This window comes from Trematomus bernacchii, unplaced genomic scaffold (assembly GCF_902827165.1).
Source record: "Trematomus bernacchii unplaced genomic scaffold, fTreBer1.1, whole genome shotgun sequence".
Classification (NCBI taxonomy): domain Eukaryota; kingdom Metazoa; phylum Chordata; class Actinopteri; order Perciformes; family Nototheniidae; genus Trematomus; species Trematomus bernacchii.
Genome location: NW_022987698.1, coordinates 5,061,621 through 5,204,169, shown reverse-complemented (window position 1 = coordinate 5,204,169; position 142,549 = coordinate 5,061,621). Strand labels below are relative to the sequence as shown.

At 39.9% G+C, this 142,549-nt stretch overlaps 11 protein-coding genes across 19 annotated transcripts; 2 read left to right on the top strand and 9 right to left on the bottom strand.

The window, feature by feature from the left end:
• Positions 1–7,067: 7,067 nt before the first annotated feature.
• gata2b (GATA binding protein 2b) lies at positions 7,068–16,416 on the bottom strand. Of its 2 annotated transcripts, none has more exons than XM_034138842.1 (6): positions 16,273–16,416; positions 15,651–16,051; positions 14,485–15,048; positions 12,752–12,921; positions 10,087–10,212; positions 7,068–9,131 (listed from the first exon to the last, which is right to left on the bottom strand). In XM_034138842.1, the coding sequence occupies exons 2-6, from the start codon at positions 15,874–15,876 to the stop codon at positions 8,853–8,855; spliced, it is 1,365 nt and encodes a 454-aa protein (XP_033994733.1). In that variant the 5' UTR covers positions 15,877–16,051; positions 16,273–16,416; the 3' UTR covers positions 7,068–8,852. The 2 variants fall into 2 exon arrangements, with proteins under 2 accessions (XP_033994733.1, XP_033994734.1); XM_034138843.1 differs by having other exon boundaries at positions 12,752–12,897; positions 16,273–16,415.
• A 13,182-nt stretch (positions 16,417–29,598) lies between these two features.
• On the bottom strand, positions 29,599–34,051 carry si:ch211-157b11.8 (fibroleukin). Its single transcript, XM_034139386.1, has 7 exons — positions 33,478–34,051; positions 33,204–33,248; positions 32,180–32,375; positions 31,587–31,664; positions 31,396–31,508; positions 30,997–31,259; positions 29,599–30,267 (listed from the first exon to the last, which is right to left on the bottom strand). The coding sequence occupies exons 1-7, from the start codon at positions 33,727–33,729 to the stop codon at positions 29,925–29,927; spliced, it is 1,290 nt and encodes a 429-aa protein (XP_033995277.1). The 5' UTR covers positions 33,730–34,051; the 3' UTR covers positions 29,599–29,924.
• Positions 34,052–40,556: 6,505 nt separating this feature from the next.
• LOC117489841 (ras-related protein rab7-like) lies at positions 40,557–49,002 on the top strand. Of its 2 annotated transcripts, none has more exons than XM_034139385.1 (6): positions 40,557–40,869; positions 45,442–45,504; positions 45,770–45,896; positions 46,280–46,498; positions 47,348–47,476; positions 47,627–49,002. In XM_034139385.1, the coding sequence occupies exons 2-6, from the start codon at positions 45,452–45,454 to the stop codon at positions 47,720–47,722; spliced, it is 624 nt and encodes a 207-aa protein (XP_033995276.1). In that variant the 5' UTR covers positions 40,557–40,869; positions 45,442–45,451; the 3' UTR covers positions 47,723–49,002. The 2 variants fall into 2 exon arrangements, with proteins under 2 accessions (XP_033995276.1, XP_033995275.1); XM_034139384.1 differs by having other exon boundaries at positions 40,557–40,887.
• Positions 49,003–51,691: 2,689 nt separating this feature from the next.
• On the top strand, positions 51,692–55,189 carry arpc4 (actin related protein 2/3 complex, subunit 4). The gene is made up of 6 exons (XM_034139382.1): positions 51,692–51,776; positions 53,029–53,147; positions 53,288–53,399; positions 53,543–53,638; positions 54,325–54,495; positions 54,692–55,189. Exons 1-6 carry the CDS (start codon positions 51,774–51,776, stop codon positions 54,695–54,697), a joined length of 507 nt encoding a protein of 168 aa, XP_033995273.1. The 5' UTR covers positions 51,692–51,773; the 3' UTR covers positions 54,698–55,189.
• A 51-nt stretch (positions 55,190–55,240) lies between these two features.
• pfkfb4b (6-phosphofructo-2-kinase/fructose-2,6-biphosphatase 4b) lies at positions 55,241–69,383 on the bottom strand. Of its 6 annotated transcripts, none has more exons than XM_034139380.1 (14): positions 69,287–69,383; positions 62,113–62,229; positions 61,909–62,005; positions 60,555–60,621; positions 60,372–60,446; positions 60,233–60,289; positions 59,884–60,005; positions 59,454–59,661; positions 59,224–59,370; positions 59,031–59,135; positions 58,801–58,930; positions 58,633–58,695; positions 58,144–58,208; positions 55,241–56,283 (listed from the first exon to the last, which is right to left on the bottom strand). In XM_034139380.1, the coding sequence occupies exons 1-14, from the start codon at positions 69,327–69,329 to the stop codon at positions 56,224–56,226; spliced, it is 1,356 nt and encodes a 451-aa protein (XP_033995271.1). In that variant the 5' UTR covers positions 69,330–69,383; the 3' UTR covers positions 55,241–56,223. The 6 variants fall into 6 exon arrangements, with proteins under 6 accessions (XP_033995271.1, XP_033995268.1, XP_033995269.1 ...); XM_034139377.1 differs by lacking the exon at positions 69,287–69,383 and adding an exon at positions 63,633–64,526; XM_034139378.1 differs by lacking the exons at positions 55,241–56,283; positions 69,287–69,383 and adding exons at positions 56,716–58,048; positions 63,633–64,526.
• Positions 69,384–70,052: 669 nt separating this feature from the next.
• On the bottom strand, positions 70,053–74,097 carry si:dkey-197j19.6 (wiskott-Aldrich syndrome protein). 2 transcript variants are annotated; one of them, XM_034139402.1, is made up of 9 exons: positions 73,934–74,097; positions 72,331–72,477; positions 72,060–72,146; positions 71,502–71,586; positions 71,323–71,398; positions 71,178–71,241; positions 70,931–71,087; positions 70,585–70,811; positions 70,053–70,508 (listed from the first exon to the last, which is right to left on the bottom strand). In XM_034139402.1, exons 1-9 carry the CDS (start codon positions 74,030–74,032, stop codon positions 70,368–70,370), a joined length of 1,083 nt encoding a protein of 360 aa, XP_033995293.1. In that variant the 5' UTR covers positions 74,033–74,097; the 3' UTR covers positions 70,053–70,367. The 2 variants fall into 2 exon arrangements, with proteins under 2 accessions (XP_033995293.1, XP_033995294.1); XM_034139403.1 differs by having other exon boundaries at positions 70,931–71,078.
• A 1,432-nt stretch (positions 74,098–75,529) lies between these two features.
• LOC117489854 (MAP kinase-activated protein kinase 2-like) lies at positions 75,530–82,175 on the bottom strand. The gene is made up of 10 exons (XM_034139401.1): positions 81,574–82,175; positions 80,268–80,407; positions 78,891–78,955; positions 78,718–78,797; positions 78,514–78,640; positions 77,314–77,389; positions 76,844–76,968; positions 76,577–76,662; positions 76,002–76,082; positions 75,530–75,915 (listed from the first exon to the last, which is right to left on the bottom strand). The coding sequence occupies exons 1-10, from the start codon at positions 81,817–81,819 to the stop codon at positions 75,712–75,714; spliced, it is 1,230 nt and encodes a 409-aa protein (XP_033995292.1). The 5' UTR covers positions 81,820–82,175; the 3' UTR covers positions 75,530–75,711.
• A 759-nt stretch (positions 82,176–82,934) lies between these two features.
• Positions 82,935–90,734, bottom strand: uroc1 (urocanate hydratase 1). Its single transcript, XM_034138632.1, has 19 exons — positions 90,523–90,734; positions 89,786–89,916; positions 89,059–89,152; positions 88,897–88,956; positions 88,681–88,809; positions 88,523–88,584; positions 88,352–88,418; positions 87,936–88,079; positions 87,492–87,580; positions 86,636–86,698; positions 86,359–86,538; positions 85,602–85,699; positions 85,430–85,502; positions 85,088–85,277; positions 84,894–84,992; positions 84,684–84,783; positions 84,087–84,168; positions 83,529–83,628; positions 82,935–83,442 (listed from the first exon to the last, which is right to left on the bottom strand). Exons 1-19 carry the CDS (start codon positions 90,646–90,648, stop codon positions 83,302–83,304), a joined length of 2,028 nt encoding a protein of 675 aa, XP_033994523.1. The 5' UTR covers positions 90,649–90,734; the 3' UTR covers positions 82,935–83,301.
• Positions 90,735–91,377: 643 nt separating this feature from the next.
• Positions 91,378–94,426, bottom strand: chchd4b (coiled-coil-helix-coiled-coil-helix domain containing 4b). Its single transcript, XM_034138549.1, has 3 exons — positions 94,182–94,426; positions 93,452–93,550; positions 91,378–93,352 (listed from the first exon to the last, which is right to left on the bottom strand). Exons 1-3 carry the CDS (start codon positions 94,201–94,203, stop codon positions 92,997–92,999), a joined length of 477 nt encoding a protein of 158 aa, XP_033994440.1. The 5' UTR covers positions 94,204–94,426; the 3' UTR covers positions 91,378–92,996.
• A 434-nt stretch (positions 94,427–94,860) lies between these two features.
• On the bottom strand, positions 94,861–101,292 carry sec61a1 (SEC61 translocon subunit alpha 1). The gene is made up of 12 exons (XM_034138951.1): positions 101,150–101,292; positions 100,420–100,487; positions 100,268–100,333; positions 99,525–99,603; positions 98,995–99,126; positions 98,789–98,898; positions 98,022–98,175; positions 97,770–97,930; positions 97,453–97,650; positions 97,010–97,201; positions 96,844–96,920; positions 94,861–96,003 (listed from the first exon to the last, which is right to left on the bottom strand). The coding sequence occupies exons 1-12, from the start codon at positions 101,154–101,156 to the stop codon at positions 95,817–95,819; spliced, it is 1,431 nt and encodes a 476-aa protein (XP_033994842.1). The 5' UTR covers positions 101,157–101,292; the 3' UTR covers positions 94,861–95,816.
• Positions 101,293–112,972: 11,680 nt separating this feature from the next.
• ip6k2b (inositol hexakisphosphate kinase 2b) lies at positions 112,973–118,627 on the bottom strand. The gene is made up of 5 exons (XM_034138792.1): positions 118,029–118,627; positions 115,375–115,606; positions 115,090–115,265; positions 114,766–114,941; positions 112,973–114,676 (listed from the first exon to the last, which is right to left on the bottom strand). The coding sequence occupies exons 1-5, from the start codon at positions 118,240–118,242 to the stop codon at positions 114,071–114,073; spliced, it is 1,404 nt and encodes a 467-aa protein (XP_033994683.1). The 5' UTR covers positions 118,243–118,627; the 3' UTR covers positions 112,973–114,070.
• Positions 118,628–142,549: the final 23,922 nt, after the last annotated feature.

Here is a 142,549-nt window from a genome sequence, read left to right as displayed (position 1 = left end):
GTGTTTTAGGCTCTCATAGTCATATGAGTGTAACAAGGTACTGCATAGGTGTAATTTATAGGCGGCGATGAGTGGAGAAAGGGAGTAGGGTGAGGTTTCAGAACATGGACTAGTAACCTCACAGCGTCACTCAATCCACAGCGATTGTGCCGCAGCTCATTGGCTGCGTTGTCACGGCAATTTGAGCGGTATTGTACTCTTATGTGGCTCGGGGCAATGGTTCATGAAGGAAGTATTTTCTTAAATGACAATAAAAAGTACAATAAGAGGGTGTAAGCGAGCGGTTTGATCATGTTTATTTCACAAAAGATCCAGTTTAGAGGAGACGGTGGATTTTCTTACCCTCTGTGCACTTGAGTCTGGGCGGGATGACTGTGTGATAATCTCAGGATGAATATCTGTGTTCACATGATAGACGTGTAACTGTAACTCACACTAGGGCCTCTGTTTTCTTCAGTTTTACGTTATACAAAACAGTAGAACAATTTCTTATTTGTATATTGTCCGGTCATTGTTTGACATTGGATGCCGTGCGTGTGATTGTCTATGAGTGTCGAGTCTCTCAATTATGTAACTGGCTAAGCTAGAGACCACATTGGCTCCAGGACCCTCTCAATGGCCCAGGTCTGCCGTCTGCACAATAAAAACATTGTACTGAAGCCGGTCTCGAGACCCCCATCTATCTCTGGTTGTGGTGTCGCGGCACAACGTGCTATCTAACCCGCTCATCAGCAGGTCGGGAGAACAAACCCACAAAAGGACTTGATGTCTCTATTAGATTAGATGTATGTGAAAAGCTTCAGTTTCACTGAGTTGTGAAGAATGATGAAGAAAGTGTACAAAATCCTGATATTAGTATGTTTCAGGAGCTGACAACCTCCACAATTTACCTTTATTTTCTCACTTTACCTCTGTCTCTTATATATGACGTTAATCACCTCAAATGTTTTTAATTGAAGGGTTTTGCTTTTTGCTATATTATTTTCCACAAAGTGTTCACTGATGATTAATTAAAAAAATTCTACGATATCTGTTTCTTGAAAATATCGACTTTTAGCATCTTAAACATGATTCTTTTCTCATGGTAATATTTAGGCACTGGCAGCACTTGTTCATCAGTTCAACACAGTCCAAGTCCTGCGTTTGTACACTCACCGTTTATTTAAATAAAAAACACTTTTCTTCAGTTTCAGAACTATGTCCAATCAAAACAAACATGCACACTAAAGTTGCACTTTTCAGATTCTTGAAATGTATTGATATATGTTAGTGTCCCCTTATCTGGGCAAGCAAAAACACTGACAGAAAAATATACTGCACTCTTTTTCCACTCAAATATTATTCAATTCATTTGTTTAAGGAAAATAAGAGAGACTAAATGACTATACAGTGTTAAAGTGGAGATTTTTTGCAGTTCACGATCCATCCCTTTAGCCCCAAGTGGCCTCATTAGATCTCAGACACCTGTCTGTCTATGAGCGAGTGACTGGTTAATGGGGTTAAACTGTTTAGGAAACACACATTGTCTACTGGCTCATTGAGTTGTAGCAGCTGCAAATGCCTGCAGTGATTTCTGTCTGAGCAAAACGGCTCTTCTGCGGGTGACAAAACAGCCTCATTCTATCAGCGCTGTATAAAGGACAATACAACAGGGTGTTGTGGCCGCCGTAACAATAGCACTGAAATTAAAGATGTCAAGAAGCTGGAGGAGGCCGTGTGGAAATGGTTACAGAGGGTTGTGATGGGATGGCAGAAGGGGGGGGGGGGGGGGGGGTCTGCTGGGTTGTATAGAGCACTAACAGCAGCAGAAGCTACAGGTGAGGCGGATTCATGTCTCCAGTTTCTCTTGGCCCAATTTCCTCCCCTTGCCCCACCTAAGGGTGTGAAAGTTGTGTTGTTAGGGGCATCTCCTCATATTTAGTCAAGTAAACAGTACATATTGCTCTGATGAGATAACTTGTATGTTTTGATGATAAAACCTGTGAAAATACTCATTTTTATGAGTTTAAAAATTCTAGTAAAGAATAAGTTGATAAATGTATCAAAGGGTGATGGAAGAGTTAAAAAGGCACACCACACAAATTATAAAAAGAGAAAACCAATAAAAAAAAAGAGAGGAAATGAAAAGCAGCTTGATGCTGGAGGATGATAGGAGGTGCAGTCGTCAAAAAGGCAATCGGTTCAAATAAAAACAAAGTTGAAGTGAGAAGAAGGAAAGATGTGAGGGACAAGAGAGAGATAGCAGCACACATGTCACGTCGGGATACCTTTGCGATCAAAGTCTTATGAGGAAGAATCAGAGCTTTATGGATCTGTGTGTGCGGGTGCATGCGTGTGCTGGTTTGCATATTTAGCTCATTATCAGTTTTGACTGCAGTTATTTCCTGTGTGTGTGAGATATCAGAGCTGTGATCTGCCTGGGGGAAGTGAGTGCTGTAAAAAAAATGCTGGAGTTGCAACATATGAGCTGTTTGCTGTGAATTGGTTCAATACTCTAATGCTGTTCAGCTCTGCTCACGACAACCTGATTACTTAAATCAACAAACACGAACCCCAACACAGTCTTCTTTCTTTTACGAACGTGCTGTTAATTCTCTCACAACTTCCCTTGTTCGTCTGTTGTCCTGCCTTCCCGTGTCTGGCAGTTTTATTGTTATTTTTGTGTAGCAACAACTTTCCTGGTAGTATGTGTTTCCTTGTTAGTCTTTTACTGCGTTTGTTTCTCTACAGTCATTTGGTCCGTAGCCGAAGAACGGGCCTCTGCTCTGTCCTGTTGTATGATCTGCAGGTCACTGGAAGGTCAGTTCAGAGGCAACATTAACAGCAGAGACACTTGGACTCCAGCATAAACTCCAAACAATGATTATCTCCAGTCCCTCAGCATCCCTGCTCATGGCCATCACAAGGCACTACGGCTTTGTCGAGGTACAACTCACTAAAATGTGTGTTTTGTGTGTCTTTGTCCCATTGTTGTATATTTGTCACATCTCCTCAAACACAAACACACTCAGAGGTGTTTTGCAGTCTTTATTTTTCGCATTCCTTGGTTTTACCAAAAAGAAAGATATCCCTCCAGAATAACAAAGCATCGTTATGCTTAAAACCGAGTGATGTTCAGAAATCAAACAGCTTATTTAATCTAAATTATAGGGCTGAACTTGATGAACATAACACCTGCCAGACATCAGCATGTTGGCATTGTCATTATGAGCATGAACGGCCATCTTTTTGTACAGTTCACTGCATCTAGCCCTTCTCTAAAAGTCCAACCCACCTTTTTATCAAAATGTTCAAAAAAACACTTGGAAGGTGGTGTGTTGAATAAGACAAACGTCACATAGTGCAATGGAACACACTTGAATAAATCTAGACATACATACAAAGAACATATTAATTAAATGTCCACTAAAACTTCTGCTCTTCTGAAAAGCTGAAAATGGTGGCAGTTTGTACCCTTGCCAAAATCAGCTGTTATCTCGATGCAGTCGACTCCAAATGTTCGCATAAGAGTATTTGATAGAAACGGCATATTATTTGAAATTTTCTAAATTTGTATGCAAACTTGACTTATGAAAGCTGGCCTTTAGCCCCACCTACAAGTGTGGACATCTGCAAAAGGTGCGCTTTTTGCTTCCCACATGGTCTTATGACACATCGCACAGAGTTTGTTTCTAGCTAATCCTGGTAACCAGACATATATGGGCCAGGGTAGCTGCAACGTACCTGAGAAATTGTGTCCCTCCTTCCCTCTATCCAGCCCTCCCGGCCTAGATACCCCGCCTCTCAGATTTCCTGAGGGCTGATCCCTGGGCTTTTTGTCAACTGTGTTATAAGATAGTGGGGCCCAGACGCCCAGTCCCAGGGGCCCTAACACACGGGACGTTAGCCCAATGCCTACAGTGTAGCTCTGTGGGGCCGATGTATTTCTGCCTCCCTCGCTCCTGGAACCTCCCTCCTGCTTTCATTGGTGCATTGGGCAGAAGAAAAGAGGTGATTGTTCGGAGACAAGAGGGATGAATTTGTCTGCCTCAGACAGGAGAAGAAAGGCGGTTTGAAAGGGACTTGTCAGTGTTTGTGGATCGGGTGGTTGGTGTGTGTCCCACTTTTCAGAGAATCCACGTTGTGTCAGCATGTTGTCCCTTTTCTGCAGCGCCCGATCTACAGTCATAGTGTGTGTGCCTGTGCTTGAGTATGTTAGTTAGTCTGCACATCTGTGTGTGTGTCTGGTTGCGTCACTGCTCCAGCATATTAACATGAGGATACTCGTGCCCAGATTACTCCTTTTTATCATAATTGATCCTAATAACTGTTTCCTGTCCATGTCCATCTGCCTTTTCCTGTTTTGCTTGGTTTCTCTTAGAGGACACTTTATCTCAAACTGTGGTGTCTACATTATCTCTTATCTTAAGGAAACTACATTTCTGTGGCACATCTCTATTGATGATGCAACTCAGTGAGAGTATGTCACTGTGTCTCTGTGGACATGAAAGTTTGTCAGTGATGTGTCGTTCATTTCTCCTCTGGGAGACAGATTCTATCGTCTCTCTTTTGACTCTCCACTTACTATTTTTTGTGCATGTTGGTCCTCAAGAGATCTCTTCAGAGACAACATGCTTTGCGTATCAAACCCAGATCTCACTGAAGCTCGTCCCACATGGCAGCAGAGTCCCATTGGTGCAGATTGGACACATCTCAAATAGTCCTTCAAGAGCGCAGTGTTGGACCATGTTTTTAAAAATGAAATGACTACATCACAAGTTTATTTTTGTCTGGATTAAAAAGGGAATAAAGGTCTAGAGACCCATTTCCTTTTTATTTTCAGGGTCATGCAGAGTTCTAGGTGGTGCAATGCTCCTTGACCCTTCTATAACACAGCCACCTTATTTTATACAAATAAGTCATTTATAGCTAACAAAATATATCAGATTTCCAGTAAGTACTTCCCTTTGAGGTTCAAGTTGCAGATGTACTTAGATATCAACAGTGTTAAGACAGATACTACAAACGTTTTCATGCACAGCGCCTGTACTGAATGTATTGATCATACCAGTATGCAGGCCTGCTTGTGATGGATACAACAGTTTATGTACACTGTTCGATAGACTCAATAATAGTTGTGTAGTATAATTAGCTGCATGGAAAGTAATGGGGTTGGCGTCTACCAATCAAACGTTCAGTGGTTCGATCCCTAACCCCTGCAGTCAACATGTTGAAGTGTCCTTGAGCAAGACACCTAACCTCAAATTGTTTAGGGGACATTTTATATAATTATGTCACCGCTATACTCCGTGGTTCAGGGGAAAGAGACACATCACTACCAACATATAGGATCATTAACATGTTGCATGTTTAACTGATTTTGGGTCTGATTTTCTGAATTTAAACTTTTCTAGACTAGCCCTGTAGTGCTAAAAGCTTAACTTGTGTTTGATCCTGTTTTCACCGCTTCCTGTCTTTTAGTTCCGCTGATGCTCTTTGACATGCATAACCGTAACTTCTGAGGATCCAGAGGTAATGTGGATGAGTTGTTTTCTCTTACTTTTGGTAGACCCTGGCTCCCTTCATCATTATTAGGGCTCTGAACGGGATAGACTCTGCTCCTTCCCACTTTCATCTCCTTTATCACTATCTCTCTGCTAACTCACTCCTCTGAAGTCTCTTCTGGCCTTGTTCTCGATTCCTTTAATTGAGTTTGGTAGAAAAACAAATGGTCTAAGGAAGGGGCGCTTGTGCAAATGTTAAAGCTGTAAATCTCCCTGGTTATTTAGGATGCCCACCCAGTCCCCAAACTCCTCCTTTTCAAAGTTCCTCAGAGAGGTTCACCACGAAAAGACACTTGGCTGCTTTTTATCTCCTCTTTACGGGGAAAATCTCATTCTGTTATATCGTCTGGGAGGACATGACATTTTAAAAGGGTCTGTGAATAAGTCTGAGTGCGGTGTGGGGGGGCCTGGGAGAATGACAGAGTAAGTGCTTCCAGGGTGAAAGGTCAGGGAAGTCTTGAGAGGAGGCTGCATGCTGCACTTGGGTTGACCCGTTACTTTGTGTCATCTCAAGGCCCACAGCCTCAGGGCAGACACAAGCATCGGCCTTCGGACTAAAATCTTCATCACAACACAAGAATGGAACACTTTGAGATCATTTTTGTTAGTTTTTCTTTTTTTTAACCTTATTTACCAATTACCTGTAATACTGCTGATCCATTTCCATATTATATCACTTATTATTTACCACCACAACATTTTTAATTCACCCTTTAAACCAGCTTGAGATAGTTACCTTTTATAACATTGAATTTGTGTTATATATGTCATAGTTTCACTCGTGTTGTGTGTTACTACAGTTAAAAGATATGACATAATTTAAAAGGTTTTTCACTGCACTGCCACACAATGATAATCGTGACAACCAACTCTATGTGATGCTCACTGTGATTCATTCTTTCAAGATAATTTGTTGCGTAATGTGTATGACAATGACAGGAACTGATGTAAAAGAGGAAACCTACATTTAGGTTTTAGGTTAATCTCATAACAAAAAAGGAAAGTGGTCAGCCGCCGTCTAAAATATAGGTCACACCGTTAATAGGTTGTCAAAGGAAATGTCTTATGTCACAGTAACAATAGTATTATGTAACAGATGATGAGAAGGTCAATTTCGTAAGAGTATTATCCAATGAGCAGATGCAACTGGTTAAGTAATTGTGGGAGAACATATGGCTCATCCTGCTCAATTTCTGTCAACAACACTAATCTCCACTGCTCAGTGAAGTCACCTGTTTATCAGACAATTGTGGTTCAGATCAACATGGGTTACAACGGTTACATTGAATTAATTACTACTTTTGTATTATTGAAAAGGTTGTTCTGAAAGGAGAGGATACAAATGACTTATTATGCATCAAACTAAAATTTGAATGTGACCAAAGCCCCTCCATGTACCGGTCAGACAATAAACATGAGTCTTTGTTAGTTTAATAACTACCATAGCAGTATTTGTTAAGGAAGATGTTGCAGTAGAAGTTTGTATAAACCCTCCAAAAGAAAATAAGTATTCTCAGTCATCACTGCAAGTTGTATATGGTTTCTTTATTATCAACAGTATGCAATGGCAACCAGGTTTTTTTAGCTTTTTGTGACAGGTAGCAAACAGTAAGCATGGATACTCTGATTCTGGCAGTATGGTAGAAGAGTAGATCAAAGGAATGATATACTGATAGACTAATAGAAAGTTGTACAATACATCGTTTATTTCCCTCGTTCAGCTGCAAAGGTGTTCTTTACATTAGCACCGCCTGAAGGTAGAGTGGTTTATACCCCAAGAACTCTTAGAGGAATAGGCTGACATTTTGTGAGCTATGCTTTAATATGTTCATGCCGACATTTCAATGGAAATGTTCACACCACTCTCGTGTCTGCACGGTTAATATGTATCGAGAGCCAGCAGGCAGTTTGATTAGCTCATGAAGACTGGAAAGAGCTAGCAGGCAGCTTTAAACAAATATATTACTAAATCCATCATTAAGCACCTCCGAATTGTATTTGTTTCATTCATGCAAAAACAAAGTTTAAATGCATTGCCTTTTGGTTTCATGGAGGCCATATGTTGGTTTACTTCTTGGTCCCAGCACAGTCACTTTTGGGCTTTAGCTATAAGTCTATAAGAAGTTATAGATTGTTGTTGTTGCATTGTCTTACCTTTGGACAGAGACAAACAGGCTTATTTCCTGTTTTCAGTCTTTATGCTAAGCTAACCAGCTGCTGGTTGTCGTTTCATATTAACCGTGCAAAATGAGAGTGATGTCAACCTTCTTTACGTGCAAGAAAGCCTATAAGCATATTTCTCAAAATAGACATACAAAGAGATGTATAGAAAGATAGAGATCATTTGATGCACAGAATATAAACTGAAGATAATGGTAAATGAAAAAAATAGGTGTTACTGACATTAAACTAATGGTGCCTTCATGAAGAGGGTTATTTGTATGTTTTCGGCATGGTAGCTTGCTCTAGTATGACATGTAGGAGATCAAAATTAGCCTAATACATTCCTGTATATGTTCTTACTATGAATACTTAATGATTCATCATTGAATAGAAGGAGCAGATGAAATAATAAACTTGATCTTTTTATTTCTTACATATAAATGTTGACCAGCTCAAAGAAAGCGCTTCAGCTAAAAATATATTCATAACTGGGATAACAGTATCCATATTATGCTTCAGGGGATATAGTAAAAGAAAGAAAATCAGTGAAAATAAATTATCTGAATAACAATAATAATTATAATAACAATAATTATAATAAACAGTGTCAAATTAGTATTCATAAACATTTGTTGTTTGCTTTCTTTTTTTGTGAAAATTCCTTTAAAACTGTCCATAAGCAAAAAAATCCAGCATATTATCATTTAATGTTTCAAAGGTGATTTCCCTTGCTGGGACGTCCCCTCTGTTCTTACACATTTACAATATTCACAGTTAATATAAACCTGTTGGGCACATACTGAGCCACACTGCAGTCAGCCCGGCTGTCAGTGCGGACAAAACTATGATGTGCAACAACACTTCTGTGTTTACACGTGCCTGGCATACGGCAAGCAGAAACCTCCTCTCTGTCTTCCTCCATCAAAATAGGTACCTACTGTATAGTTAAGAAGTAAAAAGGTCATTTACTCCCCCGATACATCTGCTCTCCAAAATACCATGGCGTAATCAATCAAGAGACAATCAGGATGCAGACACACAAACTGCATGTCGCTAACATTGTACACACTGTCCTCTAGTGAGACCCTCCTCTCCGCTCACACAACCATCTCAGGTTCCCCCAGCGTTCCTACATGTTGACCCCTCTCAGCCCATGGCCGTCACCATGTTAGAGTGGTGCGGGTGCCCGAAGGAGTGGTGTATGGGGGTGGGCGTGGAAAGCATGTGTCCAGCGTGGCTGAAAGGCGCTAGGTGGCTCATGGACATGTGTCCGGCCAGAGAGCTGAAGGGAGAGCTCTTGTCGTGCAGGCTTTTGGAAAACTCCTCGTAGCTGTCGCAGCCCCGTCTGCTTTTTTTGGATTTGTTGGACATTTTCCGGTTGCGTGTCTGTATTCCCTCCTTTTTCATGGTCATAGGCCGGTTCACCTGTGTAGAGAGGGAGAAGTGAAGGAGTGAGTGGTGTTGTAAGGTTTCGAGGGAAAGTTAAAATCCAGAAATTGTACATTTTATAGATTATTTTAAATATCTGAGTTATGTTGTTGTCCTTGAAGGAAAACCAATATCTATATTTGTGTTATCTATGTCAACAAATACCAAGAAAAGACTAAATCCAACTATGTATGAGTCCCTCTCTTGCTTTCCGACTTCCTCTAAGTCTCCAAATCCATCGGCTCCTACAGTATGACGTTAGTCATTCTTTAAAATTGGGTTACAAGTATGCAGTATATTTTCAAATATTATAAAGTGTAAGTTTTGTCCAAAAACAGCTTGGTACTGTAGTTTGTAGCAAACATGACTCAAAAAGGATTAAATAGTGCAATTGTGGGCATTACTTTGAGCTGCAGATTGATAAATATTTGGTGCTCTATAAAGCATATCTGGCACCAGAATGGTGTGTGTGCAACTGTGGCGCTCATGGGTGTGTTTTTTGTTGTTTTTATAGTTTTTGGTCTGGAAATAGAATTATAGCAGGCTTTGGATGCATAAAGATTTATTTATTTTTTAGTATTTGATAAAGGATTTGTTATAGGAAAAATATGAAATCCTCACATTCATTCGTAGTACATCTACATCTATTTTAATGCCTCCAGCCCTAATGCTATTCATATGGACCCTAATGGCAGTCCCTCTCAACAACAGTCCCACCATTGTGACTCTCAAGGGGATTACGCCTACCATGGAAACAATAAAGCACAAAGAAAGAAAACACCAACGAGTCCGCAACAGTGTCTGAGAGTAAAACAGCCTCCCCTCTCTCCCTCTCTCTCCCTCTCGTTTCTGCCTCTCTTATCCTTCAACAATCAGTGTGACCTGCCTGCCTACTTCCCTTCTACTTGACCCTGACAGGGCCCAACTTTGCGATCAGCAGTCAAAGACTTACGTTATGCAGTTTATAGTAGAGGCCGCAGGCATTGCACACTGGGTCTCCATTTGCATTGCGCCGCCAGAGTGTGGTGGTGGTCGTCTGGCAGTTAGCACAACAGGTGCCTGCTCGTCTGGCAGCAGACTGTGGAAAGATTCAAGCTTTGATTAGAGCTCAACCGAACAAGAGACACAGCGAGGTTCACTTCAAGAATACATGCATTGTACAGAATGTGCAATGTATTGGACAAAAACATTTTATAACATTAGGGACACAAATTATAGTTATAAATATATATAAATATGTTTGTTTTTATTATTATTATTCATTGTTGGACCATTACAATTTCCCAGATAAAATGGTTTCCCAATGTGGTGCTATCATAAACTGGTTCAAAACTGAAAATATTTACATGTGAGAAGCCGAAACCAATACATCTTAAACGATTAATTGATTTTTACAATAGTTGCTAATTCATTTTACTGTGGAGTGTCACATCACTAATCAATCCAATCAAATTGTTGATTTAAAGACATTGAGTTTGTGGGAGGAAGTAGATTTCAAATTAATTAATTTACATTCTCAGTATAGTGTCCTGTTTAAAGATGCTGAGAGGAGTCCTAACAGCCGGAGGGTTTTTTAAGGGAAATATACACCTCATTATTTGATGCTTCAATTGCGTTAGGTCTAATTTCCAGGAATTTACAAGATCATTAATCTGAGTTAAAATGTTCTAATCAATTTATTATCTTACAAAATATGAAATAACCTAGATATTTTTATAATCACTATCCCAAAGGGTTTGGTTTCTCTGAAACGCAAGTGCCATAGTCTTAGGTCAAACCTCAGCTTCCATAACTTTCCCAATCCCCTTTTTTTCAAAATTATGAACTGAGCTGTGCTTTCTCTGTTATGGACAGAGAGCTTGACCACTATGAAGGGAGGTCTGAGCCTATAGTTAGGAGGCCGGAGCAGGAAGCAGGCGCTGGCCCCGCTGCTTTATCTGGACCGGTCAGATATCCGGATAGGAAACCACTGCAGGGCTGCGCTGAGCACAGACTCTGAAGCCCTGCGAGCTCCAGCCGAGCCGCACGGAAACAGGCCTGATATATGGCTGTAGTATATGCTATTAGAGCTAACAGACACTGGAATAAAACGCTCGTATATTTTGTGTTGGACACTCAGCTGTTTGCATTCACGGTCTGCAGGTCAGCATCGATAGATTTATAAATGCTTCTCGCAGCTATGTAGACTCACATCATCCCGCATGCGTCAACAACCAGACTCCGGTTGAGTGAATACAAAAAACAAATGTTCTCAAACTAATCGTTAAGGTTGATATTAAATTATGATAACACTATTCGCAAAATAATGTTGTTTTTTTTCGGGTAGTCTTAACTCCTTTTTAACCGGTAGCCTTTTCTCGATTGACCGTTTTCTCCCTGAGTGAGTATAGCGCACTTTGGTGCGTCTGCACATCCGATTATAAATGAGTAGCCTACCAAACGCTGCTTTTCTTATTGTTGTCTCGTCTATTCCAACTCCATTTGTCCAGGATTCCTTCATAGTATTATCATTTTTAAACCATTTCCATAAGTCCCCTTTTTAAAGGTCTGATGGCCCACTGCACAATATTAAAGGCTAAACACAAAATACACTGATTTGATGATCAGTGTGTTTTCAAAGCTGCCACTTAGGCCTACTGCACATGGTTACAGTGCTGCATATTATTTCGAAATTATTATGAGAATGATCAAAAAGTAGGAATAATTATTTTATTTTGTCTATTATTTTCCCCAAGGTCCAAACCATGTCAAAATGATCATGCAACAAAATGCATTTAAATAGTTATTTTGCTTCATGCATGACTTTAAGGTATTTCATTAAAACAGATTTCCACCCCTAACAATGTGACTCCCCGAACTATATTAGGTTATGTATTGCATCGGCTTACTGTATGTGTTTAAAAGTTGAACAGTTCCTCAGAATGATATGACCTGAGCTGTCATACCTACTCCCAGCAACACTGATATTTGAATTAGTTCATAATGGAAAATAACTCAAAAACTGCTCTGGCATTTTTGGATTAGGACAGGCTGTCCTTAAAAAAAGAAAAAAGAAAAATCCAAAATGTCCCTGTTGTGACTAAAACAGCCCTGTGGCTGTGTCCAACTTTGTTACAACGTATTTTCACAAAGTCCAACGACTATTTTTGCCAAAGGTTTATTTTAACCAAACTTTAAGTAACATTTAATCACTCAGTTTATTTAAAAATGTGAACATTCAAATTTGCAGTGAGTGGTTTACACTGGACCCATACTGACTTAATCAACTCGCCCTACAAATAATAAACAAAAAAACCTGAACACAGCAGCAATATGAGCATAAGCTGTCAGCGAGGCCCTGTGTGTTTTCCAGGGATGCAGAGCTGGCCCTGCTATCAATGACATATCAGAAGTAGCAGTAATAATGATAAGAGAAACAACACAGATAGTCCCTCTCTGCTAACAGCACGAGCACGTAAGGGCAAGAGGTGAGCGAGAAGCACAATTCCTGGAAACTGTTTGGGAAAATATAACTTTCCTGGAATTGTACCTCCTCCCCCTCTCCCTCCTTCTTACACTCTTTTATTTACTGCCACCACCACCAACACACACACAAAACACACACTGATGGGACTCACCAGTCGTCGTTTGGGTTTGATGAGCGGTCTGTTCTGGCCATTCATCTTGTGGTACAGCCCGCAGGCGTTGCACAGGTAGTGCCCGGTGCTGTCCCGTCTCCACAGAGGTGTAGAGGTGGCTCCGCAGTTCACACACTCACGCCCCTCTGAAGAAGAATACACAGTGATGTCTGTGAAATCAAATGTATATCTGACTGATTACAAATTCCATTTTAAGTTAAATGCAATGATTTTGAGTATGGGCATGGATCTTTAACTTGTGGTCATTCTCTTTTCTAACTAATGTTTACATTCTCCCCTCAATAAGTTATGTGTGCATGTATGTGTGTGGGCACATTATATTTCACAAAGCACCTTCAACACCTTCAATGATAGTCCATATTTTGTTTAACTCTCCCACCCAATGACTCTGTGTTTTTATTGAGAGTGAGGAGAAAGCAATGGTGTCTGAATGTTACTTGAATATACATTTAATCTGTTAGAGTTGTGCCTTATCAGAAGTACAAAACAGCTCAAAGTTGAAGAAGACTTTGCTGTACAATCAGTAAATATATTTCAACTGTGCTGCAAAACCTCTATTTCTTAAACATCAGTTCAACAACAAAGCTTCACTTCTACAAATTGTACAGTATTTCTGGTAAAAAACAGCCTGGAGCAGTGTATATTTTATTTTATAAAAGCAGTGCCATTTCATTTACACAAGTAAGAACAGCAATCATCATATAACCTAGGTAAAGTCATAAACCTACACTTTGCAGCAAGTTAATACCTCGGCTGTTATTTTTCTTTAAAAACAAGCTTTTAAAAGTGAGTTTATGTTATCCTGCGTTTATCTCAAACTAAACTCAATCAGGCTGGGAGACTCCTGTCTGTAATCAAAGTAGAATCAGGACAATGTATTAATGTCTTATGTAACAGAGAAGCGACTCCTAGCCTAAATACTGAGGTTCTTGGCTCTGTGCGCTGTGGATCTTCCTTTCACACCTCTGGGCTGGTTCCAGCTCACTCTCTGCTGCAGCCAGCTCAGGCGTAATTACACAGTTACGGTTAACAAAGAGGATTATCAAAGTGGCTTTGTGTTAGAGGACTGTGGAGTGCAGGCTAAGGCCTCTGCAAACATTTATAGAAAAATAAATATAAATCATTGTTTATTTATTATTATTCTAAATCAATCTAAAGCAGCTTGTTGGTGCTATGCAAAGCCTGCACATAGCTGGTTTTGTTTAACATCATACAGGACAAATCAACAGAAAATTAATCCGGTTACACTTTTGAATACATTAAATTGCTTTTACAGGATGTTAGAATTTTAAACAATGAATGATTTGGTATAACTGGAGAATATCCTTGATGACAAAAAAATCTTCTCATTGGAGGTTTTGTTTTGATTAGTAAATGTATTTCCTTTGCATAATTAACATTTAATTTTCTTTGTGATAATTGTATTGTAAATAATCCTTTTATATGAATATTTACAGATTACATTTTTGAATTATAAAACCAAACGATGCATTGCTGCATACAAAATAAACTTTGCACCATGGTATTTTAGAAATTCAAGAAGTTGCATTGTAACTGTGTTTAAATTGAATTGCCACCGACTATAGCACAGCAGAACAATGATAAGATCTTTGAATAAACTCGAACACAGCTCCTAGATCCAAATACTGTCTTAATATTTTCCTGATGTCATGTATTTTTATTTTACTATTCTGTCTTTGCAGGGGACTCACCGGTGCAGGATCGTGTCTTGCCTTTGTTCCTGGAGAAGCTGGAGGATGCTCCCAGCAGGCTGCCGGGGTGAAACAGGCTGCTGCCGTACTCATGCGCCGGGAGAGAGTAGGGATATGTGGGTATGGGATGGTGGGTGGAGTGGTTCTGTGCGTTCATGGAGGCCAGGCTGTTCCTCAGCGGACTGCAGCCCTCCATCTTCATCCCCTCCGATAACGACATTTGGTATTTGATAGATTCCTTCTCGTCCATTCTGGAGGCCGGTGGAGACGCGGCCCCCGGGTCCGGTGATACGTCCTTAGGGGGAGTAGGGGGGAATGTGTACAGATGCGGGCTGGAGTGAGACGTCGGCGTTAACGAGGATGCGGAGACCGTGTTTGAGTTGCTGCTGCACGGGTACACGGCAGAGAGACCCCCGGGGGACGCAGAGCCCGGGTGGTGCAGGCTGGGCTTACTGAAGGGGCTCACGGCCCAGGCGTTGTGGTGGTGGGCAGACAGGGCTGCTTTCCCTCCGTCCAGCCAGGAGATCCCCGGGCTGTGGATGAGGTGAGGCCCCGTCAGACGAGCTGGGAAAATGGCAAAAACAGTTGTTTATTTATATGAGAAGAAGACGTGCTGATTTAGTGTATGGTGTTTGCATGTAAATGTGAGCAACACGTGTTGATTCAATACACACACTGCCCTCTGTAAGCGTGTCAGTAAAAAGTAAAATTAATTCACAAAGATAGACAATCAAACTAGTATTTCCTTATTTAAAATACGCATAGTCCTAAATTGCACATAGGCCTATGCACATTTTTTGTAATGCCACTTTTATTTTATTTTTTACTTGGGTGGATTCCTTAAAATGGAAATGGAAGTTTATCAGACCGCTATATAGCAGTATATTTATACATTACGTCAGACAAATGGTTAACATTTAATTAACGCTGAGACGGCACACGTAATCTGATTGTGTTCAAAGTAGGCTACCCTACAAAATACAAATTTGAATTAAAAAAAGAAAACCCATTCAATTGTTTTCAGAATATAGGCCAACTCAAAACGCATTAGTTACCGTTGATAGTCTTCTATTTATTATTTTAAATATTAAAAAATAAATAAGTAGTTTCTGTCTTGCAGCCTGCGCATTCGCTAACGTTGCGCCCTTGTGCTGCGGCTCACTCACCGTGCGCCTGGCTGTAGGTCACTCTGGCCCGGGCAGAGTTGTGGTAGTACGGGTTTCCCTGTGAGTCCAGGTGATTAAAGAAAACATCCACCTCGTCCGGAGGCAGGAGCTGGGCCGTGGGCTCCATGTAGTTGTGCCCCAGGCCGTGGTGGTGAGAGTCGGGGTGTTGTCCGTTCAGCATCGCGTGGTGATGCATCCATCGGGGCTGATCAGCAGCCACATCCATCTCTGTGGCTCTCTGTAGCGAGCTGTGCAGGGTAAACGAATATCCAGTGGGATGATCTAATATGTGTCCTTACGAGACTCTAAGTGTCCATTTACAGTTGGAGACTTTGTTTGTGTTCTTCTGACTTAAATTCCTCTCTTCTCCCGGACATCGAGTCGAGTTTGACACTGGAAACCTGCAAGAAGCATCAGATGTTGTTACTATTTTAAATGCAGCAGTGTAAACGCCCTGCTCATGTGGTGCATGTAGTGATGCAATTTAAGATTGTAAAAAAAAACAGCCCACCCACCATATTTACTATCACATCACTCACAGCCACAACCCAATACACCAGACATTAATTACACCTAATACGATGCTCCACTCATCATGAACAATAGAGTGAACAGGCTGTACCTTGGCAGTGATATTTTATCCACAGCGTCCGATCAGCTCGCACCTATTTGGAAAACTATCCTCTTTTAGCTGCTGCGGGTCCTCTGCTGTACTCGGCTGGTGTTTGTCAAGTAAACTCCGTCCACTGGGACTTAAAGCAACACGTATAACTGTGGCTGACAGCGCGGGGCAGGCTTGTCAAGCTCCTGGGCGGAGTCTCCATTAGAGCTTTGACTCAGCCAATGGCAAAGCACCTCTGCAAAACCTCAGAGGCGGTTCCACACACCAGAAAACCACTAAGATGCTTTTCTAAAACTCAAGGATAGAGACATAGCCTGGCAAATATCGTCACCTTGTTTTGGTTTATGATATTGAATGTTTTTCCGAAATATAATATACTATTCAGGCTGTATACAAACATTCCAAAGCTTTATTTCCCAAATCCCACTGGACTAGCTGTGACAATTTTTCATAATGGCACAACATGCAACCACAGAACAATTATTATACAAATAAATATAGGCTATATGTGGTATAATTTACAAAGCAATTAACACAAACACACAGCAGCTACTAACTGTCAGTAATATGCTCGTCTTTAGGCATGTTTCTAGACTGCATGGAGATGCTTTAAGGACAATTCCATCAGTTTATTAAATGTTTGGGAATGTAAAATTCACCTATTAGTTGTTTAGGGTTAACATACCCACTTATATTTAAATGAAGGGTGAGAGTGATTAGTTTCTGATTTCTGTTGGTCGAGTTCAATCTCTCTCTCTTCCCCTCGCGCGCATGATTGACAGACAATAATTGGAGAGGGAGCGCGTGCAGCCGACACTCCAGCCTGCTTGACGCCGTTTCATGACGTCAGTGCATTTAGAGAGGGGAAAAAAACCAGAATCAGGACATGAACTTTTTGTAGGGAGGGAGGGAGAGACGGGGGTTGCCCGGAGTCTGCTGCAGTCCCAGCGGATGAACTCGAGGAAGGACACTGATATTTACACTGTGCTGCAGCATTAATAATATATCATAGCTGCATCCTGCTGAATCTGCTGTGATTTCGAAGAACAGGCCAACAAGCGCTGCGTGGCAAACTACTGCCAAAGTGCACACTAGCAATATATATTAGACCAAATTAGATTAGGTTAGAAAAATCAGTCAGCCCAAATCAAGATTTATTTTTTACAGTAAAGTTAATGCAATCTGTGCATGAACAAAACAAACCAGCTTGCTATGCAAAACTTTTTTAATTGGAGTGTAGCTCACATTGAGAAATTCAACAGGTCCTGTTCAGAAATGTGATTAAGTTTAATTCATTTTTTGGCAAAATTACGCATGGCCAAATGTTTCTGAAAATGAAATAGGCTTACCAAAAATAATACTGCTATAAATAAAAGTTATGATGCCTATTTTGCCAAATAGAATACTAAAACTCACAAAACTGAGGATATTGACTTTGCGTCAGGTGAATCCAAGTGGATGTTTCATTTTCTTCTCTTCTTTTCCACCTTGCAGCTAACATCACATTTAAGAAGCGATCATAAGCCCTTTTCTATTTTTCCTTATGATATGCGTATTAGTAGCCACTCTGATGACTAAGAAATAAAAGTCATAATAATGAAGTTACAATGTTAAAGGGTTGTACAATAATAATAATAAAAAATCTAAACAAACGTGTCTGTCTGTCTGTCTGTCTGTCTATCTGTCTATCTGTCTGTCTGTCTGTCTGTGTCTGTCTATCTATCTATCTTGGTGTTTTCTTATTGTTTTCTTATACGTACATTATTTATTTAATTACAACTGCCCTTAATGCTGCATGGTGAGCAACAATGTAAATCATAATTATTGTATTTAGATGAATCTGTTCTTTGTCAGATTGCAACTGAATGTCATTATTTACATAAACAACTATTTCTTTCCAGCGGTATTAAGAGGAGATCTACCGTATAGTGTGAAGAAAGCGGAACACACTGGAGGGACAAGTGTGCAGCATTAGAGCTCATCAGCATGATAATGTGGAAATACATGCTTTGAGTGTGAGCCCTTTTGATCTGGCGTGGCGATAAAACCTTATCGGCGACGAACATCCACTTCCATTTTAGGATTTGACATTAATTCAATCCGCCTTTCTTTTTTTTACTGCTCTTTTTCTCACACGAGAGCAGGAGAAAGAGAGAGGTCGCAGGCCGATTCAGCTCTGAGAATCTCATTATAGGACTGCCGCTGAAAGGAAGTGGTTTTACCTCATAATAAAGATAAAAATGAAATGTCACTATGGTATATTAGACAAAAAGGGACAAAAGATAGCTTAAGTAATATTGACGTTTATTATTACAGTACTTGTATTTTAATTAAAGCAGAAATGAATATGAAGTATGATTTATAATAGCCTATCTAGTATTTTTATTTTTTTATATTATTTTATTTACACAAGGCTAGGACTTTTATTATTATTGTAACTAAGTGTATCACAATAATAATGTTCTGCACTGAGCTCCTTATTGACGTATAGTGTGTGTGTGTGTGTGTGTGTGCGTGCGTGCGTGCGTGCGTGTGTGTGTGCGTGCGTGTGTGCGTGTGGGTGTAGTCGCTCCCCCAGATTGAAAGAGAAATCCAATGCTGGTGAGATCCTTGGGTCCCACTGATTATAACCCATCCCGGGGTAATTTTTCATCGGTGCTGGCTAATCTTTGTTCTTTGTGAAGATAATAAATAGCCTAATCGTTATCAGCGAGCTGCTGAAGGTGTCGGGGAGAATGGGGGCTGATCGGCCCGGGAAATAGGCTCTAAAGTGCCGCGGAATAAATGGCATTTCTTATCTCTCTCTCCCAGATTATCGCCGCCTTTTCAAACTCGCACAACAAATACATCTAATGCAGGGAATGCATCATTTGCTGGAGCAGATCTGTGTAAATGATAGATAGAAAGATTAGAGGGAGGGGGCATGGTGGGGGGGGGAGAGGATGGTTTTGGCTATTATTTACAAGTTTAATGTCCTGCATGTGCAAAGTCTTTATTCGATGTATTTAGACAGCATAAATACAGCTCGCTTATACCATTCTTTTTTAAGGTTATCTGCGTGAGCCATCTGAGGGTTCCGGTTCTTTGTTGTGGATCTTATTTCTTTCATGTTGGATTTTACTGGATAAGAGTTAAACAGACGCAGCCGCTTATACCCAGGGAGAACAATATATTTGAATAATGTTTTCATCTGTTGGAAATTTTGCAAATGCGAGAAAGCGTGATGAAACCACGGGTGTAAAGCGGTTTGGTTACTAACAGGCCATGATGGATTTGCTGGAGATTTTAAACTCATATGCTAGGAGAAGTGTGGTATTTAGTTTATTTTCATTTTTTTTGTATCATGGAATAAATCTGGCAGCACGTTATTGTGCACTTGTAATTAGCCTGAAGATGATTTGATAAAAACCAATTACCAAAATGTACCAAATGTGTCTTATTATATCTCACAATGCCGCTCTTGTTTTATTTTTCAAAACCTCTAGACCAAAATGTACTTATTTATTTTTTTCAGAAAACTTGAATTTCCTTTTCTGGTTAGTCTTGAACAAAGGCACACATAAAGAGTTAAATAAAATGTTAACATGTTAACATTCTTTCTCCCACACAAAAACTGTATTTGCCTTCACACAAAGATAAAAACATAAAGATGTCTTGTTATGCACAAAGAACGAGGAGTAGCCTTTTCATTGTAAGAATTGTGCACGTGTGTGTGGGGAGTGACCAGTTATGGCAGAAAAGGTATTTTCCATTATATACAAACTGGATGCTTAATAACTTGGCAGCTGCAGCAGCCCTGGGTGCTGCTGATGGTCTCCAGGGTAACAGAGATAACAGCACAGTCATTTTCCATATCTTACAGTCTATTATATTCAAGGATTAGTTCTCCTTCCCGAAAAGGTCAAACATAAAGTCAAGCAACCAGGAGTGCTCCTTCTCCCCCTCCTCCTTCACCTATCAGTGACGGAGCATTTCCCATTTTCTTTATATTATCTAGTTAAACCAGTGTATTGACCTTTGCTTTCATGCTTTGATAGATGGAGACCTCCCACAGAAGACATCAAACTGCCCTGAGATTTCCTCTAATATTACGAGCACTCATGTGTTAGTGGTGAACAGCCATTTTTGATGGTTAACCATCACTTTGCACTTTAATTTCATTACTCCTGTTACACTTGTAAAATCCAAATTCCCTTACCTCTTTTATTCACTGTGACAGACATATTGATTTGCCTTGAAAACAGACAAACAAACAAAATAATAAATTGTATAATAGCTAGACCAGTGCAAGGATGTGCTGTGCTTTCATCCCAGATCATATCCAAAGATTTAGGATTTTCTGTGGTAGGGGTATAGGGCCGAATTCACAAAACATCCATAAGGCTAAAAGTAGACGTATAGGAGCATGCATGCCTTATGGCATTGATGCACCAAAGCATATAGTAAATATCTTATTCAAAACAAATACAACAATAATATGTTTGAGAGCTGGTGATTAAATAAATCAAATCAACTCACCAACAAATCAAAACAATGAAATGACGTCAGAGATGATAGTTTACTCATCTTTTTTTTATGTGCTGATGAATTTACATATTTCAGCTGTCTCTGAGAATACTTCCTTCCACCAAAAATTCATATTTGTCTGACAATGTTTTTAATGGCACAATAAAATATTCACTAAATTAAAACATAAACAAAGCTGATTTCATGCCCATCTAAAGATAACCTTTAGAGTATGTAGAATAACCCCATCTAATTTTTTATTTTATTTAACCTGATTCAACAAAATCTCAATCTGATTCAAATGTAATTAATTAATAAAAACATATTAAAAAGTTTTGTTATTTTTTAAATTCTGATTTAAAAAAATAAAACATGATCAATTAAACGGAAGCACTTACATTTTTTATTAACATTTAAAATAATATTTTCATGATTTAATTTATTTTTATTTGTCATAAAGTTTCATTTGATTTGAATAATTTTTACATTTTATGTAACATTCTGACTCCCCTGTGCACCATGCAGTCACTGTAGTGATAGGGATATATATATATATATATATATAGTATGATGAGTAAATCCATTCAGGAACTTGAACTCGTCCACAGGAGGCAGTGTTGAGACGCCATGTCTTGATACAGCATACTGAGGCCCCGTTTACACGGAGACGAAACGGGTTGTATCCGCTACAGTTCTATATCGTATGGACGGTTCGTCCACACGAGGCCGTAACGGAACCGCGGAAATGGAGCCCTCAAACGGTAATGGGTCCCAAGGGTAGATCTGCGGACGAAACGCTCTGGGGGGCCTAACGGCTCCGTATGTACGTCCTATACGATCATTTCCTGATAACGACGACGCCATAGCCCCGCCTCTCCCCACCTCTCCTGCTCACCCCCGCGTCACCCGCATCATTGCTGATGTGTGTTCGCCAACAACCTCTGCTGCCCACTGCTGTAGCATGGTCAGTAGCTACTGTCTGCTACTGACCATGCTACAGATGTTAGTGCAAAATCTACAGCTCCTCTACCACAACCATCAGCAACAAGTGGACATGGAGAACTACATGAACTACATGTTGCTAAATCCACCGCGGAGAATAAACAGAAGGGCAACCATGGCAACCATGCTCGGGTCTTTGCTGCTTTTGGTGTATTTTGTGGCGGAAGTACAGCGCCACTTACAGGCCCGGCATATGTACTACAGCGCAGGGGCGGACTGGGACTACAAATCAGCCCGGGACTCTCGACCGGCCCACTTCGGTACCGCCGGCCCACCTCGGTGCCGCAAGTAAATACCGCTAGTAAATTGACGACGTCCCGAACGTCCCGATGGCCAGTCGTTTTCCTTTTACCTAATACTTCTACTCCAATAACATTTAGAAGCAAATATATTACTTTTATATAAAAAACATTAGTTGATGGCTCTATTTGCAGATTCATGTTAATGTAAATATACCCTACATTTACATTTTGATAAGATGACCTACTGTTTATAAAGTAATTCACATTATTTAAATCTTTGAAAACATCAACATTAAAGTGATGAACACATAATATTTATTATCCAATAATGTTATTTACATTATTCTGAAATAGGCCATTTTGCCTAAAGATGACTTTATCAGAATGAGAATTCCTTTATCCGTCCAACAGAGGGGACATTTACATTATTACAGCAGTATAGATAAAGACGAAATAAAAATGTCACACTATTAGATAAAAAGGCATGCACATAGTATTTAAAATGAAATAAAACAAAGTAAACATTTACAGAAGTAGACATTCAGGGAAAATAAGTAAGTTAGCAGTATTTATAAAATAAAATGGGTCTAACATTGTAGAATACTGTGTGGTAGCTGGTTAAATATATATATATATATATATATATATATATATTATTTATAAAATAAAATAATAACATACAGATTATTGTTGGAATGAACAACCTAAGAAATAGCAGCCAGTAGTAATAATAATAATAATAGCAGAAAATATTGTTGCACAACTTGGGTGCATTTTGATGGTGACACTTTTTTCTAAAAAACCATTTTTAATGAATAATTTAGTATACCTATAACACAGCACAGCGCAAGTTAAACTAAATCCATCTGGAAAAACCTGATAGGAACTAGTTATCTATTATGAGAGATACAATTATACAGTTTTATACTTTTCATTTATACTTACTTTCCAAGCTGGACTCTGTGCACAAAGTGAACTCTCCTGTTAGTTATCTATCTCACTGACAGTTCCCAGTATCTCCAGTATCTTCTGAATGTCCCTACTTGATCTCTTCCTTCACTGTGTGTAGTCTTGAGAGTCTTAGAGGTCAGAGGTTCACTACTTCACTTCCTGCCCAGAGAGCAGCAGGAAGTGAAAGTTTACAACACCTTGTCACTAACAACCTGTCAATCAAACTCAGTTTCACCGGCGCTGTCCAGGGAGTTGTAGAATTCAAAACACCTATTTTTTTCCTCAATCTGTGAGTGTTCATCAGTTTCAGACAGCAGGGCTTTATTTTGTCTTTATGTGAATCCAGATCCTGTGTGTTTGTGCCAGTGAAGCTAATGTGGAAGTGTCAACAAATCTGTATTGTTTCTAATGAACAACAGTGCTAAAAAAGTCTGATTGTATAGAAGTCTGTGAGAAAATGACAATACTTCTCACATGACCTATTACCTCAGTCTTTTGTATAGTAATGAGTTCATGGTCTCAATCCTTAGTGTTAAGTCTCCTTCAACACAGCGTGATGACCATTTTGCAAAAGTCATTTTTCTGTTAAATTGTTAATAAATGTGGATATGCTTTAGGAGGTTGCTACCTGAAATGGTCTGTGATTGACAGGTCACTACCATGGCGTTGTTCACTTACAGAGCTTTCCATATTTTCGTCCTAAAACTTTCACATTGGGACATTTACATTGTTACAGCAAAAGTAAAGTGTCAAAATATTCATTAAGGGGCATGAGGCAGGCATAAAATGTTCAAGATAACAAATATACAAATTATAATTTTAAAAGGACTTTCATTTAAACGTAGCTTCACCCTTTGGTGCCACTATTGGTTCCAAAAAATAGATGACAACAGCCAAAATGCCAAACTTGAGGCTTTAAGACCCCTAACTAATGGGTGATGTCACCATAATAAAGATTACTTTTTATATAGATCCTATGGATATTTCACCTGATAGTGACGACTGTACAAGATTTATAGCATTCCACGGAATCCTTCTTGAGATGTCTGGATAAAAGTGGTGAACCGACTGTTTAACGTTTACATCCACACGACCACGATGCCTTCATGGAGCCAGATAGACTGACTGTCTCTTGCTTTTCCTCATTTCAGTCACTCACACTATTTAAGTCCATGTTTCATAGAGGAAAATGTTTGACAGTGATGGCCTTTACTACCAGCAGCTAAAGGATGTATAATAACGTGTCCACACCTTAAGTGACAAAGACTTTACCGCAGTTTGTAAGAGCATCTGTGTACTTTATGTTGTCTAAAGATCAAGTTTGTGTGTGTTTGTGTGTGTGTTAGTTTCATCTCTTTGCCTTTGTGTTTGATCCCCAGTGATTGCGAGTCTATAAATCCCCTGACTCTCCTCCTCCTGTGAAGAAATGTCTGCTCCTTAAGCTGATTTTCCAGAGCTAACCTGTCCTGCCTGTCACCCCCCACCCCCACCACACACACACACACACACACACACACACACACACACACACACACACACACACACACACACACACACACACACACACACACACACACACACACACACACACGCATACACACACACACACTGAGTACACAGGATCCGACCCATCCCTTTCACTGCTGTGTGTTGCTCTGTTTCTTGCTCTGATCAAGTCAGGGTTGCAGTTGTAAGACGTGTGTGTGTGTGTGTGTGTGTGTGTGTGTGTGTGTGTGTGTGTGTGTGTGTGTGTGTGTGTGTGTGTGTGTGTGTGTGTGTGTGTGTGTGTGTGTGTGTGTGTGTGTGTGTGTGTGTGTGTGTGTGTGTGTGTGTGTGTGAAGACGTGTAGTTCAGTATAAAGGATGTGGTGAAGCAGCCTAATGGTCAGCTGTGTTTCTCGTCTCTGACGCTCTCTCACTGCACCTGCAGAGATTAGAAAAACACACACGCACACTCATACTGCTAATTTTTCGTCGTTTTTTATACACTGTGCATGTTTGTTGGTTTATTAATTGTCAAACGCTTTCCTGGTATTTGGTGTGGATTACGATGAGCTGCTTTTAACCGGGTGGTTTCCTTTCATGTGTGTTTGTGTCAGTCTGCATTATCAGATTAGATAATCCTTTGATTTCGGAAATAGAGTCTGCCTGATCAGCATTTTCAATCTCATCACCTTTTCCTCTCGCTACAGTTTTTTCTTCTCCTCCCCTCCATATCAGAGTGACAGAGTGGTGGATTAGGTTTGAAACATTCAACACCAGAGAGAGGGCAACTTATGGTAAGCATTATCCCCAAATATTGTCCTGGGCATCAAGGTTTTAAACAGTATGTCTGCCTGGATACATTATTTTGTATTCTTTGACTTACACAAATATTGAAGAATGGCACAGATTGCCTTTAAAAGCTTTTGTTTTGACTTACAAACCAGAAATAAACCATGACATGAAAAGATAAACTGTACTGATCTGCTTCTCTCACAGTAAACAAACAACTTACACTTCCCATAAACCTGCAATAACTGGGTTTCTGACAACTTGGGGGCAGTGGAAGTTTGTTGCAATCACAACACTGAAATATTATAACCTTACTAAGTTGAAAATGATCATATTTTTAATGGTAGCATGTGACATTTTCAAAAATATGTCAATAAAAGTGAAAGGTGTTGCACCAGGAAGTGCTGAAGGCCTTAACAGTTAGTCTGTCCCCTTTTTGCTCTTGGGAAGCGTTTTATAGGATGGTTTTAAACATTGTTATCATGACCATTCAAACCAAATCGTATAATCATAATCATACTGAGTTCATCAGCCCATTATCTGCAGTGTCACTAGAGTCTGTGACAGCGGCCATTTACAACCATGCAGGGGAATTTATATTATTATTAAGCAGAGTTTTGAGTTAATTAATCAAACAAATATCTTAGTTCATTGCTACTCAGTGTTACAACATTTCACACACAAAACAGCCTCTTGGGTGTCTTCCCCTCCCTGAAAAAACACTTTTTCACTTACTTGTAGAGATCTAGAAATGACAAGATATGGAGTGAGGGCTGCCTCATGGCGCCCTCTGTGTCTTCCCCTCCCTCCCCTCCCCTCCTCCCCCCAGCTCCTCACCACATCAGGATACACTTGTTCTGGTGAATTCCGGTTTCAAACGGAACGCTGCATTACTCTGGTTTTCTGCAGGACCAGTAATAAAAGCAGGCACACACTGTCTCTCGGTGGCCCTGTGGTCAGGGAGGGGGAGGCTCCAACGGCCTGTTGTACTCGCACACCTTTGAAACCTCACCCGCTCCTGCTTCCTCCCACTGAGCCTTCCTCCCCTCCTCATCGTTGACAGCTCACATGTTATCACAATGAGAGCAGATTCAAAAATGTAAAGTTATTTCGACTGGAGGCCGCAGAAGCTCCTCACCTTCTCCCGCCTCTTTAACGCTGCATGCCACATCACTGATTCCTTTTCTGCTTCAGACTCACTGATGCACGGTGAACACTCTACATCGTTCACTTTAAAACAGTATTGTGAACTTATAAAAAAGTCTATAAAAACATTTTCTCAAACTTTTTACAAAATAGTCTAAGTTTTGACCTTTGACCTCATATTCTCTATGCTGCCCCTGAACTGTAGCACTGCAAGGAGTTTTTTTAAGTTTTAGTTAATCTATATGATTGAATATCAAACCACCAAAAATGTAACATAACATTTTCTGAATCAAGCTGTCTTTTTTGTACATAATTAAAAATCACAGATTTGACTGGAATATACAGCTCTACATATACTGATGACATCATGAACATTCCCACCCAGCAGTTTTTACATAAACATGACAAAGTTATTGTTTTCGAATGCTTGTTTTATTCATATGGAGCACAATATGTATTGTTCTGTAGTTTCTGTCAAATGTTTCTGCCTGTGACAGAGTTGCAGTATCTCGAAGAGCCAGCAAGACATGGAGAAATCATTTCCCAGATCTCCTTTTTGCTAAGCAACATTGCCACCTGGTGTTCAACAGAGACGGACTGACTTACTGCACATCGTCTCACCTTAAATGTTATCTAAGATGGGAGCAGATGGGTCTAAAACTGCTAATATGACTTCTATTTGGTCAGTGATTGATCTCCAACGTCCTCTCTGTAAATGAAATGCATCTGAGGAAGTAGCTGAACTTACTTTGCTTAACCAGTGAATTGTGAAAACTCTACCTTCTAAAAAATGACAGAGAAGGCAAAGGCAAAACAAATCTTTCTACTAAGCAAGATATGTAAGTACAAATAACTGCCAACTTAATGATACTTCTGGATGTTTTACTTTGCTTTTATCATATCACTGAAATGCATTTTTGTTGTTTATTAGAAAATCAATGACAAGAAGATATCGTACAGTTTCAGATGTGCAGTTTGCCTGGAAACCACTGCAATGTGTCTTTTGCAACAGATGCCCCAACAATACTACCACCTGAAAACACTGGGGGGGGGGGGGAGTGTAAAAGTTATGTTTACCACTTTAAGGTTGGATGAAATAATAGATGCTAAGCGCCTGGAGAAATGTATGATGTGATCAAGAAACAAAGACTAAGGTGTTTTGCAGTGGCCATGCACGGGTTTGACAGTTAGTAGTATGTTTAATTGTTTTTGACCATAAAACCAACTCTATCACTCCACTCCAGACCCTGTACCAGGATACTGTGGTGACACTACCCTGCGCCCCTGTTGCTCCCATGTCAACAGGAGTGATGGATAGAAGAAAAGAAAAGAATTCATTGATATGCAGAGTTGAGTATGAGGAATTACATTTACATTTTTTTATATATATATTTCTTGAGGGGTTACCTTGAGATAAGGAGAAAACATGATAGAAAGAAAGGCAAGGTTGTCAAAAATGACAAGGAGTAGGTATAAGTAATTTATTTCCACATCAGTAACTAATTTCCTTTTTTTAGGTATTAAGATGCACTTGAGACATCGATCACATTTATTATTTTTCAGACACAAACTTTATTTAGACTAGCAGGACAATAAGTACATTCTAAGTCGACCTATTGCAAAGTTGAATAGATAGCTTCAGCTAAAATACAGCTTTTCTCTGATTCTACAATATTATCAAGAGCCACCAGAGGGCACAACATGTAGTCTTTCACCTTTTAATAATAAACACACACACACACACACACACACACACACACACACACACACACACACACACACACACACACACACACACACACACACGCACACACACACACACACACACACACACACACACACACACACACACACACACAAAATCAAATAAGAAAGCTGATATGTATAATGGCTTATATGGATGATTAATTTTGATTACTTATGATTAAATGTCTGCTTTGTGTGTACGTGTTTTTACGTGTGTGTGTGTGTGTGTGTGTGTGTGTTATAGAGACAGAGACAGAGACAAGTGGAAGAGGAGCTTGTTGCTCCATAACTATAATTAGGGCGGCATGATCAAGCCATCCTCAATGGAAGCCTTTTTATTTCCAATGTGCACTTGTTTTAGTGAAGTCAAGTCCATCATGCACCTCCTTTTATGCTGAGAGAAGCACCACGTTTCTTGTGTATGTATGTGTGTGTATGAGTGTGTGTGCACATGAATACGGGCACATCCCAGTGTGTGTATAAGTAGTGTGTGTGAAATACCGTGGCTGGTCTGGACTCTGCCCGCGGTGTTCAGATCAGAGCCGGCTGAGCCCCCTCCCTGGTTAATTTTAGAACCTCTGCTTTTTGGAGGGACTGACAGCTCATTGTGAACGCTGCTAAAATAGCTTCAGCCATCTACACACACACAATATACACACTCTCTGGCACACACAGGCAAGCATCACACGTGCACGGCCCAACTCAGCACTCACACATCAACTCTAAACTCCCAGAAGAGTCTTTGTGAAGCACAGCCAGAGAGGGAGCCGCCCGCCTGACGCCAATTCCAAAAAGCAGGTGAGGCTGAGTGTGTGTTTCTGTGTGTGTTTGACTAGATAGTGTTGGGCAGAGGGTGGTTTCGTGGTATGATGACAGGGTAAAAATCCTAACGCTCAGCATTAGTGTGTCAAGCTTAGACCTGGGAAAGTATGAACAAGGTAAGGTGGGAAAAATTGCTTCTCCAAAACTGGGCTTCTGTCTGTTTAGTGTCAAACCCTAAGCTTTGGGGTTGGTTCTATATTAATACTGGTAGAGGCAGAACACAGGGGAAACATGTGTTATCCCTATAAGCTCACTGTCGCATGAGCAGCATGGTGATACAGCTTGAATTTGAGGAGCTGCGTATCACCCACCAGTTTGAGCCCCCTGCAGGGTGACCTCTTAACCTCAGAGAGTTAGACATTTTCACTCATGGCATCATCTGATCTAAAACATGTGAGTTTTTGCAGACAATATTTGTAATGGATCATGAAGCTAGGCAGGTAGGGGCACTGACAAACTCCTAGTGTTAATCCATGCATTCTTGTCGTCTCACTTTTATGAACAAATTGGATGTAGTTCATCTTTATCATGTGAATGTGTGGCAATAAAAAAAACACCCTTTAACAATCACATTGTAGATGAATGTCTCCCACCGGCATCTAGGTGCTTATTAAAGTACCACATAGAGATCTTTAATGTACAATAAACATTCTGGGAATTTATTACAATAACATCTTCTACAGGCAGTATTTTCACTATTCAATTCTTTGTATCACTGAACTAATGCTAGACAGGTGCTGTTGTGAGAGAGAAGCCACTTAACAAACCAAATAATATTATAATATGCATTTAGCTTATCTGCTAGTGAATGTTAAAACATTATTTCTTGTATATTTTGTATTGAATCTATTAGCTGCCATCTGCATGTAACTGGTAAGTGACTTGAAAGCTGCTCTAAGTAAAGTCCACACTGACTTAAAGAAAACTGGTTGACATTCTTATCTGTGAGAATTGTCACCATTATTTAAGATGTTCCTACAAAGTTCCTGGGTCTCGTCTTCATCTCCACCCTCTTGAAGGAGTAGCGTTCTCCACTTCGTCCGTCCGTCAGGATGTACCATGTCCCCCAGTAGATCCCGTTGGTCACCCCACTGTAGCGTCCACGGTAGTAGCGTCCGTTCAGGTTAGCTGCCAGGCAGGCATCAAACCACCACCCTGCACCGTAGTACTGACCACAGTTCCCAGCTACGTAGCGGTCATGGTCTCGGTCAGCCGTGCTGAAGGGTCTTCCGTCATGGTTGTAATGTTTGCTGTAGCTCAAAGCATTGCCTGCATCACCAGAGTACTCCCGCGCTGTTAGACGATACCTGGAAGCAAGAGAAGCGACACATGACAAGTTTGTGATGGTTGTTTGTTACATGCAAGTCTATGTTTACACCAAGAAATCAAGTTAAACACACAAACATAACCAGGCTTGCACTGACCCTTCTAGTATAATACCACTACCAAACAAATAACGGGTCAGGGCTACCTGTTTGATGTGTGACTTTAAGAAAATACTTTGAATTGGTCTGGGACTAGATTTTGGTATCCGTAGCACTCTTGTTTGAAGTCAGTAGTATTGGCAAATTATGTTAGATAAGGCATAAGATAAGATAAGATAAGAAGTACTTTATTGATCCCAATTTGGGAAATGTTTGCGTTGCAGCAGCATAAAAAGACAAGGCATTATACATTAGAGAAATTAAAAGACTAGAAATAAACATTCCAAACAATAAACGTAAAAAAAACATTTCAAAATGTAAACAGCATTGGTGATACTGTCCGTGTAGAGAACACAAGAGCATTGGCTAAAATGTATCTCGCCTTACGACAATTACGGTATTTGTTTGGTCAATATAGGGGGCTACATGTATGCAGATTGCCATCTACTGAAGGTCAATGGACAAGTACCTCATACAACCCTACTTCAAACCTTATGAACTGTCCCTCTAAGTGACCCTCCAGTCATGAAATGTAACTTGGATTGATGCCTATTTTCAGAGACTATAAAATGATTGAATCCCTCCATCTATTGCAGAAAATGTGAGTTTCACCTCTGTGCCTCTGAGGCCACTTTGAACTGGTTGTATGTAGCTTGGCGTTTCTGATGGTGCCAGTCCTCCAGCTCGATACGGAGTTGGTGCTGGCCGGTGGATGTGAGGGCGTGCAGCGCTGCATTCCCCAGCCAGTGCTCTCCCTGCAGACCACCAAAGCCCTCCCGGTATTCCTGCCATGTCTTGTTGAAGTCCAGTGAGCCATCCCGCCGATTCTGGATCACCGTCCACCCGCCCCCCGCCAGCTCCATGTCACATTTAGCCTGAGCCAAAACAAAGACTTTGATGTCATAAAGCCTAGATTTTAGCGATCCACATATACCATACACATCTCTAAAAGAAGAGAAGTGGGGTGGGGGTCCCTCTTTATGTTTTATGAGTGTGGTGAATCTGAAATACCTCCAATGCCGGCCTGTGCAGGTCAGGCTGGATGGTGTAGATTCCATTCTCTTTGATGCCGAGCCTGTAAATCTCTGCACAGTCCCGAGGATGTAACCTCTCCAAGGGGGCAACTGAGAAACACACACACTACGTTTGTAATTCACTTATTCATCAGCAACAACTTATACGATCACTCCTGAGGCCCTTACCTGTGGGTGGATACTGTGTGATGCTCTTAAGGAAAAGCAGCAGGTCTCTCTCCCCCTCTCTTCCCACGGCTGCACTCTCTGTCACCCAGAGAATGATTAGGTTATCAGTGAGACACATGGATTCAAAATAGAAGCTTTGTCTTTATAAACACGACAGAGGGCCTCCACTATGTATAAAGACTTTTCTTCATAAGTGTGTGTGTGTGTGTGTGTGTGTGGTGTGTGTGTGTGTGTGGTGTGTGTGTGTGTGTGTGTGTGGTGTGTGTGTGTGTGTGTGTGTGTGTGTGTGTGTGTGTGTGTGTGTGTGTGTGTGTGTGTGTGTGTGTGTGTGTGTGTGTGTGTGTGTGTGTGTGTGTGTGTGTGTGTGTGTGTGTGTGTGTGTGTGTGTGTGTGTGTGTGTGTGTGTGCATTTACAGAGTTTTTCTCATCCTCCTCAATGCAGTTAAATTCCTATGCACTCACCTATGACCGACACTTAGCAGGCTTCATTGAGGTTCTGTTTACTATGTGTGGGGGAGTGACTGTGCTGGCATTTTTGTGTGTGCGTTTGTCTGGTGTTGCAAAGGTGGGGGGTATAAGTGTGTACTTCTCACCCAGTCGTTTGGCCATCGCCCCAAGGGCCTGGCTGTGACAGTGGAGGTCACACTCTGTCAGGACAGCTGCCATCAGTGCCAGGATGGCTCCAAGAGAGTTGCTCTCCTGGCCCCCATGGCTCCAGGGGCCCCCTGTTTCCTGGACAGAGCGCATGCAGCGCTGCAGCTGAACGAGACGCTCTTTCACACCTCCAGTCTGCAAAGACAGCGCTCAAAGCTACTACTTCAGAAGACCCCCTCTTGTTCGATAAGTCGCAAGATGCTGTCTATTTGGTCTTAAAAGACTACATTTTTCAGGCTACCTGATTCATTTTCCAAGACTTTATGAGCACATCTCTTTTAAACACAGGATCTTGCAATATCTGTCAGTTGCATCTAATTGACTTGACAAAATAAAATGAATGCTGTGAAATAATGCTGTGTTTTTAAATTTGAGAAATTAGGCTGTTGATGTGCATAAACATGCCTCCTTCAGTTTAGACAATGACACGTGAAAGGCTAATCCACAATCAAAACGCACCGCTCACTGGCATGTTTTGTGTCACACTCGATCTGTCTCTTACACTTACATCAGTCATTGTAGAACGCACACCTGTTGCTGCATGAGCTCAGCACAACCATATGATGAGGACATTTTTAAAGCAGATCTAATTTTATCTCCTTTGATTGCTGACTGTCATTGCTCGATGGCTTTCAGGTTGTGCCAAGTTGAGTGTGTTGTCCCGTGAGGAAGGACCTGCTGACCTGTGCCTGATAGTACACTGATCTCTCTCTCTGACACACGTGCATGAGCAGACTGGGGGTCAGCTCTGCTTCACCATGTCTACCAATGTTTCTGAACAATCTCACTAAAGCTGCACATATATCATTTCTGATCATCATTGCAATGTCAACTTGCACTATAAACATATTACAAAGGACAGCATTATTAAACTCAGGGATTTATTTGAGTTAAACTTTTAGTTGGTGCCTTGTGATCAATTCGAAGTCAATCTGTTCAATAAGAAATGTTGGAAATAATTACCTTTATTTTTTTTTGTTGAACATCCAAATTTGTTTTAGCAGTATGCTGAAAGCAGATGAAATGCAGAACTGAGTACAATGTATTATCTCTTCCCAAGCTAAAGCAATATTCAACAATGTTATCACATATTTTCTTCATACCGTGCAGCTACTGTACATCTCACTGTTACATTGCAAGTACTACATTTAGCATCAACCGGCTTTTCTTCGAATTTTTTACAAGATTTGTAAATATAAATCTGGACTGCCACCACGCTGTAAGTGATGTCACTCACCTTAGGCTGAACCTCCACCTTCCGAGGAACATCTGAGATGGCTGGTAGTGAAACCCCCATCTTGCAGGCTGTTGACCCAGTTTGACCCTCACAGGCCCCGCTACCTGCTCCTGTCCCGGGCTGGAGGGGAGCAGCCACCAGCCTGTCCCTGCAGGGAGGGTGTGTGCAGGCTGGAGAAGCATCTGAGGTCAGCAGGGCGCCCACATACAGCGACAGCAGAGGAAGCAAACTGAGAGAACTGAGTGAAATCATGACAAAGTGCAGAGATACAGGCTCGTCCTGACCTTTGTTTCAGATTGTTGAACAGGGGTCCACTTTTTCCAGCAGGGGATAATCCTTTTTTTCTCTCAGCTGTAGGTTGTTTGTCCTTTTGGAGTTGTTGATTCTCATAAAACGTTCACTTCTCTTTCCTTTGTATTTCAACAACTGTCCCTTCAGGTGCAAAGTGTTTGCTGACTTATCCTTTTTGTTTAGGTATTTTTATTGTTGTCCCCGTCTGTCTCGTTTTCTATATTCTTTGTGCTTCATTCATCCTCATCTTCTCCTTTTTTTATTCTCTCAGTTCATCTCACTCTGGGTCCTCCTCTTTCTCCTGCTCTCTGTCTGTTAGTGAGGTTGCTTTGGCTCAGATTCCTAGATAACTGTGGCACTCTTTGCTGTCTGACATGGACTAATGCACCCACCCCCTGATACACACATACACACACACACACACACACACACACACACAAACACACACACACACACACACACACACACACACACACACACACACACACACACACACACACTCACACTCACACTCACACACACACACACAATCTGTCCATCTCCTTAACTCATCTCATGCTCTCTCTCTTAGACTCCCACACAGCCACACACAGAGGTGAATGTTTACACACTCACACAAATGCTGTGTTACAATATGCAAATATAAAACCAGTATTTCACAGATATATTCACTTTTTTTTAAATCTGTGGGTGAGCTCTTTACCTGCCTTTGCGATCATATCTGTCTCACATGCTGCTTGTTTATGCTAGAATAAATGTTTCTTCTTCTGGAGAACCGTGTGTATGCAGCAATGTTTGTAGAGATGAAAAGGCAGCAGATGCTTAAAGTATGTTGCTCCCTTCCTCCTGTGCACCATTTTCTTACTTGTGTCCTTTTGTGTCGCAGTATTTGTGTTTACAAACGGAGTTCCAAAGAGGCCATAAAGACTCTACATTCAATAGGAGCGAAAAGACAGGAATTCCTCTATAAACACCAGTCATCAGGATTCTGGAGAGGCACACTCCCACTAACAAGGAGCACAAACACACATGTAGACACACTGACACATGAACATGGATCTCATAGGACTTCTCTGTTCATTGAGGAAAACGTAATTCTTGTATGGAAAGCTGATCGTTCTGATGAGCCAAAGGCAGCTCAGTGTTCTTTTAAAATATTGTCTAAATTGAATTTAAATGCAGATCAAGGAGAGTCTTTGGAATTACTGTTATTTCAATTGAATATATAACCAATGCAACACCTACAATATGATAAACAATAAGATCTCTACAGAGGCTGCAATTCTGAACTTCTTAAAATTATAATGGATTGATCCGGGAAAAGAGTGTCCCACTCTTGACCTAACAATCAACATCGGCCCCTCTGTTGTATCCCCGACTCAGACTGCAAGGAATCTGGGTGTGACCCTAGATAACAACCTGTCCTTGACTGCAAACATCGTTGCCACAACCCGCTGCTGCAGATACACTCTTTACAACATCAGGAGGATACGTCCCCTCCTGACCCAGAAAGCGACGCAACTTCTGGTCCAGGCTCTCGTCATCTCACGCCTAGACTACTGCAACTCCCTCCTGGCTGGTCTACTTGCATGTGCCATCCGACCTCTGCAGCTCATCCAGAATGCAGCGGCTCGTCTGGTCTTCAACCTTCCTAAATTATCCCACACCACACCGCTCCTCTGCTCCCTTCACTGGCTTCCAGTAACTGCTAGAATCCACTTCAAGACACTGGTACTGGCGTACCATGCTGTGAATGGATCTGGCCCTTCCTACATCCAGGACATGGTTAAACCATACACCCCAGCACGTGCACTCCGCTCTGCATCGGCCAAACGGCTCGCTGCACCCGCACTACAAGGGGGACCCAAGTTCCCATCAGCAAAAACATGTCGGTTTGCTATCCTGGCTCCAAAATGGTGGAATGAGCTCCCCATTGACATCAGGACAGCAGAAAGCTTACACATCTTCCGGCGCAGACTAAAAACTCATCTCTTTCGACTCCACTTCGAGCAATAAAATTACTAACAAAGCACTTATATACTGATAAAGGACTGGCTTATTTAAAGCTAGTTGAGTAGCACTTGAAATGTTTTGGCTCTATGAAACCTGATGTACTTATATGATTCTGTTTTCTTGAAGTTTGTATCTTCTTGGTCGAATGCACTTATTGTAAGTCGCTTTGGATAAAAGCGTCAGCTAAATGCAATGTAATGTAATGTATATGTAATCTACAGAAAAACTGTTTTCAGCCAAAGTTATTTATTCTGACTTTTCCATTTGTTAAAAAAAATACCCTTAAAAGGATATCAACATATCTTTGAACGTTTATGACATAATATCACACACAAGATAGTAAGGACACATTCACCCATAAATAATGCAACAGGAATACAGATTCAAAATGTGACTATTGTAAACTAATTCAGATCCATTTAATTCAGCTGGGGCTGCAGGAATGTGCATTCTCTTATTATAACTCATAATTTCTACTAATGTGTATGGCTGAGAATAAATGTGTTTTTGGTAAATGTAATGAATGTAGTGATTGACAGATCAATCAGATTGTGCAGCATTTTTGACCAAAAAAAAAACCCTTGTTTCAGATTTCATGAGGAAGGTTCTAATATTGAAACATAATGTTATTCACTCCCAATATCCAGAAATCTGATTATTTAGTTTACGCACGAAATTCTTTATTATTATTCCGCCGGGTTATTTTGCTGCTCTTTTTCTCCCACATTCCACATCGCAGAAACTCCGTTCAAACATCAAAACTTTCAGCTCGGTCGGGAATCGATTGCTATTACTTTTCTCATTCATAACTTTCATAATTCCCGAGATATATCCCATAATTCATCACATTTTTAACATTGAAGTCAATGGAGAAACTCTTCATACTTGAAAAATCTTCATGCGACTTCAACTGCTAACTGTTCCTTCATACTTTCACTCAGAAACCTCATTCCAACTTTAAAATGTTAGACATCTTTCTGACATTATTCATATTAAACAACTTTTAAATCAGATTCATACTTTTAGAAATATTAAACATTGTTCAGACCTTGGTAAAGAGGCCTTCTTCAGATTTTAACATTGTGTGTATTGCGCAGCTCGTTAAGGCTAGAGTGTGTGATCTCAAAGCTAGAGTGGAGGACAGCTTGAAATTCGCCTTCATATATATTTTTTAAACCTGCCATAATTCCCAAATTAAATCCTGAGATTTTTCATGACAAACGTAGGAAAACATCTCATAGCTTGAAAAAAGAAAAAATATTAAGCAAAATAATTAAACAAAATGCCTCTTGAGGGCATGAAGTGACACAAACTTTCAACATGTCTCCATTAAACCCCATTGTAAGTTCAGCCTCATCTTTCCCCACCACAGCAGCCGCACACCTTTAGTTAATCTTCCAAAAAGGCCACATTATGAACCCGAAAGTACACAAAAAGCACACTTCAGATGCTCAGAGTTCTTGAGATGCTTCACGCGTTGACATTTAACCGATATCTGTTACGGTTCTTCAACAAAACGTTCACATGTAAGAGGTTTATCTCTCATTCAGAACAATGCAAACGCTCTCCTCTCACTGATTACTGCACATCACCATGGAAACCTTAGATCTCTGGTCTCAAGCACAGGTGTTATGGTAACGTTGTTAGCTCAAATATAAACACCTGTGTCATGGAACACGATGATGTCATAACTCCAACTGACATGCTCAGAGCAGCAGACTACAGATAATGGTTAACACAGCTCTACATCAAATCTGATGTTACGTAATGTGGTGTTACTATGGCAACGCATCCCTCAACATAAAACAGCAGCAGACTTCAGATAATGGTTAATGGTCCTGCCCTCAACAGCTCTACGTCAATTATGGGGTGTCATCATATGCCGTTTCCATGGAAACGCATCCCTCGCCATAAAACACGAAGTCGCTGTAACTCCAATGGACACGGTCCGATCGTCCCCCAAACTTCGCTTGTATATCACCGGTCCATGCCTCAACAGCTCTACGCCAAATCTGAGATCTCACCATAGGCTGTTGCCATGGAAACGCATCCCTCGCCATAAAACACGATGTTGTCGTGATACCTATGCAAATGGTCTAAAACAGCAGCAGACTTCAGATAATGGTTAATGGTCCTGCCCTCAACAGCTCTACGTCAATTATGGGGTGTCATCATATGCCGTTTCCATGGAAACGCATCCCTCGCCATAAAACACGAAGTCGCTGTAACTCCAATGGACACGGTCCGATCGTCCCCCAAACTTCGCTTGTATATCACCGGTCCATGCCTCAACAGCTCTACGCCAAATCTGAGATCTCACCATAGGCTGTTGCCATGGAAACGCATCCCTCGCCATAAAACACGATGTTGTCGTGATACCTATGCAAATGGTCTAAAACAGCACCAGACTTCAGATAATGGTTAATGGTCCTGCCCTCAACAGCTCTACGTCAATTATGGGGTGTCATCATATGCCGTTTCCATGGAAACGCATCCCTCGCCATAAAACACGAAGTCGCTGTAACTCCAATGGACACGGTCCGATCGTCCCCCAAACTTCGCTTGTATATCACCGGTCCATGCCTCAACAGCTCTACGCCAAATCTGAGATCTCACCATAGGCTGTTGCCATGGAAACGCATCCCTCGCCATAAAACACGATGTTGTCGTGATACCTATGCAAATGGTCTAAAACAGCACCAGACTTCAGATAATGGTTAATGGTCCGGCCCTCAACAGCTCTATGTCAATTATGGGGTGTCGTCATATGCCGTTTCCATGGAAACGCATCCCTCGCCATGAAACACGATGTCACTGTAACTCCAATGGACACGGTCCGATCGTCCCCAAACTTCGCTTGTATATCACCGGTCCATGCCTCAACAGCTCTACAGCAAATCTGAGATCTCACCATAGGCTGTTTCTATGGAAACGCATCCCTCGCCAAAAAGCACGATGTTGTCGTAACTGATATGAAAATGGTCAAAACACCACCAGACTTCAGATGACAGTTAATGGTCCAGCCCTCAACATGTCTATGTGCCATTAGTGAGTTTTCCTCAAAAGCTGTTGCCATGGCAACGCATCCCTTGCAATAAAACACGATATTGCTATAACTCCTATGAAAATTGTCAAAAAGTGCTAAAACTTCACATGTGTGCTAACAGTCCAGCCGTGAAGACATCTACGGGACAGTTTTGAGATTTCTTCAAATGTCGTTGCCATGGCAACACAATGCTCGCTATGAAACACGGTTTTCTCATAACTTCAGTGAAAATGCTCCAAACAGCCCAAAACTAAACAGGTTTGTAACGATGCTGCCATCAACATATCTAAGCGTATTATGGGGTGTCATCAAATACCGTTGCCATGGCGACAGATCATTCGCCATCAAGTTAGTTCAATAGTTTGCAGTTCAAATATTCTGCTGCTTTTCCAAGCCTTTTTACTTTCATTTCTTCTCTTATCACACATTCAAGCCCCCAGTGTTCATGTATCATTTCAATCTAAATTCTTCACTTTCTTCTTACACATTACATTTCAGCATAGCAATTCAGCGTCAGCTTTTCAGCATAAAGCATTCCCATTTTTTCCACACGTTAACTGACGTGTATGACATCTTTCAGTAGTGTTGTTATGGTTTGTAAATACATCTTCTTTGCAGACAGGCTGGAAAGCATTGTGCTCATATTTGCATGTTCCTGCAATACTTTCTTTTTGTTTTTTAAGGGAAAAAGAGACTCTCCTGTGTATCACTTAACTATCTTTATCTTAAACACTGTTCAGCACACTGTCAACACCACAGTGTGCTACATAGCTATACGGAGGTCCAAAACATAAATGTGAGCTTATGTCTGGGACCCCCCCCCCCCCCCTCCAGTTTAGAAGGGTCATTCTTTCAAAGTGGGTTGACACTGTCCTCTAGTGGTGGATCATCAGTGCTCTCCCTTTGGATGTGATTCACTACAACTAAACTTAAACACACTAAACCATAATTTATAGTAACTTAGGTTTCTAAGGTTTAGAATGAACATCATGTTTTAACAGGAGGGCGCTGGATTTTGAGTTCAGTTGCACGCAAATGTCTTGTGTGTTACTCAGCCCAAATCTCAGAAAAATAACCCTGTTGATATTGTAAATTTGCCAGGAAGAGAGACCACATCTGCAATCCAAAGATGATGACCATATTCATATCTCTCCTTCATCAATACGATTAATATCCTTCTGAATATATATTTTCTGTATCCTATTATGTAACATCAAGACATGCTTATTACAATTTGTTCTCTTATCTGAGTTAGTTATCTTAGTTAATAGCCTACTGCTGTTTTTTTGTTTGTAAATCTATGATGCTGAGCTCTTCATATCATACACTTATGTTCTCTTATTTATGTCTGTGTATACTTGACAACTTCTTATTTGTTCTATTATGTATTATGTATATAAGCATTTTGTTCAATGGTTGTTTTTCAAATATGCTCTATGAATAAACTTGACTTTTCTATTATCGAAAATAATGTAACCAATTTCAATGGTTGCTATATACTCCAAATAGCGACATGGCAATACTTTCTTCAGAAGTAAAGCACAGGTATTAGTCATAGACTAATTACTAATAACTAGTATGAGTCTACTAAGATAAATAAAGAGATGGTTGTTTGCAATCCGCCAAAAACCGAGAGAAGAAGAAGAAGAAATAAAGAGATGTCATAGGTGGGCTGGGAGTGTCAGTCAGCTGCGTCTGACGCAAAGGTGTGACGTAGGACGCAGGCGTTGTTTTGGAGAAGGAAGTGAAAGGGGAAGAGAGAAGCAGACAGTTAGCTCGCTGGAAGGCAAGCTTTTACGCAAAGTGCCACATTTACACACCAGTTGTAGATAACCTGCGTCGACAGTTTACTAAAGGCTTTTAGTTTGTGTTCACGTTAACGGCAACACATTGTTCAAAGAGTTTGAAACGAGGTATTGCCAAATCAGCGCTAGCTAACGAGTGCAGTGCCAGCGAGTGAGCTAGCTAACGTAACGCCTCGTTAGCCGCTACGCTAACTGAACAACAACAGCCCGTTAGCCCGTCCAGAAGTCTCCTCCTCGGTGAGTTACGAGTACAAAGTAAGTTTTTTAGATGACAGCTGTCTTTTTATATGCTTAATATTTGCTCACTCATCAATTCGTCCAGTGTCGTATTACCGCCAGCGCTACGACGTTAACAGCTAATTGTGGTGCAATGTTTTTCAAGAAGCTGGTTGACAAAAACAAGGCCGGCCTCTGGCTCCTCTGGGTCGGGAAGGAGAACCCGAGAGCCGAGGTCGAACAAAGATGCGTAAAATATATGTCAAAGGTTGACAGCGGGAATATTGATTTCGCTTGATAGGCTACTTCATTTTTTTACGTCATGTATACAGAGAAGCAGGGGTTGCGATACACACTCCAAATCTCTAATCTATCACTTTCTGTATGGTAATTTACCGTATGACGGGGAGGATTTTGATCACATGTATTGGTGTCAAGTGCCAGAGTTTATATTGGTCTTATGTCAACAAGCTCTCTCATAGAGCATCATGAGTATCATGTGCTTACTTGGGTGACCTGCACTGTGTTTATCTGCGTCAAATTGTTTTGTTTCGGTGATGACTCACATGTCACGCAGGTACACGTCCTGTAGTTTATTTGTTTAACCATGTTGTCAGTTGAATTATCTGATGTGGATACAACGCCCTTTACTTGTGCCCCAAAGCTTGCCAAGGTGACAGGTAACATAAATCAATTTTAATATGTTGATTTCATATTCAAGTTCAGATGGTGACTCTTTCATCATACTGGTACACAACAGTAAGAGACATGTTAAGTTGTGATTTTGTTTTGAATGATAATCGTCGTCATTGACAACCGGCAACAATAATAGAGTTTTACATTTAACTGCCGAAATGTTTGAATCCACCCTATTTCAACACATCAAATCAAATCAAGTTTTATTTATATAGCACATTTTAAAAACGATTTTTGGTCGAGTCAAAGTGCTGTACATGCGATAAAAACACTTTACTGCGAACACGTATCCAAGGAGTCGGCATGAATTGGTTGTAAAATAAATACATATTATATATAGTGGTTCAGCTCAACATATACTCATGTAGTCTTGTCATGGTTAAAATGCCTCGCATTTCTTTTCACAGTTAACATGTAGCATACATAGCTGTGTCTCATTTTAGGTTTCACAGAGTACCTTCCAGTTGGTTCTGCTCTGAGTTCTTCAGTAGTGTTTTTAGTTCAGTGTCTGGATTTGTGTGTAGGCTCATGTGGAAAGGAGTCTTTTTCTTCAAAACATTCCCATTTGATACAATCCTGAATTGCAACACCATGGTGAAACATGTGTTGTGTAAAAGTAGGGAAACAACTCCTTTTGAAAGCATTATTTAAAAAAATATGCACATGATATTGTAACCTACTTTCTCAAGCTTTTCTGATGTTTTGTTTATTGTATTTTCCTCCTATCAATATGACTGATTTTGACCATGCTGTCTTTACTCATGTTGTTAACCCTGGGTCACCAAACCATCTGTTTATCACATGGGCACCAACCAAGATGCATGTTGGGTAGCTTACCAGGAAACATAAAGGTGGTCTAACTTTACGGCGTCTTTGAGCATTGAGAAACATCTGAAGCCGTCAGAATCTATTTTTAGTCCAGAGTTTGATGTGTCTGTGTGGGTGTACATGCATAATCCATATCAGAGAGGATCTTTGAATTCCAGCTGCTTGTGACAGTGATTTACAGACATGGCAGGAAATCTGTGGGCAATTTAACTCAAAACACATGACAGCTGTGAGTGAAAACACACTTCTCAATATAAGTCCATAAACAGTTCAATTTGTATATTAGCGTCTTGTGAAGTGGACGGTTGCATCTATACTAAAAACTCATTAATGAAGATTTTGGTGAAGCCACATTTTATTTATTTATATATATTTGCCCAGCCATCTGTTTGATTCTTAAATAATGTAATTAGATAGAGTGATAATGAACAATAGATGGATAAAACATCATAATATAGTTTGGTGTGTTTGGTTGTGGCTAACTGAGAATGAATCAATTGTTGAACTCTCTGTCGGCACAATTATTTATATCTTTCTCATTTTTAGGGATCAGGTTATCAAGTTACGCATCAAATTCATATTAATAGACAGGAAATTAAATGCTACCTGACAGACGGGTGGATCAAATAAAAAAAATTCTCAGGAGTAACGCTAATTTCAGGAGTCAGGCGTCTGCAACACTTCTCCAAGTGATCTGACCTTTGGAATATCTTAATGCAAATCCTTGTAATAAAAAGGTTTGCGTATTGTTTTGAGCATTAAACACTGATTTAAGTCTCTGTAACACATTGGCTACTTTAATCAGGACACTCATTTCTTAACACAGAATCAGGGCAAATCTATACATCCAAGCACATTATTTTAGGAGAATTAACCAGTACAATAATTGCGTCAATTATCACCACAAAATTGCAGATAATGTATGAAGAACTTGGCTGTTTTTTTAACAAAATAAAATCTGTCATGTTGCTGTATCATTTCTTGAGTCTTGATTGGACAGTTTTTTAATGAGGCTTCCACCTGATTCCCGTCAGCGATGATAGTCTGCACTCAGGAGTCAATGTCTAATGCTCTGCTGTTTGTGAAGGTTAAAGACCAGAGCTGAGTTTTTTTGTAATCATGTGACTTTAGTCTGAGCATGCCTAGCACTCGGTGCTGTTGTTCATGTTTCGGTCATCTACTCAGTCTCTAGCATACTGCTCTCCTTCACATAGTGCTGCTTCACATGAAGTGCATAACATACGGCGCTGCTTCACAGGGTGGCAGTCAGTGAGTGCTGTTTTGTTCCTTTCAGAAAGAATGCAGGCGTGTTTGTTCCAGGACCTGACAAGAACTGATGTGTAAGGGTGTTTTAAGGCTTAGTTTCAATATCGGATCATATAAAGACTTTTATGATCTAGTGGACTAGCTGAACCTGCGTGGGTTGGCAGATAGGCATTTCTAAATGTCTTTGATGATGTGTGTTTACTTTGTTAAGATTTGATGGGGTGCAGTCATTTTTTTTTCTGTTAAACCGGTTATAGTTCAATACCAAGTCTATATTTTGTTGGTCTTTACTTTTATACATAGCCCTTTTATTAATGTAGCCTAAGTCACAGTTAAAGCCATCTTCAGTGTTAAGAGGGAACGCTGAATGTCAGGCTACGTTATTCCCATTAGTCGCCTCCTACTGCTTCTCACTGTCGGTATGCATACCTAAAGTAAACCGGCTTCTCGTCATGTGCTGGACTCTACTTGGCACACGAGACAAAAGTGTGAAATTGAACCTTAGTTTTTTTTAAGGCAAGGGCAGAGAAATGTAAATGTGCATTTAAAGGCAATACAATCAAAAAGTTTTGACAAATAAAGAAAGATGATTCAAGCTTTGAAGGTAGGGGGATTGGGCCTACTGTAGATGGATAAATGGCAAAATAATAAAAGTAGGAGGGGCTAAAGATGAGCCATGGTCATGTTTTCATAACTCAGACATCCCATGATCAGGATTGACCTCTCAGCTCGTTTTATTTTCAGAGAACATCTGAAAGGTGACATTCTATAAAACGTCTAATTTCTCCTAACTGGCATTTCTATTGCAGTGTGAACTTCCTCTCTTGTGGTTGAGTGAATCCTCTCCCAGCTGCAATTTAGATGTGTTTGTTTATGAATCAGCTAGAGTCGTGTGGGGACAATATGTCATTTTTCTACTCATATATGCGTTGGGCAATATCTTTGATATTACTTTAATTCTGATGAGATGGGAAGGAAATGATGAACTCCACTTCTTCTTACCAATGTTTCTAGAAATGTTTGTAGAAATGAAGCGGATTGCCTAATGGTGATGAATATGATGATACATGAAACTATTGCATACCATATCTTTCACTAACCGACACGCAATTCAGTGCAACCTTATTGCTTTTTCCAGAACTTCTGCAACATTTTCACACAGGAAGTACCAAAGCTGTGCCTTAGTCTCGCCTATTTCAGTTATTAAGTGACATAGTTTGTTCACTTTATAGCTTCATATTTGTTACATATATTATATGTTTTCAAGTGACGTTAACACGTAGAAATTAACCCACAGTTACCTTTAGATATACAGACAGTTTGTCCCAAATCATTGTATACAATTCTGGTAATCTTACATTTGTAATGTATACATACTCATCCTATATTATCAGTCAATTACACCGTCTGAGAGTGTACTGGAACAACATGTGCTGTGGGTTGCCATGGTTTAGACTTGTAGTGCGGAGAAGGAGTCTGTCCTCTAGGAGGAAACTTCCTGTCGTGTGAAACAGAAAGAATGATGTGATCCTCGTGATTTGTCCAACAGCTTAGAAAGCACATGACTGGAATGAATGTTATTCAAACATGATTGGTCCAGGGGCATAAAACTCAATACACAAGTTTGTAAGTTAATGTTTTCCAAAGGGGCCACCTGCATAGTAACAGATTTACCTATGGGTTGATTTGATTCTCCCTGAACAAAAGAAAACTGGTGATTAGGTTGTGACTTGCAATGAAGACGTTAGGAATGCATCGTATGGTCTTCCCTGTGTGCTAAACTCTCTCTGTGTCTTTCTGCAGCTGTGGGAACATGACGTCCAGGAAGAAAGTGCTCCTGAAAGTCATCATCCTGGGAGATTCTGGGTGAGTCACAGCACGTGATATTTCTCATGTCAGAACAAGCAATTCTTGGCATGAAATCAGTTAGGTCTACTTCCTTATTACTCTGCCATCAGCTGTCTCCAGGCAGAACTGCCCTACTGTGTTCAACCACACTTTGTTCTGCAGACCTAATAAAGAATACATTGTAAATGAAAATACAATTGGATCAAATGACAGCCCTACCTAAGCTATCAGTCAACCTGTCAATATCAGTGTATGATATATATATGTTTTGTTTCCCTCTCAGTGTTGGAAAGACCTCCCTAATGAACCAGTATGTGAACAAGAAGTTTAGTAACCAGTACAAAGCTACAATAGGAGCAGACTTCCTGACCAAGGAGGTGATGGTGGATGACCGGCTCGTCACAATGCAGGTACAAATAGAGCTGGAGAGGTATCAGAATCAGAATACCTTTATTAGTCCCACAGAGGGGACATTTACATTGTAACAGCAGGAAAGAGCCAAAGACAGCTTAATGTTACCTAAGTAGCATGCATTAAAAAAAGGAAAATTATAATAATAAAAGTTACACAATTTACAAAAAACACATCTTGTAACAGTTCTGAGAATTTATATTGCACAGTTATTAACGGCATATATATATTGCACATATCATCTTGGGGAATGCCTCCCTTCTGTTAGACACACACCATGGCGTCAGTGTTTTGCATTATTTCAATAGTTGTTCATGTTTATAGCAGTTTTCTTCTCTTCTGTAGTCCATGACCTTAACTTGTGTCTCTTTGTGTTGTGTAGATCTGGGACACAGCTGGCCAGGAGAGGTTCCAGTCTCTCGGTGTTGCTTTCTATCGCGGAGCCGACTGCTGTGTGCTGGTATTTGATGTGACTGCACCCAACACCTTCAAGACCCTCGACAGCTGGAGGGATGAGTTCCTGATCCAGGCCAGCCCGCGAGACCCCGAGAACTTCCCCTTTGTGGTTCTAGGCAACAAGATTGACCTGGAGAACAGACAGGTTGGTAAAGGGGGGGGGGGGGGGAGGAAAGGAAGATAACGCCTCCATTATGACCATCATTGCTTTATCTTTATTTATTTTTTAAACCAAAGCCTCTTTTGAGGTTTTTGACGCTTTTGGTGTTGTCATATTTTATTATCATCACCCTAAAAAATATTTTAAAAAGCTCCAACAAAAGCATAAATTCTTCAGATTAAATAAGTTTGCATTTGTATTAAATCAACTTTTTTCAATAAGTATAATGCGTGCTTCCCTTTCTGTGCAGCAAGTGGGAGAGCAAACTGTTTATTTTGTTGAATGAAAAGACAAAAAACGCTGCGCAGCGTTCAAGTGTTGATTTAGAATTTGGATATTACTGTATTTATAGCTTTTACTTCTGACAAGCATGCTTAACTACAGTAAAGTTTAAATCACATCATAATCAAGTTCCTCAGTGCACACAAACTGCAGTAGGAGGTACGGCAGAGAGTGTGAAAACACAGGGTCACTACCTGGGCAAAGTTATTCATTTTATTAAAGTACAAGGCTCAAATTGATGTAGGTTCATAAAGGTATTACATTAATGCAGATCAGCGTATGCTTCTCTCTGAGTATGGCGAAATGATAGCACATTATTACTGGTTGTTTAGATCACATGAAAACAAATCAAAAACAAAGATTCTCTGCACAATGTATTTATTTATTTTTTATCTTAACCCACTTCACTCAAAGAAGAATGATATGAAATTACATTTAGTTTAACATTTCTGTTTTCTATATTACTGTTCTGTTAGAGACATCAACAAACCCATCATTTTACATTCCAGCTCACTGTATTGATGAATCTTTTGTTCCTCTTCTCACACACAGGTAACCACCAAAAGGGCTCAGGCTTGGTGTCAGAGTAAGAACAACATCCCCTACTTTGAGACCAGCGCCAAAGAAGCCATAAATGTAGAACAGGCATTCCAGACAATTGCACGTAACGCCCTCAAACAAGTGAGTTACAGTGGCTTGAAATGAAAGCAAAAGACAGTAGAGATGTGTAATTTTCAACAATCATAGATAAATCATTTTAAACCCAGTCTTTATTTGTTTGTCTGCTTGTTTTGCTCCTGTACTGATTATTCCTCTCTTGCCGCCCTTCAGGAGACAGAGGTGGAGTTGTATAATGAATTCCCAGAGCCCATCAAACTGGACAGGAATGACAGAGCTAAAGCTTCAGCAGAAAGCTGCAGCTGCTAAGGGACAGCTTGGACCATCTCCTCTCTTGGCTTTCTGAAACCCCCCCGTCACCAGTCACATCACCCCCCCCACCCCCCAAGGGAAAGGACTTCCCTACTGGTCTTCCTCCGTCACGCAACTGTTCATTCCATCAACACCACCCCTCACGCAGTACGCTGCACATGGATGTACCCCCCACCCTCCCTTAGCACACAAATTACACAAGCGCCAATAGCTGACAAATCCAGTGCCCTTAGATCACACAAGAGAATAATAACCCCCCCCCCCCCCTGACCTCAGTGATGTCCTGTCCCACCTACTTAATTCTAACTGGCCCCCGACTCTCACACGGAGATGGAGCCACGTTCAAAGAGTGCAATTGGGAACTCTAGCTGGACTGGCCAAAGCTCCGTCATGTGAGACGATGTTGGCTAACGTCAGCATCCCAAGTATCCTATTCTCTTCCTGTTTCCTCTTTGCTTTCTATTGCCTGTCTCTCAAAAACTAATCAAGTTGAACTACATATTATATATTTTAATTGGCTGATGTTACTTCTCAAGCCAATCCGAAACACAAACTTGTTTTTTTTTGCACTTTCTTTTTATGTTTTTGCCTTTAAATATTATAGAGGGATGACTGATTTTGGGCAACGTCTGTCACCACACGCCTTTTGGTGAGCTTCAAATTATACCTCCTCACTCGTTATCACTGTCCAATATAGCCCCTGAGAATCTGTCGAACACTTTGTGATTGTACTGCCTTTTCCCTTCGTGCTTGTGTGTCATTGGGTTCATAACTGCCTCACACAGCAGACGAAATGTTCTAGACATAAAGTAAAAGCTGAAAACGCAGTCACATTGTAAAACATGGAGTAATTCCTCAATATATTAATATTTGCCTTTTATGTAACATTACTTGTACTGCTACTATTACTGCTGTATGTGTCATGTCCTTCATCAGGCATCTTTCAACGCTTTGGAATTACAATCGTGTCACCAACACAGCATACACCTTTCTTCTGTCATGTCTTTGTTATTGCTGTTCTCTCTATTTGCTTGTAGCTCAGGTTGGCTTAGTACTTAATATTTTTAACGGATTGTGCATTACAGTGTATAGATGGTAAAGGTAAATGCCTGATGGATTGAACTGAAATGGATGTTCTCTCTTTCCATTTTAAGAAAAGATCCAACATTTTGCCCTGGTATTATTCCTTCTCCTTATAGAAAATAAATCTCTGCGATGCCAATGATGTTGTCAAAGAAAATTGGGACGTCAAATAATAAAACTCTTGAATATATCAATGGTCTAGCAATATGTGTCTCTATTTATGTCTTTGTAATTTCTTACGGTGTTTCATGTATCCTTTTTTACCGTTTTATTTCTTTTTCTTGTATTACTTAAAGGGGACCTATCATGCAAAATGCACTTTTGAACGTCTTTTATACATATGTGTCCCCGGTGTTCCAGGGAACTCACCAAGTGTCAGAAAACACAACCCTCTCTATTTTCCTCCATACCCAAATCTCTAAAAAAGGGGCTGCAACGGATCTGATCAAAACTGATCCAGATTTGAACACTGTCCTGACGTCAGGACGGTGACGCTACGGCTATTGGGCCAACTCCACCAATCAGGAGGAGACAGCCACTGCCATTGCCGTTCGAAAGTGCTGGAGACGCTGTAGTACATATGCCAGGCCTGTAGGTGGTGCTGTTCTCACAGAATCAGCCCTTGCAAAAACAGCTAAAAAAAGTGCAAATTGAGCGAAATGAGGCATGGCTAAAATGCATGATCTGTTTGGTATTTTGAAAAAAAAAAAGTATAAATATGCCTTATATATATAGGTATGGTCCTACACTATATTATTCAAATATAGCATGATAGGTCCACTTTAAAATATAAGATGTGTGTGATTAAGTGCTGCTTGATTGACAGCTCCCTATCTTTCCTGTCGGTGTAGCTGTACATTTACTCCTTGTTAAGAATGTTCGATTTACTACATGATACTCAGTCAATTGTTTATTTTATAGTGAGTAGTACATTCTAATTTATCACAGGCACAGTAGGGAGACCAGGGACAGTTGCAACACTTTTTGGGCTTTTCCCCAATAAGTAAAAAACCATTTACAATAGGATAGCCATTTTGCTATATTATACATTATCAATATGTCAGCTACTGAAATAATGTATTTAAGATGTTTTTATGAAATAAGTACAGGTTGGAAAATGTATTTTTTAAAAACTCAACTGTTACAACTGTCCTTGTGTACAGGGACAGTTGTAGCACATGCCAGGCACGGTTGTAACATGTTAATAACGGTTACCTTTTTTCACACTACATGACAACAAATAGGGAAAGCTGTCAAATTCTAAGGCAACAAGATTTGAATGGGGTTTCACACATCCTCCAACAAACAATGAACAGGATAACATAACACACACAGCATCATCCTCTGTGAAGGATTAAACTGTTCTCTGAGAGGTGCTTCTACCTTAATTATGTAGACCTACCTCCTTTGAGCTGAGACCATAAAATCAGCTGCCTCCATCAGATAGTCTCTCAAAAGCATCTCCTGCTCTGTTGAGAACACCTTCTTTGGTGTCCAGTAGCCTACTCTTGGGGGTGTTTGTGACTCTCGAACCTCAGCCTCTTTGTATGGAACCGATACAGGGTGACATGGCATATATCCAGGGACTTTGCCACTTCCCTGAATGATTTGCCCTTCTCAACTTCATTTGAGGCCCTCTGCAGCAGAGCAAGTGGCACTCCCCTGTCTGTCTTCCTCTTTCTGACATTTGGCATACTGTAAACACACACACACACTTTAGGCCTACTGATGTACAGTATTTTATTCTGTTTATTTTTACAGGGACAATGCACACCAATCAACAATACAACTGTATGCTTGAATGAACAATTGATCATTCAAGCAAATGTGCCATCATTGTAAATGTGCCATGTTACAACCGTCCGTCCCGTTACAACCGTCCCAGGACCACCAGTCTTGCTTTCACCCCCTGTGAACCTGCCTGATTGCTAGCTTGACCCATATTTAGCTAGTTATATTTGTAGCTTACAAAACAGTGATTCTAATAATACTAGTTTGGATTCCTAGACATTTGAACTCAAGACAGTATCCAAAAAATACATCATATAATTTTAGTTAATATTTTACCTCAGAAACACACTTTTGCTGATATCTTACGCGAGAAATTCAAACGTGGCTCCTTTTTTTCTCAGCGATCTTACCATCTATCTGCGCATGTGCAGAGTGAGTTTCATCACTCTAGCTTGTTTGTGATTGGAGATATTGAAGGTGTTACAACCGACCCGTGTTGCAACTGTACCTGGTCTCCCTACAGGTTGTTTTAATGTCAAAAGGAAGTCATCATAGAAAAGTAATTTATTTTAATTAGCTTCCATGTCATGTGACCCAATGACTCCCGATTCATACCAGATATTATAACTACACTGGACAAATAAAGTAAACCTAATTTCATTGTATTGTTGTGTGTCTTCTATTTTATAGCAATGTTATTCATTTTTAAAAGTAGTTCTATCATGACCCGGTGAGTTTTTACTGGATTTTAGGGATTATTGCATATTTGGCATTATTGGCATTTAAATTCTGGCACACTACCAAACCCTGATACATTAAAGACAATCCTGGACCCCATTGCAATATTATTTGATACTTGATTTTATAAGAATGTGACTATGGGCAAGATAAGTAAAGAAACTGAACAAAATGTTAACATTGACAAGTGCGGTCATGTTTTGTCTCTAATGATCTTGTTATTTGTGTTGAAGAAAAAGGGAATCAACTGCCTTTATTTTGAATAAAGTATCACGGAAAACGTATTTTGTACATTTATAATATTTACTGCTAAATGGTCATTTTGTAATCTCTATGTTTCATTCGTGTATGTTGTGCCAAATCTGTCTCTTTACACCCATGGATGTATAATAAGGTTTACACCAGACGCAGAGCTGAGTTCCGGTGTTGTGTTCACGGAAAACCTGTCAAGTGTAGCTACTTCCGCCTTTAGCCGCCGCTCATCACACAGAGAAATATGGTAAGATAAATTTGACATTTGTGCTGATAAACCGACACATTTAATCAGTTACATGTATCCAACCTTGCCGATGTTAAGTTGTTAACTCTCCTCGACTAACACGGCATTAATTTAGGGAAAACAGCTCGTTTTTTCTCTATTACTATTCAGAATAGCTGCAGGCAGTTAGCTAACATGCTAACATTAGCTGAAAAGGAAACATCCTTGATAATGTAATGGCCTCTTCGTACCTGTGAGCACAGAGTGTGACAGAGTGTTTATGTTATAATGACCCGTCAGGTCGCAGCTCCATAGTAATACTTTGTTGCTAAGTAACGTTCAATGGTGGACACATATGGTGACCCACCTGCACTGATAAACACGGTGATGTTGGTTGATCAGCTTTAAATTAACATTTTATTGATAAATTATCATTTGGTACATTTATACCAGTGGTTCTTACTATTCTGAACACGAACACCCAGTGGTTTGAGCCTAAAGTTACATTTCCTCAAGTAACGTAGGCCTACTCTACCGGAGGCCTACAGATGTAAGGCTACTGGTAGTTGTACTAAGAGATAAGATAACATAGTACTTTATCCACTACTTACACTGCGGGGAAGTTTTATGTTGGATTGTTGATATTCATAATGGTCAGAGGAAAGCTAGCTCTCAGAGACAATCGATAATGTATTTTTTGAATGACAGAAACACAATATTATTATAAATATACTTGTGCTATCTTGCTCGTATTATTGAACATTATGCAACACAAATCAATGCAGAATGTTATTGCTACATTGGATGTGTGGGACAAACTTATTTTTTAATGTTTGATTTTATTGCTTCTCATATTTTATATTAATATTTTAATGAAAAATGAATTAGTTTCCATTAGAACGTTTTTTTCCATAATAAAATGTTCTTAAAATAAAAGTGTACTGATACAATACTACATTAATTTTGGAGTCATTAGGTAAAGGTCAATAATATTTTTCAATAAAGAAACTGCTGATTTGTTTCATTAAGATAATTGTATAAAATAGGAGAAGCACAACATCTTAAAAAAGGGATATGTGCTTTTGATGAATTGCTGGTTGTGTCATGTGAAGGCAGTCATTGTGTATATCACTGTAGACGTTATTATGTGCAGTGAAACCAGTGAATAGTGTGCTTTTAAAACGTCTTGAGTCTTAGTTCTACCTGCCTGTAGATTCAGACGTTCTCCTTAGGATTATTTCTCATCTACTTTGTTCTGTCTTCTCTCTCTCAGACGGCCACATTACGCCCATATCTCAATGCAGTTCGTGCTACCCTGCAAGCGGCCGTCTGCCTGGAGAATTTCTCCTCGCAGGTGGTGGAGAGACACAACAAACCAGAGGTGGAAGTACGGTGAGTTGTCACCTCAACTTTGAAATTGACTTTGGAGCATATAACACCCAGCAGTGCATGAGTTCTGGGTTTCCCTTCTTAGTCCCTGTGGACTGATTGTGCGACCGAAAATGATTTCTCTGTTTTTCTCCCCCTTTTAGGAGCAGTAAAGAGTTGCTCCTCCAGCCTGTGATCATCAGCCGTAACGACAAAGAGAAAGTTCTGATCGAGGGCTCCATCAACTCTGTCCGAGTCAGCATCGCTGTCAAGCAGGTCGGGTCACAATGGTTATGTGTTTAAGACCCTGACAAGAAACAAATGGTTGCTTATCAACAAGTAAATACAACGATTATTATATAAAGATCCAAACTGTACTTGTAATCCTGACTGTCCTTTGAAATACTGTGCTGCTGCAGGCCGATGAGATTGAGAAGATCCTGTGCCATAAGTTCATGCGGTTCATGATGATGAGGGCGGAGAACTTCTTCATCCTCAGGAGGAAACCAGTAGAGGCAAGTGGACATTGACAGTGTCACATTTACAGGGTTTCTACATATACCTATTTATTTATTGGAAGTTAGTTGCTCCATAGTTTCTCTTGGAATAAATGTACATTTTACATTTATATATTCAGTTTAATATTTCATATTCCATCTGTCACATACTTATACTTATGTATCTATAATACCTTGCTTTACATCTTGTTATTGTTCATTTGTAAATTCAACATGTATATTTTCTACTTTCTTGTTTATTTCTTGTCTTTTAATTTTTATTGTACAATACATTGCTGCTGCAACACAAAGATTTCCCAAATTGGGATCAATAAAGTACTATCTTATCTTATCTTATCTAAGTTGGGCTCTAGCCTTACGAGCAAGACGTTTTCCTGTTAAAGGTAATGGATGGTAATGAACCAAAAATAACAATTGTTTTATACATTATGAAACATCAAAGATGAGTTAAATGGCCAGTAATGGTTATTGCTCATGAACGCAACCTGAATGTTCCAGTTAGTGGAGATAGCAGAAACCAATCAATGTATTTCAAATGATTTTTGCCATTAATGTTTTCCACAAATACTCACAAATTGACTAGAAAAATGATTTGTTGCTAACAGTGGAAACCTTGATTCGTGTGGTTTATTGCTGTTTGGAGTTTTTAAAACAATCTCTTGTCACCCATCTTCATTTCGCAGGGCTATGACATCAGTTTTCTCATCACCAACTTCCACACAGAGCAGATGTACAAGCACAAACTGGTGGACTTTGTCATTCATTTCATGGAGGAAATTGACAAGGAGATCAGTGAGATGAAGCTGTCTGTCAACGCCAGGGCTCGTATTGTTGCAGAGGAGTTCCTCAAAAATGTAAGTTTAAGTTTGTTTCTAAATGTTTCTGCATCTCACGCTCGAATGGATGCAGCATTATGCACAAGTGGCATTCTTTTGAGTTTTGTATGGTAGGACTTTGACTCAGATATGTATACAGTAAACGTTTAGCTATTATTCCATAATTTCCTTCAGATGTTGTTTCTTAGACATTGTTTTTCTTTGACTCTTGCAGTTCTAAAAGGGAGAGAACCCTGGGAATACATTCCTTTAGCGATCTTGGCCGTCACCGCGGAGCTTTCACAGAGCAGAGGAGGCTGAATCTGCTCAGCCGAGAGAAGTTGAGAAACATAAGACGTACAGGCCAACGGGCTTTTGCCCTTTAATCTTTGCTCAGAAATATTGATATTTTTTGTGTGTAAATATTGAATATTCATACCAAACATTCATTTCTGCCTTTAGAACGTTAGAAGTCAGGGCAGGTCCTTAAAAAGGTATTTTTATCAATATTTATGAGCACAGGGTAATATGGATTCAAATGTTTTTTAAATATATATATTATATGCATATCCATTTCATTTAGCAATGTTTTGTTATGACAGACCTTAAACCACAAGGGCAATCAATTGGTGCACGTTTCTTCAGTCCACAGAAAAAATGTATTGTAGATGGAAATAATTAAAAAAAGTATACTTGCTGAAAGTGATGATAAATAAAAATATTATTCTTTGTATTTTAGAGTTTTTTTGTGACACGAAGCACAATGAGCACTGCATGAGTTACCTCAAAAATCGAGGGTTTATTGAATAACCCGGCTGGAGACAAACAAGGCATTTGGAATTATATTTTGAGCACAGAAATGGACAATATCAAATGGATAATATTACAGAAATTATACATAGTTCTTTAAAAAAAAAAAACATATATTGCATGGTAATTCCAACAGAAAACTTACATCAAACAAACATGCGTGTACACAGTTCTTTTTATACTCCAAAAAGGCATTTGTTTGAATTATCACATTATTATTCAATCGAAAGCGACTGACTTCAGACCGAAGATTTGTATTAGCATTTCACTTTATCGCCAAAATCTGAAGCCCCCTCAGAGTCCAAAAAAATCCCTTTTGGTTTAAAAAACGATAACTAGCAGAGGCTCGTCCCAAGATGTGTGATACAGAACATCTGCTGCATCTGTGTCAGTTCCGTTTACAGTGTATTACGTCCTGTGTGGGGAAAGGATTTCATCTTCACCTCTGGAATGTTTTAAGATTGATATCAATCTTTTTACTCAGAGTTTACACACTGAGAAAAATGGCGCTATCTTTTTTATATAACATCTAGCAAAGGAAACGCTGTTAAAACAAACCCTCTTCTTTGTCTTCTTAAACGTTTCTGATCTCAGGGATTCAAGACTTTAATCCAGAGTCTCTCGTAGTAACAGTCTCTTCACAGCTCTTTGACTTCTTCAGAGACACTAAGATTATATGGCAGTATACATTTCACAATATACAGTGGAATATAAATAATATCATGGAAAAAGGTGCTGAAAGTTAAGGGAATATAATCATTGCAACAATAAAAGTAAACCCATTTATCAAAAATATTGGCATATTCTTTAGTTTTTCTCACAGGGAGTTAAGCTACAGTAGGAGTTCAGCTCACAACAAAACGAGACGTATAAAAATGGATTACGTTTAGTGAAAGTGCTTTACAGTTTGAACCTTGATGCAGTTCAGAGAGCCGGAGGAGGAGCAGAGGTCAGAGGTCAGAGATGAGCTGGGACCGTCAGCAGAGCGTCTTCTGTCGTGCGCTGCGCTCTCACATTCTGAAACAGTGAGAAAAGCACTGCGTTAAAATCCTCCATTACCTTATCCTTCATTAAAAAAAAACATAACCATATTTTGATCTACTGATAAAATGACTTTAATGAAGGCAGGATGCATGCGTATATCTACTATTCGTTGAGTTTATGAATGGCAGAGGTTTTTAAAAGAACGGTTTTTCGTAAAATAAGTTTAAAAGTTAGATTGACTTTAGCCAATACTTGCTCATGGTTCAGAATACTTCAGAATAAGTTATAGCACAGAAGTAAGCATTTTACTCTACAATCATGTATATATTGTATCCATTCATTACTCAACGCTTGATTGGGACACATCAAGTCTGGCACCCCCCCTCCCTTTGATACATGTACTTATTAGTCACTGTTTTTGAACTGATCAATGATTACAGAAAAGAGTAACGGGAGAAAAGAGGATTTTTTCCATTTTGGACTTTTATATTTACAATAATCTTCACAACCAAAACAAAAACGTTACATTTCATGATAAATCATTTAAGCATGTGCGTGCTCAAACAAATGGTTGAAACTGTCAATTATCTTTATTTAAGTTTAGCATTTCATTTTGGTGGGCATTGCAGATTAACCCTTCACATTTAGGCAGTAAACAGACAAAGTAAGAAAATAATTCATGTGCAGAAGAAAATTATGTAAAGGGGAAGTGTACAAAAAACAGGCTTTAATGCAAACCGGCAAACATACAAAAAAAACAGGGTGAAATTGTATTTTAAGAAATGATATGTATGTAATGTTCTTATGTTCTCTCCTTCATTCACTATTCATCACACACACACACCTCTATACTTGTGAGGCAGCTAATTCCCTAGCCCCCACCCTTAATCAGCACTTTAAACACCACCAAAAGTCTAAAATATGTCGTCGCTCCAGAGGTCGGAGTCAAACTGGTCCTCACAAATATAGATGTACAAATACACACAGCCGAGGGATTCCTCCTGAAACTGGATTCCAGTTATGTACTGAGATGAAAAATGTAGGCCCCGAGAACTCAACACACTGCAGCTAGTGAAGGAATGAAGAAATGGAGGAAAATCTTCACCAGTCTGACACCACATTTGCAGCATTTAATAGAAAAAAACAAACATGTTGCAAGTCAGGACACAACAGAAGAACAGCTAGCTGTGGAGTCAGTGTTGTTGGAAAATTAAAGTTTTGTTTTTACATTCTGATTATATGGTTGAATTATTATTTCAGATGTCTGCTGTTGGACTACGGATTACTTTTTGTATATTCAATTCTAAAGAGTCTTTCTGTTAAGCGAATATAACAGTTTGACATCTATGTGATTGACAGTTTCTGTATTTGGTTGTACTTTGCAGCGTTTTCTCTTATTTCATGCATTTTCTTAAGTAGCAGTGTGTTGACCTCTTAGGGCCAATACAGAAAAAGACATGAGAACAAATACCCATCACAAAGGACAAACATGAGATGAGAAAAGGTCACTGCTGGCAGGATGGAGGTAGGAGCGTCAATGGTCATTCTGTGTCGCAGTTGTCGTTCTGTCAGGAAACACCGGTGCATCGGGACATGGGTCCTCTGCCATGTGTGAAAGATGTGCGTTCTCAGAGAGAGGAGGGTCCGCACTGACTGCTTCAGGTGGGAGATGCAGACTTAAAATGATGTAAGACATACAATGTGCTTCTCCAGTAATGATGAAAGTCACACACGGCGTCTACAGGTGACGTGTTTACTGCGTGACATTCTCCCCTTTGCGTCCCCGGTCCCCGAGGAGCTGTGTGGAAAACGCAGTGAAGCGAGTCACACCTGAAGGGGACTCAAGTGGTCTTCTGCTGAGAGACATTTCTGAGAGCTGCCTGTGATACCTACCTCGGGTCTGTCTCTGTGTGTGTTCACCGAGTCCACGCCTAAATACACAGACTCCACTTTACATCCTGAGGAAGAGCACAGCAATTATTCAAAGTTAGTGGAGATAGCAAGATACAAATAGTGGAGATTCCCGGTATCATCAAATATGATTATGAAAATGGCCGTGAAACATGCTGAACAAGCTTTATTACATTTGCATTGCATCACTGATAGGACAGGCATCTTTTTATGGTGAAAAACAATCAAACCATTTTAAATAAGGTACTCATAAATCATGATAAGGGTCCTCCAGCAAAAAAAAAAAGCATGGTGTGAGAATTTGTTCTATGATAATTACATTATTTTGTGTCTAGGTGTTTTTTATTTACCTAAGACTGAAAATAGGATTGTTTTTAAATCAAACAACATGGGAGTTATACTGTATTGTATCAAAATGAATTAAGTTAAAAAGAATATATTGCAATCTAAGTCTTGAAAATGACAACTCACCGTAGGCCATGGGGGTCAACTTCAACACCGTGTGCAAAGGGCACTTGAGATAAGGCAACTCGTCTGTGGAGGCAGAGACAGAAAGCTATGAAACTTCTTTTAGGGTCAAGGTGTGCTGCATATTTACAGCTTGATAATACGTTGTAATCTACTGGGAGTCTTTCATACCTGCAGTCTTGTCCAGGAAATATGCAAGAAGACACCGCATGACGGCCTGGTGACAAACCACCAGAACGTTCTCCTGCCTCTCCAGCTCCATGATCACAGGCTCCAGGCGCTGCACCAGGTCTTCATAAGACTGGGAGAGAAACAGAGACCTGTCAGAATCACAGCACACAAACAAATCCATTCCCCTCTTAAGAATTATCCCCAGACTTTAGGAAGAATCACACTCTCACCTCTCCTTTGGGATAGCGGTAGCGGTACTTGTCTTGGTCTCTCAGTGCAAACTCCAGAGGGTAATGCTCCTGGATCTCCTCGTACATCATTTCCTCACACACACCCTTTGTTAAGAGGGGAGAATATGTGTTAAACTTGAGTAAACATAGCTTAAAATAAGGCTGTTAAATGTATTTTGATGATTCAACGTACAGCATCTATTTCGTTGAGAGACTTCCACTGTTCGTACGGCACTCCCAGGCTCTCCGCCGTCTGGATGGTCCTCTTCATCTGGCTCGTCCACACTTTCAGATCTGTGATGTTCTGTTCCTGGATGAACTTCCTCAGACATTTGGCATACTAGAACACCAGATAAAATCCAATGAGAACAATCATTTCTCCACAAAACTTGGAGGATATTTGATCTCAGGTGTGACACGCACCTCTTTTCCTCTGGCAGACAGAGCAGAGTCTCCTCCGATCCGGCCCTTGATGTTCAGGTCGCTCTCCCCGTGGCGGCACAGGTAGATGGAGCGTGGCGTGATGTGGATGTTCATCAGGTAGTAGACGATCCTGCTTTGGACGTGGTCAAGGACGCGGTTCACCAGGAAACGACAGCCCACGTCGATGATCTTTATGTAGGAGAGATCCCTGGAGAAGAGAGGCAGTCACAGTTCAGTTTTTTTTTCTGTGCTTATGTTTTCCTTTAATGCCATTAACCTGCCAGGCACTGCAGATGAAAATTAGCCTTTGTGGCTAAATCTGGCATTTTTACAAGACTGGCTCCAGGGCTCATGATAATGTGCATAGTCTCTTCTTAAGCAGATCTTGAGCAGAACATGTATTCTTCTCTAAATCATCTGTGTTCCTCACCTGTCCAGAACCTCGTCCAGAGGCTGGTAGGACGACTCGTAGCACTTGATCCTCTTCATGAAGTCCTCAATGGCCTCCTCTGTGTTGCAGTCTATGTAATCTGGGCTGTCCAACTTAACTTGCTAGAGAGAGAGAGAGAGAGAGAGAGAGGATGTGAGCAGAGAAGAGAGGAAGTGAGCTTTCTGACTCTGCATGTCCGAGTGTTTTAGATCTGAACGTCACGCCATCATATAGAAGTGAGAATAATTTGACCAGATCACTTTCTATTATTCTTTAAATGAATACAGTTTTTTTACTACTGTATTTTAAGTGATTTGTATGGATAGAATAAGAAGAGAAAAAGGCTTACCACTATATTTTGTGCAATGACATCTGGGTCTTCACACACAGACTCCACAAAGAACACCTGCATTGACAAGATGTTATGATAAGCATGGAGTCAGGAAGTCAGGAGGAATCAGAATCCCACGTTTCCTTATTTGACATACCTTAAAGCCATTCTGCTCAGCAAACTTGACGATGGTCCCTCTTCGTTCTCTTGTTGTATTTGTGGCATCAAACACCTGAAACAACAGGTCAAATATTTCTTTAGGCAACTCTAATGTACAGTTTATGAACTGATATTATTATCATTTGCTAATGATAACTTAAGGACATCTTTAAGGACTCACCGCCACCTGTCCTCCTTCCACACTCAGGTACTGCCGGACATCGTTGAGTGCAGCTAACGCACACTGACTGTTGGAGGACATAAACAGCAAAGACTTCTTACTTTAATACCCAAATACATCCACTGCTGAATTTATTAGTTAAAATAACATTTAAAGGTAGGGTAGGTAAGAATGGAGAAACCAGCTCGAGTGCGCTACAATTTGAAAGTACACAACCGGAAGAAATCTGCCCCTTCCTTCAGACTTCCTTCCTCCAACACACACGAACGCGCACATGACCAATGAGGGCACGAGATAAGTTTGTGCACAGATGGAAGGCTGACAGGCAGGTAGGCCATCCAGTTATTTGACCCGGGCCGGCTCAGATGATTGGTCGTGCTTTTTACAGCGCCACGGCTTCCACAGATGAATTTTTTTTATGTATTTATTGTCAAAGCATTTGTTAAGATCATTCCATGGAACAAAAAGTGTTTCTGAAGTGAATTACCTAACCTACCTTTAACAAAACAAAGCCAAAGGCGTATTTAAATTGTGGTATTCTATTATTAAAACTAAACACGATAAAACTACAACACAGCAAGTGCAGATCATAACATTAACATACAAAATATCATGTGACAGACAATATGAGACAACCTTGAATTAAAAGTGGTTTACATTTCTGCTTTATTGAAAGGATTTTTTATGAAGATGAAGATATCTGGCACCCAACCCCCATCGATTTAAAACAATGTGTGCACACTGAAGGTCGAAGGTAAACTAGAAAGTAAAACATTTGTTCAATATCAATTATGTTCCTTTGCATTTTTGTTTTCACAAAGGAAGTTTAGGTTCTTAAAACTTTATTCTTATTAAAGGTGGGGTAGGTAAGTTTGAGAAACCGGCTCGAGATACACTTTTTGTTATATTCCATGGAATGCTCTTAACATCCCGATAGCAATGAATATCTTAAGTGCTTTGACAAAAAATCCATACAAAATGTAATCTGTGGAAGCCGTAATACTGTAAAAAGTACGACCAATCATTTTAGCCGGCCCGGCTAAAATAACTGGATGGCCTACCTGCCTGTCAGCCTTCCATCTGTGCACAAACTTATCTCGTGCCCTCATTGGTCATGTGCGCGTTCGTGTGTGTTGGAGGAGGGGCTCTATAAGGAAGTGGCAGATTTTCTCCGGTTGTGTATTTTCAAATTCTAGCGATCTCGAGCCGGTTTCTTAAACTTACCTACCCTACCTTTAAACCTTTCACAGAATTACCTACAGAAATACTACTTGTTATCTTATCTGTAGACACACCCCATGCTGTAGTGAAACAGCGGAGGTGGAGGTAGTTGATAGGCCTGGCGTAGACTTACCGTCTGATTTTCAACCCCTCCTCGTTATCTGGCCGGAAGAACTCAAAGGACTTGTAGATCTTCAGACACTCCCTCCGGTACTGGCCAACGTTGAACTCTGTAACATATTACAAAATTAGGTTTTTTTACCAGACGGGAGCATTGCTGCTTTCCAAATAAAGTAATATGTGAATATATCTGTGAATGTGTTGGGGCAGCTATTACCTTTAGTTGGCACACCTATCCAGTTCAAGTAGCGTGTGAGCTTCTTTGAGATGTAGGTCTTCCCTCGAGCTGGAAGTCCAACCGTTACGATGAGGGTCGGGCAGTTTGTCATGCACACTGTGTGAGGGAGAGAGAGAAACACAGAGCTTTAAGAGATTTAACTCATTTCTGTATAGGTATTGGCTTAGCATGGCTTGTCAACATTGTTTCATTCAGCAAGAGTTTAATTAGTTTAGAAGACCGCTCATAATTACAGCAGACACTGAGAACACTTGTTGGCTCACATTGAGTGACAGTGACACACATTATTACAACAACTGAAACAGTGAACAAAACACATCTTTCTCTAGACCATGAAACAAACAATAACCCCTTTTGAATTATGTCTCATCAAGACTTGAGAATAGCTCTTAAGGAGACCTTATACTGAATATAAGGATGATATTGTACAAGTAGAGCTCAGAAGGTTGAAACCCCTCACACACTTCTGTAAAAGCTGAGCAGAGACACACGCTGGTTCATTAGGACAGCGACGTGCTGTGGAACAATAAGGCTCGGGTTGTTAAGCATTTCTTACTGGGCACAAAAGTCTTGGGGAATTTGGAAGCTGAATCTTTAAACGTTGAGGATGTTTTTGGAAGTAAATCACATTCTGTTACCTAGATTTATTTGTCATTCTTACTAAAATATAATTATTTTTCTAGGTTTCCTTTATCATTATTTAGGGATGTCAAACATACAAGCAATGAGAGCATTTGAGATTCTGCAGGCAAATATGTCTACTTTCCATCAACATGTTTTTGGTAATATAAACAAAGGCCAAACCAAATGCTAATAAAAAAAACTAGTCACATCCATATAAAGGTCACAACCCTAAGCACTTGCAAATATCCCTGCGGGACACTTCCTGCCCTCTCTCATCAAATGAGACAAAGGATTAAGGATTAATGTCTAGAGAGACTCACAATAATAAGAGATGAAGTTGAAGCACAGAGTGTTTAGAGCCAGATACAAGACTAGACTGCTTGTGAGCTTGACTCAGCGAAAAGCAGACCGACCTGCAGACTGAGATCTGAAGCCCAACACAGCTGCTCCCTCTCTCCTCCACTCTCTCAGGTCAACACATCAGACAGGAAGGCTGGTCTTGAGGGCAAATGCATGTATTTGGGTCAAATGTGTCATATGACCAAATCTAATTCACCGAGATTGCAATTCAAATGTACCTCCATGCCCGTATTATAAGGGGGGGTGGGGGTAAGATTATGCAACACTTACAAAAAAGAAAAGAAAAAGGGCAGAAATATTCAGCACTTATTTTACTGCGCATGGTTTTAAACAAACGTAAATATCACATATCGGAGTAGCTATAAAATCAAAGCCTGACTGACCCAGGATACAATATTTAAAAATATATATATTAAGAACAAAATAAACAAAAAATAAGGCATGTGATCAGCAGGAGCCCAAATCAGCTCCCAGTCCCATCCCTGTGCGGCTCGTGCCAGTCCTCCGCATCTTACCGCCTCTCTGCGCGATGTGCGCGCTCCTGCACGGCATCCAGATCTTCCTCAGCGGGTTCTGGGTCAGCTCCCGCGGGGAGTTCTCCAGCATGAACTCTTCGTTGTCTAACATCCTTTAGGTTGGTTCACTGATGCTGCACTGCTAACGGTGAAGTGAGCGGTGGGCTGTAGCCCGGCGGTCTGGTGCAGCAGGCTGCCGGGGGATGGATGTCATATCAGCTGAGAAACGGGAGTTGATCCACTGCCGTAAACACTGGAGGCGGAGCGCAGCGAGAGTTGAGGAAAAACAAAAGAGGGACAGGATGTGACTTTGCTTAAGCAGCAGTTCACTCGTGTTATTTTAACCCCGAGCAACTGCCTCAACTATTTACTTATTTCAAGTTTAGTGCTATTCCAGGGATTCATTCAAGACGTTTTACATTGTGATGCTTCAGCAGCACACAATGCACTAATGTCTTGAGGCTGGAAACAAACAAAATAAAGGTTAATCTTCTTCTTCTAATGCTTCTTCTTCTTCCTCTTCTTCCTCTTCCTCGAAACGCACGTATGTCAGTGTTTGTATATTCACTCAAAAGAGGAAAATTAAATAAATACCATGATGGACAAAGTATCCTAACTCAAGGTATACTTACTATTTTTCCATATTAAAAAATAATGACATTGAAAGTACAAATAATCATATCAAATGTCAAAAAGTCGCCAATGCACAACTAAAGGAAACCTTTCTGTCAATCACAGATAAGATTTGATAATGTAAAGCTGTTGTTCTTTTTGTTATCTTTTCACATATTTCAGTCGTGTGACGCTTAGGACTTTACTAAACTTATTGAGATGTAAAACACAACCAAAGAAAAGCCCTGAAAATCCTTCTCAGAAATATCTCGAGAGCACAGGCAAATAGCCTACTTAATGTTACCGTAATGTCGCACGGAGTGAGCAAGAATGGTAGAAAAAGGCAGATAGTGAAAAACAAGCGTTCAGCTGTTCACATGCTGTACACATGGGCAGTGAATGCAGCTGAGAAGTTAGCCAATCAGAGAAGAGACGAGAGGTACAGTAGCCAATAGGAGAGGAGGCTCTGGGACATGGAGGGCGTGATGGCTGGGAGCTCACATCAACATCTTCAGTGAAACTGTCTGCACACGACCCCGCCACGGGCCTCACAGATACCAGCACACAGCCTTCCTGTGGCAAAAGTCATCAACAACTTGACTGACTTGACTGTGTCATAAGATGAGGAAAACATATGTAAAACAATGGATGATGAACCACTATTAGATTTTTTTTTTTAAAATGACAATAACTGTTCTTATAATCTTATAGTCTACACATTTTTTTTTTTTAGAGAAAGCCAGCCACCAACAGTTGCTGTGCAGGTCAATTTCGGGTCGAAACTAATGATAGTACTAGATCTGCAAAGATTAATTGATTAGTCATAAACTATTAAATGAATCGACAACTATTCTGAAAATCAATTAATCGTATTGATTCGCTTCAGTTCTTCAAAATGGAGGATATGCCGCTTTATCACATTTGAAATAAATATACATTCAAAATCATTTGGTTGAGGGAAGGTTGGACAAAAGGAGCCATTTCAAGATGTCCTTTTGGCCTCTGATAAGTCATAATGGTCATTCTGTACTATTTTATCCGGATATTTTCAAAAATAAAGACTCCATTAGTTATTACAAATAATCAGCAGATCATTAGATACATCCATAAACTGCAAAATAGGTTGCAGCCAATAACAACAACAACTTACCACAGACCAAGAGAGCACCGCCAAGTAGCTTGTTTTGTCTGATCAAACATTTAAAACCCAATACATTCAATCAGCAAAGATATAAAATAACTGAAAACCAGCATCTTGAAATTGAAAATGTATGAATCAGCAAATTATGATAAATGGCCCAAACTATTGTCAATACATTTCCTGCATATCAACTAATTGATTCATAGACAAATCATTACAGCAGCAGCAAACCTATTATCTGTTCTCTAGTACATTTAAGTATTGCATACAAAACACCTTTGTCATGATTTGTTTTTGTTTCTACACAGCAGTGTGTTGGTCAGAAGCCAAAATATGTGTGAATAGCATTTGTACACAACCAAAACAATATGAAACTGGAGAGAACATGTTGACTACAGCTACACAAGACAAAAAAAGGTCCAGTGCAGCAGCTTTGCACAACACTGAGCAGAAGCCACAAGTGGTTCAAGTTTCACTTTCAACTAATGACTAAATCATGTCAATTTTATAACACTGTGAGTTGTTGGGATATTTAATTGTTTTGTTATTGATGAAGCCTTATGTAGAGTCAGAGATGTAACACCAGGGGGAGCTGCCGACTCACTTCTAGACCAATTTTTACTCAACTGATGTTGACATTAAAAAAAGGTTTTATCCTACTGGCCGCTGTGTTATCATCAAACATCTACTGCGACAGTAAACACACACAGAGGTCAGACGAGATTCAGCATGTCAGCAGGACTAATCCCACCAACAACACACTTCACCACAGACACATGCACACGCACACAGGCACACACACCCACACCAACATATCCAGTGTGAAGTCTCTGTTTGACCTGCTTTAACATAAAATCTAAAATAAAAATTATTTGGTTGCGAGTTAGAATTAAGAGCTGGTTCCCTTTAAGAAAATAAGATCTGTGGCAAGCAAAAGTTTATGATACTTTTGTTCAGCTATATACACACAAAATAAAACCATATAAAGTATCTCTGCTTTCACTGTCTTAATGACATCGTAGCTTGATATTACCTAATTTACAGATTTCCAGACTACAATAGTGTGTCATATTAGTTTCAAGTAACCTCCTGTCTATTTCCATGGACTCTTGTCTATTTTCATGCACTCTTGTATGTGTTTTTCCATTTCTGTCTTAAGTATAATATGTTGTATTGCAATTATGGAGTATACTTTATATATATATATATATGATTGATATTTGCTTTAAGATGTAGCATAGTGCGGTTATAACAGCTTCTGCTTTTAGGAAGGACACAGATTTTGGGCAATAAGGCCTTCCTTCAGTAAGCATTTAAACTCATTTTAAAATGTAGACTGGGTTGAAGTGAGGGCTCTGTGCTGGCCTGTCAACTTTCTAGTTGAGGACCTAGTTTTGGCGAACAAATATTGGAAGAAAACCTTTACCTTTTAAAGATGTCCCTGTTCACAAAAAATACAGAGCACTATTTCCTAAAATATTAACATAATGCATGCTGTACTATTTTTAAAATAAAAAGGTCTCTAGCTAAAACCATGAAAAACATACTCGCAATAAAAGTATGCAGAAAGGGGCGTTCAAATATAGCTCAAGGCAAGGCCTTAACCCTGTAAGGCCCCAGGTTGTAATTTTGACAGCTGGTTTTATACAGTCCGACCAAAAATACATGAATTTGACAAAGATATAAGTTAAAGAAAAGGCAAACAGAGAATGGTTAATATTTATGATTGACCAATGTCTTAAAAGGATTACTTGATTATCAAATATATTGTTAATACGTTTGGTGTCAATCAACTATGATTAATAGACTATTATTTTGTAGTGTAATGCAGAACTGATCTATATGTTCGTTTTGTGTTACATGCCAGGGATGACAGAAGAGGAGGTTTCATCTAAGCCAGAAAGATCAATGTCTCCATTGGACAGAAATGTTGCAACATTTGAAAGCATAAACACAAATAACACAAACAACCTCACACTTAAATGCTCCCACATGTCAAAACATCAGCAAGATCATTGCAGTGACCAGGCGTACATAGACTGAGTTGGCTTTAAACACACACACACGTAGGCTGCAGCTCTGCCTGGGCCATGGAGCCTATAATGAGATTCTGAGCGAGCGGGTGAACTTTCCCCCAGATAGAGAGCAGAGAGGGAGGGAGGGAGGGAGGGAGGCGCAGTGAGCCAGCGAGAAAGGATGGGAGGGAGTGTTTTATTGTGATTATTTAGAGAAGTGATCTGACGGAGATAAAAAAAAAGATGAACATTTTCAGTATGACAGAAAATGGGAGATAGGAGAAGGTTAATGTACTGCAGCTGGCATGAGGCGTGGGGGTAAATATCCTGCTCTGCCACTATGGAGTGCACGTAGGAAAATAATCTGTGATGGTTTGCTGCACCCACTGAAGCATATTTCGCTCCGTCTGCAGTTTTAAACACAGTTAGGACAAAGCTAACTCTATAATTTCACAAACAGTGACTTGTTAACATCCCTGTTTACAGCAGAGGCAGCTTAACGTGCTGGTTGACTTTAGGCCCATACTGAAAAGCTATAATACAAAGCAGTGTTTGTACTTGACCTTAAAATAACTGGGCCAGGCTCTCCCTCGAATACACATGTAGCATCTTCTAGCATGTTTTTCCTGTCTTTCTGCTTTGCTCCTCCGCTCTGTGTGGCAGACTGACAGCAGAGCATATTCTGCACACCAACACTGAGCTCTGTTCATCCCTCGTATATCTGCCACAACATTTTAAACCTCTGTCCTCATATGCGTGCAAATGTCAGTTTATCTGTCCCTGGAGATACAAAATCTATCACGGACTTGTTGGATAGACTTTGTCCTCTCTGCATGGCGTTTGTCAATATGACAGTACAGTAACACAATGTTAAACAGATCCTCCAGGCATCATCAAAAAAAGAGTTACGCAAAAGCCATCACCCGAGGCCCTAAATAACATATATAGGCCATAGTATCTGCACTGGTTCAGATGTCATTCATATGCAAATGAAATCCTTTGTAGTATGTGAAGTATTCATCGAGAATATTAATAGAATAGTAGGTTGGGTTTGACAGTATGCAAAAGTAAACACAAACAAGTTCAGGCTTAAATGTCAACAGTAACATGCAAATATATTTGACACAAGCCACTAAAAGTTCCACTGCTACATATTTTGTATCAATTGGGTTTCTTACACTTGATCCAACAATACAAATGTGTAAATCGCATTTTTAAGCTACAAGTATCCCTATAACAAGACAAAAAAAACTATTAAAAGCAAGCCTACAATATCCTTTGAAAACAAAAACTCCTAAAAGTGCGTTGAGGTTAAGATCTGCAGTAAAACGAGCCTGGAGGTAAGGGTGTTCAAAGAAGTCCATCTGACCTACTCTCACCTCCTTCCACATAGTATGTCCTCACATCAGCTTTATAGTAGCAAAAACAACTAGATATTTCTCGAACATTCTGCAGTTGCAACTTCATCTCTCAGATCTGCCATCTCGTGGTTCTTGACCCGAAAACAAACAGTCGTGTTTACATCCTCTCATGAACTGTTCTGTTAGCCCACCAGATAGCTTGCAGGCTAGCTAACCAGCAGCTGCAGACAGGATTAGCAGCAGATAGGAAGATGCTTTAGCTACTTAGGCATCCCTGTATTTGCATACTATGTATTACACGAAAGCAGTCTGTAACCATGTTTCCTGCTGCAGCCTGACCCGTGTTTCCTCGGTATTCATCCCTGTCAGCTCTGGAGCATGCCTACGTGACAGAGACTTGTTTACTTCCTCAGCCTAGCCCAGCTGCTCTGTAGCACTCACTACACACTATGTCGACTTAAGAGAGTTTACAGAACATAAATAAGAAACAGAAAAGTAAGATCTCAGTGGGAGTTTGCACCCTACCTGCCCTGTCCCGGGTGTTTCTGGAGCGACAGGAGCCCCTCATGGTCCCGGTTTTTAAAGCTTCCTCTCTCCAGCGTGGTGAGCAGAGTGAGTCCTGCAGCAGCGCAGCAATGAATGGAGAGAGAGGCGCGCGCTCATGTCGCCTACATACGCACGCATGCACGTGCACAAGCACAGCCACTTGTTATTGTTTTGCTTTGCTCATGAGCATCCATCTACCCTGGTTAAATATGTTTAAGCCCTTTTTTATGTCAGAATAATAATCGGTATTATATGCACCAGCCAGTGCATGAAGCTGCCCCTGAACCCCCAGAACACATTTTATTTTATTGTAAATGTTTTATAGCATTTGTATTGATTAAATACATTATCAAACAAGAAGCATTTACACACAATCTTCAGGCCATGTCTTTAACTGGAATAATGTCAAAATGTATAGATTTATTTCAGTTTAAGGGTGCAGATTATTAAACATTAAATCACAAAATAGTATTTTAAATGTTCTGGTATTTCCTGGTTCCACAGCCTGTAAGGTAAGAACTGACACAATTCTGGAGTGAAACAGGATTTGAGCTCCTTCAGTGTCAGGTTAAGGGATACATATTTTATGCTTTTGGATTGCTTTATTAGTTTATTAGTCTTTAGATACTTTTGACCAATTCCACATTTTATTCCTATTGGCTTTGTTTTAGGTTTGTTCTTTATCAGTGATTTTGTGATTTTCCCTTTTTCTTGTGTGAATTTCTTCTTCTCTAATCAACTCAAATAAAGGAAATGGATGAAATTGAAATGAAGTGAATGGAATAATTAAAGTTTTGCAGAAACAAACTTACACAATAATAAAAGCATGCAACCAGGTAGTATTACAGCGCAGGAGTACTAGTTAGATTATGAATAAAAGCTTCCTGGAGGCAACAGCGTCTGATTAAAATGCAGTGACATGGGGGCGCAGCAGTAACTTGTGTTAACAGCTTGATTCAGCTATGGCCTTGTGAGAGAATAAGAGATAAGAGTCAGCATCTCACCATATCACATACAATTTAAATGAGTGTATCACAGCACAATTCAAACAGGAGTTTCTTCAAAAGGTCTTGTCGCCGTTAGTGTCTGGCTCCACATTTCTCTGATCTGCACTTGTCCTTTGCATCTGCTTTTGTCTGAAGACTTCCCTCATGGCATTCAGAATAAGGTCACCTTTTTCTGTAGCTGTTGATGAGCCCACCTGATACCACAAAAGAGAAGATCACTCTCCAAACATTTTACATTTTCAAATGTACACAACTGGAACATCAGCTTACAGGTTTGAAACTTGCGCTCTTTCGGATCCTCTCTGGGAGAACTGGAGCGGGAGTAGATGGAGGAGGAGGAATCTGCAGGGGAATTGTACTCTGATGTAGTGAGTCAGTCCACAGTGGTGCCGACTGGGGGGTGCTGCTGCCTTTGGAGGGAACCGGTGGTAAAGGCCCTTTCTTCAGAGAGAGGGAGATGGAGGCCCCTGCAGCTCTTGGCAAAGTGTGAGATGGGCCTGTCAAATATGCAGAAGAACTGTCTTAAAAGATCTTAGATTACTTAAATGTTACATTTTTCAGCATAAAAAAAACAAAAGAAGCAAACACTACGAAACATGTTTTCCAGATAAAGTACCTCTGTTCTTCAGCTCTCTCTGCACAGCCTTTAGTCCTCCAAATTGCTTGATGATGCAGTCGACAGCTTCGGCAACGTCTTTTTCTTTCAGATCTTCCTCAGTGAGGCTGGCCTGCATCAACAGCCTCCTCATAGCCGGGTCCAGATCCTTACATATCTCAAGGAGGGAAACAGGGAATGGACTGAATTAGCGCGCTGTTTCCAGAATGTCTAATCACAGTTTGAGTCTCACTATGTGATTTATTACCGTGGACGTTTCCTCCATCTGAAAATGTGGCTCCTTGTCTAAAAGGTCCAGTGGCTTAATTGTACTGAAAGACAAAGTAAACCATCCCTTTAATCCACCACTCTCTTCACCTCTGTACGTCTATGCATTTGAACATTTTTGTCACCCAGAACTATGCGGATCACTTGTGGATTTGTTTTTGTTTTCAACATTTGTTTTTTCACTCATCATGGTCATCTTTTCTGAAAAACAGAAGGCGTGAAATTAGAGGAAATGAAAAGTGACAGAGCTGTTTTCACCTTCACATTTGAAGTGTGTTTATCATGTTACTGCTGTTATTCTCACCTTGGTCTCTTTGGACAGCCTCGACGGACAGAAGGAATTCTTCTGCCTCTGGCTCATTTGCAAAGTTGAGGCCTACCTGGTTGCCCTGTTCAGACATAGTAAATCCATGAAAAAAGACTCAAAAATGTATCACCTGATGGATGATACTTAAATAATAGATAGATCGGGATATAATTAGTGTTGAATTATTTGAAAGAATCATTTTAATGTTGCAGGTGGTTAAGGTGGAGCCAATTTCCAAAATGTACTTTATTTGTTATTGTAGGGCAGCTTATTCCGTTATAATACATTTAGCATTATTGATTTATACTTTATATGAATAAACTTAATCTGCAAAGTAACTAAAACTTTAAAATACATGAATTGGAGTGAAAAGTAAAATATTGACTTAAAAAATGCTGTGGAGTAAAAGTATATATATAAGTAGAATAAATGATATATTCTTAAGTTAAGGGAACCTCACAAATCTATTTACTGAACGCATTGAATTAATGTACTTATAGTAACATTTCAGCACTGAATCTAATGAGCGTGTTGCATTCACTGATGCTTGCTTACATCTGCAGGGAATGTGTGGAAGAACTTGCAAGGTGCGGTGTATTTGAAAGGGATGTACAGCTCCTGCTCCCACAGTAACATCGCACGCTTTGTTCAGGAAAAGACACAGGAATGGTCAAAAGAAAGGAAAAGTGAAAGGGGTTATAAGCAGATATTGTACTGTAGAAGTTACATTAGGAAAGGTACAGGGACACACAACAAGATGTTAAATGTAATTGCAAATCAAAGGTGTACGTGGAGTAACTCTAATCAGTTCTGCAGTCCCTCTTACCTTGACACAGTACAGGCGCAGGAAGCAGGTGTGGATGGAAGTATCCTCGATGAGACACACAGCGCCACAACCCAAACAACTCCAGCCGGGACTCTCCCCCCCGGTCCCTTCAGACACCAGAACCTGAGCTACTGTGGACTGGATCAGCTGCAACACACCAGTACAAATCAAAAAAAAAAAATGCAATGATAATCTTTAACAGGAGGCTGTGGCTCAGTGGATTAGTGCGCTGATCTTCGAATCAGAGGATAGCAAGTTCGAATCCCACTGCAGTCAGCATGTCGTTGTGTCCCTGGGCAAGACACTTCACCCCAAATTGCTCCTGTGGGGATTGCCCACAGTATTGAGTATGTAAGTCGCTTTGGATAAAAGCGTCTAACAAGTGACATGTAATATACTTAATTACCAAAGCAGGCTAAAATGATTACATGTGCTGAGCTGTTTAAAAGCCTCTTCTCTGCTGGTGAAGGTACGGAAGACTTTTAAGTCCCACCAAGCTTTCCTGATTGGGAATACGGTTTAGTCTGTGTTTGGGCATCTTCCCTATACCACAAGAAACATAGTTTTGTACTGGTATTTTGTATTATCCACAAGCCCTCTCCTTTTCTAAATATTTAACAATCCAACCACCAACCTGCCTTCACTTTCATTTAGCTTTTATAATGTATGATATAACAAACAACTCTTGTCTTTTGATGCATTCTGCTTTAGTTTCAGAGTGGAGAGGCAACTTCTCAGAGGGACCATGACCTCTTTCAAGAGGGCATGATGCTGGGAAATTATCCATTTAACTTTTTATTATATAACAGCCCAACATAAACTTTGTTACCTTATTTAGTTCCCATGTGTGTGATGATTTATTATTACCAATAGAGAATGAAGGTACAGGATTACAGTTGATCCTTTTTTTCCTATTTATGATACACTTTGACATCTAATGTTCTAATTTTATACTGATGACACACTGAAATCTGTCTGTAAAAACAACTGCTATCTATTTTTTAATTTATTCTGACACCTTTATTAAATATGCAGCTACCCTTTAGTTTCTTTAACATTTTGGTAATTAGTCATTAAACCTGAATCTTATTGATTGAAATCTTTCAGTTGGCTACATTTGCAGGAGCAATGTTCACCCGCCTCTAACTTCTTTGCTCTTTAAAGTGCTCTAATCTACATGTTTACATCATGTAGCACCTGCTCTGCTACCATATTCAGGTTGTGTCATGCAACACAAAGCAAACAAAACAGCCCTCACAGAAAGCCCATTCATCCACCAGGCCTGCTCCGATCAATGTTACTGATAACATGAAAACAACACCAGGAAATACAAGAACACATGTTCAACTCAACGGAGAAATATTCATTTTCAAATATTTTACCTTTAAATATGTATTTTCTTTCTCCTTTGGTTAAAACATTTATTTATAAGCTCCACTAATTCTTAATATGTTCATTTATGGCAATCACAGTGTTTACCAGACTCAGAGGACAATTTAATTTAGCTGATTCCTGGGTTAAACATTCAGAGAACACATAATTATACTGAGGAAGATTCTGTTAAACTGATCATTTAAATTGACAGCAGTAAACCCGAACTGACCTTACACTGAGGGTGGAGCAGAGTGAAGAGGACCCCTTTCTCACGGAGAGTCAGGAGATCACTCATTACCTGACATCCAGGAATCACACCTGACGCCATCGTTCACTCCGTTTGCTCGCCACCACTGCCACCACCTTGTCCTTTCATCCAATTCTGATCCCTATGCATTTACTCCTGACTATAGCTGGTTGGAATGGCAGTATTTCCATTGCAGCTGGTAATCATGCAAATTAATTTGACTTGGTGTTTGTTTTGCACTGCGGCTTTCCTTTTCTAACTGAGCAACTGTACAGTACAGTCAATGCAGGAAGACATTTGTTAGTAAATGTGATCCATTTATGAATACATTAAAGAGGATAACACTTAATCACATGTGTAACACCTTTTTACTCATCAAACACTTAAACAGACCTAATCTACAAGCAATAGTACAAAATAACTAAGTTGATTCACTCAAGTTATTCTTTTAGTTTTTGAGGTGAACTTTGCCTGATAATGTGCTTATTATGATACCATACAGTATACTTACATTTACTATATTTCAGAGGGAAATATTAAGTTTATACCAGCTAAATAGTATATTATAGATGTTACTACATACAGACATCCATCTGTTGCCTTATAACATCTTATTGTTTTGATACATTAATAACAATTAGTTAATATTTGGTTCTGCTACACTACTAAAAACTGCACGATTGTTACTTAATGGAGGGATTTGACATTGGAGTACTTCTTGTACTATTGGCTACACCCCATATTATCTTGTGCACATGAAAAATGAACAGTAGGTGTTGGGTTTGTACAGCTAAAGGTTAACTGAAGCTCTTATCATTCCATTTTTAAACACATTGAAATGTTTAAAGATTAGCCTCTCCATCTAACAAAATAAAGCACAGCAATTATTTCTCAAAATATCTAATGCAGTTGAACAATAATACAAAATATAATTTGTGACCATTTGTTATCCAATATATCCTTTAAAGCTTGAACTGTAGGATTCTGCAGTACATCCTCTGGAAGCTGTTTCATGCTTTTCAGCACAACTTATCACATTTTGCTGTGAATGATTTCCTTTTTAAATCAGGTTCATCTGTAAAATCATATGTATTCCTCATATATGACATTTTTCAGACCTGTGATCAGTTTGGTAGCCCTTCCTTAAACCTTTTACTCAAAGAGTTGCTGTTATCGAGGCAGTTTTCATGGCTTGGTAGAGGCTCCCAGAGGAGGAAGTTTAAAGTACGTGGAAATGTCTGGTAGGGTTGATATCACACATGAGCTTCACCTCTCAAAGTTGAAATGTCCTTTGAATGCATTACAATACCCACATCACTAACAATCATAAAAGTTGCCTCAAGGTCTTATAAATCGGATGTAATATTGCCTAATAAATACTTGTTATTACTTCCACATATAGTCTTATTTTGTTTGCAGCAAGAACACGCTGCCACAACATCTTTATACTCAATTTACTCTCTGATTTTCACCATAAAGCTAAAACAGGTTTCTAAAGAGGTTTTGTAATTCTCTCAGTGTCAATCAAACTATATTAAATAAGGTAATTTGTATGCAAGTGACAATACAACACAGCTGTAAAACATAAAAAACAGGTTTATTTCATGTCTTATATTGGTAACAATGAAAAACACTGACATTAATTGACTATTGAGTGCAGTGATCAAAAAAGAGAAAAAGTAAGTAGTGAAATGTGAATTGGAAAACTCTGGCGTTGGTGGTTTTGAACTACTTTTATCCAATGATCGTTTACTAAAATGCTATTCAGAAAAAGTAACTTCTCTGTGGCTGTTACACACCACTCCTCCCCCTCCCCCATCACCCTCTCCTCCTTTCTCCGCTCCTCCTGGCACCGGCCTCTGGCGTCTCTTGTTGAGCAGAGGGTTGTTGGAGGTGTCCAGGTCTTTGATCTTCACCTGGTCGTAGTCCACCCGCATGGTGGCCAGGGCGCTGGTCATCTCCTCCTGTTGGGAGACATACTGCTGTGTAAATCGGGTGCTTTACTGCCACCTTGTGTTCATATTCTGAAATTAAACAAAGTTGATCCCACCTTCACATCGTCCCACAGCTCCTTGTCCTCTGTCAAAACACGAGAGGTGTGCAGGGGGGTCGGAGGGACCACCATCGACTGCTGCAGTGTGAAAACATACAAAGTTCTTATCAATAAAAGGGGCATAAATACAGGCAGTGTCCACAAAGTAGTCATATCAGTAAAAGTAGTGATACCGTACTGTAGAAATACTGCTGTTATAATAATACTGGACAACACTCCATTAAATAATAATATATTATCGTTTATTGTATTATAATTATTGATGTATTCATGTGTTCATCATTAATGTTGCATCTGGTTTTAGGAGGAGATAATTTTAATTATTATTATTTACTGCCAGGTAGAATTTAACAAGGTATCAATAAAGTTGTATCTTAACCTATAACAATACATGATGAACTATTTGTTAATTAGTTTGTGGTTATCAGTATGAATGAAAGTAACTGAAGTTAACAGGAGGAGCAATCCAAAAAAGTAGCAGAGAAATGTAAACAATAATAAAGGTGAAAGTATCTTATATACAGTAAATGTTACTGCAAACAGGTCCATTTAAAGACAACTTGAGAACTTACACTAATCCAGGGATGGTTCATAAACTGTCCGATGGTCATCCTCTCATTGGGGTCTGTCTTCAGTAACTGGACGATGAGCTGTTTGGCTACAAAACATTTAAACGATATCAAACAATCAACCCAATACATCTTGATAGCCATATGAACCTCTAATAAGGCTGTCTCTTTTGAGTTAACTGGAGATGCTGTCAAGAATTCTAAAACATCTTTAAAGCCCTGTTACAATTTTGAAATATTTTCCTTGTAATTTTGTGTCCGCAGCCTGACCTTCTTCAGAAACGTCGGCCCACTCAGGGTTGGGGAACTCATACTGTCCCAGCCGGATCCTCTGCTTCATGCCTGGAGAGATGGCCTGACCTGTGTTTGAGTAGAACGGAGGAAACCCACACAGACTAGAAACAGAAGAAGAAGAACATATTTTACTTTGCTTCATTGGTTAACCAAAGAGTTAAACATTTACATTACATTGCATTTAGCTGACGCTTTTATCCAAAGCGACTTTCAATAAGTGCATTCGACCAAGAAGATACAAATTTGAGGAAAACAGAATCATATAAGTACATCAGGTTTCATAGAGCTAAAACATTTCAAGTGCTACTCAACTAGCTTTAGATAAGCCAGTCCTTTATTAGTATATAAGTGCTTTGTTAGCAATTCTTTGTTAGTATAAAGTAACATATAGTGCTAAACAGTTATAAATGTTTCACTAAGTAGAAACGGCTGCAGACGATACTCACAGAATGTACATGATTACGCCCAGAGACCACATGTCACATGATTTGTCATATTTCTCTGGCCCAAGCACTTCAGGGGCTGAACGGACAAATAAATACAGAAAAACAACACAATGATGTCGAGAATGAGAGACACACAAAAGCAGATCATTCTGCACCCAAAAGGACAACATGACAGAAAATGACAATGCAAAAACCATCATCCAAAAACTATGACTGGTATAGCACAATTGTGGAAGGCAACTAAGCAAAGTTTGTGAATTATTTAACTAAAGTAAAATGTTTAGGTCCATTAACTGCTACTTTATATTTCTACTCCACTACAATTCAGAGGCACATTTGATTATTTTTACTTAACTATTTTTATTAGATAACTTTAGTCATTAAAAAATTGAAAATATTATAATATTATATGATACAAACAAATAATTTATTATGTATTAATATAGGTTAAAGGTAGGGTAGGTAAGTTTGAGAAACCGGCTCGAGATCGCTAGAATTTGAAAATACACAGCCGGAGAAAGATCTGCCACTTCCTTATAGAGCCCCTCCTCCAACACACACGAACGCGCACATGACCAATGAGGGCACAAGATAAGTTTGTGCACAGATGGAAGGCTGACAGGCAGGTAGGCCATCCAGTTATTTTAGCCAGGCCGGCTAAAATGATTGGTCGTACTTTTTACAGTACTACGGCTTCCACAGATGACATTTTTTTATGGATTTTTTGTCAAAGCACTTAAGATATTCATTGCTATCGGGATGTTAAGAGCATTCCATGGAATATAACAAAAAGTGTATCTCGAGCCGGTTTCTCAAACTTACCTACCCCACCTTTAAGATAAACTTTATTGATCCCTTCGTGAAATACACAAGCTGTATATGGAAGAAAAAAACTATTCCTGTACCAGCTGCAGCATTTATGCAATAAACACATCATTGCATGAATATTTATAATCCAATAAAATAAATATATATGTTTCTGAAAAGGGCCATGGTGTATATTGAGAACTTTAACATTTTGTGCTTATATTTTGATACTTGAGCACTTTTACTTGTCACAGAGTATTTTTACACTCTGTTAATACTACTTTTACTAAAAAATCTAAAATATCTGAGTAATTGATCCACCTCTGTTTATAATACCGGCACAAGTCCTGTATACCTGCAGATGTTATCAAACTCCGGATAGCAAACACTCACCAACATAGTAGGGAGTGTAGCAGGGGGTTTGGAGGGAGTTGTGCAGGGTGGTCTCCTTAGCAAAGCCAAAGTCTGTCAGTGTCAGTGTGGCGTTACTATCCTTGGTGGTATACAGCAGGTTTTCAGGCTGCATGAGATAAAGTTAATGATTAGAGACTCAAAATAAAGCATTAAACAAAAAATGATTTTAGACTTGAGCAGCACCTTTACATCCCTATGAGCGATGTCCATGTGGTGGAGGAACTCGATGGCCATGCCAATGTCTTGCATGATCTCTGACGCCTCTGATGGACAGACAGGAAATGGATGTAACATGTACAGGACACAGAATAGAGACAAAATCTAAAATATCTGAGTAACTGCTCACTGTGACCCACCTCTCTCTGTGAAGGCCTGGTCCCCCCGGGCCTGGATGCGGCTGAACAGCTCCCCTCCCTCCATACTGCGACAAGATTAACAAAGAGATCAGAAATGGGGCAGAGAGGAAACTCTGGGCAATCACTGTTCTCCACTGCGATCGTGGTTCGACAACAAAGCCAGTCATTGTGAGTCATAATTTACCGCTCAGATGAGTCCAGTCTATTGAGCCAAGACAGCCACAGATGACTCGAGCAGTAAGGACGTATTCAAGGGAAAATAACAAACTACTGAATTCATTTCATAATCAATGATGATGATGATCCTGTTTCAACTCTTAGCATTAAAGGTCACCTATTGTGCAAAATCCACTTTTCCCTGTCTTTCATACATAAACATGTCTGAAAATGAGAGATATGTTTTGTATATATCAGAGACCTATAATATATTGATGAAAAACAGTATAATAGGGGACCTTTAAAATGTGTTTTGTGAGTCTATTGCAGTCTGAGTTCAATTAAAACAAGAGATAAAGCAACAATGAACAAGTAATGAATATAGGCAAAATGGGCTGGGTGTAATTCATTTAAGAATGTAATTTAATTAAGTTTGGACCCAAATGTATTATCTAAAAGCCCAAGCTGCGATGTGGAAGAAGCCACGAGGAGCAAAGAAATGTCAGGAAGTTGTTTTATCCATGATGCAAACAGTAACAGAAATGGTTTGGCAGAGTGCAGAGTCACAGAGAAAGTGGAAAAATAAATTCCAATCCCAAGTGGTCACTCAAGATGTCTCTCATTTAAATTCTTATACCAGGTGTGAGCTGATCGGGCTCAGCTGGATGTAGATACCTTCCAGACATGTGTAGAGACAAGATGTTCTGAACATTACAACAGTTGTTCATAAGTTACATATAAACAGCTTTAGGAGGTATGACTTCACAGTGTGTCTCTCAACTGTTAAACTTTTGTCAATTACTAAATTAACGCAAAGCTTTTTACACAAACATTTCAGGAAAAAGCACATGAGAAATCTATTTTTGCCATTATTTTTAGGGCTGCAGCTTACGATTATTTTCATTGTTGAACGATTCTGCTGATATCATTTTGTTGTTTGGTCTATAAAAACGCCAAGATGACTCCAAGTCCTAAAATGTCTTGTTCAGTCCACAGCTAAAATATTTTCCTAACACTCATTAAAGAGTAAATAAACTGTAAAAATGTTCACATTTAATATGTTTCAAATAAAGATGTTAAAATTATTTCTTAGAAATTCCTAAAAATTCTCAAAATATTGGCAATAAATATAATAGTTCACAGCTTATTGATACATTGTTGCAGCTCTGATTTGCTTGAACGTAAGCAGACAATAAATGACGTATGGCTGGTAATGCTCACCACTCCATGATGATGAGGAGACATTTCTTCCCCTGGTGCATGTTCTCATACAGGCTGAGTATCCGGACGATGTGAGGACCTCCAGAAACTCGACAGTGCAGCTCAACCTCCCGTCTGGCTTTAAGAGTGTCGTACAGGATCTGCTCAAAAACACATATTAATGAAATGCCTCTGTTTGAGATATGTTGAACGGTATCCAGTCTCCATATCAGATGGATATGTTTTTAAATAATGAGTTGGACAAGACTAGTCAAAAAATCAATAAACCCACACAGACAACACAGCCTCCATTGGGAAGACACTCACCGTTTACAGCACTATTAGTGGTTGCTATTAAAGCCATTAATCTACATTTTCTAGAGAGAACATTAAGAGTGAATACAGTCAGACTTCATTTAGCAATGTGCTCTGTTTTTAAAGACACAGTGCTGCAGCTCTGGGTTCACAGCCAGGGGAGGAGGATATCCTTTTTGCCTCGACATGCAGACCCCAGCCCAAATCATGGTGGACAATACGGTGCATGTTGAGCACTGAAGGAGGATAAGGGCGCTGCTTGTTTACGTAGGTTGGACTTTCCTCCATATCCTCTATGCAGAAATCACAGTATTCCACAGAACACTAAACTACTTCCACAGATTCTCATTCCATGGTACCTTTTAGGATGTGGCTAAGCACACATTATATTCCAAATAAATCCTGCTGAGGCACTCATGGGGCTGCTCTTCCTGTTTGTGTTTTCTTAGACTTTGCTTCAACCCTATATACACTCAGCTGTTTATTGAATTACCAGCAGTGTGAATAACTCACAACTCATATTTCCCAAGTTGGCTTTAAAAAATACTTGTAAACATTGTATAAGCTGTATACTTAATGTTGCATAACAGAGATACAAAATGCAAGTGTTAAATGTCAAATGATTGTGTAAGGTATTAACAGGGCAGACCATTGTCCACACAGAAATGGGTGAGTGGAAACTGTTTCAAAGTAACCCAGACAACACATCATTGTCAGACAGACACTGTCTGGGTGGCTGAGTTACTGAATTTGTTTTTGAATATTGCTTCACCCCTCTGTTGTGGAAATCATGATTTATCTGTGTCAAATCACATAAGGATAATACAAATTCAAAATCAAACTACGTCAATCCAAAATTCTTGACACATTTCCAGATTAGGAGAGACCATTACATGGAGAAGATCACAGAGAGGAAATGAATAATTGATGGCTGCTCTCTTGCTTTCCAGTGGCAGCAGCCTCCAGAGGACAGTGTAGATCACACAGGCTGAAGGAGCAGACAAACACACACCTTCAGGGCACATTTCTCTCCCGTTTTCTTGCAATAACACTCCAGCACTTTCCCATTGATTCCCAGACCAAGAACCTGGGATGTGATTTTATAGTCATCAGTCACTGCATGTCTCTTGAACTCCACTTTGGAGTATGCAGGCGGCTGCTGGTCAGTCGGGGGGTCGCTGTTGGAGTCTCCGTGGAGCGCTGGCCCGGGCTGCGCACTCATCTGATTTACCGACTGCTCCTCCTGGTTATGATGCATTTTGAATTATTCTGTAAAAAGCGAACAGTGAATCAGAGCAAATGTCATCAGCATGTGACGCAGAAAGTATCCGGTGTCATCCTAGTTTATCCGCGTACGTCCAGAGGACTGTGATGTGATGCTCGACTGAACATCTCGAACACTGTGCGAACAAAATGAAGTGAGCAGTCTATAGGAAACTCATTGGAGCACAAAAAAGGGCGGAGGTCAGAAACATGCAAGTAGGCTATAGAGAACTTAAAGAATATGTAAACTGATACAGTAGAGATAAAACTACACACTAAATGACAGAGAGGAAAGAAAAAGCTGTCTGGTCCCCCTGTCTGTTCCTCATCACGGCTCTCTGCCTTTTCCTGCAGGGATCACCAAGCTCTCCAATTCCCTTACGTCAGCGCGGAGCTCCTCAAATTCATTTTCTTAAAGGAACAACCACGCGTAAAAAACAAAACCACAGACGCACGTACCAGTGGAGGAAAGAGAAGACCAGAAATGAATGTAATATCTACTTTATACTTGCACTATTTTTTGGACTACAGGTGGAGCCTGTGACCTAAGATTGTCATCGTCATAAGTAACTACACTGTAGCTATGTACTAGGACTAATAAAAGCCTTGAACCTTGAACCTTGATATTAAGTTTGTTCCCTTTATACCATTTTGTGGAATCTTCCTTTCACTTCCCTGAATACTGAGCCATACAGACAAGAAAGGAGGAAGGACACTGTGACTTGTGTAGAATGCCAATAAAGTTATTAACTGAGCAGTCAAGATGGCGTTAAGAGGATGAGTGTGATAAACAGTATGACCTTTGTCTGTCTGATATGGTTGCATTTTGGAAGAACCAGTCTCATTTGTATATTGTATGTCTTGAAACATGTGCACGTTTTGATTTATGTTTCTCTTCTCACACTTTTGACCCACATGATGACATCACAGACAATGTTGTGGTAAATGTGTCTTTTGCTTAATTTCAAGGTTATTTTTTTAATACCAGAAACTTGAATTATAACATTAAACCAAAAACAACCCGTTACTCCAGTGCTGTGACAATCACTCGGTTTTGGCATCCTGGATGGTTTATTTTTCCTTTTTCTACAATATAAAAATAAACAAAAGCAACATTATTCTGCCTTTAACCTGTTAATGACATTTTGACTGATATTTGAGGACATGTTGTGATTAACAAATGACTCTTTTTTTTATTTAAACATACTTGTAGTTTAATTTTCAGCACATAAAAAGGAATACGTCCTTGCAGATTCAATTATTAAAAGAGCCGAGCACAACATTGTAGCATTCAGTGTATTCATGGCAAATAATTTATGTAACAACATTGCACCTGATTCATTAACTACTTCACTTTATGTGTATAATCAAACCTTTACAATGTCTGACCAAGACACGTCTGAATGGATTATACTGTAGGTACTATTGATCTGTGTGGCTGAACGTAGCTGGCTGTTGAGCTGTGCTAAGACGTTGGCTAGCCCTGCAGGGCCCGGTCCAGCACTTGCTCATCCTGCACAGGAAAAGGCATGGTGACACGCAGCTGCTCGTTCTCCTGCATGGTGGCCTGGATGGTATCGTAAGCGTTTGTGTTTCCAGACCAGCAGCGACGAGCCACCTGCAGCACGCAGAAACAGAGAAGAGCATGTTATAAACAGGTGAAGCTGGACAGTAATCATGCTGCTCTCCTCTCTGCACTCTCACCCCATTGGAGACGTCCCAGTTGAGCATCAGTCTGGCCCGCTTTGCAGCCTCCTCAGAGCCGTCCAACAGCAAACCAAACCCTCCATTCATCACCTCGCCCCTGTAGGTGATGAACGAGAGATAGTGTTAAAAACACACTGAATTGGTGACAGACAAGGATTGATGAACCTTTCACAAAGATGTATTCCTTTAATAGTAGCACTAACTGGATCAACACTTACTTGCTGTTTTACAAAATGTTTACACCTATTTATACACAAATGTATTACTTCTCCTTATGCATGTACAACATCTGTGTCTAAATTCAGTTCAATCATTTACAACAATTTACTTATTATATATTATATTTTAGCCCCATATTTGAACTTTCACTACTTTATGTCCACATTTTCCATTTGCTTTTACTTGTTGGATTTATTTGACTTTTTCTTTCAAACATATTGCATTGTTTGAGGGAGCATGTGATCAAAGAATTTCATTTTAAAAAACGTAGTTGTGTAATAGTTGTGTATATGGTAATAAAGAACTCTTGAAACTTGAATGAGCAGCCACCCTTACCAGCCAACACCACCGCCGTTGTGCAGAGATACCCATGTGGCGCCCCTGAATGCATCACCAACAAAGTTCTGGACCGCCATGTCTGTAAGAGCAAGGCATATTTATTTTCAATAGGACAATTCCAAGCTCTTTACATAAAACATCTAAAAGATTGACACAAAGTAATTTAAAAAAGGTATATTAATACAAGTACATTAAAAAGCCATAAGAATATACCATTAAAACAAGCTAAAATATAGTAGAACAACTAATAAATAACAGTTAGTTACTTAAGAAATGAATATGATTTGATTTGATAAAAGGCAGTAGCAAACAGAAAGGTTTTTTGGTTGATTTAAAATAACTGAGGGTTGCGGTGGACCTGCAGTTTTTTGGGAGTTTGTTTAAGATATATGGTGCATCAAAACAAAACATTTTCCTGCATTGTTACTGGTTTATATGAAGAATTGAGGGAGGAAAACAGATTTGTTGTGTTGTATTTGTAGCTTAGTAATGACAAGTAACAGATTCTGTGTGAATTGTAATGTGTGTCCCTCATGTTTGTGTACCTCTTAAGCCAATAGTCTCCTAAATAGCTGTAGTGAACGAAACACATACCTGCACAGAAGGCAGATCCATCATACACATTAGAGGTTTCTCTGAAGGGGCTGTCTGTGCCACTAACGTCATGATGGTCTCTGCTAATAACCACAGGAGCCTGAACAACAGAAATAACACAATAAACGTGAGACTTCAATGCAAACTCAATATCACGCAGACCGCTGTCAACATGAAATAATCTTCTCAGCAGACAATTGATCCTCTTACTGAAATTCTTCCGTCAGCAATAGCCTGGTTGATAGCTAAAGCAATGCAGACTCTGCCTTTCTGGTCGGAGTAGAGGATTCTGGCTTGGGATCCCACAACCTAACCAAATAAAACACAGATATAAAATCATCTAAATGCATATCTTTAAAATCAGATTTTCATTAAGTGATAGAGATGGCTGCCCAGAGGGTTACCATGTCGTGTTTTCCAGCCTCTCTGATCCAGCGAATGTTATCATTGTACTGCTGTTTGATGCGATCCGTCACGTTGGCACTGATTTCCTCCAGGACGGTAGCGGCGATATTGTCCGTTACAGAAAGATCTTGGGGGTCTCCAGATGTGCACACCCAGCGAAAGGGGCCAAAGCCCAAAGAGAAAATGTCACTGCAGCCAAGGCAGAAGGAGATATATCATTAATTGAGAGAAGAACATTTTGGATTGCAATTATTGATCTTTTTGTAGACCTATACACGGGTTTTTACACAGTTCTATCACAGGATGAATGCTAGATCAAAATATAAGAAATAACATCTCACCCCATAATGTGTTGGACATAAGAAGGGTAACGAAATTCTGTGGCTCCTCCGCCAACCTTTTCTACCTCTGCTCCTATAAAAACAAGAAACACAAGTCTCTTCAGTGGTCTGTCATTGGGCTGGATGATAATAATGATATCAGAGTGTATTGTGTGGGAGTTGAATGACTGACCAGCTCTCTGGGCCTCCAGGAGAAAAGCGTTGCCGTAGTCCCAGAAGAACATCCCAGCCTCAGACAGATTGTTGATTGCCTTAACGTGTCTTCGGAGGCTGTGAGCGCATATAAAAAACATGTTCAACACACATTATGTAATTTAAGCCACTAGCCATCTAGAGTTTGGTGGTATTGTAAAGTATCAAGGGATTATGGGAGGTTGGTACTGCAGCCAGCTTCTTACGGTTTGTATAACCTCTTGTTTCAGGAGGGTTTTTTTTTAGGTCTCTTCCTCTCCAGAAAAAAGTAAATTAAATGGATAAAAACATCAGTGTTCAGGCCCAGCTTAGGGGAAAACTGAGATCCAAGGGGGATGAGCTGAGTTGCTATGCATGTTTGCTCAGCTTGTGTCTCCAGTAACCCAAGATCAAGATGGCCGATGACCATTCAGTTAATCTGGATCAAATGTATATTTAAAAACGGCCAAAATCTAAAAAGTGCATTGTAAACAGTTCAATCTAGATTAAAGGTTTTCACCATTTCCAATACATGTGCAAAGATGGTGAGACCAATGAAACATACTGTTACATTTATAACAATTAAACAGATTTCTCTTGCTTTGAAAATTGTTCGAAATATTTACGATAATGTAGGTGTACATATCCCCAAAATATAGGACATTTTAATTTGTAAAGGTTAAATAATGTACCTTTAATGGACCGATATATTGCTGAAAATATAACATATAAAAGCTAATCTCTGTGATTGAAATGACCTTTCTTGGACCATGGTTATGAAACGTTTAGGATCCGTCATCATGAGCTGATTGGCCTGGCTGAAGCTGAGCTGTACTGGGTAGTAGCCTCCGTTGTACGGGTTGTGAAGCGACGTCTGGTCTGAACCCAAATCCACCAGCAGCTCCCCCGTCCTCTCGTACTCCAACAGCAGCCTCTCCCTGGATGGAAAGTAAGGAAGAGTAGGACAAAGATGTCAAGAGAGTGGAAAAGAGGTGTCTGTGTCTCTGTATCTGCAGACCTGGGTCATAAACTCACCACAAGTCCACAATGTTGCCATGGAAACCCATACTGAGAGGAGTCTTGGAGCTCTTGGCCTCCCTGAAAAACAAAAACAAATCAATGTGTGATTACGTTATCCGAGACAGGTTTACCTATGGGAAGCATCTTTCTGTCTTTTCTGTGGATACGAGCTTTGCTATCATGATACACATCTAACAGGAGACAGCCTAGGTCGCAGTGAAGGTGTGTTTATTTATTCAAGTTTCTGTCAAAATGTTAGGAGCTAGTACTACACCTGAGAACGTTCATTTCAACAGGGAATTATTGCAACTTTTACTCAACGAGACAGACACGTCACATTGCTTACAAATCATATGCTGGCACAAAAAAACATCAACAGCTGTATGGTTTAAATAACTTAAAGTACAAAAAGTTGTAATAATACCATAATAAGTACCACAAAAAGAAAGAAATTAAGGACATTTTGGGGAATATGCTTGTTTGCTATTTATCCAAGAATTAGAAGAGAAGATTATCTCTATCTTGTAATATAAGGCTACTGGCATGGTTGGTTATCTGAGCTCAGTGATATTGATATTCTCAGTACCTCCCAACATTTTGAATTATTTTGTAATAATCTAACATCTAAGATTACAACACTTTTTCTACATTGTTTTTTCTTTTTTTGTATAGTGTGGTATTGCCACTCTTACTTAAGAATATGATGTGAACACATACTCCAGCTCTGCAACATGGGGATTTTAATCTCATTGATGTACAAAGAAACACACACACGTTCCAAGTGTGTCATATGGATTTAAAAGTGAAATTGAATGCAGCAAGGATTTTAAATAGTGATTTACACAGCTATAACCACTTTTCTTTGTGTTACCTGATGCGTTTAATGCAGTGGTCCATGCTGCTGGTGACCTCCATCAGCCAGCCCTGCTCATGTCTCTTTCTCAGCGGAGCCTCATCCACCTACATAGAAATCAAATTCATTTTAACATACAGGACTTTCTTCATTTTTTCTGCCTCAGTCAGCAGTGAGTATAGAGTGCCACTGTGACGCGTCCTAAAACCCGGAAGTAAGCTGCGCATGGGTTCCTTCGACAAAAAAGCAATGCAATTTCTCCATAGGATTTTGGAAAATAGCTCGAAATAAGGTCTGTTTTTGACACACATTTAAGAGACGGATCACGTTTTGTTCAGTCGGATAATCTCCACATGTCTACCCTACTTTTATAATTTTCGAATCATAAATCTAATCGATAGAATAGATTTATGATCGATAGATGGCACTCTATTAAGAAGAAATGAAACTGAACCAGCTGACCTCTGCGATCACGCCAATGCAACCGGCAATGACGGCAGCTTTAGCCTGAGCTCCACTCATGCCCCCCAGGCCAGAGGTCACAAAGACGCGCCCGCTCATATCATCAGAGCCCAGGTACCTCCGGCCAGCATTTAGCACTGTCAGCTGCACAGAAAAACATCAGGAAACAGATACAAAATCAGGAACAACAACACTACTTCTACAACACATTACATGTTATGACTTCAAGCTGTGGTCTAAAATGACAAATCATTTGTGTGGAAGATGCTTTTGTTTTGATTTGTTTCATCTTATTAAACGTATCCAATCTAACACCCTCTTCAGGAGTTTCTGGCCCTCAGGTTTTCTAACCACTTATCAAAAATGTACCTTTATTTTGCATATGGAAATACAGGAGTGTAAAATAAATCACAAACCATAGTGCCATGAACAATCCCTTGAGGTCCAATGTAGCAGTAGCTGCCTGCTGTCATCTGGCCATACCTGAAAATGAATAAACAAAATAAACACAAATAACATCAAGGCATCTGTACCCACATCAGAGGTTTGATAAAGCATCATCCTCTTCCTGCAATGCAACAACTTACATTGATACACCGAGGGCAAACATCTTTTCATACTGATTTCTGGAGGAGTAGTTTGGAATAACCTGAGTGATGCAAAATAGGAACAATTGATTTGAGTGAGTTACAGTACAAAGGTGTGCATGTATGCTGAATGTTTGTGAAGTGTGTTGGGCAGCTACCATGCCGTTGGTGATGATGGCGCGAGGTGATGAAGGCAGGCTGGGGAACAGGCCCATGGGATGACCGCTGTACATCACCAGAGTTTGTTCCTCTGTCATCTCGCTCAGGTAGTGCATCACCAGGCAAAACTGAACCCAGGCACAATGAAATTATTATTACGAACCTATTTACACTCTTTATTACCCAATCCACTGCATGAACACAAAATAACTCACCTGGGCCCAGTTACTGAACACCTGTCCATTCCCTCCGTAGGTGACGAGCTCCTGGGGAAACTGAAAGATAAAGAAGAGTTAACCACAGGCGAGATAAACGGTTTAAAAAACGACTGGCCATGCTTAATTCCAAAGTTACTACGAGCTGTGCGAGAGGCTCACCTGAGCAACGTCTGGGTCCAGGTTGTTCATGATCATTAGCATGATGGAGGCAGCTTGGCGTGTGCGGCACGGGTACTGATCTATGGGGTAAGCTCTGAGGAGACAGAGGGACACTCACATCACTGTGGTGGGGGGAACTAAGAGAAAATATCCTACTATCATGCTTAGTATAATTTCATACTATTGAACTTTTGCTCAACAGAAGCCACTGTGGACACAGGATTAAGTTACAGGATGACACATTGATGTATATTTATCTCTGGTGAGCTACAGTGTGTTATACTTTGTAGATGAACCATTGAAATGTTTATCTAAAGTCCTGAGGTCAGTAGAAATCTAGATAACTGGCATTGTGGTGGTTATACATCAATGTCTTTCTCAAGTTAACTTACAATAGCCATCATTTGTATACATCTTATGCAGCAGATTGTCATAAAAGTGACAGATATATCAGCAGTGAAAGTGTCGGCCCATATGGCAGAAACATCAGTACAAGTGTCTTAGTTTTGGTCTATTTATATTTGATTCATATTTGATTGAATTATTTTACCGCTGTGATCTCTGAAGGTTTACAGTTAATCTGGAAAATACTCTGCTTTATGATTATAATTTGAAGGACTTTAGTCAACAAACGAATATAAATTGCATAAAAAGGAATACCAACCAATACAAAAGACATTATGACATCTCAAATATCAATTATGGATATTTGCTCAGGTTTCCTCACCTCATGCGTAATGTGGGGCAGAAGCGGTACATGTAGATGTGCCCGTACTGCCGCAGCTCTTGAGCAAATTCAGGTGCAAGTGTTGCATGGTGGCAAGGAGGGAAGTAACGCAAGGCATTTCTCAGCGCCAACTAGAGGAACATGGGACATTTGCAATGGGTTAATGAACACATACTGTATTTATAGATTGATGGAAGAGTAGTTGTTTTACATTTTTAGGATAACGGGCAGGAGCTCTCTTTTAATCATTGACTGAACCTTTGCTCTGAGATTGGGCAATCCTTTGAGGACCCGAGAGAATAATCCATTTTTTTGGGACGGCTCACGAGACAACAATGGTGATGCAACAAGTCAGAGTACACAGCATGGTATTATGTCAATTTTGTCCTCACATTCAACACATTTAAAGTCAAACAATTGTCTGACATGACACTTATTATTACATCTCTCATTGTTACGTGATCGTGTCTAATAGTAGTCCACTTCTTCCATTTGATAATCGTGACAGCAGCCAAGCAGGCCCATGTACGGTGCTTTCCATTATAAATATATCTTAATTTGAGAGTTTTATTCACAGAAAGTATTTTTACTCAGTGTAAAAGCACAGGAATACCTTCATTTCATTCAGCTGTGCATGTCAAATCCTTCGTAAACAAATCATATTATAATTGTATTTGAGAGGGCTACATGTCTCTGGAATACTTATTTATAAATGATTGAGAGACGAATTGACTCACCCGCTCCTCCTCTGCTGTAAGGTTGGGGGTCCGGATGGGTGCGTGCGGCACATTGGGGTCTCTTCCCCGGTTGGGTGGCAGTGGGTCCAGGGGTAAACCGCTGCATATTTCCTTTAAAGAAGACATCCTGGAGAGGATTTTCTGTCACACACGCGAGCAGACGACGATGAAGGCAGCTCTCACCCTCTCTGCAAACCGTCCTCTGTGGAGAGAAAAACTTTGAGGGCGATGACCTTCCCCTTATTGTCTCATTGGCTTTTTGGTCGTCTTTCCCCTCCGCAATCCACCAATGGTACGCCGGTGTTTGGTAATTATTGATCATGATGGGAGTTTTTAGCAGGACATGCTTCAGTTGACAAACACTGCATCTGACCTCTGAAGCTTGACCTAACCATATCACATGGAAGAATACATGTACAGCTACATTTGATACTTTTGACGAGGTCCAGTTTTTGCAGACTAATTATGTGATTGTGAAGACAATGTGTATTGAATTCTAATTCTGTATCCTCCCAAAAAGTATAACCTACTCTTGTAAAGGTTGAATAACTCTGTGAATTACTATTGAAGATTTGAATCAGAATAGGAAAGGTAAGAAATCCAATCACAGGTTATTGTTCAATTGATGTGAATTGTGTAATTTGGTTGAATTAATTGAATCCAGATACATTCAAAGGAAGTAATGTTATTGGAGCAAAGAGTTTTTTCCCAAAGTTGCCCTCTGCTATAGAAACTCAGTTCACACATTTGCTCTTCTTGACAGCGTACACTTGCAATATGGTGAGTCAGCACAGTACAAAGATATTATTGCAATGTCATGCATGGGAGATGGAAGAAGTAAACCACAAAAATAACAAATATTATAAAGGATAATTTATTATATAAAATGTCATCAATATTCCCTTCAAGTGACACTAGTCAGACCTGTGTTTGAAATTAATGGTTCACTTTAGTTCAGCTGAGGTAAAGTTATATAACTGGATATACACCACAGATAGCAATCAAGACTGCTCAGTCGAAATTGTGAGGTTGTCTTCAGTAGCAACTTTATCCGTATAATCACTATTATAAACTTTGAGTCAAACATATGAAATAACACGTGTACATACATCATAGGAATCTCTGCAACTAAGAATTACTCAGCTGGTTAATTTCTCAATTAAACATTTGGTCTGTAAAATGTCAGATGGGAAAAATGTCGATCGCTTTTGTCAAAGTTGAAAGTTATGTTTTTCAAATGTCTTGTCGGTCCATAACCTTAAAATATGCAGTTACATTTGATACACACTAAAGAAAAGCAGGAATTCTCCATTTTTGAAAGGCTGAAAGCTTTTTCTACCATCTTTGCATTCAAAATGAGTTTAACAGCTGATCGACTATCAATTAGTGGAGTTTCTCTGAATTAACTTAGTGCTGCAGCTCCAAGAGACAAAGAAAAGGACATAATATACAGAGTGTGTCGTGCTAAATAAACGTGGTACTCTAGGTTCTTCATTGAATTACATATTTTGTTTATCTTGTATTGCCAAAGGCAGGATTTCCCATCCTTAATTTAAACACTCAAGATAGTTGTTGCATTGATAACATAGTTTCACACAAGTATACTGTAAGCCCATCTTATTCATAAATACATTGTTTAGTTCAACTGAAAATAGAGGTCATGATCGTTTTTCACATATTTACTATATAACCCGGATGTCCTCTGTTCCTCTGTAAGTAAAAGTCCAAAACCAAAAGGAAGAGCTTATATATTCTAAATATAATATAATTGAATGTAGTTTACGTGTTTGGTTTCACAATAGCAGACCCTATACGTTTTGGAATATTTAACCTTTCCATCATTGGATGAAGACCTTTTTTGCATAGAGATATTTAAATCGCATCATGTTGAACCATGTTTTCATAAAGCAGTAGCCATTGAATAACAACCCACATCATCTTCCCTGCTAAAGTCTTCTTCTTATCTAACCTGCCAACATGAAAGAACATTTTTCCTGTACCATAGCTTGTTGAACTAGTGACTAAACAAACATTCAACAGGGAAACGTGCACTGCTATCGTGAGTTTCCATGTGAAATAGAGAAAGTAGCTCATCAGCTGCAGCAACTTAAACATAATGTTAACTCACGTACAGGCATCACTTCGCTCAGTTTAGATTCTTGGGTTGATTTACTTTTCAATCCCAACAACGCACTTTCTCCAAATGACTTGTAAATGGCAGAACAGGCTTGTTAACTATGTGACTCGTTCCCCTGCAGGCCACTCAGCCTGCAGTCTGCTGTTAAAGAAACAGTGATCAGCATAATGAGCATTTTGGATACACCCTCAAAAGGTTTTTGCTTCATTTAAAAAATAATTTCAACAGTAAATGTTAAAAAAACACTATGTTATTTATGAATGCAACAAGCAATGACTTAATGTGATTTCAGTCCGATTCTTGAGCCTTGGCTTTACATTGTAACCAGGGCTCATCACTAGCTTTCCCCTGAGCCCTTTGTGTTGGGTGGCATACTATCAGAGTCCGGCTCGGTGGCAGATGTTGAGTCGGCACCTGGGGTTTCTGCAGATGCAGAATCTTGTGAGGTCGGCTCCGTTTCTGATGATTGTTCTTTTTGCACCTTGTCATCTTCTTGTGGATAGAGCTCGGGGTAACGCTGTATACACTCCTGCATGGCCCTGAAGTGCTCCAGGCATTCAGATCCCTTCACCTCCTCCTTACTGTAGTGGAAACAGGAGAAGGCGTCTTTAAATTCAGTCCCACAGGGTCCGCTGGCCATCCCACCCAGACAGGGGCAGTTCCAGTTGATCTCCCCACTGGGAAGAATCAGCCCTAGGATGAGAAAAGAGGTTAATGCACAGGTCATTTAAAAGTAGATTTTATCCCCACACCTGAGCTTTAGTAAAAAGTGGCAATTTCACTGCTCCTCACCTCGCTCCTCATAAGGGTCATCAGGGTCTTCCTCTACCAGCTCAGCACTGCTGGGTGTCGCATGATCCTCTTTGGTGACAAAGATAATTCGGTCCTTACCTGTGGTGTTACATTTGGAAGGACGACAAAAACAAATGCATTGATAAGTACTGTGGCATCGAATCAAAACTAAAGGCAGGCTATAGGACTATATAAAGGCTCTTCATCATTTATATTCTGAGACTAACTAAGTAAACACGGTTAAAACGGTAAAAAAGCTTCAGCAGTTGCAGTCACAATTTTAACTTCATGTTTACAAGAGCCTATCAGTGAAATCATTCATATATCTTTTATTTATTTGATATAGGTATAAGATTGTGACATGCATGTCGGCTGATCATTTTAAAATGGTTAAAATGGTTTGGACATTGACATTACATAGTTGTCCATTTTACCGAGTTATTTTCCGCTAACACCAAAACCATGTTGTTACATGAAAACAAAACAAGAACAATCATTAAGTGACCGCACTCAAGGTGACTTTCTATTAAAATATGGCACTATAAGAACACTAACAATCCTGTACACTCAGGATTGTTAACAGGTAAAGATGTAACAGTCCTGAATCTCATCGTACCAACAGGATGTTTGTACAAATGTAAGAAAAAAAGAACATTAATTTTCATTCAAACTCAAATCAACTTAAGGGTTAGCTTCCCAGTGGAGTTAGTCGGCTAGCACAGCATGTTACCTTCATCTCTGACCGAGCTCATGTCTGCACACCGGGTTGGTTTGAATTCCTCTTTTTGATTGACAGCAACAACTCAGAGGACGACAACTGATACTGAGACACGACACAACCGGACACAACACATGGAGAGGGGAAGGATGTAGTGCAGCATCAGCTAGCTTGTTGCTTGTTTCACAACTACCCTTCATGAGCGTGGCCGTGGATCAGTCTTCTTCTCCGTTTCTATTTCCGGTAGAGCAGAGGCTGTTGAGCACATTGCCGCCGCCACCAGGTCAAAGCAACACATACACACAGATGTATTTATATATACACTAAATAATGCGTTTAAGAACATTAGACATGTTTTAATATGCACGATTAGAGTTATTTACATCTTATTTATCGGTCAAAATACATTACATTTCTGACAAGACTTCATTCAGGTAAAAGTGTAATATCCAGAGGAGATTCACCTTCTATGCTATTTGTCACCATTTTTTTAATAATGTAAACTAGGCACCTACATTTTAAATAAATGCACCTATAACTATCACAGTTATGTACTGTATGTAAATCACTATATATGGATCAAAATGTTCACTACAGTCGCATTTATAGTATCTTTCAGGTTACTTTTCGTATTAAACAAACCATGTGCTAATGAATATTTTGGTGGAACAAAAAGAGACAAGAGACTAGACCTTTCTCCACAAAAAGGTTTTATTGAGAATGTTTTTCTATAAGTTTGTTCTGAAATGCATTATCTTTTTTTTTTACATATTCAAAAGACTTTATCTTACATTTAAGACAAATTCAAAATCATTCAATGCGTGGCCTATATACAGAAAGTCATAGTATTTCTCAGGTGTGGAAAAGCAATTGATGCAAGTGTGCTGAAAGCAGACAATTAAAAAACAAAACAAAATTGCAAAAGTGGGAGCCAAAAATGAATATGACATGTGAGTTAATACTGCAGCTCCCTGGGAATGCCATACATTAAAACAGCGACAGGCGGACCCCAATGTGAGCTCCACATCCTCCTCTTACAAGACCCTGTTCCAATAAAAGCTATAACACAGGGTCACTAATCAGGAAAACGACAGTACTTGACTCAGCGCTTGACAGTTCAGCTTCCGTTCCACACCTTCACATAATTGGCAGGTTGAGGGAAAAATAAAATAAAGCTGAAAGTAGAAGTATTAACTAAGATAACACCAAACAGAACATCAGGTGCATTTTTCGGAACACAGCAGTCAGTTGCCCTCAATCATCCGGTCGAGTATGCCGGCATACTGAAGCGTTCTGTTGTCAGTCTGAAAAAAAGGACCAAACTCCCGCAGGACTTCATCTCTTACACAAAGGAAGCCTTTAAAATGAATCTCGGGGAGGTATAATGTAGAGTCAGTTAGAAAATTGGATGAAATATAACTAAAATGTCGGTCTTTGTGTTACTTTGGAAGATACCAGGTAGGGGCAACAAGCTGTGTAGCTCCCCCCACCTCCCAAGGTCCCATTTCAGATGAGATTCCTGAAGATTCCTCGAACATCCTGAAAGTGGAGAGCTGACGATGCAGGAGCTTCACATAGATGTAAAAAAAATGCAAAGTTGGTGATCCTAATAAACGTTGGTAGAAGGTGGGATGAGATTGGCCTTTTCTAGAACAGCAGAGCCCCCATGCTGCCTACTTCGCTCTGTTCTTTCACAAAGATCTCAAAGTACTGATAGATGATGGTGACGGCCAGCAGGATACCGGTGCCAGAGCCAATGGCTCCGAGGAAGTCGGCCATTACTGATAGACCTCCGATACACAGTCCACCAAAGGCAGCTGCTGTAGGAATGTACCTAGAAAACAAAAACAGGAATATTTAGATCAATATCAATACTGAGAATTTCACATGACTGTGTTTCTGCAGAAACCCTTAAAAGCAGTTTTTATTAAAATACTTTCCTCATGATCGTTTAAAAAGGGATGAATGTAATAGTTCAACAAATACACATTGCTTTCTTTCCACTGGTCACAAGGCTCAAGTCTTCAGATAAATATACAAGAACAGTAATGTATCTTTGCTGAGCATTAAGAGCCCCAAGGAGTCAGCTAGTAGAATCAATGTTTTGGCAATATTTCTAAATTGTTGAACTATTCCTTTAAGCATTGCATATTTCCAATGCATGACTAATTAGGAAGACAACTGAAGAAAACTTTATTTCATTTCTACCGTCTATTCTTTACCTCATGAACTAAAAGCAAACTAAAGTATATATATATATATCTTGTACGTTCTTAGTTTTAAGGTGTGAGGTTCATGTGAAAAAATACATTTGGAAACAGGAGGACTAATACCCTTTGATTAAAATCAATAGTAATAATAAATGATTAATCTTTTTCGCTTTTTATTGTAATATCTTTGGATTTATTTCTGCATTACCTTCCTATCTTACATGTCCTTGTCTTTTATGACACATATTTTTGGCACCACTTGAGTCTAAGACTGTCCGAAGAAGATCTACATACAGTATATATAAAATCAAAAAATATTGACGTGACAATGTGTTGCTTGATTACAAGATGAGTTATTTGCTCGTCAGAGGCAGAAAGATGAAATCATGTAAATGTATGAATAACACTTATTGCCATTATAACTGATAAACGTGTAAATGTATGGATTGTGGTTTTCATTTTACCTGTTCAGCTCGTGGACCATTGAGGTTTCTCTGTGTCCCCTCATCACCATCTGCTGCTCCTTCAGCTGTTTCGCCACCTGGATTCAAGTAAAGAAAAGAGCTTTAAAACAAAGTCTGTTTGATGTAAATACCCGAGACCACCTGCCTGAAAGTGTTTACCACTTACATCTTTAGCGGAGGAGCCAGAGACTTCAATCCAGGTCTTGGAGAAAAAGGCACATGATCCGAGCATGAAGACGATGTAGATGCCAGCGTGGACCGGGTCATCGAGAACATTACCAAACGACTCCGGCGGAGAGAGGTAGTAACAGAGTCCGGCTACAGGGTAGGCCCGGGCTGGACCACCTGACGTAGCATCCTACAAACATCAGAAAAATAATACACACTTTAAAAATGGGCAGACAAAAACCACAAAACAAACTATAAAAATAACATTCAGAACATTAGTTTACCAGCAAACGGCTATTTTCTAAGTATATCATGGAGTAATGTCCCCCTGAGCAGAGGAGGCACCATGTCTAATCATATTTTAGTCCTTTTGAGAGACTTCATTCTTGAAATAAAGTTGAACAAACTGAAAAGGAAGGTGTGATTACATGGTATACTTACAGACCAGGTACCGAGCAGATTGACCAGGAAGTTGCCACTGAAGCGTGTGGAAAGCATCTGGGAGATGACATACAGGTTGGAGACGAGGGCGGACTGCAGGATGATGGGGATGTTGGAGGTGTAGAACAGCTTGATGGGGTAGGTGTTGTACTGGCCACGGTAGCGAGCAGACTTGATGGGCAGATCCACTCTGAATCCCTGTGAGAAGAGGAGAATGTGTGAGCAATTCAGCCGTTTACCCTCCATAACTTCATCATCTAGTCTATATGCAATTATTTATTTTCAAGTTCCATGTGGAAGAAGGTTCAGACACTAACCTGAAAGTATATGACTACGGCGAAGACAAACACGGTGGCGATGAGGTTCAAGAGGTTGGGCAGGTTCTGCCTGTAGAAGCCTTCTCTCAAAGCTCGCACTTTGTCTGTACGAGTGGCCAGCAGATGGAACAGGGCAATGATTGCGCCCTCAAACTCCGTACCTAAAAAGAGAAAACATTCACCAGTATGAGGCACAGTTCTGAGGAGTGCAGAAGATTTTTGCAGATATTTACATATCTTTTTATTTCTTACCTCTTCCAGTGTTCACCGTTGTGGGGCTGAAGGCCTTCCACACGATTGTCTCACAGATGTTGGTGGCAATAAACAATGAGATTCCTGAACCGAGACCGTAGCCCTTTTGGAGCAACTCGTCCAGCAGCAGCACGATGAGCCCAGCTACAAACAGCTGAGAACAAAACAGATACAGTCAGCTGAAAGTGCACAGAGGAAGTCATGTGAAAATGTTTTCACTTTGCAATACATTCACATAGCCCTGGAGGAGCTTAGCTGTAGACTGGGTTCGCTTTACTGAAGTTATAAAGTGAGTTTTAAAAAAGTAGCACTTCCAGCTCCACTGGAGCACATTATGCTTTGTGAGTACACTTTATTGAATTAAACACACCTGTTAGTCACGTATTGTTCATTATAAACCATGAACAATGACTATATGAATTGTATTATTTGACATAATTATACGTTCCTGCACGATACTCTGAAATGACCTTAATGCATCTCTTGCACTTAGTAAGATGGCAGTTTAAAACCCTTTAATTGATGCAGGATAATATGTTTGATAATGAATGCCTTAAATGCCATCCTCACTGTAGGAGATTTGTCTTTGATAATATAAAAATAGAAAGGACACTGGGTTCAATTACAAAGTCACAATCCGCTGTGTTCTATTTCATTCATGTTTTATAATTAGTGCATTCTGAAAGGAGGTTTTGATGACAGAATATAGATTTTAGTCTAAGTAACATTATTGGTTATGACACATTTTAGAAAAGTCCTGTTCTTACCTGAATGATGATGAGCAGACAGATTCCTGCGCCCATCTCAGAGGGATCTCCATACATGCCGGTCATCACATACACGATGGCCTGTCCGATGGTGATGATCATTCCAAACACTAAAGAACAATAAGCGGGGGTTAGACAATCTATAGACGTGCATATAAATGCCAACCGTACGTTTATAAATGACCACCCGAGGAGAGTTTACTTACATTTCTGAGCTCCATTGAAGAGCGCTCTGTCCTTTGGTGTGTCTCCGACTTCAATGATCTTAGCTCCAGCCAGCAGCTGCATGATGAGGCCGGAGGTGACGATAGGCGAGATACCGAGCTCCATCAGGGTACCTGGAGAGAGAAATTCAAGTTAGTATAAACCAGTGAGAGAGCAGGCACACACTTATTAGAAATGTCCCAATCAATCGGCCACCAGTCTATCAGTCACATATCTATGGTGAAACTTATTGCCGGTTAATTTACAGCAGCATAATAGTTTTAAATCACACACAGCTTTGTAATAAATGTAAGTATTTAACAGTCAAGGTTTTATTATGAACCGACAATTGAGTTTCAATTTTCAATGAAAGAAGTGTTAAAAAAAATTGTTTAATTCCCAATTAGTCTTTACAAAGGAAACAGAACAAAAATAGTAATCGAATCAATACCAAAAGATTGGAATAACAATGGGAGCATCTATATATTTAGATGTTTGACGTTTTCTTTTGATATATTATCTTGATCATTACCTCTGTTTGAGGCCAGAATGACTCTCATCCAGTAGAAAGGATCTGCAGAGTCTGACGACATGATGCCAAAGAGGGGGATCTGCAGGAAAACAACGAAAAAAAATATTACTTTAGCTATGCACAAGCTTAATTGCTACTATGAACTTGCAGGTGTTGATTATTGAAGTCCACCTTTAAGCCTTTTGTTAACAAAATGTCATCATAATTGGTGTAAATCAAAACTCAGTGTAACACAGTGTTCAAATCCCTGCCTGCACATTTCACTGCAGGCAGAAGTACCCCTGATTGTTTGATTAAATCAACAGATAAATCAGCAGAGTTCATTTTTTAATTGAACTAACAAGCCCTTTAATTTTCTTTTTCCCACCTTGACTAAGTCCAAATTGAAATAAAATAAAATAATGAATCCTAAATAATTTATAGGATATCAAAATACATAATATCCACTTTTCTATTTCTACAGAAATATGTTAAAACAGAACACTGCGACATATTTACTCACTTTATTAACAGTATATCTGTCCTTAGACCTTTGAATGAGGGTCATACAGAATTTTTAGCTGATAAAGTTCAGAAGACCAAATTGTCATTAATAAGGTGCAGGTGAACGTAGTGTGCAGGTTATGTGTTTATAAAACATAATCTTTTTGTCAACTGTTACATTAAAAAAAATCATATGAAATTTCAATCCATTTAGAGTTGTTGTTGAACAACTAAAACAGTAATTTATTGTTGACACTTACCTGGCAACAGACCAGGAAGATGAAGAGAGTGATGGCAGTCCATAATACCTTCTCTCTGAACTGGATCTGTTAAACAATCACATTAGGAGAAGATATTTAACAACATATTTTTCATAGCCAAATGCAAATGTAATAATGATTGAAATGCATACCTTTCTTTCAGGTTTTTGGATTTCTGGCAATACTGCACAGAACGGCTTTATCACCTCCAGGAATTTGACTGAAAACAAAAAAACACGAGTAAATGTGTGAGTGAACTGGGAATGATAGCTGGCTGCCAGTGGGACGTGGCAGTGAGTGGTGGGCGGATTCAATACATACTGGAATTTACAATAACCAAATTTGACGTGAAATAGGGCGTTTATTACGGTGTTTCTATATGTTTTCCGAAACCTTTACATAATCATTCCTAGGTGTTCTTATTGGCGGTTGGCAGTTGATTTAGTAGCAGCAGGCTCAAGATAACACCGGTTGTGTTGTGCGTCGTCATCACTAGACTGTCAGTGTCTTTGAATGAGTAGCTCAACGAGTTAGCTTAGAAGAGATTTCCAGCCAACAAGAACCAACATGTCGCTTATAAAATCCTTCCACAAAAAACAAATTAGTCCAACAAAAACACTGCCCAACTGTTTAATGGTATCCACTGACGATTTCCCATCATGAAAACCTCAAAAGAGTACAGAAGCTACTGCCGACTAGCTAGCTAGCTAGCTAGCTAGCTAGCAACGTGAGCTAGCGAGCTATCAGAGCCAGTCAGCGCTAACACCGCGAGGTTAGCTATCTAAAGTTGTATAAAACAGATTAAACTGTATTTTATGTTGTTGCTAAACAGACTCTGGTTATCTTTATCTCGTACAAATCGTGTGCCAAAGTCATACTCACTGCCCATGATGTCCCAACTGTCCTCCTTCGTGCTCCTTTACAGTGTAAATCTGGGCAGAAATCTCACTACTGACTGTGTGACTGAGAGAGCCGGGAGGAGGAGAAACTTTAGAGACACGTCACCACTACAGACACGAAGCACAGCGATTTAAAGAACCAGCCCACTGCTGACATGCTACTGACTTTATAAGAATACATAAAACGGACGTAGTACATTTAATCAGCTAATGTAATAAATAAAATACAAATAATAACAGAGAGTATATATCCTATTTCATGATTTCGTTGTTGTTTGTTAATGTTTTATTTAACAAAGTTGTGTAAGAACAAGGTTTTAAAGAAACAGCCTCCCGATAACCGAGATAATAATACTCATTCATACAATTCATTATTTATTTGTATTGTTGTTGTTTGTATATATATTTAATATATGCATTTCATTTTTGAATTAAGTAATACATAATGTGTTTTTTTAGTTGTTGTTAAATCTACATTTATGAATTAAAAAAGCCACCTTCTTTATAGTATTACAAAAACAAGTTTTTTTTAAGACACCACATATTACATTTTCCGATAATAATAATAATAATAAAAACTATTCTAAATGTATCTTCAAGTTTTGTATTCAGGAACAGATTCTGAATTGTCTACACATCATTGCTGCTTTTGCTTAAGTGGGGGGTCTGATGTCTGCTGATGACCTTGCTCAAGCTACACTTTACTTCTTATCAGCAAGATCATCCGAAAATACAGTTACTTTTCAACTTCCCCCTGTATTAATACATGTATATCTCCACCAGAGAGCAGCAGTGCCCTGAACATTGTTTTTGAATGCTGGCTGGTGAGGACAGAGACGCAGGGTGTTTCTCAATCGCGAGTACGCTTGCTTGGTAGCACATGTCTGCCGAGCATCTTGCTTCAGAAGCGAGTCAAGAATACTTCCTGGCATTCGGAAAACGAAGTGTGGAACACGCTAGCAAGTGTGCAGGTGTGCGTCATATGAGAGGCCCCGCCTTACATCTTCCGCCACAGATTTGGGGAAATTGGTCCGTGCGCAAAGCATTGTGGGGATTTTAAGACCGCGAAGTCTACTCATGTGCACACTCGATATTTCTCCAAACGGAGTACGCCGGGCTCGGTAGATTTCCAAGTATACTGGAGATTGGAACAGTACTTCGGCGGCACTCGATGACGTAGTATGCTTGAAATAGTGGCTCTGAAGCAGCTTTACTCGCGATTGAGAAACACCCAGAGTTTCACTCAAGCCAGCAAGACTGTCAACAAAGTCAGACCATAACACATATGAAGAGGTTGATCAAATAAAAATAACTAGCAATGTCAATAAATGCCATCCAATACTCTGATATGCTGATCAGTCTCAAATATGTACAGCAGTAAGGTTAGTTCATGTCAAAAGTATTGAGTGTGAATAATCATACAAACAGCATTTATGTCCAAAAGATGTCTCAGTCTTAATATATCTAATTGTTTAAAGTACCCATTTTCTTTCTTTAGAGAATGCAGTTAACAATGACAAAGTATCAGTCAACAGGACGTCGTAAAAAGTTTGAGAAGTATTTCTCACATAGTTGAAAGAGGAGGGTGGCACACACAGAGAAAGAGCTCAGTCTTTCAGAGCACGTGCTGATAACATGCCCATAGTGTTGGGGCAGAAGGGAAAAGATAGACGAGAGGGTCCGACAGAATAAAGCCTTATCCAAAGCCTTGTCAGTAGACGGAGATACTGACCAGGTGTGCTGAGGTCAGTGTGTGTCTCTACATCCTCTCCAGAAACTCACTGATGCCCCTTGGTGGAGGCATAATTTCTGTCCTTATTCCAAGTAGCACACAATGTAAAAGTGTTGCATGCTCAATTGTACCACTGTTAAAGTATGTAAGTATTTTATTCAAGTATACAAAATAAAACTGCTCAATATACAGACAAACTGGCAGCTTTTTACTATAATTTATTATGGTTTTTCATATTACTGCTTCATCAGACAGACAGACAGACAGACAGATGGACTCACAGAGAGATAGACCAATACATAGATAAATAAATAGATTTTTGATTAATTGATTAAACCAAATTGACTTGCAACTTCAGTATTTCAAACAATATACAATATACAATCTTGGAACAATGAGTAATTGCAGCATTAATACCACCCCCACATAATACATTACTTTTCTTTGGAAGTGTTCACAGGGACACATATGCTCTGTGACAGCTGGTGTTCGATAAAAGTATTTGACCTTGTAAGGAATGTTACAACTGCACTATTTTCCCACATTCATTTATCTTGTTTTGTCCTCGAGGATTCACCCTCCTCTGATGCAAGATACGAGGGTTTCACTCTCTTGTTCTGTTTATGGCACTCTCCATAAACTCTGTCACTCAGTCCCCTTGTTTCCATTAGTGAGATCAATAGACTCTAAGTTGAACTGTTTTGTGTGATACCACTATGCTCTCTGCCCTCTCCCTGGATTGTTCGTGAGGTTCTCTGAGATGAGGGGAGAACAGTGGATACATCAGCTCTCGGGTGGGAGTAAAAAGTCACAAGATCACCATGAGACTGAGCGGAGTGAGTCACTCCCTGCTCAGCTGTCTTTTCCCACTTCTCCTGTTGCCTGCCTGCTTAGACTCTGGACAACTATAGGCTACAGCTATGGTTAGTCAAGAGAAACATGTTGAGACCTATACATCTGCTTCTCTTTCTCCGCTTATTAATACATTACTTATAGGGAAAACCCTTGACTGTACTTGAATGTACTATCTTGTTTACAAATGGGTTCTCAGGTATAATACAATATAAGCCCAAGCAGACAAAACTAAATTTGACCATGAAAATGCGCCAAAAAACAAACAAACAGACAAAAACTATGAGATAAATTGTTAATTTAAACATTATATAAAAAGGGATTCATGTGATAGCATTGAGCAAAGAGTTATGAAACATAATTATAGAGGTGTTTTATATGCATGATGTACGACTGATAAGAAGATAAAGAATTTCGGATAGAATATTTAGGGAGCTTTAAACTAAATCTGTGTAACGATTGTCTCAGTTGATAATTGTAGTTGAAAAGGTACCACAAACTGTTTCAAGAAGAGAGGGTAATTGAAATAAAAAATAAAAAACTGCAGCCAATGTCTTTGTCTTCTTATGATGGATGATAGTAAATAAAGAGTTGTTGTACATTGATCAATGATAAGTTCTGAAAGGACAGACATGAACAAATATGCATAACCTTATCAATCCTTTAATGACTATTTTCATCATGGTTGATTATATACATTTACTTGTGGCTCACTGTTGACCAGGACTGCGCAGCCCCCACTGCTCTGGTTTAGCGGGTCAACTCTGTTAAACAGCTGCCTCGATCTCGTGGCGACCTACAGACTGCTGATACTCCACCACAACATTCAGTATATCTGCTTTACAATAGGTCAGGTGTTAAGGGGGATTTAATTGTGATCCAGCAGGCAGGAGAACATTGTGTCCTCGACCTCATGTCATGCACCAGGTTACATAAACATCTGCAGATCAAACACCCATAACTCCTCCCAGCAGATATTTTCTCACACAGCATTAGAGGGTTAATGAAAAACAGCTCAGCTCTCCAGCTAAATTGTGGCGGTGTTGTTCATTCAAAGGAAAAGTCTCTCTACGTCAAACTGAGAATCTGAGTATTATTCATCCAGAATAGTTGTGTAATCTGAGTCCAAATCATAGGATTAGAAAGCCAAAACACACCAGAACTCAGAGTCTACACAGCAGAGATGTTTTTAGATAGAGGTTAACGTCATCATGTTTACATGTTCACAATGAGCAGAGATGTTTTTAGATAGAGGTTAACGTCATCATGTTTACATGTTCACAATAATGAGACTTGTTGCCCGCTAATGTTTAACAGGTTTAATGTGAATTGTGTTCACTATCTTACTTTAGCATATTATGTGCTAAAATCTGCTATAGCCCTTAACACAAGGCACAGCAGAGACCAATAGAAATGCAATTTTTTTAAGTTTTGGCAAAAACTAAATGTAGTCTTTTGAGCAGATTCAATTTTTGCCTGGTGATGATACCTCATTTAATTTAATTTCAAACCTTTATTTATCCAGGTGTATCCCATTGAGATCATTGATCTCTTTTTCAAGGGAGACCTGCTCAAGTAGGTTCCACATGAAACATAAAAACATAAAACAACAGAACAATAAAAAGGACATCATACAGCATCATTACAGGGATTACAATTTACAATAACTATCCGCATGAACAGGTACCAACAGCATCCGATTGAGTAGCATCCAACCGAGCTTTAAAAACATTTAGTGGCACCAGATTGCTCAGTTTCCAATCCATACCTAGATTAAAGGTCAATCACTTAAATGATTCCAATTCATGATTTCTTTTTAAAATAAGGTTTATGTAAATAATTTGAACAGTTTCTGAGATCGCTCTCTGAAAAACTGAAACATCATCCTGCTAGAGGTGCTATAGAAACAAATTCACAGGATCTTCAAAGCCAGTAAAACAATTGATTGACTAACCATGTAAATGTTTGTACAAAAATGTATCGCAATCCATCTGGACCAAAGCATAGTGATCCCCATAGCCATATACTGTACTGCTAGTATGGCTAAAACAGGTATCACTGTCCTTTTAATCTACGCTATTTACAGACAGACAGAGTAGTGGGAGTGAGGAAAATAAAGAAACAAGTGACATGTGATGTCTAAATCAGAGATAAAGCTTTGTACATAATAGCTCCTTCAAATCCCAAAAGGGGAGGCGTTTGCTATCTTTGCTTTTGTCGCCCCGCTAATCTCCCTTTCACAAGATAAATGTCTTATGCAACATGTTTAAAGGCTCCTGGACATCGAGTCTCTTAATGTAAACACAGCCATGACAGCCAAATGACCCCAGCAGTCATGTGTGGGACTTGTTATAACAAAGTAAAATGTCTTGTCTAACAGGACCTTTTCTTCATTAATCATAACATTATTGCCAATGATATTAGACAGCTAAATCTTAGCAATTGCAAAGCTTAAATAAACACAGTTTAAAGGCAAGCAACCGGAATGCACAACTCTATTCAAAAATAATAGATTTAATATTTCTAAAGTACATGAAACAACACACAATGAAGAAGACATGCTTTGTCTTTTAGACTGAAGACTATCTGCTGAACTATGTTCAAGAGAGATAAACTAGGCAACATGACATGAAGCCATTGTCAATGTTCCCAGCTATAATCTTTATTACAATAATTAGAAGGTATCCAGCTACAGTATAGAGGACTTTTTTTTTTAAACATCCTGCCTACACCCTGTATACAGTCACACTCCCTCATTATAATACATCTATGAGCACTGCAATTACTTCATGGAAAGAGTCTGGTGTCACAACATGTATGGAGTGGAAAAAGTGTGTGAGCAGGATTAATGCAGTCATGTTTTAAAGCCAAAAAAACTAAACCATCCCATTGACAGGAGAATGTGGTGCGAGTGACGAGCCACAACATGACCCTGCAGGAGTTAACCGCCCTTAACTCGACTGTAGTCATCAGACTTAATCCAGATTATTTCAGACCACTAAGCGTACACCCATGGTTCCTCTGCCTGTCTTGTCCTGTCTGGGTTATTTTAAGCACTTCACTTGGTTTGCTGCAGGGAGAATGAGAGTGCGTGCCCTGTGATGTGGGAACAAATATCTTTCCACATCTTGTTTGGTGGTTAGACTTGCGGCGATAAGGCTCACATGCTCACATGCTCACACACTTACTCACGCTCATATTAAGTGGAAACTCATAGGGAGAAATGTAGGTTCCTCCCTATGAGTTTGACAGCTGCTAATGCCAGACTCAAGTTGAGGTGTCAGAATCACACACATCACTCTTCTTTTCCTCTGGATATCTCACAGCCTCTCTGTCCTTGTATTTACTAATTAAAATTGTATTGTCCACATACAACTGGATATTTAGCTTCTTCCATATTTCCGAAATATCTATGATGCATATGAGGTAATAAAATGGTCATTGGCAAAGAGAAAATGATTGAGGAATGCTCGGCCCCTACATTGATGGAATTCTCTGGCTTGATTTGCATCCACCTGTTAGATCATTTGTCACCCATCTGTATTAAAATGTGAAATAGTCTATGTGAGGCTGTTGATCAGACAACACACAGATTAGGAGATACAAATAAATGTTGATAGCAGCTGTTGAAGGGCCTGACACAACCTCTGATGGCAACTGATGAGAGATTGGGAAAAAACAGTCTGTCACTACTGAGGAGTTATATAGTCCAGCAACCATTTGGTCCGACTTATACAACTAGCTTGATATGAACAGTGGACAAAAGCACAGAGCACAGTGTGCTCAGGTCCATCTGATCAACTATCATTTAATATTACTCTTGGTGTGTTATCTGATCGCTCTGTTGACCAGAGTCCAAGGGGAGTTGCATAATATTCTGGGACACTATAGTCTTTGTACATGTGACATGTTGTGCATGGTCCTTACCTGTTCTCTTTTCCATTAATACCACATTTGAAATTGTTACTTGTCTGGCATCGTATTTCATGTACATTTATAATCTCAGCAGGTAAATACATTTTTTATTAAAATAAATGTTTTTAGCTGGCCATGGACAAACTGTGCCATGTGTCTTCTTTAAATTACCTCTTCATTGTTAGATAACAGCAACTCGTTTTGAATGGCATACCCTAGATGATGTATTTTATGGCTGCATTCATGTTGTCCCAGAAAGGCTTTACATTACTGTGGGTGACATCCAGAGTCTCAGGCACAATTATAGGTTGACTGGCTGTCTACTTTTGATCTGGGGTGATATCAAGAACATAGTTAGATTGTGTGGCTAACTCATTCCAAACCAAAGATTAAGTTGTAGTTACACACATTTTGTACCATTTAAAGTCAAGGCTATCTCTGACTCACAATTGTTTTTATGTAAAGTATCAAGCCTCCTTTGCTATCCCTAAAAGGCGAAGATGACACAAGGTTATATGCATGCATAATACTTTTTTATTATACCATTCATATCTATATTTTAGTGGGAATGCTGATACAGCATTCCAACTATCTGTTATGCTACGCACAAAATTATTTATTATTCCGCCGGGTTATTTTGCACCTCTTCTTCTCCCACATTCCACATCGCAGAAACTCCGTTCAAACATCAAAACGTTCAGCTCGGTCGGGAATCGATGGCTATTACTTTTCTCATTCATAACTTTCATAATTCCAGAGATACATCCCATAATTCATCACATTTTTAACATGGAAGTCAATGGAGAAATTCTTCAGACTTCAACAATCTTCATGCAACTTCAACTGCTAACTGCTCCTTCATACTTTCACTCAGAGACCTCATTCTAACTTTAAAATGTTACACATCTTTCTGACATTATTCGTGTAACACAACTTTTAAAGCTGATTCGTACTTTTAGAGATATTAAACATTGTTCAGACCTTGGTAAAGAGGCCTTCTTCAGATTTAGAGTGCGTGATGTCACAGCTAGGACAGATTTAATTTTGCCTTCATATTTTCTTTTAAACCTGCCATAATTCCCAAACCCTACATTCCTGAGACATCATTTTTCATGAGAAAAGTAGGAAAACATCTCATAGCTTGAAGAATTAAAAAAAATTAAGCAAAAATAATTAAACAAAATGCCTCCTGAGGGCATGAAGTGACAAAAACTTTCAACATGTCTCCATTAAACCCCATTGTAAATTCAGCCTCATATTTCCCCACCACAGCAGCCGCACACCTTTAGTTAATCTGCCAAAAAGGCCACATTATTAACCCGAAAGTACACAAAAGTTACACTTCAGATGCTCAAGTTCCTTGACATGTTTCACGCTTTGAAATTTCACCGATATCTGTTACGGTTCTTCAACAAAACGTTCACATGTAAGAGGTTTATCTCTTATTCAGAACAATGAAAATGCTCTCCTCTCACTGATCACCATGGAAACCTTTGATCTCTGGACACGTCGTTAGCTCAAATATAAACACCTGTGTCATGGAACACGATGATGTCATAACTCCAACTGACATGCTCAGAGCAGCAGACTTCAGATAATGGTTAACACAGCTCTACGTCAATTATGGGGTGTCATCATATGCCGTTTCCATTTTCCAACGCATCCCTCGCCATAAAACACGATGTCGCTGTAACTCCAATGGACACGGTCCGATCGTCCCCCAAACTTCGCTTGTATATCACCGGTCCATGCCTCAACAGCTTTACACCAAATCTGAGATCTCACCATAGGCTGTTGCCATGGAAACACATCCCTCGCCATAAAACACCATGTCGCTGTAGCTCCAATGGACACGGTCCAGTCGTCCCACAATCTTCACCTGTATATCACCTCTCCATGCCTCAACAGCTCTAAGTCAAATCTGACATCTCACCATATGCCGTTTCCATGGAAACGCATCCCTCGCCATAAAACGGTGGCGGTTTTCTCATAACTTCAGTGAAAATGCTCCAAAACTTCACAGGTTTGGTAACGATGCAGCCATCAACACATCTAAGCGTATTATGGGATGTCATCAAATGCCGTTGGCATGGCGATAGATCATTCGCCATCAAGTTAGTTCAAAAGTTTGCAGTTCAAATATTCTGCTGCTTTTCCAAGCCTTTTTACTTTCTTTTCTTCTCTCATCACACATTCAAGCCCCCAGTGTTCATGTATAATTTCAATCTAAATTCTTCATTTTCTTCTTACACATTACATTTCAGCATAGCAGTTTAGCGTCAGCTTTTCAGCATAAAGCATTCCCACTAGCAATTTCTTCAGGAATTGCATTCTCTAGTTTAAATAATTCATCACCTCTTTCACAAATATTTATTTCAGTATGTAACACATTTTTTTCTTCTTCTGGTCTATATTTCAACAATCCTTGAAAGTTAAACATTTCCAAACTTTGAGTATAGTACATTAGCAATAACTTAATGTCCTTCTATGTCTCTGCATCTTTTGGTTATTTTGAGCTCACATGCATACATCTGTTTTGCTGAATTGCATGAGATCATGGCTGTAACAGTATGCCTTTTAAAGCTATCAGGCCGAGAAGCTTGGGTTGCAAGAACATAGATAAGAAACCCATAAACTTTGATCTGTGACGTCTGTCATTCCATGTGGTCAGACACCATCATGTTTCACTACAGGCCTCCGTGCAGAATTACCACACAATGCTGCATGTGTACCTCCACGTTGCATTTGTGTGTTGTCATTGGAGTACGATTTATCACACCTTCCCTCACGTCATAACTCACACTCACGTGTGCTATTGAGGGCAATCAGGCTTTACTAGTTATTTAGTTCCTTGCAAAACCAGTTTGATCAATCTCATACTAAGCCTGTGAGTGCAACGCTGTGCTAAATGTTGTTTGCTTGCGAGACTTCAAAAACAAGCATGCTACCTAATATAGTGAAAACAAATAAATAAACACATACATTTAGTTTCCCCCATTACATCATGACATCAGATAACATGTTGTTCTAAGAGCCATCCATTCAGGTTATGTAAATATATTTTTGTTTCAGCAATAATCCAAGCCCCCCACCCTCCCTGCATTTTGTGGTTAAGATATGCTAAAAATACCAGTGCTGTTGCCATGGTAATGTATCACTGTTAAAAGGCAGTGCAGTCACCAAGGCAACTGCCTATGTCCCACACCAGCACTACCACATATACATACAACACAGACACAACACAGACAAATGAGCCCACTCATCCAAAAGAATAAGGCTAAAAATGTGCTGATCAGCATTTATGGGCTTCATCAATTAAACCATATATATAAGCTTGAGAAAAACACATTCAGCTTATTTTTGTTTTGATGCAGGCAGCAGATGAGGGAGGTTTGGTTATTTTTAGATCTCAAAAGAGGAAATGATAATCTCCCTTCTCATCCTTCACTTTCCTTTGATGATGTTCACTGCACCAAACCCTCTAACATCCTGCACAGGCCGACAGATATGACATAACATAAAGCTTCACACAGATCAAAACAAGAAACTAATGCAGCCATAATTGGATTTGATATCCATTCAAGCTCAAAACCAGACAAAAAGGTGGTTGGTAATGCATTTGTTAAAATATTTTTTGCATGAAGCATCTTTTAAGATAAACATATGAAACTGCACACAGAGTATGGGTTTGTGGGTCACCTGAAGTCTTTGAGTGAACTGTGGATGTGTTTCTCCTGTTGGCTCATGTCTCCTGTTTGTTATAGACACACAAGTCGATTTGCACACAAGGAAACAAACAGAAGGCCTTTATATTTACACAGCCACCCCTTTCACACGTCATGCAACTGTCCAGAGATGAATCTGCTCTTGTATCTACAACATCACCTAGCCTTTAGAAATGTCATTTGCTACTCCAACCTTCATTTAAGCAGGTGCGTCAACTCAGCATTCTAAACATACTTACCACCCAACCAGTGTTCCTGTAAACTTGCCAACGGGGTTTTCCGGTGCTGTTAATCTGATTAGGCTGACTGAATTTCACTATGGAGTTCGGTTGAGGTACATAATTAGCTGCTGGCTAACACCTTTCAAAGCTTCCTGCTTAGTTTTTAATGTTTGAAGTTTATAATCTGAGCCCTATTTCAGATCAGTCTCCGATGTCGCGGTACAGTGGCAACACGGCCAAAAACCTCAACTAAACAGCTTAATAATGAACTCTGTGGCTATGATGAAGCATGCAACGCAAGGTATGCAGTATTTGTATTTATGCTGTCTCGTGCATGTTTGAGCAAACAAAGAAAAAATCCTGAAAGCCTGTTTTCCTCGCAGAGGCTTTCCTGTGGATGGATCTTATCTAAATTATAGCAGTAACGTACAAAGGAAGCAATCAGCACCAGGCACAAACAGGCTACTAATCACATTTGTAAATCAGTTTTCATGATCCTTCATCAGCTACTTGCATCACTTCTAAACCAAATGTTTTTTATATTCAGTCTGCTTAGGAAATATTCCACCCAGCTGTGAATTGTCACTGACACAAGACCTAAGACCATGTTCATCAAACTCAAATGCATTACCATTTCCAGACAAGCCCACAGTGATTTTGTCTCTTCATTTCGAAGTTCAAGCTTCAGATTCCATATCAATGCAGATCGATTGGTATCTCGACCTAAAGCCAGCAATACCCTTTTTCCTCTTTTTAGTGCATAGTGAGCCAAGTGACCATTGTAATACATGGATCTATGGAAGATTTATAGCCTTAAAATGTCAACCTGTTTATATTGGTCTGGATAGGTCAAAAATGTTTTTTTAGTGGATCCAAATCCATTATGTCTTCATAGACTTACCCGTTAGATATACAAAGTGAGCATTAGAACATATTTTTGCCTCCAATGACACCTTAATAAGTGTACGCATTGTGTTGTGAGAGCGATGCATCACTTTGGTTTGCTAAAGTGTTCTTTGCAGTTGGACTGTGTGATGACCCTGGGCTCTTATGTCATGTGTGTTTTGCTATGCGATTCTCCCTCCTCCAGTGTGTGTGACAAGGTGGTGCCCATTAGCAGATAACCCTAACCCTGTGTAAGGTTAATGATGATGGATTAATGGTAAAATGTCACTATTTTCCATACAGTATTCAACTCAAAAAGTTGACTCATGGTTTCCACAGCTTGCATACTTATGTTACAACTCTCCAGCTGGATCCCAGATCTGGTGTCAGCATCCCGCTCACATTTCATTTTCCATCCCCCACTTCACTTCTTGTCCAGTGAATGCATATTATTATAACAAACACAACACAGACAGTATTTTTTACCACAAATGAATGCCTTTATTTTTTAAGACACTGTTAACACACAGATACAAGAGACACATCGGCTCCTGCAATAACAAAATAAATCAAAGTCGGTATCATAACAGATAGAGTGGTAATATGGAATGTAGCCGTTTTCCATTTTTTAAGTTTTTAAACAATCCTTTCAAATAAATAGCCTCTATTCAATCTTTGTAGCTAGTGTTTTTAAATCAATATATTCTCTTTGTTTAGTCAAAGTTTCAGGAATGAAGGAGAAAATCAGACAAAAACAAAGACAGTGACAAAACAAAGATATTACTTTTTCAAAGGTTCTTTAAATTATAGGAAAGAAAGTAAAGGGAAGAAAGCAAATGTTGAAAAAAGGCAAATCCCTTCTTCTAGAGCTAAATAAACTTGTTCTTCCACCAAAAAGTGTAAATCCAAGTGCCCGTAGACACTTGTTTGTTGCAGAAGTCTTAAGAGACACCAATATAAACACGTAATGTCCTTTTCCGAAGCTTAAGTTGTCAATTGCTACACGGCTGCTGACCTAGCCAGCCAAGGTCAGCTTATACAGTCAACTTCCCCCCTAATAATGTGCTGTGCTGCGGGGGACCTGCAGTCCAAACTTCTTACAAAAAAACGTATGTCATATCACAGGTAAAGCACCACGTCAGGTTCCTAGAACTACACTTAAGCTTCAATTCTCTCTGCCTCGCTCTTTCTCTCTCAGAGAGAACTTAACAGTAAAGAAACTCATCTGTACCAGAGGAGGAGAGGGGGTCCTAGAATGCTACAGGAGTCCCTGTGTTTGTTTAGAGACCGCCGCCTCATACAACATTTCTCCTACCATGAAAGAAAAGGACCAGTCCCAGAAAGAGAAAAGTGCAAGTAAGGGCACAGGCAGCCCTGTCCTCTGGCAGGTGAGGGAGAGCGCAGGAAGGGCCACATAGACTCTACCCTGTCCCCGAGATGAGGTTCCCCCCAAGCAGAAGGGGGGTCAGACCCTCAAGTAGGCGTAAGGGCAATGCACCTTAGAGTAGCAAGGTTTCAGCTCTATGAGCTCTTCCCATGCTTGAAATTAAGACCATGTTGGCTTCAGTCCAGCCTCAGTCAGTACTGTGATCCTCCAGCTGGGAGATGATGGTGATCAGGTTCTGGAGGCCGAAAATGAACCCACTGTCCTGGCCTTCATGCACCACACTGTCCTCTCCGTAGTGCCGGCAGGTGGTGTGAGCAAAGTCAATCATGCGCACGTCTGCCGTGGTGCTGCTGGACTCTCCTGTGCTGTGGGAGGAGCGACTGCTGTTGCTCCCTCCCGCCACACTAGCACTGCCCCCGGCTGAGGAGGAACAACGGAAGCCAAAAGCCCCTTCCTCCTCATCATCTACCTCCTCCTCTTCTTCATCATCATCAGAGGGTTCATCCTCGTCACCTTCTTCCCCACCACGGTGTCTAGGTCTAGGAGGAGTCCTGTGCGGGTCTCCGTCGTAGATGATGAGCAGGGAGCTGGAGTAGAAGCGGTAGGACTCGCAGGCCTCGAGGGCAGCTTGCATTTCCCGGAGTCTGCGCAGCACCGGGGACAGCAGCTCTCTCCGCAGGCGGCGCCCGTTGTGGAAGAACTGGTAGAGCGCCTCTTTGAAGCCTGCAAGGGTCAACTTACGGCCGTGGTACTTATTCATGAACATCAGCTGGCCTGAGTCGGACTGGTATACCTGCAGACACACAGAATCATGAGCACTACTGATCCAAATGTAACCAATACAAACAACTTCAATGCAAAGGAGTTTTTTCTGTATCATACCTGCATGCCACAAAGTCGCACTCCAATAGAGGCGGATGTGCTCTGCTGACACTTGCGAATCTGATTGGCTTTCTTCTCCTCTGATGCATCATCCCCATGTTGGCGAGTTCCCATCTTCAAATCTAAGACACATGGTACTGTGTAGCGCCACGTCAGGTTTTCCAATAGAATAAATTCTGTTAAAGGGGGTCAAGGATCAAATAACAACAATAGTCCCATAAACTCTCAGAATATATAAGCTTATATTAACATCAAAGACTCATCAGTCTATTTTACTGCACATTGGAGACACCCAGTAGCAGATGTTCATTCATGAAAGGATACTGTATTGGTTGCGATGTTTTGCATTGTCCTTCATCCTCTGTAAGTGCTGCTGGTGGCATTTAAGACTCCAGGGGTTGTGTTTGATCTGTGGCACCACGTTGCCTTTTTCCAGGCTGAAGAACAGAACCTCTGCCTTCTGCTGCTGCTGCTGCTGCTGCACCTCCTCCCGGTTATAACTGCAAAGTGGAAAACAAAGGAAACATGTTTAGTGTTACAGAACTTTATCATGAAGTCGTCGTTTAAAAAAAAAAAAAAACATTAAGGTGGTATGGGGAGCATCGTCACCTCATGATCTTTTCTTCTTTACGGCTGTGTCGAGTTCTGTCTTTGCTGTAGTTTTCATTTTCCAAAAGCAACGAGGACTGCTTCTTTTTGCTCAACTTCAGCATCTTGCTCTTAGGCTCACTGTCTGTGGTGGGATCTTTGTTTTCCAGATCCCCTGACTCACTGTGGAGGGGGTAGGCGATGAGGCACAGGTTCCCTTCCTCATCCTCTTCAAAACTGACTGACACTACACCTGAGAGAAGGTGAGATGAAGCAGCAGAGTGGTTATGAGTACTGACCTATTTTATATCAATATAAATGATGTTATATTTTGGTAATAGTTCGTAATAATGGGTAAAATACTAGGTAATCATTTATCATTAAATGTTTGAATCCACATTTAAAAACACATTTCTGCAAAGATGTTGACACACTCGAACAGTGATTTGCTTGTTCACATTTCCACATGCACACACTAATGGTAAATGGAAGTAACTGTAGATGTGAAATAAATGTGAAGTGAAAGGCGGACAGATAATTTGAGAGAAACAAATGTAAGACCACAAACAGTATTTGAAGGACTCATGATTAAGGAAAGGAGACAAATACCACACGAGGCTGAAATGTGTCAAACTGAGCAGGACATTTATTTAAAAATGGCTAAACATCCTCATGAAACACACACACACAATAACTCATAAAACAGAGTTACAAGCAGTCTGCAATGACATGAGAAAATGAAGTACAGTTCCCACTTTCCACATACAAAAACATACATCAAACACCTAAAGAAGAAACAGAGTGGTGCTTAACCCCATTACAGACAGTCAGTTTCATACCATGATTCAGTGACATTTGGCCTGTATACACAGTTTATTAAGCAGGCCTTTAATAGAACAAGAACAATTGCATTTTTTCCCCAGATTTTTTGAGGTGAATATCAACCACAGTTTCAGAAACACAGTTAAAAAAAACATTTATTTTTCTTAATGATCAGAGAGACACATTAGTGACAATACTTATTTATTACACGATCCAAGAAAAGTCCCACTGGTAGTCCCCCCGCCCCTGGTAAAAGTCCCTAAAAGGGCTTGTGTGTTATGAGTCTCTGTGTGGGGTGGGGGATGTGTCGCACTTGGAAAAGAAACCACAGCTGCAGCGGCTAATAGAGATTAACCACAGACAGGAAGTAGTGATGAGGCTGAAACTGGTATAGAAGAGATAGTGGCAGAAACGGCCGCAGCACCCAACACAAGTTGTATTCATATTTAATAACAGCCCCTCGATAACAGAAAATAAATTGTGATTTAGAACAACCTGACCAAACAAAAAAAATGCATCTGAGTGCGTGTGCATGTTAAACAGCGGGCCTGAGGACCCAGCATCCGCATCTCTTCCGCAGCCAGAGGCTAATGTCATGCGCACTGACTGACATCACCATCCTGCAGGAGGCCCGGAGCGTGTCCTCACACCGTCCACCCAGAGCTGCAATGTCATCACACCACCTCAGTGAGTGTGGGAACATATGAGTCATTTCAGTAAAAGGCCTCATAAATTAGTGTAATAGGTGCCTCTATTAAGATTTTAATAGTCTGATACTATACAGTGGACGTAATATAACAGCCCTGGTTTTGAAAGAGTAGCAAATCATTACCAATGACCCTTGTTTCATTAGGTTCAAAAGTTCAAAGCTGGCATTCATGTCTGTATATTGCAGTCACACAGTGATTAACACTAGATGCAGACAATTTTACAATATTTTAATGTTTCATTAAAGTGTGTTTTGTTCATGATAACAGGCCAATGTCAGGTGTCCCTGAAATGGCCTTTTAATGATTATATCTATAAAAATAAAAAAACACCAGAAATGACTATGTTCTTTAAAAACCAAAGCAAAAACTCTTCCCATTATTACTGTGTGAATGTAATAGGGTCAGAGGCCCCAGGAGTCAGAATAGCTTTTTTCCCTCTACTATTTACCCTCCTCATCTTCCCTGGGTATTTTCTGAGATCCATTCTGAATTAAGAAGTCAGGAACCAGTGTGTGTCCCAACTCCGTCATACAGGCCCTTATCTGTATAGCATGTACTAATGATACAGTTGGCAATGTCTGTTGGTAGAACAGCAAGACACAGTGTGACCATGTTTGTATGATGTTGGTGGAAAAATACTCAAGTGATCTGCCCCATTTATTTTTGATCCCTGTGGAAGGAATTCATCTCATCTTGTAACCGAAGCCATCTTAAAACCGACGCAAAACACTTGTAGGGACCCTCAGCCTGGATGCTACTTGAACCCCCCCCCCCCCCAGTTTGAGATAAAAGCCTCATCTAGAAAAAATGCTGTGGTGTCATTGATCCAGTCACATTGGGTTACAATTGAAAATAGAAACGGGTCTATCTATAGGTATAAAAAAACATATTGCAGTGTGTTGTGTACGCCGTGTTCTTTTAACCCTTGCAGCAATCAATTTAAATGAGACTTTACCCAAAGCTAAATAAAATCCTTACGATCTGAACAAATACATATTTGCAATGCAATATTTTTTTCAGTAAAGATTTATTGCACACTGTTAGAACAAGAATTGACAAACATATATAAAAGGTAGCAGCTTTGCATCAAAACAACATCATTTAGGTTGACACTTCCTGCAGATTTGGGATGGGGGGTCTTACCTTTATACTGAGGGGTGAATTTCCTCATCTCTGGAGGGAGGCTCTTGTAGAACTGGTGCTCCCGGGGGATGAGGGGCTTGCATATTGTTTGTTCCCCAAATCGCAGCACACAGGAGTGGCCTCCTACCTGGTGCACGAAGGGCTCAAGCATTACCCCTTTCCCGGGGTAAGGAGTCCCGTCCGCCTGCATGAGGGCTTCCAGAGCGGGACTCATTCTCACTCCGCATCGGACAAGTGAGCTGTGGGGCCCCACGCTGCTCGCGAGGCAGGAGGCTCGAGCTCTCGTCTGGCTCCCTATCCTCGAGCTCTTCTCTGTTGGCTCGCGCGGGGGCGCTATTGTCGCCTGCTCAAGCGCAGCCGTGAAAAAACAAAGGGCTGGACAGGAAGGACACGGTCACCGACAAAATCCCTTATTCCCTTTCTGTTCCTTTACGGAGGACAAATTATAAAACTCCTTCGCTTGGTTGGATGATCTCCTTGAATGTACGTGTAATAAAGCGCTATTTATGCCGTTTTAAGGCTGCTTAAAACGTGTTCGAAACGACGTATGTTTCCCTCGTCTGGTTGTTACCGAAACTGACGACAGGGCTGATCCGAGAGCTTGAAAAACAGCAAGGGCAACAGGGAAGCTCCTCCTCTCCTCTCAGCTGACCAATCACAAAGCCGGTGCTGTCGCTGGGAGGAGACAAGGCACATAGAAGAGGATCAAGCAGAACGAGCAAACAAAGAGGAAGGAGAGAAAACAGGGGGGAGGGGAGACCAGGAAAAGCACCAGACCTAAAAACACAATCCTGAGGGTATATCTGTAATAGCGAGTTACATTTTTCTTGTTATTTGGAGACAGGGTGCATGTTGCATTTTTAAGTGTAATCTTTTTCTTGCTAAATCAAATATCCGCGGAAGCAAACTGCAGCAAGGAATGTAAAATGGCAAGGAAATCGAAACAGCAAACAAGCCATTTCCTTTCCATTGTACATTTTCGATTGACGTTTTAATGTCTCATCAATAAGAAGGGTGGGGGGGCAAAATGTGTTTTTTAGGTGGCATATGCTACCCTTTTTACATGATATGGGATGGAATGTTAATTACTTTAAACTGAAGATATCATTCAGGCAGAGTTGATCAATTAAGAGTTGAAACAAAAACAATTTATTATTATAATCCATCAAATGCTGAGAATCAAGATTATTTGCGAGATTGGACATTAAATCGTTACGACAATAAGCGTGTTCGGACCAATAGGATTGCATTAAAAAACACAATTGGGTTGCATAAGGGTTCAAATGTAATTACAGGTCAGAATACCTTTATTATTCGTCTTATTATGGAATAATACATTCATTCATTCGGTTTACAATTCCAGTGAAAGCTACTCACCCAAAAAAGATGTTTGCTTTGCTATACTATGTACTGTATGCTTACACGTAGGTTGTTTGGCTCACTGCCTTTCCCTGACCACAACCAAAATACTTTACATTTGAGATGACATAACAAAATAAAATTACCTTTTTAGCTACAGCGAAAGCAACGATTGATCCTTCATTGATTGACATTTCATAACACAATAAATAAGTGCAATTGTTTACAGTTTGGGGTGTAAAGTCAACAATTCAACAGAAGTTGATGGGACAATGTGCTCTTCTTATTCTCCTATTCTCCTTGATTCTCTGGCTTATGACCTTTATATATACAGTCTATGCTTATGACCCAGAAATGGATCTCAGTGCTCCCTCTTGAAGAATGTCCTATTTACTAAAATGCATCATCAGACAGTAGACACAATTATACATACTGTATTGGTACTCTACTAGAATGTGCACCTGCGTACATTTCACCAATACACTTAATTGCCAATTATGTTTTATTGTGCTGTGGCAAGAGTTGAGCCAGGTTCAATAATAGTTTTACATTATTAAATATTTTTTGTATAATAGAATATCAATGGACAAACATTCCTAAGTGGAGGTTGTGCGTTATATACAAAAACATTGATTCAGTATAAAGTAAAGTTTCAGACCAAACTGGAAACTTAATTGTGAGTGGTAAATTACCTAATGATTCTGACTGGTGTGCCAGAACAGACAAAGCTTTGGATCTGTCGGCAAGCTCGGGTCACTGAGACAGGCACAGTCTAATCACATACTAATCTCTGATGTTCCAGTTCTGCACTGGGATTACAAATGGGAAGAAAGGATCTCAAACCCAAGCAGGGAGGGGATTAAATGATCAGCACTTGAACAGGGGACCCACTCTTCAATTTTCACCGGTCTCACAGGTATAAGAGAATGAGAACCAAAAAAAGCAACGGGAGATAGTGTGTTTACAGTAATGTGTGTGTGTCTGTGTCAGACATTCTGGGTTTCCCAGACGTTCTGATCCCAGGATCAACAGAACAATACTGACTTAATCATGCCAGTACATTTTCGGGAAAGAAATCCATGGCGGTGTCGTTTTACCGTGAAAAGGCTTTACTTGTGTGATTACAAAAAGTGAAGAATGGGCCTCAACACTGGGGTTGGGGATCAACGTGTGTGTTTCTGTGAGTGTGCTCTAAACTCTATAAAGTCCAAAGATTGAATTCTAACTCTTTTTCTTAGATACTTTCACCACATAAAAAGCATATTTCCACTATGGGTATCATAGTCCTACAAATCTTGAAACTGAAATAAGACATTGAACTCTTCACCAGGAGAAACCGTGACTCCACAAATCCCACTATATACAGTATGAGGGATACAAGAAAGTGTGTGTTCATGTGTATGAGTTGCCGACTTTCTAGCCAGTCACCATGGCCTTACTGATGCGTCAGTGTTATGTCAGCTTAGCATGGTTTCCCCTCTTATGTTATGGGTCCGTGCTCAAGGACAATAGATCTAGGCTGTGCCACAGGGCCCTCAATCCAGCTATGAAACAGAGCAGTGAATCAGTGATGCAATGTCCAACAAACTCCTCCTTGCACATTGTATAATGTGTGGCCTTCTATAAACACAGGAGCCATTGTAAACCCCATCCACCAGAGATACAGCAGGGGTCTCTAGATATCCAGCAGTGTACAAAAGCAGCAGCACTTACAGAAATGTTTTCTTCTTTTTAATAGGGTACACTTATTTTGGGTGCACCAATCTAACACAGCCGATCTGACACTTTTACTGATGATACCATTTGTTACAATGTCATTGTAAAACTGTAAAGCTCCGACTATCACCTTCAACTTAGTTTTAGTGCCAGAGCACGTGCCTTTTTCATGGATATTTTTTTTTTATACAAGCAAAGGTGTAAATAGTGAAATTAATTGTGGCAGCATTCAGTTTAGCTGTTTTAATTTCAGGTTCCTGGCTGGTACTGTGCACCCTGGCTCAGTGACTGTTACTTTCACTGGGACATTTTAATACAATGGAGGCATTGTCAAATACCTGTACCTTCTCTACTGTGATGAATCAAAATGTCCGCTGTGAAAAGGCCCATACATAAAATATTAAAAAATGATTTAAAATGTGTGAATAAGAGTTTTTTGATCTTTCATTGGTAAAGCAATGGAAAAGAAGAGGTTGGATCAGATTCATTTTTTTTACCAATGTGCTACATTTGCATTAGTACAAACAAAAAATATGTGTTTCGTCTTGTAGAACCAAACATTAAATTAAGCACACCTCTGATGAAGCCACTTGAGTGTTCCTTGTCCAAGTAAGCTTCTTTTGCCTTTGTTTGCCTCATTATGGAGTGTCAAGCTGTAATGGGCTCATGGTAAACACCCTGTTACTGGCACAGTTGGTGAGAACCGTAGCTGTAGATACTGTTCTTCCACAAAGAATGACGGGGGGCAACAATGGGTCCATTTCGCACTCAAAAAGAAATGTATACTAAGGTGAAATTTATTTTATCTGAATTGGTTTTAATCAGTGGTTTATGGTTCTTCAAGAGAAAATATTTCAAGTATGGCAACTAAATGGTAACCAGATATACTGCCATGTATCATAGGCAAGGTTATTGGATGTCTACAGTCTATGCATGGATTTTAAATGATTAGTTTATTATTTTTTTAAATGCTCCTTCCACCCCTGGAATACACAGTGCACTGTCAGTACAGTACAGCTGTTAATAAGGGGTAACATGGGTTCAGTAAGGAAAGGAGCACCTTGAAATTCCTGTGTGGGGGAAATCACAACAATGTTATTCTACCAACTTGACATCCTACATTCTAGTGTGTCCATAAGCCCTTCCCCTCAGTCCAAGACACGTGAGGTAGTGAAACATGGGTGGGTATGAGAGTTTGCCTCAGAGAGAGGATTGGCCCATATGCTGCCTCGTACAGGCTATGGGCCGCTCTTGTCATGTGTTGATATTGAGGAGTGTTGCTGGCACTCTGACACAATGCCGAGTCAAGGACATCCTTGTTTACTTGTTTTGCTCCCCACCCACGTTCCTCATGCCATTCATTCCACAGTTTTCCGTTTGCTAATGGAAGAAAGTCACACCTGATCACACCACACTGACCACTTGATGATAAAGATACGATAAAATCACACTTTTGTCATTGGCTGTTTATCTGAAAACAGCATTAAAAATGAACCAATCCTAACCAATAAGGGGCAATTTCACCAGTTTTTTCTTCTAAATAAAATACAGAAAATGTTGATTGCAGCACAAATTATTTTACATTTTAAAATAATTTGTAGATCACCAGTTCATTGTATTACTTGCCTGTAATGATGAGGAATAATTCTGAGTCCCTGGAAAGCTATATTTGGTCGAACAGTAAATACAATCATAAAACATCTGTCAGACACTCCTAGATCCCTAATCCACCTCACAAGCTTTACTTCATAATCTTCAAGTGCATTAAAACATTGCTCATGTGCATTCCTCAAGCCCATTACATTTTAGCATGTGCCTGTGCCTGTGCCTGTGCCTGTGCCTGTGCCTGTGCCTGTGCCTGTGCCTGTGCCTGTGCCTGTGCATGTGCTGCATTGATCTACGGCCAGCCCAATAAAAGCAAGTCCATCAAGGTCCCAGGTAGTGAAATAATTGGAGGTGTATTAATTAAACCTTGACTAAAGTGCACGCAGCTCTGTATTCCAAAGAGAAGCAAACTCACGTTCACTGATACTGCATAAACAATCTGTGGAATCTACTCAATATCATGTGTTAGTGAAAATGAAGGACATGCTATCCCCATTGCATTGTTTAAAATCATTGAAGCCTCCTTAGGCTGTTAGAGATAATACCTCGCTATCAGCTTCACACTTTCAGCCTGTCAGTAAACAAGACCCTGACCCACATTTAAGGAAGCAGCTGATTGCTTCTTTCAAGTCTACAAGGTGGGAGGGGTATGTGTTTGTCAACACACATGTCACAGTGTAACGCTAGGTATGGAGCATTTGTAAGGTGAAATGATGTAAAGGCAAGCATGTGTGGGTTATCAAATCGCCGGGAGTGTCACAGTTTATGTTTCGGTCATTTGTGCAGGCCATTAGTCACAGAAAATAATGAAACATGCTTCAACGCCCCAGTCCCATGGCCCAGGTTCTACACCCTTTGGATTATTGCTAGTTCTGAACTAGCACATCACTATGGGAACAGTCTCAAGAGGATAGTGTGTTTGTGAACAGTGTGGGAGGATAAAGATCTTATTGGGTAGTGGTAAGTTAGGATAAGTGGCAGACTTGTTTATAAAAATAACTTTTTTATTTCCAGATATAATTATAATGCTATAGAATATTTGACAGACTGTGTGATGTGCCACTTACTAATGAGCCTTTGATTTATTCTCTGTCCTTTATTTCATTCTTCATGTAGAAACGAACAGGACACATATCACACGTACGCCTCGTGTTATAAATAGATGCTGGGGCTCTTGTCCAGTAGTTTGCTATGACTTTGCTGGCACATTTTCACACACCTACACCCTGCCAAATGAGCTTACCCTTCCCCAACCTTACTCTTGACTCCTGACCTGTTCAGATAACTAAAAGATAGACATCAGGGATGCTGTGCATTGTTACTAGCTTCCTGAGCTCTTATTTCCTTAGATCTGGAGGTGAAACTTTGACAGAATCTTTGTCCATGGCCCACATATCCGGCCTCAGACAGAAGCCTACTACCCTACTGCCCCACATCCTGTCTTGCCAACCTGTCACATCTTATTCCTGCCAAAGTGTAGTAGGTGTCACTGTCTGGGATAAGTGAATGAATTGGCGGTGGCAGTTGCTGGCCATGGCTTGTGCAACCTTTCACATGTCACACTTCTTATCTGCGGCTGTGTAAAGCCTTCGCCATCCTGTAAATCTGCAGGCTAGAGCACTCATACGGTTTCCTGAGAGAAACAGATAGACATGCAAACACACAATCATAGGGCATATAGTTACCGAAAAAAAAATCAAAATTGACCCAAACAACAAAGCCAAAGTAAACAGGCCTAACACAGAAGAAATAAACAGAAGACGGTTCAAACTGAATTAGGTTCTGTGGTAGATGTACTACATGTTTCTTGCTTCAACTTATCATTATGAAGTAAATGTTGAAGTCGCAATGTAATGGCTATATAATTAAAAGAAATTGGTGTTAAGACTCCCTGTCAGCTGTGCTTCCCCATGCAATTCTGTCTGCCACCAGGTACACTGTCCCGGGAAAATGATGGCTTGATTTACCGCACATAGAAGTCCGTCACTGCAAACAAAACAGGAAGAGGATAACACTTTTGTTTTCCTCAGTAGCTATTGGGAGCTACTCCCATTTATCAAAGAGTACAATGTAAGCAGCGAACAAATGGTGGATGTTGGAACAACCGAGATTACCTTGGAAAGCAAAATGAAGTGTGTCCTATGTTGTAGATGGTAGGCACTGTGGAAAGTAAAGTGATCTGGTTGTCTTTAGACAGCAGCACCAACAATAATACTTTAAAATGCTAGCGGGGGGTAAACGATTAAAGTGGTTTGTTTCCACTTTAACAAAGTTATGGGAATAAATGTGTTTTTGTGTGATTTAACTAAGTGGTGACATACAGTAGACAGTAGAGTCCTGCATGCCTGAAAGGCTTGGTGGGTGGAGACTATTGAGAGAAAATAAAACAAACGTTCTAACCTCATGGCCTACATCAGTTTTGTTTTCATCAGGAAGAAACCAGCTTTATATATCTTCCCTGCACCTTTCTCAAAACCTGAAGATAATAGACAGTATCGTAAATATAAACTGCTGTTGGGTTTGAATTTAAACTCATAAATCTAGTCTTAATGACGCAGTCTGTGGGTTTTACTATGAAACTGTATATAATCATGATTAAATATAAATAAACATTGTATCTTTAAAAAAAAAACTGAGTGAGGTTTGCAGAGGGATACATTTGTCAAGATGACATACATTTAACCATCAGAGTGTGTGCAGGTTTGCAGCTCTGTGTTTCTCCCTGTAGCTCACTATACAGTAATGAGTTCCATATGACCCAAACATGCAGAGAGCGAGCAAAAAAAGTTTGATTTATATAAACAGAACCACTCCTCCTGCTGTCCACGTGTTGCACAAGACGTCACGTGGCACTGCCAAAATCTAGAACCATAATATTTTGAATTTCACAGACACACACTCACATCCATGCACACACAGACACACAAAATATATTTTCTGACTCAGTTCAAACTTATGCACGCTGAAGATTAAGCGCCAAACAAACAGAGCAAGGAGACATTTACCATTCAAGGACTTCCATGAATCTGAAGTTTATTGGATCACATGAAAGTACTCATGGTTCAAACTTTTAACCAAGGAGCAAAACAGAGCTTTAAATAAGTCTTAAAGTCCCCACTTTCTAGTGTACCTAAACTACTGGAGAATGATGTTCTTTTAAAGTGTTTGCAATCCTTTAGAACCTGTATAGGATTAAATTGAGTGGAAAGTGGAAGAATAGTGGGTTTAGTTTTGCATCTGGGACAAAGTGTACAGCTTGTCCCTACAATAAGATTAATGTTGTGTTGGAGATAAAAATGCTGGCTTGGTTTTCAGTTTGTTATGCTCTGACACAGAATTTACTGTTGTTGCTGAAAAGTGCAGCTAAGATCCTTTATAGTTACAAAGGTCATGACCATGAATGTCCTCGCCGCAGTTTGCAGAGGCTTCACTGTCATCTGTTCACCAAATTTCCAGGAAACTCGGGGTAAACATCTTCTGTTGAAAGTCAGATTTGTGACTCCTCCTCACTTGGCTGGACATAGAGAGGGTGTTTTTGTTTTCAGTCTGCAGATGTAGGCCTTTTGGAGTTCCCTCACACAGCAGTGGCTAGTGTGTGGCTGCGTGTGTGGCTGCGTGTGTGGCTGTGTGTGTGTGTGTGTGTGTGTGTGTGTGTGTGTGTGTGTGTGTGTGTGTGTGTGTGTGTGTGGCTGTGGCTGTGTGTGTGTGTGTGTGTGTGTGTGTGTGTGTGTGTGTGTGTGTGTGTGTGTGTGTGTGTGTGTGTGTGTGTGTGTGTGTGTGTGTGTGTGTGTGTGTGTGTGTGTGTGTGTGTGTGTGTGTGTGTGTGTGTGTGTGTGTGTGTGTGTGTGTGTGTGTGTGTGTGTGTGTGTGTCTATGAGACTCTGCAGCCAGGGCGTGTATGTGCATGTGCAAATGTTTGAGAGAGAAAAGAGGGTTATGCAAGAGTCTAGTGTTTCAGTTCTGACTGTATCTGCACCCCATGACATTACATTGACTGGCTGTTCAGAGGTGGTGACTCTGCACACAAGCAAACAGCCATGATATCACAACCAATTTCACACTGACCATCAAAACAAGGAGACTCTAGTTTAAGCATGTAGTTAATACTTTACATATTGTTGCAACCAAAACTACAAGCAAACATTAAAGCTGTGGAACGGGAAATACAAGTTTATCTATTCTTGCATTTCAAATGTTTTTGTTCCACAATTTGTCAATGTATGTATAAAGAGAACTGGATACAGCATTTGAGGTGGAACCATTTGACAGAGCATGGAGCAAAAAAGGTTTGACTTTTAAACTAACAAGATCTCCCGATGATCTAATGCATCCACAGGGCAAACAGAGCAACTAGTGTTTCTTCTAACACCCCTTCCAGCCACTCGGTATCGGTTCATTCAAATGAATTGCAGCACAAAAATAACTCTAAATTAGGATTTGTACATTTCAAACCTTTAGGACCTTATATAAGGGCTTATAAAGTGTTCATACTGGGAAGTTGGTTTCCAAAAAAACTATTCTTTACCAATGTAAGTTTATGTGGAAACGTTTTATTTGGCCCAATGGCATCGCGTAATGGACCTGGAAGTTGTAATTCCACTGCTTGGCAACTTTATTAAATTGGCTTCAATGTCAAAGCTTCCCACTATTTGGTTTTCTTTTTGGAGAGAAGGGCTTTAGAGATTGTTCTCTCCCAAATAGATAATGTGGCATGGCTTTGTGCAGAGGGCAACATTTAGCTTTCAGTCAATCTGCCACAATGTTGAACTTTACTCAGGCTGCTTTTCCATGTGGATCGCTTAAAGTGGACTACAGTTGTCAGTCACAATGTGACGAACTGACCACAACAACAGTTTGATTTGTTTTAATTAGCGTCCAGACCAGCTAGTACGTCAATACCACTGATTAGTACTATCATGGAGAGAAACCATCGATAACCCCCACTGTCAAAGGTACTTAAGATAGGCTGCTATTGACTTTGCTGCTGCAATCACTGCCTGTCCAGAGTCAAGTGGCTATTCATCAGCAGCAGTGAGAGAGGTCAGTGAAACAGATCAGGGTTGAGTTTTATTCTACTCTTGCAAGGCATAAACCTGCCGCCATGTGCAGCCACTGATCATCATATGAGTCCTTTAATGAGTTGCTTAATACACTGTCCAGATGGTTGTGTTGACTTTGAGTGACTCACTGCCAACTTTAGTCACAACAGCAAACTATTTTCATATTACATCCCTGAGTTTCTGGTGTGAATTAGGATAATCTTTATGTGTCCCCAAGACTGTCAGGAAAGAGTTATAAGTCAGAGCTCTGCTGAGATATGATGCATTCCCCAAACATCCATTTCTGATCCATAAACAGATGTCAAGTTCCCTGGTAACACATTACTTAGAAATGATATTGCGATACAGTTATGTGGATGCCAACCAGAGCTTCATGTTTATAAGTTTCACATCGGGGAGTTTATGAGGGATCAGGGTAAATGTAAACGCGTCAAAGTACTTGAGTGCCTCCATTAGCTTGCACTGCATGATACTTTACTTTGACTTCTCTACACTTGTATAGAAGGGAATGTGAGAGACCCAAAGTGTTGCCCAGTCTAGACTCCAGACATTTTTCAGAGGCCATGGAGAAAAAAACAATGACATCAATATCTATTCAAATTTCCCTTTCCAACCAACTGAGCATTTTTTGAAAGGGTGGACAGACTGATACAGAAAGATTCGTTTGTGAATGTTAACAGTAACAAGAGCTTGGCTGTTTAAGTTTCAGAGCACGACGGAACATTGAATAATTTACAGCAGAGGTCGAGCAGCATTTCCATGATCCCAACAAACATTTTCCAACAGCTATTTCTTCTTTCACTTTCACCATGGGATCAACTTAAGAAAGAGCCAACTAATGTCTTATAAAATCTTCATCCTCACTTGTCATTAAAGAGCAAGTTCCTTCAAAAAGAAGAACTAAACTGAAAATCAGATGTGGAAGAAATAGTCAGATCTTGTACATAAGTAAAGGTAGAAGTGGAGTGTAGGAATACTCTATTTCAAGTAAAAGTCATGCAGTTAAAATGTTACTTAAAGTACCAAAAGTACAAGTACTCATTATGCAGATTGCACCATTTCAGAATCATATATATATTTGTTCTACTTTATTTACTCCTGGGTAGAATGTGAAATAAATCCAGGTGTATCTAAAGATTTTTTAAGTGTTGGACCTTATTGCTTATCATTAAGCTTTATCTGCAAAGTAGCTAAAGGTACTACATAAATGTAGTAGAGTAAAAAGTACTATATTGACCTCTGAATTGTAGTGGAGTAGAAGTACAAAGTAGCATAACATGGAAATACTCAAGTAATGTATAAGTACCTCAAAATTGTACTTAAGTACAGTACTTGAGTAAATGTACTTAGTTACTTACCACCACTGCTCCTAAGTAAATTTCCACACATCTTAACCAACATTAATGTAAGAGAGGAGTCAGAACAATTTGAGGTTTTAAAATGAACACTTTAAGAAAAAACAATAAAGAAAACAAAGAAACAAGGTAAATAACAATAAAATGAAATCTGTTAGATCTGGATTTCAAGCTGCTGTTTTTAGCAGACGGGTCAGTCCAACAGTTCATCGAGTACAGAGTGCTGGGGGCCATGGCTCTTGGAGGCGATGTATTCTTCGTGTTGAGCCTCTGCTTTCAGCCGGCGTTTCTCCCGCTTCTTCTCGTGGTTCTGCTGGTACTTTCCAACCCAGTGTCCAACTGAGAGTCTGTCCTTCTGCATGGACTGCAGCCTGCAGGGTCTCTTTGACCTCAGCTGTTTTTCCTGAAAGAAGATAAAAGTTGACTTGCATGTTGACCCTTCTGTCGTGTTCGGGACAAATCTGACAATACAGTACTTTTATTAATCATAAATACTGTGTTTTACATTTGATTGCTTCAAGGCCTTACAATATTCTCCACAGTAGGCATTTAAACATATAAAATTGCTGATCACAACTTTGTAAGACCTATGGTGTTCCCGGTCCAAAATGACCACCATATGAAATGAATGGGTAAACCTAGATTATGTTCATCCATCAGATAGTACACAACCTAAACCGACTAAATGTACATTTTGGGATACATTTTCAGTGTCTATTCTTTGTATATTCACTGCAGTTATTCACTTAAACCAGTACTCAGACTTCAAAGGGGTTATATAAAATGTTGTGATGATTAATGATTTTTGTGTTAAGCTCCTTAGACACCAAGCCGATTTTCGGCGTTGATAGATGTCGATAGATGTCGGGCCGTCGATGAGCGTCATGTCGCCCTAATCAGATTGGTGTGTACTGCACCGTCGTGTCTTTTCGGCCGTGCCAACACCTTCCGCCGCCGATTCGACATGTTGAATTGGGAGGCCGTCGGCCAAATAAATCACTCTGATTGGCTGTTCAGCTTAGCGAATCAGTGCATGAGAAGCGAAACGGAAGTGAGGGACCCAAACAAACTATTAAGAAGGCAAATCTGAGATTTCATTTAACTCCAGCTCTCGACACAGGTTCGGGAAAGCCCCATGAGCTTCTCGCTGTAGAGTGAAAATGGAACGCACACGCTATTTGTTTGTTTATATCACGCAGTCCGTTCTTCATCTCTCGGTGTATCACGCAGTCTGTCTGTTGCCTCTTTTGAATGACGAATACACACTACCGACGCCTGCTGGTAAGGAGAGTTATTGCCACTCACGCATGTGCAGTTCGTACGTGCAACTTGGCCGTCGGCTGAATTCTTTGCGGTGTGTTCCAGTGCGAAACATGGCCAAGACGCAGGAGACGTGAGGCGACGTGAGCCGACGTTCCGACGCTCATCGACGGCCCGACATCTATCGACGCCGAAAATCGTCTCGGTGTGTAAGGACCTTAAGAGCAGTTAAAACAGACCGGTTAAATGAACCAAAGTAAGGTGGGGCAAACAAACACGACAGGAGGGTTCATTAAAGAAAACAAATGAAACACAAGGCCACATTAGAGGAACATGATGCACAGGCTTGGGGACGTACGGATTACATACCATCAGACTTTGGGTTTGTTCTCGCAGCCAAGAGGAGATAGTTGGAGTAATCATCGACAGGCCTACTGTCCAGGAAGTTGTGAGTTGGGCCTTTGACTCCCTTCAGCATCATCTGTTGCCACTGAAGCCTCTCTTGCTTCAACTGGTTCTGCTGTCTTTCCTTTGGGGCCTCCTGCCTCCTCCTGTCTGTCTCCATGCTTGCTTTCTTGAGACTTTCTGTGACTTTTTGAGTCTCTTCTCTGTCCCTCTCACTTTTTGCCAGGGTCTCCAGAGCAGCTGTTTGTCTGCGCTCCATCTCCACTGCTTTGAGCTCCACATACATTTGTCTTCTGACCTCCACCTTTCTCTCCTCTGTGGTCAGTTTAGATAAAGTATGGACAAGCTCCATCTCAGCAATGAGGTGTTGTCTAACAGCGGTTTTCAAAGTGTGAGGCGCGCCTCCCCGGGGGGGGGGGGGGGGCGCCAGAGAGCTTCAGGGGAGGCGCAGCGTGAGAAAAAAATAATGAGAAACAGTGAAATCTAGCTAGTTAACTTCAGCCACCTTTATGCGAGTGGCAACTTGGATAGATTTTTAGTGAAGTTACCTAAAGTGAGAGAGGGGACAGCGTCTGGCAGAAAACGGAGGAAGTATGACCACGATTATTTGAAGCTAGGATTTTCATGGACCGGTCCTGGCAGGGGCGGACTGGCCATCTGTGTGTTCTGGAGAATCACAGAACAGCCGGTCGTCAGCGGGATATTTAAAAAATACTTACTTTGATCAAAAGCAAGTACCGGTCAAGGCTGCAGCCAGAGGATGATCTGCGTTTATTCCTGTCTACATTGCATCCCTGCATCATCCGCCTGTGTGCATCAAAGACGCAGACTCATTGTTCCCACTAAAGTAGGGGTGAGTGTAATAAGGAGGCAAAGTTGATGTTCAGTGTGTTGCCGGGAGCATATAAGGATTTATCCACAATGTTAAACATGTTAAAAATGTTTAAAACATAAAGATAAAAAGGTTTAAAAAAGTTATTGTTTAATGTTTTAAGGAGGTGACGCTACTCAGCCAATCAAATCGGTGCAGTCAGTGAGTCAGCACGATAGATTCAAACACACACACAGAGACGAGACAAGAAGAGAGGGTAACACTTTATATTAAAGGGGACCTATCATGCAAAATGCACTTTTGTACGTCTTTTATACATGAATATGTGTCCCCGGTGTTCCAGGGAACTCACCAAGTGTCAGAAAACACAACCCTCTCTATTTTCCTCCATACCCAAATCTCTAAAAAAGGGGCTGCAACGGATCTGATAAAAACTGATCCAGATTTGAACACTGTCCTGACGTCAGGACGGTGGCGCTACGGCTATTGGGCCAACTCCACCAATCAGGAGGAGACAGCCACGGCCATTGCCGTTCGAATGCGCTGGAGACGCTGTAGTACATATGCCAGGCCAGTAGATGGTGCTGTTCTCACTGAATCTGCCCCTGCAAAAACAGAGCTAAAAAATGTCAAATTGAGCAAAATGAGGCATGGCTAAAATGCATGATCTGTTTGGTATTTTGAAAAAAAAAAAGTATAAATATGCCTTATATGTGACCCGCTCTATCGAAATCAGTCGGATGTCGCAACGGCTCATTTCAAAATAAACGTGGATTTGCGGAAAAAACAATTTTTTCGGGGTTCGGGTGTTTTGTTTGATTTTAAATAAACAAAGTCTTGGCTTTCAGAATATGAAACTTTTATTTCCAAAATCACACGATAAATACATTTGTGAAGCGTGTAAAGGGAAGATGACAGGCACCTCTCAATCGCAATCTGCTGTTCCGTAGCGCAGCTCCCCCTCCCTCCGGCTGAAATTATGAATGTAAGGCATAAGTAATCATAGATAACACGGCAGGGTCCGTTACAGTTTGTTTTCATCTGATTTCAATTAAACAAAGTCTTGGCTTTCAGAATATTAAACTTGTTTCGGCAAATTTAGATGATAAATACAACTATGAAGCTTGTAACGGCATATTTACAAGCGGAGAACGGAGTAACTTAACGTCACAGCAAGCATAACAACAGCCAGTGTTTCTCGTGAGTGTTTTCCCCGGGAAACAAACACAATATACACAAACGCAAAAATACACAAACACACACACACACATACACTCACACACTCGCGAGCTCCCCCCAGACCAGTAATCCAAACGGAAATATTTTCCCTCCGGACTATTTTGATCATTTGCTCCGCTAATAATCAATCAGATCGATGGATTCCAGAGAAGAGGAAACTTTGAAGGCCTTTTTCTCAAAATGATGACTCGGTGACAGTCATTATATAATGTGACATATTTTGCTTAATATTTGGAGTACAACAAAAATCTTGATATCATTAGAAAGCTAGGAATCTCCTCTTTCCAACAGTGTATACAACTCAAAATGTGTCTTCGGGTCAATGCGACTGATTTCGATAGAGCAAGTCACATATAGGTATGGTCCTACACTATATTATTCAAATATAGCATGATAGGTCCACTTTAAGGTACAGAAATTAACCATCAACTAGTTGTTAATTAACATGCATATTAGCAGTATATTGGCTCTTTATTAGTCATTATAAAACGCTTATTAATGCCTTATTCTACATGACCATATTCTACAAGTAATAAGCCATTAGTTGAGAGTTTTTCCTCAATAACCCTCTAATTAGTCCTTATTTATTGCAAGTAAGGAAGTTGTTGTACATGAGTTTTGGTCTTATTATGCTCTGCTCAATATGGGCCTAATAAGGCAGTAGTACCACAAGAATAGTAAGTCTCCCATAATAACACTTAACAAATATGATCTATTCTTATGTAACAATACATGAAACTATAAGTGTTAATTGTGTCTAAATAAACTCAAAATGTGGTATTTATATTTAAGAACATGTTCCCTATTTTAAAGTGAAGTCTTGTTCATAAACAATAAGCTAGTAGTTTGACTCGAATTAGGTATTTATATCTAAGAATATGTTCCCTATTTTAAAGTGAAGTCTTGTTCATAACCAATAAGCTAGTAGTTTGACTCTAATTGACCTGAACAGGTTTCCTATTCTAAAGTTGCCTCCTCTTCACACGTTGTAAATACATTATAGCACACAACTACTGAAATTAACCTCAACAGCACATGAACAAAGTAGGCACACGTTGAACTGTCTGTTTTATTAATGAACCGCTAAAGAGAGGTTCAGACACATACCAAAACATGTCAGAGTTTATGTATTTGTGATCATACTGTGTGACCTGCTTGTATGTACTTACACAATAGGTGTACTGTTCTCTCTATGTGTTGTACTGTCTCAGTGTGAACATAGATTAAACAGCCAGCCAAACTCTTTTGAGAGCCAGGGAATGAGCAGCCATGCTCCTTTATTGACTTATTTGCAGTCCACTGACATTCAAACGGAGTGAAACTATAAAAAAAGGAAGTTACAAGGCACTTAATGATCTCATACATGCAAGTGTAACATACACAGATTAAAACATAGGACTGCTAAGTGTAAACAAGGTAAATATAGCTAATGCTAGCTGTGCAATAAGCATGTATACAGGCTAGTATGGCTAACGCTAGCATGTATGCTAACGCTACCGTGTATGCTAACGCTAGCGCGAATGCTAATGCAAATTCTAGCGCGAATGCTAACACATTTTCTCATTGTGTTTAAACATCTCCAAATGTCATCACATAAACACAATACATGTTACTAATCCTTACAGTGTTGTGTAAGGCTTACACTAATGCTGCGTTCACACCGGACGCGATGCGATGTTTGGGGGCGGCGCGATTACATGTAAAGTCAATGCAGAGACGCGGACAGACGCGAATTCGCTCCGACGGCGCGCATGAAGCGGTGGACGCGGCGCGAATCACGCGATTGAGGCGATTGAACGGTGCCGCGTTAAACGCGAGAGTTCAATTTTTTCAACTCGAGCGTCAAATTCACGTGACGCGTTCTCGCGGAAGCCAATCAGCGGTGAGGATCTCAGCCGCCGTCACTGACGTTCAACCACACAACATCAGCCGTTAGCTGTTAGCAGTTAGCACACAGAGCTCACAGCTCCTCATATCTGTTCAGAAACTGGACAAAAGTTAAACAAGTACAAACCACAGACTGTCTGTGCCATGGCGAATACAGTCGCTGCTTTATTTATGTCTGTAGGCTGTTGTTATGAGTGTGGAATGAGCATATACAACGTTAGCTTAGCCTGGTCGACCCGATCTTCATTCAGAAAACAAGCATTTTAAAAGGTGTTTTGCCTGCCGTCTTGTCTGCAGACTTGTCAAAGCATTAATTCATGGTTGTTACTAACCGGTATCAGTATGTTGTTACTTCGGCATCATTTAGAAACGTGTATTACAATTTAATCACGGTAAAATATGTTCATTTGTTGTAGTTGTAGCTCCCGAGCCAGCGCGTCTTGTTTGAATGATGCGAGTAAACACAGCTGGCAGCCGCGGTGAAACTCCAGCGTTTAGAGCGATGCGATAGGAGCGATTAGAGCAAAGCGAATATTCGCATCGCGTCCGGTGTGAACGCAGCATTACAGTCATTGCTTTCTGACGGACTTGACCCTTTTACTCTTCAGGTTGCATCGGGAAAATTAGTAGCAGTCTACTGCCATGCTATTCAGTAGAGATGGGCGAGTCCTGATTCATCCGGATCATTAACCCGGATCCTAGAAATGAGCTGGTCGTGACGAGTCTCCCCTCTCCATCAACCCGAGTCCTTGAGTCCCACACTTGGTGTGACGTACAAATTAAAACTATAAATTGCGTCACTCGCTACTCTCTTTATAACATGTAAAATCACATTACAACGTACCCCAGTCCATCTGCCTACCCTTTAGCAAGTATACAGGATAGCTGCCTGCCAGAAGTTATCGTTTGGCTCAGGGGAGGGGACGCGGATCAGTGAAACTTCCTGCAGACTCGTGGGGACTCAGAGGAGCCGACGGCTCCTAACCGTAATAGCATAGCAGATCCAGCGATCCATACTCGTCATGTGCACGAGCATAGCCCCTCCTCCAGCACCCGGCTCCCGCGCTATATTATGCACGAGTCAACAGCAGACTCGCAGATTCGCAGATTCGCAGATTCGCAAATCCTGACTCGCTGTGCAACACACAGCAGAGCAGACTCGTGCGGACTCGGAGCCGTAACTATATAGCAGCAGATCCAGAGATCCAGCAGACTCGTCCTCATGCACGAGTCAACAGCAGACTCAGATTTGCCAAATCGCAAAATAACCCTTTTTTTTGTGATCAACATTTTTTATTAAAGCAAAATACACTGTGTAGCGGAGGTTAATATAACATCAGTTTAATAGATAGATAGATAGATAGTACTTTATTGATCCCAAATTGGGAAATTGTTGTTGTTACAGCAGCATAAAAGGCATTTTACAATAAAACAAAACTACAAAATATACAAGAATAGAAAGAAAAATAAAATAAAATATAAAATATAAAATATAAAATATACATGTCGAAATAGAAAATATACATGCAGATATTATATATATATATACAAATATATATATATATATATTCAAAATATATGGAATAATAATATGCTCGTGAAATGCAACAACTTTTCGGTTTCACCGATAGGATTTCTACGGTCTTGGTGATGCTGACTCATATGACTCAAATGACTCGTATGATCCGGATCTCTTCAATGACTGACTCAGAAGACCCTGAGTCCGTAAAAGGATCCGGATTTGCCATCTCTACTATTCAGTTCACTTTCTCCTACTTCCTGTACCCGGTTTCCTGTCTAACCTTCAGTACAAATTTCACAAAAATATAAATGTGCAAATATGAAACATACAGGTCAATATCACCTTGCTATTGGTAGCTGAACTGTCAATAGGCCTACCCCAAAACATATTCTTAAATATAAATATCAAATTTTGAGTTATTTAGACACAATTAACACTTATAGTGTCATGTCTTGTTACATAAGAATAGATCATATTTGTTAAGTGTTATTATGGGAGAATTACTATTCTTGTGGTACTACTGCCTTATTAGGCCCATATTGAGCAGAGCATATTAAGACCCAAACTCATGTACAACAACTTCCTTACTTGCAATAAATAAGCACTAATTAGGGGGTTATTGAGGAAAAACTCTCAACTAATGGCTTATTACTTGTAGAATATGGTCATGTAGAATAAGGCATTAATAAGTGTTTTATAATGACTAATAAAGAGCCATTATACTGCTAATATGCATGTTAATTAACAACTAGTTGATGGTGAATTTGTGTACCTTAATATAAAGTGTTACCGAAGAGAGAAACAGTGGGAGTAATTTCAAATGGCGTGCTCAAAAAAGAGAAAGGTAGACAGTGAAAATAGAGCATTTAATGACATGTTCTCTTGCTGGACCTCTTTGAAATGCAATTGAGCGAATCCAACATATATTACAATAGCAATAATAATTGGGAGGGGGGGCGCGGCTGTTCTTATGTTCTCTGAGGAGAGGCTCACCTTCCCACACTTTGAAAACCCCTGCTCTAGTAGAAGACATGTTAGTGTTCACAATTCAAACTTTTTCTCTCTGTAGGTTTTCCAATGCTCTCTCTCCAGTAGGTTTGTGTGAAATGACCAGCAGAGAGGCCTCAGTTGGTATGGAGATCTAGAAGAGTTCCATGTTCATATGTCCGGAACATTCTGGAGTTCCGGAGCAGAATACTTTCTCCACAATTCCAAAATCCAGTTTAACTACTATATGTACTTCAGCTTATGTGTTATTCTGTGTCTATTTATTCATGTGAAGTCCCTTTTTACCTTTTTGTTTCTTTCTGTAGTTGAATTGAGTCTATTTTAATTTGTTTTATAAGAACTTACTCATTTTGACCCGTACCTGCTTTATATTTCCATTTGAAAAAGTGTATTATTCTCCCCACAGAAAAAGAAGAAAAAATTCAAACAAGTCTGCAAGGGACACATTGGATAAGAGACTGATTGACTGACTGCCTAATCCAATGTGCAGATTCAAGCGTTACTACCAAAGTACTACAATAAACTGCAATGGTATAAACGTATTCATTGGCTTCATCATGAAAAAAGTGTCCCAAAATGTGAACTGAATCTAAGACTTTGAGAAGCACATGGGTCACCATTTTCCCCAATGCTCTAACTACTTGTTGTTCCTTCTGAACACTGTGGGATGTTGTTCAATATTGCATTAGACCGTTTTTTAAATCAATCTGTATGGAACAGATCCCTCAGGCAGTTTGATGGATTTGTAACAATGTGACGTCTGTTTTGTGGCACTTGGCCCTAAGTGTTGACATCTGTGTGACATTGGTGTCTAGTCTGTTTGAGTTTGTGTACATTGAGTTTGTTTTGTATTAAAAAATACTTTGAATACAGGATATTTTAAAGTGGCTTTAATCAATATTTTTGTAATAACAATATCTCAAACGGCATTATGTACACAATTATTTTAATTGAATCTGTATTTTCCCTCACTTTAACGATGGTTTGTTTTAACCCTCCTATTGCCTTCGTTTCCCCCCCCTTACTTTGGTGTTCGCGGTCAAATTTGACCGGTCCTGTTTTAACTGCTATTACATTAACACAAAAACCATTAATCATCACCACATTTCATTTAACACCCTTTCAAACTGTAAATGTTGTATCAGACTACTGGTATACATGAAAAACTGCAGTAAATATACAAAGAATAGACACTGAACATGTATTGCGTGTGCCAGATGTGATCCATGTGGGGGGATGGTCACATAAGAGCGGGAAATGTGTCAAATTGTTCTGTGTGTGTGTGTGTGTGTTTGTGTGTGCCAGGTGTGATTCACATGGGGGGATTGGGCACATAAAGGGGGACACACACATCTAGAGTGTGTGTGTGTGTGTGTGTGTGTGTGTGTGTGTGTGTGTGTGTGTGTGTGTGTGTGTGTGTGTGTGTGTGTGTGTGTGTGTGTGTGTGTGTGTGTGTGTGGTGTGTGTGTGTGTGTGTGTGTGTGTGTGTGTGTGTGTGTGTGTGTGTGTGTGTGTGTGTGTGTGTGTGTGTGTGTGTGTGTGTGTGTGTGTGTGTGTGTGTGTGTGTGTGTGTGTGTGTTTATATCTGATCCGGATGGTTACTAATTCCTTTTCTTTATGCCGGGAACACCATGGGTGTTACAAAGTTGACTAAATCGTCCAAAATTCAACGAAAGTGGTGATCAGCAATTGTATATGTTCAAATGTCTACTGTGAAGGATATCATAAAGCCTTAATGCAATCGAATGTAAAACAAAAAAGTTATGATTGATGAACGTAGTAAATCGGTCAGATTTGACCCGAAGACAATAGACTGCTTTTTCAGGCGAAGATTTGACTGATCTGTATCACTCTCTCATGGCTCTCATATTAGGTTTCAGCTGCAGCAGGCAGCTGTTTGGAGCAAAATAGCTCAAAGAACTCCCTGTTCACTTGTTGACGTTTATTCCATATAATATACCAAGTGGACCGAAACATGACTCCACATGAATGATAACGTTGCTTTGTAATTGGTGGATGTTTACATAAGCAAATGTTTGCTAACATGTTTACCACAACAGATTAACCAGTGACAATATGTCAATGTTTCCATTGACCTACTGTATTTGGCCCATGTGGCTACAAAATTGTTAATCTTATTGTGGTGGTGATGTATTTAAACTGCTAACTTGCAATAATCATTAGCAGTTTGATAAAATAAAGTAAAAGACATGCATTTAAATACATCTGAGTGAGGAAGCAGTTTTAGCATCAGTATAGTAGTATATGTATATGGGTGGGGGTGTGGATTGATGCTGCAGCTTGAGTTTGTTTGTGGGAGCCGGCTTTAAGCAGTATTATTGGGGTACTGCACTGTTTTCATACTTATTCCCACTGCACATGATGATGATGCATGTTTTCTGCATGTTTCTGCAGAGGTTACTTTGATACATTTATACAATTTATAATGTTAAATAGCTGGATTTACATAGCTAATGGTGAAACATCACTAAATAGTTGAACATTTAATGCGTCAGTCAGGGATTTGGCAGGGACATTGCACATTAATGAACACTTAAAGTTAAAACATTAAATATTTCAAGCGTAAATATGCCGGATTTAGCTTTGAGCTACTTTCCATTGTCTCCCGTATCCCTTCCTCGGTCTCACTTATCCTCTTGCAGTGTTTGCATCAATAAAAGTGGTGCAAACATGTCTCTCCTCCCACGACATATTAAGAAGAAAATCAAATCATCGATTGTTTCCCCTCCTTCAACCCACCTGCATCTCTCTCTCTCTCTCTCTCTCTCTCTCTCTCTCTCGATCTCTCTCTCTTCTCTCTCGCTCATCTCTCTCTCTCCGTCATCTCTCTCTCACTCGTCATCTTTCCTCCTCCTCCTCTCTAGCCTCTCTACTCTCCTCTCTTCTCTCTCTCCCTCCCTCTCTTTGCTGCAGTGTGGAATTTTCCGAGCCAAGTGAGCACTGCAGTCTGTGATAACGTGAAGGAAGGCAGAAGAATGCAGGATGAAGGGTAAGTGCTCAGACCAAAACAACCTGAGCCACTGTCACTGAGGAGCCAACACCTCATGTGAGTTTAAAAAGATCAGTGGAAAAATACCAGACAGACATTAAGATACAGAGGCAGCTGAGATGGAAAGCCCCCAAAACAATCCTGACAAGGTGGATGTGAACAAATGTTGTTCGGTACAGAATATTAACTTGTAAATTAAATATATTGTTAAAATAAATTGTATATCACAAAACCAAATAGCTGTATTATAATGCTGTGACTGTGAGTATGATATTAGGAATTCAGATATACATAAAATAAATGCATACAAATAAACATAATAACAGAAGTAGCATCACCTGGCTGAAACTATGCAGGCATTTTATATAATGGGATTTTTAAAAATAAATCTAATTCCAAAAATCTATAGCTGATAAATTATTGTCAGATGAAACAAAGCCACTCTTTCCTTACTAAATGTAGTGTCATAATTGCTAATTATTCTGTCCTAAATGTAAATATCCTTTTGCTTAAATCCCATCCCTAGATAATTTCCTTAACTCCTAGAAACTGGGTCTACGTGTTTCCAGGTATCAAGATTCAAAGGCTTTATTGTCATATGCACAGTAGCTACAGTGTAGTTATGGCGATGAAAGTAATACGACCCAAGCTCCTCCAACAATGCCACATAGTATATATAGGACATAAAACAATAATACAATTAAAAAAAGGGGAAAAAATAGTGCATAACGAATAGTGTTAGTACAGTAAATGTAAGCATTTCCAACAGGAGAATGTGTGTGAACTCTCTGCAGTACATTGGTTTATCAGATCAACTGCTGGGAAGCAGTAAATGTCCCTACAAGAAATTACTGATGCCACGGTCCGACTGCAGCCTGTTTGGTGCGAAACTGTAGGAGGTAGTTGTAAATGTGTTAATGACATTCTGTTATTGTGGTGCTACGGGCCACTGTCTGCAGTTTGAGGTCATTTAGTGGGCAGATGACAGGGGAAGGTTATTAGACTGATGACGTTGTAAACTGTGGGGGGAGAGAGGGAAAGTGGAGATACACCACAGATCATTGTCCTGCGTCACCAGTATTGTGTGGGACACGACAGCATTTACCAGGGACTGTTCATGACCCCTCATCTCGAGTAAACTCAGTAGGTACATTACAGTATACACACTTACACACTCAGTATAAATGTATAAAGCTAAATTACAACTAGCACCTTTCTATAATGACAAACAATAACTAACATGCAGGTGTGTGGTGGACTGTAGATTGAATGGATCATGTCTAAATAGAGATTACAGTTTCACTCGATTTTCTTTCCTTAGGACTGTTAAAAAGTGTTGAAGTTTTTGCAGCAAGTGTACTACTGTGAATTCTGCAACATAAAGTGGATTCAAACTTTGATAAGAGCTTGTTTTGCCCCCAGACCTGCATGTTGCTGTTCAGATCATGGTAACTATTGGTAAAGTCATATATATTTCACGGTATGCAGCAACAGCAACTAATGGCATGCTTATCAACAGCAATACAAAATGCTTTACTCTACTTTTAAACACACACTCTGATCAGGTAGTGTTTCAGTTTATACAGAGTAACATAAAACTCAAAACTGAAAAGGATATATGTCAGCTGGATTACTTGATGTGAATCCAGTGAAGGCCAGTGAATCTTTCAGGGAAGGGGGTTAGAGGTGATGGTCAACACATTCATTGAGCAGGTCTGACAGTCTATATGAGATGTTTCCAGGGTAACAAAAAACAACTAGCATGGATGTACGTAAGAGGATCCTTAGCCACTCCTCCCTGAATCCCCCAATCATTTGTTGCACTCTGTCTGTCACCTATAGGTGCCAAAGGAAACAAGACCCAGTGAGTCTTTAGTGACAGAAGGGGGGTTTATGGGAATCCCGACGGGCCTGGGACCGGAGCCAGAGCAGGCCACTGCCACAGGTGCCACTCATCTGTCCTCTTGTATGCACAAGCCAAGGGACACTGTCAAAGCAAAGTTTACCAAAAGAGAAGAGGAGGAAGGTCTAAAAAGGTTTTAGTTATATAACTAGTTCCAAACACAGTTGGTAAAACATTTACAAGGAACAAAAAACAGCATTCTTACATGCAGCATTCTCTTAAACAAATCCTTGATCCTGCAGCTTCTTATATAAAGTGTACCCTCTCATCTAACCATCCCTATAGGAATGTGTCTGAACCTACTGCCTATGTGCAGTAGTTTCAGCCTGTCTGACTCAATTTGTCCCATGAAATAATTCC

Coding starts and splice junctions, on each gene's coding strand:
- gata2b (XM_034138842.1), bottom strand. CDS start 15,876: ATGGATGTGGCTGCTGATCAGCCCCGATGGATGCATCACCACGCGATG. Junction 15,049..15,650: donor GACCTACAGCCAGGCGCACG/GTGAGTGAGCCG, acceptor CCATTTTCCCAG/CTCGTCTGACGGGGCCTCAC. Junction 9,132..10,086: donor TCTACTATAAACTGCATAAC/GTAAGTCTTTGA, acceptor CTCTCTACACAG/GTGAACCGGCCTATGACCAT.
- chchd4b (XM_034138549.1), bottom strand. CDS start 94,203: ATGAGCTCGGTCAGAGATGAAG. Junction 93,551..94,181: donor GAGCTCGGTCAGAGATGAAG/GTAACATGCTGT, acceptor GTAACACCACAG/GTAAGGACCGAATTATCTTT. Junction 93,353..93,451: donor TGACCCTTATGAGGAGCGAG/GTGAGGAGCAGT, acceptor TTCTCATCCTAG/GGCTGATTCTTCCCAGTGGG.
- LOC117489841 (XM_034139385.1), top strand. CDS start 45,452: ATGACGTCCAGGAAGAAAGTGCTCCTGAAAGTCATCATCCTGGGAGAT. Junction 46,499..47,347: donor TTGACCTGGAGAACAGACAG/GTTGGTAAAGGG, acceptor TCTCACACACAG/GTAACCACCAAAAGGGCTCA. Junction 47,477..47,626: donor CACGTAACGCCCTCAAACAA/GTGAGTTACAGT, acceptor GCCGCCCTTCAG/GAGACAGAGGTGGAGTTGTA.
- ip6k2b (XM_034138792.1), bottom strand. CDS start 118,242: ATGAGTCCCGCTCTGGAAGCCCTCATGCAGGCGGACGGGACTCCTTAC. Junction 115,607..118,028: donor ATTCACCCCTCAGTATAAAG/GTAAGACCCCCC, acceptor ACCTTCTCTCAG/GTGTAGTGTCAGTCAGTTTT. Junction 115,266..115,374: donor AAAGAAGAAAAGATCATGAG/GTGACGATGCTC, acceptor TCCACTTTGCAG/TTATAACCGGGAGGAGGTGC.
- uroc1 (XM_034138632.1), bottom strand. CDS start 90,648: ATGTCTTCTTTAAAGGAAATATGCAGCGGTTTACCCCTGGACCCACTG. Junction 88,957..89,058: donor TGGACCCAGACGTTGCTCAG/GTGAGCCTCTCG, acceptor TTTATCTTTCAG/TTTCCCCAGGAGCTCGTCAC. Junction 87,581..87,935: donor GCATTGGCGTGATCGCAGAG/GTCAGCTGGTTC, acceptor ATTTCTATGTAG/GTGGATGAGGCTCCGCTGAG.
- LOC117489854 (XM_034139401.1), bottom strand. CDS start 81,819: ATGCATCATAACCAGGAGGAGCAGTCGGTAAATCAGATGAGTGCGCAG. Junction 77,390..78,513: donor CTACACTCCCTACTATGTTG/GTGAGTGTTTGC, acceptor TTGTCCGTTCAG/CCCCTGAAGTGCTTGGGCCA. Junction 76,663..76,843: donor GGCCGACGTTTCTGAAGAAG/GTCAGGCTGCGG, acceptor AATGTTTTGTAG/CCAAACAGCTCATCGTCCAG.
- si:ch211-157b11.8 (XM_034139386.1), bottom strand. CDS start 33,729: ATGATTTCACTCAGTTCTCTCAGTTTGCTTCCTCTGCTGTCGCTGTAT. Junction 31,665..32,179: donor GGCGATGGCCAAACGACTGG/GTGAGAAGTACA, acceptor TCTGGGTGACAG/AGAGTGCAGCCGTGGGAAGA. Junction 31,509..31,586: donor CACACAGTATCCACCCACAG/GTAAGGGCCTCA, acceptor TGTGTTTCTCAG/TTGCCCCCTTGGAGAGGTTA.
- arpc4 (XM_034139382.1), top strand. Junction 53,148..53,287: donor AAACCAGAGGTGGAAGTACG/GTGAGTTGTCAC, acceptor TCCCCCTTTTAG/GAGCAGTAAAGAGTTGCTCC. Junction 53,639..54,324: donor TCAGGAGGAAACCAGTAGAG/GCAAGTGGACAT, acceptor TTCATTTCGCAG/GGCTATGACATCAGTTTTCT.
- sec61a1 (XM_034138951.1), bottom strand. Junction 100,334..100,419: donor TCCAAAAACCTGAAAGAAAG/GTATGCATTTCA, acceptor ATTGTTTAACAG/ATCCAGTTCAGAGAGAAGGT. Junction 99,127..99,524: donor CATTCTGGCCTCAAACAGAG/GTAATGATCAAG, acceptor TTCTCTCTCCAG/GTACCCTGATGGAGCTCGGT.
- si:dkey-197j19.6 (XM_034139402.1), bottom strand. CDS start 74,032: ATGGCGTCAGGTGTGATTCCTGGATGTCAGGTAATGAGTGATCTCCTG. Junction 72,147..72,330: donor TGCGCCTGTACTGTGTCAAG/GTAAGAGGGACT, acceptor TCCTGAACAAAG/CGTGCGATGTTACTGTGGGA. Junction 70,509..70,584: donor AGAGCGCAAGTTTCAAACCT/GTAAGCTGATGT, acceptor TTGTGGTATCAG/GTGGGCTCATCAACAGCTAC.
- pfkfb4b (XM_034139376.1), bottom strand. CDS start 63,744: ATGTTAGACAACGAAGAGTTCATGCTGGAGAACTCCCCGCGGGAGCTG. Junction 62,230..63,632: donor GCACATCGCGCAGAGAGGCG/GTAAGATGCGGA, acceptor TCCCTCACACAG/TGTGCATGACAAACTGCCCG. Junction 58,931..59,030: donor ACCGCTATCCCAAAGGAGAG/GTGAGAGTGTGA, acceptor TTTCTCTCCCAG/TCTTATGAAGACCTGGTGCA.